Raw genomic sequence first — 144,179 nt, 5'->3', positions numbered from 1 at the left:
TTTTAGATGACAATTTTAATCCAAAAGTTTCATATTTTGGTCTAGCAAAATTATATCCAGTGGATAACAGTATTATTTTTCTCACAGCAGCACGTGGTACATTTGGATATATGGCTCCTGAATTATTTTATAAAAGTATTGGAGGTATCTCGTATAAAGCTGATGTTTATAGTTTTGGAATGATGCTAATGGAAATTGTGGGAAAGAGAAAAAATTTAAACGCTTCTGCCGAGCATTCAAGTCAAGTTTATTTTCCTACATGGATTTATGATAGACTTCAACTAGGGGAGAACATAGAGCTTGAAGATATGACAGAAAGTGAAAACAGCATCATGAGAAAAATGATAATGGTTGCTTTTTGGTGCATACAAACGAAGCCTATACATCGTCCTTCAATGACCAAAGTATTGAAGATGCTTGAAAGTGAAGACGAGCTCCTTGAGATACCTCCGAAGTCTTTGATATTTTCTGTGGACATGTCATGTAATAATAGTGAATAAGAATTAAACAGACACAAGACTGTGCGTAATGCAAGTTGTGTAATATTTCAAAGGATAATTTGCTTTCGTTTGCTGCCCTGGAATGGCTATGAAGATAAATAGACAAGAATCTCCTAAAATTAATATGTGAGATGTAGACCAATATTTATTTATGTGTAAACGTCTGCTATTTTATACATTAGTAGGAATTCTTCTTCAATCTCATCTAAACTCAAAATTTTATTTATAAAATAATTACATAGATAAAATATTTATTGTAGTGGCCCATTTTTGCCCGGGCCCAGGCAAACAGAAACAAGCCCAAACCTAACCCTAAAAATCCTAGCCCAACAAGCCCAACAAAATCAGAAAAAGTTTCAGCAAGAAACCCTAGGGCGCCGCATGCTGCTGCCCCAGCCGCAGCACCGCACGTGGTCTCCTCGCGTGCCCTTCGCGCCGCCGCACGCCACTATCACGCCTCTGACACTGCCGTCGCTGCTCGCCTATCGTTGGCCCTCCACGCGCGTCAGACCTTCTGCAAGAAAAGACAACAAGAGAAAAACAAAAGAAAGCAGCAAACAGAAAAGAAAAAAAACAGAAAGAAAAAGACAAAAGAAATCACAGCGATTATTAGCTTTTAGTTCGGCTATAAAAGCCTAGACTCAATCTCTGTAATGTTCTTCTGGGCATTTTTTTGTACGAATTTCAGAAATAGAAACAAAGGTTGTTGTCTTCTCCGATTCTTTTTTCGAATTATTTACTTATTTTATTTATCAAATTTCTTTTTAAAAAATCTGATTTTAAAACTAGTAATAAAAGAAACGATAAGAAAGGAAAAGAGAAACGTACCCGATTCGCCCCGTGGCTCCGTCGACGGAAGTCCCTTCGCCGTCGTCGGAATCGGGCTTAAAAGGGGAAGGGTTTTTTTTTTTATTTTTCTTTGCTTTTTTGGATTTTTCATCTCAAGAAACGGACTAAGGGAGGAGAAATGGCCAAAATGGCCTTTCTCCGATGGAATCCGGCAACCTCATTCGGCGGTCAACGGCGCCGGCGCTCGGTGGCTGCGGTGGAGCCATGGTGGCGCCCTCTGACCGGATGGGGGGAAGCATTTGAGAGAGTTCTCTCTGTTTTTTGAAGGAAAGGGCTTGAAAATGAGATTTAAAAAAAAAAAATTGGTATGTAAAGAAGCGGACAACGGCGCCGTTTTGCAACCGGAGGTCAGGTGCCAAAACGACGTCGTTTTGGCCCTGACCCTCGCATGCGACCCGACCCAGTAGCAGACCCACTTTTTTTTCTTGGAGGGGCTAATTTCATGTTCAGCCCCTCAAATTTTGCACCTTAATGCAGTCTGGTCCCTACTGTTTATTTTTATTTTGGCCCCAGAAATTTTACATTTGTTTCATTTTGGCCCGCGTTGAAAAGCTGCACTGCGGGGCCGGGAAAATTTCTCATTTAGTCTCTCATGCCTTAAGCGCGTCTTATTTCAGTCCCCTTTCGACCTGTTTATGATTTTGCAATTAAAGCCTCGAATTTTAATTCCATTTCAACCTCATCCTCGGTTTATTTAATTTATTTATTTATAGAAAATGTTCTTTTATCATTACTTATTTTAAGTTTTTATATTTATTATTTATTTGAAATTGTTTTACATTAAAATTATTTTTATTTTTAGTTTTTATATATTATTTCTTATAAACTTATGTATGAATATCTTTCAATTTTTTTATGTACGTATATATATATTTTCAAAACTGTTTTATATGTTCTTTTTAAATATATTATTTATTTTTTTAATTGTTTTCATTGTTATTTATTTTTAGTTTAATTTTTATATATATTCCATTTATTTGAATCGTTATTATTTATTTTGAAATGCTTTCACAAATCATTCATTTTGAGTTATTATTTTCTTTAAATTGACCTATATATTTTGTTCGTTTTATTTGCTTTGATTATTAGTTTTTGTATTTGATGTGTTGTGTAATTATTGCCAGTATGCGTATTATTTCGTTTACTTGTATTTCCATGCTATGATAATTCATTCGTATATCATGTTGTTTGAAAATTATTTCACCATATTATAAATTGTCACCCCATCAACGCAACCCTTTTGTTCACACATTATTTCAAACATTACATTTTTTTTTATCTAAACATGCAAAAAATGAAAATTTCAAATAAGGCAATATTTTGTGTATTGGCGATTCGAGAAAATTGTATCTTAATTTACTGAGTTTCGATTTCTCGTTTAACCTAAATGGCAAAATATCCTTTTAAATTATGACTTTTGAATAAGCAAAATTTCGTGTTTAGATTTGAGAAGGTCGTACCCTAACTTACGGGGTTTCAATATTCGCAATAAATCTAACTACACGAATCTTTTTAAACATAAGTTTTTAAAACGATCTCGTGAATTAATAAAAGATCGTGTTCTAACTTACGGAATATAGTCTTTTCTAAAATCGAGAGAATCGAATGTCTTTCAAATAAATAAATTTTTTGGCATGTATTCTTGTATCAGGAATTCGATACGTTGTGTCCTAATGCATTGGATGTTACATGTTATTTTCTCGATATGAGGATTTTTTTTAAAAAAATAATAAAGGCAATATTTTGCATTTGAAAATTCAAGAAAGCGTACCCTAACGTGCTGGGTTTCGATCTCTCATTTGACCAAATAGCCAAATATCCTATTAAAACTTCAAAGTATGTTTTTTTTTGAAACCACAAGGTGATCTTGGCTTCGATGGTTTAAAGTATTGTGTCTTAACGTGCTGGATGTGATATTCCTTCGAAACAAGAGAATCTTAAATTTCAATCCATGTGCTTCGAGTTTTTTTAAGGATCGTATTTTTTAAAACTCTTCAAAGTTTTCAATCTTCGACACTAAGACACTAATTAATCAACTGGGTACCAATTTTTGGGCGTTACGAGGGTGCTAATCCTTCTTCGTACGTAACCGACTCCCGAACTTATCTTTCTGAATTTCGCAGACCAAAAGCGTTGTTTTAATAAATCTAGATTGTTTATTAAAAACAACGGTTTTTCGAGGTGACCAGATCACACATCATCAAAAAAGATTGGTGGCGACTCTCATTTTCGTTTTATTTTCAAAATTCAAGTCGACCCCATTTTATCAAAAAAAATGGTGTCAACATTATTTTTTGTTTAATTTAATCTTTGTTGTTAAATTTCTTGCATGGTTGTTTGACAGTTATTACAGTGGCAAATTGTTCACGCCCACTGTATCATCAGTTAGCATATTGATCTCAGTTCTGTTGTCACATTCGGTAGCTACTTTCTAGAAAACCTTCTCCCAAGCAATGGACAGCACCTCAACTACTGTCCATAGTACTGTGTTTATTTTGATTTAATGAAATATGTTTTGTAATTAAAAGGAGACAAAATTTAGCATAAAATTCAAATAATATTATCAAGAAAAAGAAACTAAAATAAAATTACAATTATGTCCATAAGGGAGGGCTTAGGTTAGGTGTAAATCAACATCAACCAAGTCAACATTCTAATAACAATAATTTCGGTGTTAGAAAAAAAACAATAATAGCATATAGTCAAAGTCAAACTCTTGAATTCGACCAAAAAAACAAACAGCAGCAATCTTTTGGTTTTAGTCGTGGGTGGTGTGCCGTTGACTTTTATAGTAGAAGCCACCCCCTATCCGCTCAGTCAAATGAACCCAATTGTAAAATAAAATTCATTCTATTAATTAATTAATTATTGGGTTTTTGGTGATAAAGTCATATTTAATCTTTGTTGTTTATTAAATCTCCATCTCTCAAATTGAACTGAAACTAGTTAAGCTATATTAGGGATGCTAAGACAAAAACTTGCATCATTTTTCCTCCTACTCCTTGCTTTGTTAACTCACTTTGGCCTTCATGTTGCCACCGGTAGAGGCATAGGAGACAAGCATTGTGGTTCTACTTTCTGTGGAAACCTTAACATCAGTTTCCCTTTTGGATTAAGAACCCAAGCCCATAGCTGTGGTCCTAATTTTAATGGGGTAGAGCTAGTGTGTGAGAATAACCGCACCATTTTCCCTATGAAAAAAGGGAATTTCCTTGTTAAACACATCTCTTATGTCAACCAAACTATTCTTCTCGTGGATGCGAGTCTAGGGGATGATAACTGCTCCGTTCCTCATAGTTCCTCCCCCTGGCTGAACCCATCTTTAGGGGTACTAGGCCTAAATAGAGCTGATATGAATGATCGTGGAGAGATTTATGTGGTAAATTGCAAGACCAAGATGATAAACTCTTCGGCTAATTACATCGATGCTTCTCGTTGCTCTACTTCTCCTTCAGATGCAGCTAATGGTTACTTTTATTTTTTGCGTACTGTAGCTGCGCCCTCTGATTTCCATCCTTCATGCACATTTGAAGCATTGGTTCCAATTACGCCTTCCGATATCACTGGCGTCTCTACTTTTGATATTTACCAAAGGTTGTTGAAGGGCACCCAATTCAAATGGTACTTTCCTAATGATGCTAAGGTTGGTGATGATGGTTGGCAGCAATGGAACTCAGTTTCTCACGTGTGAGCACTTTTCTTATTTTTTTTTCAATATGGAACTTAGTATTGTTTATATTTATTCGTAATTTTAGTGTTTATTTTTTGTTTGCATAATCCAGAGTGGGATCGTTGTTCTTGGGGTTGATGTATGGGATTAGCTTATATATACGAAGCAACACGGCCTTAATTCTCCGTGGCACTTCTATAGAGGGTTACTTCGTTGATGCGCCTAGTAGAGGTATGTTTTCCAGATTTCTTTAATATTTATATGTGAGTTTTTTTTTCCCACTTTTTCGCTTAATTAGCTCTCAGATATAAATGTTATAATATGATTATTAGTATTATTGATTTGAAACGATTGCTCACTCATTATGGATTGAGCATGTGGCACATTAATTCATAAATTTAATAGTCAATATGATTCTTGAATTATAATTAAATATTAATTTAAATATCTTTTAAAATATATTAAATTAATTGTGCAAAATCAAAATTCAACCAGTCAAGCAGTCTTATTAATTATTACTTAGATTTGTATAAGTATATAAATGCTAGGAAAATTATTTGTTTAATCTGCATTCAAGTAACAATTACTTTTTAATCTTTCTTTTAACAGGAGTACAGATTTTGTGTGTTACAATAACAGGTATGTATAAATCGGTACATTTATGATACTATGGTCAAAATAAAAATTATGTTTCGGAGTTTGTACTTGAAAAAATAGAGCATTTGCACATTGCTTAAATTAGGTTCCATCTACTGTTTCTTATTTCAATAGAAAATGAAAAGTTTAAAAGTAAAAAATAAATTAAAGATTCAACAAATAGCAAACAATACAAAAAAATAAAATAAGCATTAATCAAACCAAGTTTTAATAACTAATATATACATATCGGTGTGGATTGATTCTTTTACTTACTTTTTCTTGGAAAATAGGGATTATATTAGCTCGAACACTTTTGGGGATATCTTGTTTGGCTGTTCTTATTATACGGAAATTAAGAAGAAGACATCTGTCGGTAGATGATTTGATTGAGAACTTTCTTCAAAGTCAAACCAATTTTATGCCTATAAGATATTCATATGCTGAATTAAAGAGAATAACAGGAGGTTTCAAGGATAAATTAGGTCAGGGAGGTTATGGTACTGTGTTTAAAGGTAAACTTCGAAGTGGTAATCTCGTTGCAATAAAATTGCTAAAGGAATCGAAAGGTAATGGCCAAGATTTTATCAATGAAGTTGCAACTATTGGAAGGATTCATCATGTGAACGTGGTGCAACTTATTGGATTTTGCGTGGAGGGAAAAAAACAAGCTCTTGTTTATGATTTCATGACAAATGGGTCGTTAGACAAATTTATATTTTCAACAGGAAATAGCAGCTTGAGTTGGCAAAAGATGTTTGAGATAGTAGTTGGGGTGGGTCGGGGCATTGAATATTTACATAATGGTTGTGCCATGAAGATTTTGCATTTTGATATCAAGCCACATAACATTCTTTTAGATGACAATTTTAATCCAAAAGTTTCAGATTTTGGTCTCGCAAAATTATATCCAGTGGATGATAGTATTATTTCTCTCACAGCAGCACGTGGTACATTTGGATATATGGCTCCTGAATTGTTTTATAAAAATATTGGAAATATCTCGTATAAAGCTGATATTTATAGTTTTGGAATGATGCTAATGGAAATTGTAGGAAGGAGAAAAAATTTGAAAGATTCTGTTGACCATTCAAGTCAAAATTATTTCCCTACATGGATTTATGATCAATTTGAATTAGGGGAGAACATGAAGCTTGAAGACTTGAGTGAAAATGAAACCAAAATTGTGAGGAAAATGATAATTGTAGCCTTTTGGTGCATACAGACGAAGCCCATATATCGTCCTTCAATGACCAAAGTTTTGAATATGCTTGAAAGTGAAGATGAACTCCTTGAAATACCTCCAAAGTCTTTAGTATTTTCTATAGATCTGTCAAGTAGTAATTAGTAATTAAGAATTCAATAGATATGGGAATATAATTTATTGCAAGTTATGCAATGTTTCAATGGTCTTATTTAATTTTTTGATTTAATTTTTATTTTTATTTTTGAACAATCTCATTATATATTTTGACCATATCTGTTCTTTTTGACACAAGATTTAGAACTACCAATAGTCCCTTCTCAACCCATAAATAAGAGGATAATGTACTTCAGCGCACTCGAACCCACATCTTCCTGCATTGACAATAATACTCATACCAATCGAGTTAAAGACTCAATCGACATTTAATCTTTATTTTTAAACTTTTGTTTTTTATACATAACTATTAAGAAAACAATTTATATATGTGCAAGAAATTAATATAAAATCTTTAGAAATTTTTGTTTACACCCAATAGTTTAGATCATTTTCTTTGTATTCTATTTAATGGTTAAATCTGCATTCTTAATATAAGAAAGAATCTCTAGGAAGGAAAGAGAAGTCCATTATTTAATTAAATTATTTGACATTACAATTTGGGCTCAATGGCTCAACAAAGGTTAAGTTAGAAATTTTTTTAGGATCGAAATTAAATTGTAATTTTTATAATAGTTAAAATGTAATTTTATCATTTTAATAGTCTATATTTTTATAATTTTAAAAAAAATTAAATTAATTTTTTATCATTTTTAAGAAGGGTTAAAATAAAATTTTACTTTTACTAATTTAAAGTTTTAAAAATTTTGAAAAATCTAAATAAAAAACTTTTTCCGAGCCGGGCTCCCTGCGAACCCCTGGACTCAACATTAAAGTTTATGTCCTAATTCTATACCCCTAGGTTTGTGTACTAATTATATAAAAACAGTAAGAACTCCATTCCTAACAGTAATCGGAATCGGAATTCGATTCACAATCACAAATCTGAAACTAAAGTATATATATTATACACCCTATGTGCCAAGGCATTAGGGTGTAAAAGAAAGAGAAATAAGGTGTAGAAGAGGGGTCCCTCTTAGTGTAGCTTACCCTCCCAATTAATCCTCCATTAACAAAGCATTAAAGATGGATACCAGAGTGTGGAGAGGCCGAAAGCAGAGACACCCATTGACGAGGAGGAGATTGGGATCAGCAATCAAGGCAGTATGCGCAATTATATCAGTTACGCCTTGACTTTGCTTCAGGAAAACGGCTCCAATCAAATAGTGTTTAAGGCAATGGGAAAAGCCATTAACAGGCTGTAACTATTGTAGAGTTAATTAAGAAAAGAATTGTGGGTCTTCATCAGATTACATCAATTGGATCCACGAATATAACTGGTATGGGGGAGCCTTTGGAAGAAAGACTTGTTCCATTGGAGACCACTAGGCATGTGTCCATCATTACTATAACCCTTTCAAAAATAGAATTGGATATGTCATCTATCGGGAATCAACCTCCATTACCAGTTAATCAGGTGAAGGTAGGATCACATAATGGTCGAGATGGTAGAAGAAGGCCAATGAGTAGAGGGAATGTTGAGTATGAGGATGGAGGCGGGAATCACAATCGTGGCTATGGTCGAGGCAGAGGGCGAGGTTCCCGTGGCCGTGGACGTGGTGGATACAATGGACAACTGGCTGATAGGATGGAAGATGGAGGCTACAATTATGAAGTCCCTCCCCAAGGTGGCCGTGGCAAGGAATTAGAAATAAAAATGAAAAAGCTTTGTGACTTATCCTCCCTCTCACAAGCATATGTATTTTACAAATTATCACAAACCCAAGTTATTAGTTTTTATAATTCAAACCTATCCTTCAATATCATGGAACATCTCTTTTTCTTAAAAATGAATAAAAGATTATTTTGAAGAACATGGAGTATCTCATTCCAGATTAAGACATCATTATAGGTTAAGACAAAAAATCGTTTGGCATCTTGGAATAAATGAATGGAAAAACTAGTTAAGGAGTCATTATCAATACAATTTAGTTCAGAATAGATGGCTAAAATTAGTACCAAGACAATGACTCTCAACACTATTTGGCTCAAAATAAAGATTTAACAAAATAGGATTCAGATGAAAAAGAAAGATTAATTCATTACAAAAAAAAATTCAAGTGAACTCATTACTGACTCAAGAATATAAATTGAATCAAGAACAAAAATATAAAAAATTTAATTTTAAAAAACACTATGGATATGATTTTTTATCATATAAATATATTAATTATCAAGATAAGAGGGACCCGTATGCTTATGATCACCATTCCAAGTAAATAAGAGGGAAGAGAGTTCTTATCATTACAACATGGATAAACAAAATTTTTTTGATACACTGAGGGATATCCCTATCCATAATTATCTAGGAGAAGGCGATATCCTAGATGCTATGGGGAATTTTTCGCACAAAAAGTTTTTTAATTGAAGAATTCTTCATTTTTGTCTTAGAAATAAGGTCGATATTGAGTCCTGGGTCGATACCAGTACCAAGAGTAACAAAAATATTAAGACTGTGGTTAAGAATTATCAAATAATTGATAAAATGGACCTTTTTTTATTTCACAACTTATCAAGATTAAGAAAGCAACCCACCCAATAAAGAATGAAGCCATTTTGATTGGATGGGACTAAATTAAGAAATACTAAGTCATCCTATACCGAATCTAGAACTTTGGTTCTTCCCAGCATTTGTGTTGCTATATAATGCATATAAGGTTAAACCATGGATCATACCAATAAAATAACTTCTTTTCAATTTTAATGGAAATAGGAACATTAATAAAAATATTACTGAAAATAAAAAAAGGGACTCCCTTATAGCACCAAACGAAAAATAAATTATTGGATTAGAGAATCGAAATCAAGAAGAAAAAGAACCCATAGGTGAAGGGGGTCTTGTATCAGATGCATAAAAACAGGGAAATTTTAAATCCGTTCTCTCAAACCAAGAAAAAGATGTTAAAGAAGATTATGATAAATCAGACAAAAAAAAAAACATAAAAAAAAAAAAGCAATACAAGAGCAACACGGAAGCAGAGCTTGATTTCTTCCTAAAAAGGTATTTGTGTTTTCAATTGAGATGAATGATTCTTTAAATCAAAGAATAATCAATAATATTAAAGTATATTGCCTCCTGCTTAGACTGAAATATCCAAACGAATTTGTTATATCCTCTATTCAACGGGGAGAAATGAATCTGAATATTTTAATGATTGAGAAGGATTTAACTCTTAAAGAATTAATAAAAAAAGGAATACTGTTTGTCTGTGGGTAACTATAAGTATTTTGTTGGGAATATGGTGGAAGGGGCCGTGGGTTTACATCAAATAGGCAAATTCAGGCAGCGGCATGACGCGGTAGCAAAACGTAATCGAAACAGTATTGGTCCTGTTGGATGCAACTCTTGTTACGTCTTTAATTCTTTCTTCATTGTTTATATAGATTCTAATTATTCCCTTTATTGTTGAATTTACAGTACTATTAGTTGATCTGATGTTATCTATTAATTTTGTTTGAATATATTCACGTTTTATTTGATTTAATTATTGTTGAATTTTTAGTTCATCGATTTTGATTGCAATTTTCATAATTATTAAAAACAATAGACATAATTTGCAAATAAAGTATTAGAACAGAACCTGTCTATTTAAAATATTAGAAACTAAAACATATTTTTATATTAAAAAAAGGTGAAAATATCTCATAAACTAACAAGAATTAAAAAAAGTTGTGCTCAAGGCATATACCTTTCAAAATTAGAACACATGAATATAGAATTTGTAAAAATAGAAATAGGAAATGGATGAAGGGATGAATGAGGTATAGCTTCATTTACGTAACTCCTATAGCCAAAGGAACTTTCACATTTAATAGTGCAATCCTGCAAAAACCCCATTACCTACTTCTAAACCTATTTAATTCGATTTGAATTTAGGTATGATTTTTTATTTAAATTTAGTAAGTTTTAAATATTTTTAGACACATTTGAGATGATTCAAGGCATTTTAGCATTTAAAAAAAAGTATAAAAATAGTTTTTAAATAAATGAATGTTGTAATAATTGGATATTCATTGAAGATTTAAAAAGATTAAATTATTTTTATTTTATTTTTGTGATTTTAATTTGATTTTTTAATAATTTTACTCTTCCAATTGATGTTACACTAATATAGCCAACAAGAGAGAAATATAATGAACATTGTTCATACAAATTTTGTTTTCTCTCAATTCTTATTATTCCAAAAGAGGATACAAATGGTAAAATTGTTAGGGAGATGTTAATTGTTTAGGTTATTAGTACAAATTACAATTATAAATTATATTATCAAAATAATTATAATTAAAATTAACTATAAAGTACAAATAAATTAATATAAAGCTTTAATCCAAAAGTTTCATATTTTGGGTTTATAAATTGTACTAAGTGGATGACAACATTATTTCTTTCACAGCAACACGAGGTACATTTGGATATATAACTCCTTAATTGTTTTATAAAAACATTGGAAATATCATATAAAGTTGATGTTTATAGTTTTAGAATGATACTAATGGAAATTGTTTGAAAGAAGACAAATTTAAACATTTGTTGATCATTCAAGTCGAATTTATTTTCCTACACGGATTTATGATCGACTTGAACTAGAGAAGAGCATATAACTTGAAAACATGACACAAAGTGAAAACAGTCTCGTGAGGAAAATGATAATTGTTGCCATTTTGTTATGTTTATTAGATTGTTGTTGCTGGCTATTTAAGTGTTGTAGCTTATGTTAAGCTCCCAATTGTTCAGATTTGATTGGATGAACTACAAAGAATTCTTTACCTCTAATTGTGAAGTCAAACATGGATTTTCTTCTTTAATTCCTGTTTGGTTGGTATGTGTAGAAATATATGAAGAAAAATATCCAAAGGGTACTTTGACTTTTTTTGGTTATGAAATGACACTACAATTGGCTTTATTAGTGGACTGACTTTTCAGCACAGATTGATTGGCACCAGAAAGATATACATAACTTTCATTGGCACAAGGGTGAAAGAACAAGGGTGGGGGATGAATCATAATAACTGTTAGATGAAGAAATAGAATGCTTCACTTGGTTAGCCTCAGCCTTAATTAATTAATCTCCTTTCTCTGCCACTGAAACGTTAGGATAGCAAGACCAAAACTTCAATTATTTTTTCTCCTCCTGCACCTGCTGCCCCTTTCTCTTTCTTCCCTCGGGCTTCCACCGCTAGAAGCCTAGGCAAGGACTGTGGCCTTACTTTGTGTGGAAACCTTAACATCGGTTTCCCTTTTCGATTACAGTTGTCCTGCATTTGCTGCCTAATTAAAATATTAATTAAAATACAAAAATCATATACAAAAAATTTTCAATTAATCAAATAATGTTTGAACATGGATTTTCATCTTTAATGTTTGATTGGCCCTACTCGTAGAAATATATGAATAAAAACATTCAATGACTTAAAATCTTTTCGGACATAAGTTTGATAAGGCTCATATAGCTTGTTGATATGGCACTTCTACCGACATTTTTGAGATGACATATAATAAGCAGCTGCACAATAGAGATAAACAAAGTTAGCTGTCTGCTTCTTCTTAGTAACGTGCCTGAATTGAAGTAAGCTTAGATTTAGGGTCGATATGCTTGGACCAAAACTCCCACTATTTGGCCCTTGTTTTGTTTTGTTTTGTTTTTTTTCACTAGTCTCATGTTTGCGTCACCTAAGCCAAGCACCTGGCTCAACTTCACCCTTTTTTTATCAAAAACTCAGCCTCCCTAATTTGTTTTTTTTTAAAATCAGATAGTTGTATATATTTAGGTGAATACCTATTATTTTAATATGTACTACTAAACAAGGATTAACTTTTCATCGACTAATAGTTATTTTGTTCTAAAGTAAAATGATCCATGTTGAGTTTAAATCAATAACTAAAGATCAAAAACAAAAATTTGTGTTTGAAAGATGAAAAACAGAAGCAAAATCCGAATGTTGGATGATGAAGAAAAGATCAACTTCATTACTTGAATAAGCAAAAATGTCATATACATAAGTAGTTCAATTACATTGGTAAAAACCAAAACTTGCTTGTGCAAGTATCCAAGCTGTTAAATTAGCTTAAAGACAACCTAAATGACTACTAAATCAGCTAAGTACATGATTAATCCTTAGCTGAATAAACAAAAAAGGATTACAACCAAACTAGCAAAAGTCAACTATTACAAAAGCTCTACAACCGAATTACACCATGGACATTTGCATGCTGTTGTTGTGTTGCTTGGTCACTTGCATGCTGCTGGTGTGTTGCCACCTTTCAACACTCTTCCTTGGCTACAAAGCAGCAGACTCCAATTTCCTTATTCAAATACTCGAATCTTGTAGCAGCTAGTAGTTTGGTCAGAATGTCTGCAAGTTGAACCTCCGAGCAGCAATGAATTAAGTTGACTTCTTTTGACAATTCTGTTTTCCTTACAAAATGATACTTAATCTTGAAATGCTTGTCTTGCCATGAAAAATAGGATTCTTGGCAATAGCAACAGCTGATTGATTATCCACTTTGATCTCTGTTGCTTCCTCTTGATCAACATTCAAGTCACACAAAAGCTTCCTAAGCCAAATGGCTTGATTAATAGTAGTAGCAGCTGCAATATACTCTACCTCTGCAGTGGACTGAGCAACCGTCTGTTGTTTCTTAAAGCTTCAACAAAAAACTCCTGAACGAAGAAGTAGCGCGATTTGCTCTTCATATCATCAGCTGAGCCAGCCTAGTCACTGTCTGAATAGCCAACCAACTTCAACTCCTTAGCTCTCTCAAACTTCACTCCATAGTTTAAGGTCCCTTTGACATAACTCAAGACTCTTTTAGCAGCTTTAAAATGAGCTATATTGCAACAATGCATGAACCTCGATAGAAGGCTAATTGCATACATGATGTCTAGCCTTGTTGTTGTCAGGTAAAGTAGGCAACCAACCAAACTTCTGTAGCTTTTCTCATCCACACGATCATGATCCTAGTGCCATAGGAGTCCTAGCAGGCTTGCAATTTGTCATGCAGAATTTGCTTAGAACTTTCATTGCAAAAGCTTGTTGGCTTATAAAAATACCATGCTCACTCTGATTCATTTCCATACCAAAGAAGTAGGTTATCAAGCCTAAATCAGTCATTTCAAAAACATCTTGCATCCACTTCTTGAATTCTTTAATAAACTTACCCTTACAACCAGTAACTAGTAAATCATCTTCATACAAAGACACAATCAATAATGTTTCTTTCTCAGCCTTCTTCACATAGAGTGTAGGCTCATTGAAGCTCTTATCAAACCCCAGCCTTGACAAGTAGGCATCAATTCTGTCATACCAGGCTCTTGGAGCTTGTTTTAGACCATACAAGGCCTTCTTGAGCTTGTAGACCTTGTGTTCTTCACCAAAAACCTTGAATCCATCAGGTTGCTTAACAAAGATCTCTTCATTGAGAAATCCATTTAGAAAAGCTTATTTAACGTCTAGTTGGTGCACTTCTTACTGCTTCTGAGCAGCTAAGGCAAACAACAGCCTTATGGTATCTAACCTTGCAATTGGTGTAAAGATTTCAGAGTAATCGATGCCATGCTGCTGACTGTATCCCTTTACAACCAGCCTAGTTTTGTGCTTATTCAGTGACCCATCTGCATTGTTCTTGGTCTTGAACACCCATTTTACACCAATAACTTTCCCATACCTATCAACCAGCTCTCAAGTGTCATTTTTATGGATCATCTTCATTTCAGTTTCCATTGCTTCTTTCCAGCAGCCCTCCTTTGTAGCATCATCAAAGTAGGAAGGCTCGATAATGGTCATACCACATCTTTCATAGATGTTTATTAAGGTTCTAGTGCATCTAACAGGTGCATCATCATAATCATCCTCAGCATCAACTTCAATCTCAGCATGCTACAAGTTAAGATCATGCTGGTCTTGCTCACACAAGCTTGCATCTGTTCTATCCTATTTCCAACAGCTTTCTTCATTGAATTTCACATTTCTGCTCACAACGATCCTCTTAGTGGATGGATCAAAGACCCTATACCCTTTCTTCACACTACTATAGCCAACAAAGACTCTAGGCATGGACTTCTTCCCTAGCTTAGTTCTTTTCTCAGTTGGCACCAGTGTATAGCATATGCAGCCAAACACTTTTAAGTGTGAGACAGTTGGCTTGTGTCTAAACCAAAATTCAAATGGTGTTTTGCCTGTGGTTATATTAGTTGGTAGCCTATTTAGCAAATACACAGAGGTATTTACTTCCTTAACCCAAAAAATGTTAGGCATTTTGCCTTCAAACAACAGGCACCTGGCCATATCAAGAACATGCTTGTTCTTTCTTTCACAAACACCATTCTGCTATGGTGTATAGATGGTGGTTAATTGGTGTTGAATTCCAACTTCATCACAAATCTTCTAGAACTTTTGAGACATACTTAGTCCCATTATCTGACCTCAAAATCTTCAACTTGCAACTGACTTGATTTTTAGCTAATGCCTTGAACTTGTAGAAGAAGTCAGCCATATCTAACTTTTGTTTCAAAAAGCTCACCCAACAAAATCTGGTGTGATCATTAATGAACAATGCAAAATAACTATTTTCGTTCAAGGAGGAAGTCTTCATGGGTCTACAAATGTCAGTATGAACCAGTTGGAGTCTCTCTTGAGCTCTTCAAGCTTTATTAACAGTAAGAGGCAGTCTGGTCTACTTGCCAAGTTGACAGACTTCACAAACATCATTTCTAGGCTCGATCTTGGACATGTCTTCAACTAGACTCATATTGTACAGTAAGCCAATTGACTTATAGTTCACATGCCCTAGCCTCTTGTGCCACAAACATGATTCATTAGCTAGAGTTGTGTATGCCTTTGCTTCTAACTAATTCACATCCAAAATAAAGGATCTATCATGTACAGCTACTGTCACCAACACTTGATCAAAAAAATTTTGATCACACAAGTCTTTCCTTTAAAAATAAAGGAGTAACCCTTTTTCAACAACTGACCAACACTAAGTAAATTTTGATCAATATCAAGTACAAAAAGAACTTTTGAGATGGTTTTGTTACCTGACTGAGTACAAATCACAGCCTTGCATTTGCCTTTGGCCTCGATGAACTCACCATTCCCAATTCTAACTTTGGACACAAAGTTGGTGTCTAGCACCTTAAACATGCCTTCATCTGAAGCCATGTAATGAGTGCAACCACTGTCAATCAGCTAATTTTTCCTGACTTTGCTCGAACTTGCATAGTAAGAGGCAGTAAAGGCATGCTCCTCCTAATATTGCACATCCTCAGCAGCTTGAGCTTGATTCTACAGCTATGGTTGTGTTTTTGCCTTGTTCTTGCAAACCTTTTCAATGTGGGCTAGTTGCTTGCAACTTCTACACTGAATGTCAGGCCTGTATCAGTAATATTTTTCTAAGTGAGTGGTCTTTTTGCAATGAGTGCATGGTGGAAACTTCTTTTTAGCAGCATCCTACTTTTCTTTTTCTTTCTTTTCTGTCTAAGGCTTCTTGCCTTTGTAGCTTGAGCTCAAGCTTGAGCTTTCTCTGCTCCTGGCTTGAAAAGCTCCTTCAGAATGCTTCTCCATTTTGTTTGCTCTTCTCTGCTCTTATGTATAGAGAGCCTTTATCAGCTTTATCAAGGGTATAGCTGATAGGTCCCCCGAGTCTTCCAAAAAAGAGATTTTTGACTCATACTTCTCTGGTAGAGTACTAATGACATTTTCAATCTGAAACTTCATTTTGAAGGCATGACATAGCGTTATACTTTTTGGCATAGTCCTCATTGTGCTACTTGATTTGAGCTATAGTTGGATTAGATCTCAGAGGTGGTGGCTCTGTGTAAGTTAGAAAAACACTTTACAAATCATGAGCCTGTAGATATGCCTTCATTTTCACAGCCCAAATGTTGTAGTTTTCATCAACAAAGACAGGTGGTGGTGGTGGTGGGGAAAAACCCATCCTTTTGCAACAACTAAACAAGCCAACAAAGATAGCTTCTGTTTCTTTTCTTTTAAGCATGAATCATTCAAAGAATCAACACAAACCAACACATAGCAAAAGCCCTCAAAGATGACAGGCTTTTGATACCATTTGTTGAGTTTAAATCAATAACTAAATAAAAAAAACAAAAATTTTTGTTTGAAAGATGAAAAACAGAAGCAAAATTCAAATGTCAGATGATGAAGAAAAGATCAACTTCATTACTTGAATACGTAAAATGCCATATACATAAGCAGTTCAATTACATTGGTAAAAAAAAACTTATTTGTACAAGTATCCAAGCTGTTAAATCAGCTTAAAGACAACCTAAATAACTACTAAATCAGCTAAGTACATGATTAATCCTTAGTTGAACAAACAAAAAAAAGGAATATAACCAAACTAGCAAAAATTAACTATTACAACAACTAAATTTCACCATAGACATTTGCATGCTGCTACTGTGTTGCTTGGTCACTTGCATGCTTGTAATAGCCCGATTTTAGGCCTAGTCAGAACAGTGGTTTCGGGACCACAAATCTGACGAGAAAAAAAATGTAATGGCCTGAATTTTCAGAGGTGTCGGAACGGTGATTCGAGATCACTAAATTCGACAAATGGGTAGAAAATATTATTAATTCAGTAAGTATAAGTTAAATGTGAAGTTAGGAAAATTTTTGAAATAGTGAATAGTGCACTAGAAATAAATATTAAAATAATTAGAATCGAAATGAGGTATCAAGACCTCGGGGATTTTAAACTGAGCCATAAATATTTTTATAAATATTTATGGATATTTATGGAGTATTAAAAAGTTAGTATTAAAGTTTCGCTAAGAAATTTTAAAGTTCCGATAATTAATTGAACAAAAAGGACTAAATTGTAACAAATGCAAAATTTTGGGAAATGATTAAATAGCTTAAATGATAAAAGGAAGAGGGATTAAAAGGCAAATAGACCCAAGGTCTATTTGGGCTGGACGGCAGGGGCATGAAATCAGCAAGAAAGTAAGGAGAATTAAGGGCAGAATTGGAAAATTGCAAAATTTGCTTAATAAAGTTAGGACCCAAGTGGAATTATCTAGATTTCTCTTCATTTTTCTGAATTATCATCAGCAAAAACACCATGGAAGGGCTTCTTCAAGCTGGTTCTTCATATTTTTACTACAAGTAAGTTCAATTCTTGACTATTTATTGAAATTTTGTATTTTTATGACTTTTACAACTAGGCCCACTTGTTAAATTCATTAGTTTTTGATTTTATGAAAGAAGTTGAAAGTTGATATGAATATGTGCTGGAATTATATGATGATTTATCATGAAATTAGATCTTTAAATTGTTCATATGTTGATTTTATTGAAAGAATTGAATAGAAAGTGAATGTTTGGGACCTAATAGTAAAAGAGTTTGAAGATAGAGTTACATGTGGAAATTCTGGATTTCAATAGTTGAGTAACAACTTATAATGTCTAGGTAAAGTATTAATTGAGAAAATTAGATTAATTGAGGGGTTAATTGAGAAAGGACCGAATTGTATAAACTGTGAAATTTGGGGCAAAATGGAAATCAACATTTTGCACTAAAGCAGTTTTGGACAGCAGCAGTAGTATAACTTTGAAAAATCACCAAAAATTGTAGAGATTGAATTAGAGGATGAATAAAATATGAAACTAAAGCTTATTGAGTCTAGTTTCTTATAAAAGAAATGGTGTGAGCAATGGAATTGTAAATCATGAGATATAATAGATTTTGTGAGACAAGGTCAGAATGAATTCGTGTTCCCCTGTTCTGACTTTGGAAAATCATTAAAAATCGTAAAAAAATTATTATAAGTTATAATTTATATGGTTAGAATCCTTAATGAGTCTATTTTTATAAGAAACAAACGAAAACATCATCCAAATTCTTTACAATGAGATAATTAATTTTTAGTGAAGAGTGGTCGGAACTGTCAGACAGCGAAACAGGGGAAACTTTAAAGAATAAAATGTACTATTTGGCTGAACCAAAAATTCTGAAAATTTTATGATATGAAGATATGTGAGTCTAGTTTCAGGAAAAATTAACGGATCTTAATTTGGAGCTCTGTATCTCCGGATAAAAATAATTTAGTGACTCTGACTCGGATAAACAGTTTTGAATATACATGTTAGTGAATATTGAAATTATGGTTAATGCTGTTTAAGTGTGTTATACACATTAAGGTTGTGGAATGGAGAGGAGGAGGAGGAAAATTGAGAAATATATGAATGATTCGTGTATAAATGGTCATATGTTTGATTATAACTGATAAACGATGAAATATGAATGATGCTTATATTTGTGCATTATTGGTCATGGTTTAAGCTCATGTGTGAAAATAAGGTTTCATAGTATGTGTGTATGGTATATTCAATATATGATTTGGCATGAAATAATATCATGAATGGTTTATGAATTAACACATGTTGGTAAGCCTGATATATGAATAAATGATCAAATTGAGCGGAACGCCGGATTTGAGTACTTCTGATCAAGTGACAAAGTGATAAGTGGTAGCTTTAGCTACACTTATCTGATCAAGTGACAAGTGGAAACTGATAAGTAATAGCTTCGGCTATACTTATCTGATCAAGTGACAAAGTGATAAGTGATAGCTTCGGCTATACTTATCTGATCAAGTGACAAAGTGATAAGCGATAGCTTCAGCTACACTTATCTGATCAAGTGACAAAATGGAAAGTGATAAGTGATAGCTTCGGTTACACTTATCTGATCAAGTGACAAGTGAAAAGTGATAAGTGATAGCTTCGGCTATACTTATCTGATCAAGAGACAAAGTGATAAGTGATAGCTTTAGCTACACTTATCTGATCAAGAGACAAAGTGATAAATGGCTACACTTATCTGATCAAGAAACAAAGTGATAAGTGGCTACACTTATCTGATCAAGAGACAAAGTGATAAGTGGCTACACTTATCTGATCAAGAAACAAAGTGATAAGTGGCTACACTTATCTGATCAGGGACAAGTGATAAGTGATCATACGTAAGACCATAGTTATACTATGGCAAAGTGAAAGTGAAGTACTCAATTTTCCGTAACCGTTCCCTAATTTGATTAAGGATGGTAAGTGACAAATGGGCCCAAAAGAATTAAAGCAATTGGATAAGTTGTAGTGTATTTATACCAGGATGATGTTGTTATTTAAGCTAAAGTGATATCTTCATTGCAAAATTGAGAATTTCATAAATGTGTTAGTGAATGGTATAATCGATAAACGTTGAGTTAAATGGTAAATACGTATTAGTGTTAAACTTAGTGACATTGAATTGTACGTGAATTAAATGGAAATTGCTAGTGATATGATCTAAATTGTGAGCATGAGAAATTGCGAATTGAATGAAATGGAAATGAAGCATTGAATTGCATGAGTATGTGACGGGTCTCGTAGGCCCTAATTATTATGATTATAATATTTCGAGGATATATTGTGAAAAGTTATAGAAGCATGTTAATTATTTTGAAATTTTTTATTTAGATGAAATTTTATAACTCGGTTAAATACGCTTACAAGTGTATGTGTTTTGGTGATACCTCGTACCCTATTCCGGTGTTGGATACGGGTAAGGGGTGTTACAATGCTGCTGCTATGTTGCCACCTTTCAACAATCCAATATGTATAATTATTATAATAGGATTCACATATTTAACCATTTTACTTATTAGGCTGTAGACTCTAGTTGATTGAATTTTCAAAGCAAGATGTTCTTTTTATTTTTTATGGTAAAGAAGATTCACATATAGATTACTTATATAACAAGTATTTTCTGTGTCAGTTTCACCATCAATTTTTTGATTGCTCAATGACTGTTCAGTGTTGAAGTATTTTAATGGTTTAGTTTTAATTAGTTGACTCTTTCTTTTTGTACTTTTATAGTCAGGAGGTATTAATGCAGAAATTATAAGATGAAGAGAATAGAGTTAATCTTCTTAGTAATGCATCGCCTGAATTAAATGAAACAAACGTCCTTAGTTATACAAATCTCCTTTCTCTGCCACTCACACTTGAGGTTCACGATAGCAACACCAAAGCTTGAATTATTTTGGCTCCTCCTACAATTCCTGTGTGATAGCCACCTTTGACTCGCTCTTCAGCTTCGAATATGAGACATCACATTACGTTGTCCAAACGGTTCATGAAGGCAACACCAAAACTTGCATTATTTTGGCTCCTCCTACAGCTCCTGTATGACAGCTACCTTCAACCTAATTGTCAGATCTGAATGCAGGACATCACGTTACATTGCTAAAGCAACTACAATTGTGGCTATCACTTAACAAAAATCATCCAAGGAAATTTAGGTTTGAAAATGTACTGAATGCAAACTTAGGGATACTTGACTCATGCCTCCTAGTGGAGTCCACATTTCAGCGAGCTACATATCACAACAAACCATAGATAGCTGATAAGCCACCTAGTATACCTCATTTGGCTTACGAGTCTTTGGTAAGTCAACTAGCAAACCACTAGTTGATTTGTAAACCTCAAATCAGCGAACCTAAGCACCACACATTGGTGACTGATCTTTATTGCTGCAACTTCAATTGGGAAATGTCGCGACATTGGACTTGTTAACCCAACACAACATCCTAAATAATTATCTTACATAAACATACTCATGCGAACTTCCCTAATTATCTGATAACCAATGAAAAAAAGTCAACTTTATAAGCCATACAGACTAAGTTACTAAACATGTCAAAATGCAAGTTCAACACCAAGTAACAAATTCTCTATGTACATGCCATAAAACCCAATTTCAAAAATGCATACAAAAGAGGAAACAAGTTGAATCTTGAGTTGAGTTGTTTAGTTAGATGCTTGACCTAAGAATCTAGGTCTATACAACTTCGAGACCTGCGCACAGAGACAAACATAACCGGCATTGAGTATTGAATATTCAATAGTGTTAATATAATTCATATACAACATATTAAGATTAGACTAAAGCAATTATATAGGAACAACAACAAATTCATTCACTTATACTAGAGATTGAACTTGGAATTGGTCGAGGAATTGAGTATTTACATAATAGATGTACGATGCATGTTTTACATTTTGATATTAAGCCACGTAACATTTTTTAGACAATAATTTTACCTCAAAAGTTTTAGATTTTGGTCTCACAAAAGTTACATTCAGTGGATGACATCATCGTTTCTCTCACAATAGCACGAGAAGCAATAGGATATATGGATCCTAAGTTATTTTATAAGAATATTGGTGGTATCTATTAGTACAAAACTCTGGTAAGGAAAATCTCGAACACACGATCGAAACTCGAACAAAAAAAGAAGAAATAGCACAGGCTCTAAGGCGTGTATCAAGACACTATCTATAAGGTTATAGTAGCCCCCACCTACCTTCAGTGTGCAAATGAGTTCTAAGGAAATTAACCTCGAGGATACAATGAAGCCAATGACTATTTGTGTTTTGCACTAACGAGAATAGTCCACTATGTACTGAGCAATGTTAACAAAAAAACTCAATTTCTACAAAAGATTTCTGCAGTAATACTTTATAGAATAATATTAGAAAATGAAGGAAGGAAAGAAAGAATATTAGAATTTGTTGATATATTTCCAAATGAAATTTCATTCCTATTTATAGGAATTTTCATGTCTCTTCATAGAGACATCTTTCAATAGGTGTCTTTATGAATAATTATTCATTTAATTTTGTAACTATTCAAATAATATTTTTTGAATAGTTATAATTCTTTTTTTTTAAATCAAATGATATAACTTTTGACCAATGACCAAAAGATTTATCTTTTGATTAAATTACACCCATTCATTTATAGTTATTGGGATACTATAAATATTTGAAAATGTTAAAACAATCTCCCCCCATATTCAAAATATTTAGATTTTGATATTCTTGGAAATCAATTTGAATAAATAAAGGTGTCTTACGATTGAACCTTCACTTAGTGAAAACATGTTAAAGATAATCGAAATTGCATGGTAGACTAAGCTTTGAACCAACTATTTCAACATCGGCCAATGCATAGTATCTAGGGACACTATTATGGCCATGTGTCTATGTCCTCTTTTTATGAGTGCTGTCAAAGCCAAGCCCTTAAGCTCCTAGAAGCGGCCACACTTCCTCTCACATATGTAGATCCCATCAAAAGTGTTCCCATAATTATAACACTCTAACATATTTATGTTATGGGTCCATTAAGAGTACATTACTCATCCTTCCCTTATCATTACGGGTACCTAGCACTTTAATCTTAGGATGGATTTATTTATAATGCTAACAATCACATACTAATGATGTACTTTGTCTCATTGAACTTAAGACTTGACGTTATACCAAGTGTTGAGTCGAGTTTCCATCATAGGTGACTCTAATTAATAGGCTTGAGTCCCATCCATTTTGAGGTCCTTTTTACTACATCTCTAGCAAGACTTTTTGTCAAAGGATCTGCCAAATTTTCACTTGACCTCACATAATTAATAGTGATCACTCCATCAGAGATTAATTGTCGGACATAACTATGTCTTAATCCAATGTGTCTAGACTTTCCATTATATACTTGGCTATATGCCTTAGCTAGAGTAGCCTCACTATCACAACGGATAGAAATAGGTGAAATTGGCTTAGGCCATAAATGTACATCATAAAGTAAATTTCTTAACCATTCTGCTTCTTTAGATGCAGCGGCTAATGCAATAAATTCTGCTGCCATGGTGGAATCAATAATACATGTTTGTTTCTTGGAACCCCAAGAAATGACTCATCCACCAAGAATGAAGATCCATCCACTAGTAGATGCATGATCTTCCAAACTTGTAATCCAACTAGCATCCGAATACCCTTCTAAAACTGAAGGATATCCATTATAACACAATCCATAGTTAATAGTTTTCTTTAAGTACCTAAGTACTCTATTCAAAGCTTGCCAATGCAAACTAATTGGATTACTTGTGTACCTACTCAATTTTCCAATAGCATATGCAATATCTGGTCTTGTACAAGTCATTATATACATAAGACAACCAATTAGACTTGCATATTTCAATTGATCAATTTTCCTACCAGCATTAGATACTAATTTTAATTGACGATCCATGGGTGTAGATGCTAGTATACTGTTGAAAAGATCAAACTTTTTAAGCACATTTTCAATGTAATATGATTGTGATAAAGCTATAGTGCTTTCATCTCGGGTTATTTTAATCCCAAGAATAACATCTGCTACACCCATATCCTTCATAGCAAAGTTGATTGACAATAATTTCTTTGTGTTTTCTATTTGTTCCAAATCCATGCCAAAAATGAGCATGTCATCTACATATAAGCAAATTATGACACCTTTTCTATTTTCAAATTTACTATATATGTGATTAAATGCTAAAGTTACATATTTTATTTAATTAAATTGGTTAATTTATGAGAGTGCACCATTAATTTTCCCATGTTTATATTGAATTTTGTGTAGGGATATAAATTGGGGCTAAATAGAAGAAAAAGGAAACAATTGGGCTAGATTGAAGAAAAAAGCAAAGAAGGAGGGCCAAAGCAGAATTTTTTCAATATTAATTAGCTGAAATTTTTATTGACTTAGTGGGAGATTATTTTGGGATTTTTTTTATATCATGGAATATTTTTCCTTGATTTTCTATACTAGTTGGCTCTTAATTTAGCAATGCCACTAGTATAAATAGATGCTACATTGTTCATTTTAATCATCAAGGAATATATCGAGCTTTCATCTTTCAATACATTCTCTCCTTTCTTCTCACGAATTTACTTGTTGCCTTTAGTTTTTTTCCCTTCAATTTATTAATTCCTAGTAGCCTCCAACTTAAGCCTATTGCAATCTCTTTTTCAAATTCCCTTTTCATTTTCAGTAGCCAACCACCCGTTTTATCTTATTTAATTTATCCAATAACCAACATGCCCCAAACCTTAGTTAACTAAACCTATTTTCAGCTTTAGGTCAGAATTAGCCTCGTCAAAACCCGTGAGTTACGAACCCGAGCAATTTAACTCCTAGATTCCAGTACTTATTATTTCTCCGGATTAAGAGTATGATTTTGTCAACTCACAAAGTCAGATCAACATTAAGTCAAAAAAAGACGTCGTTTGATTTAGTGTGATTAGACGTACAGTTGGAATTCCGAAAAGATCAATTGTCTAATCGATTTTCTGTAAACACATTGGCATGCCAAGTAGAGATTGTTGTTTGGTTTCGTCAAGGGAAGTAGTAACCGGATTTAAATGTCCCACGCGGTTGAGGGCATTGGTTCGAGCTAGGATCTTCTGGAACGCAAAGCTGCCGGAGTTCTAAATCACGAACGTTTCGTGGTTGTTCATTGGTAAGGGTTAGTTATAGGACGTTCCATAACTAATTTACACAAGGAAGAGTTGGTGTCTGAGGCGTCCTTGGTAGCTATAACTAGCTTATTAGAAAAGATGAGTTCATCTAATTTTGAGGATCGGTTCAAAGACGAGGAGAAACCTGTGCCTAAAGCTGAGCTTATTTTAATTAATTTTTCTTTAGATTTATTTAAATGCTTTTTATTATTTATTTTCAGCTTTTACTTTTTACGTATTTTATTTATTTATTTCATGTTTCAGGTTTTCGATTTTATCCTCCCCAAATTTTTTGGGCACGACAACTGCCCTGACATAAATCTGGTCAAGAGAGCAACAATTTGCAGTAAACCCAGTCTCTGAGGGATCGACCCTACTCCCTATACTGCTTAAATTTGCAAAATTAGGTGTAGGTTTATATTGGTGGGTTCGACACCCATCAATATGCGCTTATCAGATTCATTTATTTTATAGCCATTAGCTAAAACAACATTGTCCAACTTTTGGTGCCATTTTTTTGTGTTTGTTTAAGATTATATAAAGATTTAACAAGCTTACATACCTTATGCTCTTGTATTGGAACAACAAATCCTTCCGGTTGCTCCATGTACACTTTCTTTTCCAATTCACCATTTAAAAATGCAGTTTTAACATCCATTTGGTGAACAACCAAATTATATATAGAGGTAAGTGATATTAAGAGTCTAATTGTAGCAATTCTTGCTACTGGAGCATAGGTATCAAAGTAATCAATACCTTGTCTTTGTGTAAAACCTTTTGTTGCCAACCTTGCTTTAAATTTATCAACGGTTCCATCAACCTTCATTTTCTTTTTGAAGATCCATTTACAACCTATATATTGGTTTGGAACCTGGTGGAAGATCAACTAAGATCCAAGTTTGATTTCCCATTATTGAATCCATCTCATCATTTATTGCTTCTTTCCAAAAAGTAGAGTCTTGAGATTTCACTGCCTCTTAAAAGGTAATAGGATCAAATTCAGTATTATAACAATAAGGTATCTTATTGCATATACTTTCGCCTTTTCCTTCTACAAGAAACATAATGAAATCTGGTCTAAAATCATTGACCTTTTTAATCCTCTTATTTCTTCTTAATTCTTGACAAGATTCATCATTATTATCAATTTGTTTCAATGGAATCTCATTCTCGTTTGAAGAATAAATCAACTGTTGTGGTTGTAATTGTCTTGATATAGAATTAATTCTATTTTCATCAAAAATAGCATCTCTTGATTCAATAACAGTATTAATTGAAATTGAATCATTTGGTTCAATTACCATGAACCTACATGCCTTGCTATTATGTGCATAACATATAAATATGCATTTAATTCTTCTTTCACCTAACTTTTTACGTTTAGATGTTGGAACTTTTACAATAGCTCTACAACCCCAAACATTCAAATAATTAAGGTTTGGTTTCTTTTTCTTCCATTGTTCATAGGGGGTTATTTTAGTTTCTTTATTAGGAACTCTATTCAATATATGACAAGCTATTAGAACAGCTTCTCCCTAAAAACCTTGTCCAAGACCTGAATATGATAACATTGAATTTACCATTTCAGTCAAGACTCTATTTTTTCTTTCAGCTACACCATTTTGTTGTAGTGTGTAAAGGGCTGAAACTTGATGGGCAATTCCAGTGAGTTCAAAATAACTTGGATTATAGTATTCTCCACCTCTATCCGATCTTAAGCACTTGATAAATGATTCACACTGAAGTTCAACTTCAGATTTATAGACTTTAAATTTATCAAGCGCTTCATCTTTTGAATGCAATAAATATACATAACAATATCTAGAACAATCATCAATAAAAGTAACACAATATTTCTTTCCACCTAATGTAGGAGTATTATGCATGTCACATAAATCACTATGTATCAAATCAAGCAATTTTGTTTTCTTTTTAACCGTAGAGAAAGGGTTTCTTGTAATTTTAGTCAACATACATGTATTGTATTTTTTAATATCATCATTAAAAATAGGAATTAAATCTAATTTATAGATGTCATTCAATTTTCTATAATTCAAATGACCTAATATATAATGCCACAAACAAAAAAGATTCAACCATATAAGCAGAAATAGTATTTTTATTCTTATTAATAATATTAAGTTTGAACATGCTATCATACATATACCCTTTCCCCACAAAAATTCCTCTCTTAGACAAAATAAACTTATCTACCTCAAAAACAAGTTTGAAACCAAACTTATTCAATAGACTTCCAGACACTAAATTCTTTCTAACTTTTGGTACATAATATACATCATTTAAGGTTAAATCCTTTCCAGAAGTAAATTGTAGTTCAACAGACCCTTTTCCTTTGATTGCTGGGGTGGAAGAATTTCCCATGTACAAGACATTGTCATTTTCACATTGTGTGAACTTTGTGAACATGCTTTTGTCTTTGCACACATGTTTGGTCACTCCGGTATCAATCCACCATGTATTATCATCTTGTGCCATATTAATTTCAGATATCATTGCAACGAACTTTTCGTTATTATCAGCCTTAGAAGATGATTTCTTCTTTAAAAATCGACATTCATTCTTGAAATGTCCCAGCTTTCCACAATGATAGCATAAGCCCTTTTGTTTCTTTTTGAACTTAGGTGCTCTATCAGTCTGTTTGAACTTTCTCTTGAATGGTTTGGTAGTCTGTACTTCCTTCGTAACATGTACTTTGGCATTTTCAGAATTTAGGTTCTAATCTTATTTTCGATACGCTTCTTCAATACGAAGATGATTTGCCAACCTCAAGAGATATTTCCTCTTTCTTGTATTGTAGACTTCTTTTAAAATCTTTCCAAGATAGAGGAAGTTTGTCTATTATGGAGGATACCACAATCATTTCATCCATTTTCATATCATATTGCTTAAATTGATTCAGCATATTTTCAATATCACGAAATTGTTCCATAACAGAACGATCATCAACCATTTGATAATTATTGAAACGACTGACAAGAAATTTCTTACTTGTAACATCTTCGGTCATGTATCTTGCCTCCAATTTGTCCCATAATTCTTTAACGGTGACCTCATTTTGGTAGGTGTCAAACAAACCCTCAGATAAACTATTCAATATATGGCCTATGCACATGTAGTCAGCATTGTCCCATTTTTTTCTTTCTCGGGTTGCAGCAACAGATTCGTTTTCATTCTCTTCAGGTCTTAGAGTATCCAAAACATAAGCAATCTTCAAAGTTGATAATAAGAAGTGCATGTTTTTCTGCCATCATCGAAAATTGCCACCATCAAACCGATCAAGTTTAACAACGTTGGAAGCCAACTCCCTTAGTGTTCCACTTTCATGTGTTGTGGTAGTCATCATGAATTATAACCTTAAAATTGTTAGTACAAAACTCCGGTAAGGAAAATCTCGAACACACGATCGAAACTCGAACAGAAAAAGAAGAAATAGGACAGGCTCCAAGGTGTGTATCAAGCCACTATCTTTAAGGTTATATTCGCCCCCACCTACCTTCGGTGTGCAAATGAGTTCCAAGCAAATTAACCTCAAGGATACAATGAAGCCAATGACTATTTGCATTTTGCACTAACGAGAATAGTCCACTATGCACTGAGCAATGTATAACAAAAAACTCAATTTCTACAAAAGATTTCTGCAGTTATAAAGACTTTATAGAATAATCTAATAATATTAGAAAATGAAGGGAGGAAAGAAAGAATATTAGAATTTGTTGATATATTTCCAAATGAAATCTCATTCCTATTTATAGGAATTTTCATGTCTCTTCATAGAGACATCTTTCAATAGGTGTCTTTATGAATAATTATTCATTTAATTTTGTAACTATTCAAATAATATTTTGTGAATAGTTATAATTCTTTTTTTTTAATCAAATGATATAACTTTTGACCAATGACCAAAAGATTTATCTTTTGATTAATTACACCCATTCATTTATAGTTATAGGGATACTATAAATATTTGAAAATATTCCAATAGTATCTCGAAGAAAGCCAATGTTTATAGCTTTGGAATGATGTTAATGGAGATTGCGGGAAGGAGGAAAATTTTGAATGCTTTCACTGACCGTTCAATTCAAACTTATTTTCCATCATGGATTTATGATCGATTTGAAGAAGAGGAGAACGTAGAGTTTGGAGACATGACAAAAAATGAAACCAAAATTGTGAGGGAAATGATAATCGTTGCCTTTTGATGCATACAAACGAAGCCCATATATCATTCGTCAATGACCAAAGTACTGAAGATGCTTGAAAGTGAAGTTTAGCTCCTTAAAATACCTCCCTAAGTCTTTAGTATTTCCTATGGACATGTCTAGTAATGATAGTAAATAAGAATTCAATAGACATGGGAGTACATGTAATGAAAGTTATATAATGTTTCAAAGGAGGATTAGCTTTCATTTGCAGGCTCAAAATAATTATTACCCATACTATATATGTCTTGTTTAACGTTCTCTTGTTGCAATTGCTGCCACTTCCCTTACCTCTTGCAATTCGATGAAGATCCCACTTGTGTCATTCATTCTTTGGATAATGGTACTAACCATAGGCTGATTTCCCTGAAATCACTCGTTTAAGGATTGTCGGGTCAATTTGTGTAAGTAGAAATTTTAAATCATGAATTCAGTTTTGTAGTTTATGCTAACATCCCAATTGTTCGGACTGACTTCTCACCCACGGAATGAGTGGTTACAGAACAATCAAGATAAACCAAAAATTCCATTGTTTTCCCAACTTGTAATAATTCTTGTACCCGTAAAAAAAGTTGATAAAATTAATTGTATCAAAATGGTAAAAATATCATGGAGGCTTGTGTACTATTAGGATTCAGATTGCATTTTGTACTTTCTACTAAAACATGAATAAATTAGTCTTATATGTTAGATTAAAGAAAAAAAATTGTCATTTCTGTTAAAAATTTCATCCATTTGTACGGTTAAAGCATGGTGTGATTGACATAATAACCAAACAGTGATACAGGAGAGCCATATGTACCACATGATAATGTACAACGAATATTTTTTACCAATAGAAATGGATGAAAATTTTAACAGAATGACTAATCTGCTCTTTAATTTAACGTATATAAACTAATTTACTTATTTTTTTAATAAAAAGAACCTTATACAATTTGACTCTTAATACAATGGTGTCTAATGCAACTTTTACTGATTAAAATTTATTCTCGTACGGTTTCCGTGTGATGCTGTGACTCCAGTTGATTGAAATTTCAAAGTTCTTTCTTTTCCTCTCCCGATATTAAGGAAAATATCAAGTGGTGAATTATAAAGATGTCTTTTTCTCTTATCATTTTCGCCGTCGATTCTTGGGTCCCGCTTTTCTTTTCCTTACCAAAATTGATGGTGTGGAAAAATTATGATTGGCTTTCGTATTGTTGTATGGTTTGCAATTAGTTATCTACTCCTTTTTTTTCTTTAAATTTGAGAAAGAAAGACATGGTTTTGGAGAGTGAAAAATTGCAGAAACAGTTAAGAGACTGGTTAGCCTGTATTAAATTAAACTAAAATCTCCTCTCTCTTCCCCTGAAACTTTTAGGATGGTAAGACCAAAACTTGCATTAATTTGCCTTTTGGCACTAGCTTTATATCTCTTTCCTCATGCTTCCACCGCTCGAAGCATAAATAAGCATTGTGGAGTTACTTCGTGTGGAAACCTTAGCGTCAGTTACCCTTTTCGATTAAAATCCCAGCCTCAAGGCTGTGGTTTTATGTGGTTTGAGCTGGTTTGCAACAACAACCGCACCATCTTCCCTACGGAAGATGGGGATTTCTATGTCCAAAACATCTCTTATGTTAACAAAACTATTCATCTGCTAGATGTGAATGTGGCCAACCATAACTGCTCTATTCCTCTCAGTTCCCTTCCTTTATCTCCCATTGATAACTCCACTTTCCAAAATGATTTTGCTGTTTATGTATACAGCTATAGCGAGTATAGCAAGATATATGTGGTGAATTGCAGTATGAAGATGAACAAGTCTTGGCATGGTGTTAATTACATCAATGCTTCTCGTTGTTCTTCCTCTCCACAAACTAATAATAATTTCTATTATTTTGTGGATGGAGGAACTCCACCGTCTGATTTCAATCCTTCATGCACTGTTGAAGCCAGGGTTCCGATCAGTCTTCATAATATCAGTGGACTTTCCACTGTTGATATTTACAAAAAGCTGATGATGGGCACCCGAATTAAATGGGACCTTCGGCTTCTCAATATTGTCATACTTGATTGGAGCTCCGTTGTTAACATGTGAGGGTTTCCATACTTTATTTTTATGGTTTTAATTTTTAAGGACTGATTAACCATTTCTTTAATTATGTGTTACGTTCCATATTCCAGACTGCTATCGTTCTTACGGGTGTTGGCGTTGGTGGCGCTATATATACTAAGCAACGCGTACCGTATTCTCTTAGGCAAACCCATAATTGGTATGTATTATTGCTTTAAGGTTTCGCTAAATTCAGTGAGAATTCGTTATAATAACTTCTTATAGAATTGAATTTTTTTTTTAACATTTTAATATCCCGTTCCAGAATAAAAACCTTAGATTAAATTAGGCTATATAATTCAAAACCAAAATTAAAATAATAATAATAAGACAAAATTTAATACTTTGTACACATAAGGACAGCCAATTAAACAGCAAAGAAGATCCTCAGAAATTTGTTTAAATTTTTTGGTCTTCCTGTACATTCCTATTTCTAGTTGTATGTACACTTATCATGCATCGGGTCATCTGATCCATCCTGAAAATTCGTCTAAAAGGTGAGAGAATTCGAACAAAAATATAAGCTTAAAAAATGGACATAAATAAAAAAAATAAGATACATTTTCTAAACGGGTCATATTTTGGGTAAATTTTTTTGGCTCAACCCAAATTTGCGAAAGATAAATTGTTGCTGTTCCTAAATTTGCAAAAGAAAAAATGCTGCTGCTTTTGCTGTTTTATCTCTATTTTACTGTCATTTCACTCATGGGTGAAGCCAGAACAAATTTTTAAGGAGATCGAATGAAATTTTAATTTTTTGTAGTCTATATTTTTATAATTTTTAAAGGGTTAAATCAAACTTTTATAATTTTAGGGGGTAAAGTGTAATTTTACATTTACTATTTTAAAATTTTTGGGCCTAAATAGCAATTTTACATTTTAGGGGGGTCAGGCCCCTGCCAACCCCCTAAATTCGTGTAACACATATTCCTTGTATGTCTTTTAACAGTCTTCCAAATTCCTTTCCTTGCAATAACAGGAACGCAGATCTGTACTTCTATGATACTAATGAATTTGCTTAGTTAGTCTCCATCACGTTTATCATTTGTCTCACTTTTATATAAAGAAAAAGTTTAAAAGTAAAAATAGATATAAAATGAAACAAATTGAAAAGCACAAAACCTTTATGATATGAACAGTAAAAACTACGTATAGAATTATGGTGTTGCTTGATTTTTTTTTCTTGAAAAACAGGGATGTTACTGATGAGGACATTTTTGGGGATATGTTGCTTGATTGCTCTTGTTATATACAAATTAAGAAGAAGACATTTGTCAGTAGATGATGCGATTGAAAACTTTCTTCAAAGTCAAATAAATTTTATGCCTATAAGATATTCATATGCTGAATTAAAGAAAATAACAGGAGATTTCAAGGATAAATTAGGTGACGGAGGTTATGGCACCGTGTTTAAAGGCAAACTTTGAAGTGGTAAATTTGTTGCAGTAAAATTGTTAAAGGAATCGAAAGGTAATGGCCAAGATTTTATCAATGAAGTTGCAACTACCGGAAGAATTCATCATGTGAATGTGGTGGAACTTGTTGGATTTTGTGTGGAGTGGAAAAAACAAGCTCTTGTCTATGATTTCATGAAAAATGGGTCTTTAGACAAATTTATATTTTCAACAAATAGCAGCTTGAGTTGGCAGAAGATGTTTGAGATAGCAGTTGGAGTTGGTCGAGGTATTCAATATTTACATAATGGTTGTGCTATGAAGATTTTACATTTTGACATCAAGCCACATAACATTCTATTAGATGAAAAATTTAATCCTAAACTCTCAGATTTTGGCCTTGCAAAGTTGCATTCAGTGGATGATAGCATTATTTCTCTCACAGCAGCACGAGGTACACTAGGATATATGGCTCCTGAATTGTTTTATAAAAATCTTGGAGGTATCTCGTATAAAGCTGATGTTTATAGCTTTGGAATGATGTTAATGGAAATTGTGGGAAGGAGGAAAAATCTGAATGCTTTTGTTGACAATTCAAGTAAAATTTATTTCCCGTCATGGATTTATCATCAATTTGAATTAGGAGAGAACATAGAGCTTGAAAACATGACAGAAAATGTAAATAAAATTGTGAGGAAAATGATAATCGTTGCATTTTGGTGCATTCAGACGAAGCCCGTACATCGTCCTACAATGACCAAAGTTTTGAAGATGCTTGAAAGTGAAGAAGAGCTCCTTGAAATACCTCCCAAGTCTTTTCTGTTTTCTGTGGACGTGTCTAGTAATGATAATGATTATTGAATTAATATTATGTAATGCAAGATATGCAATGTTTAGAAGGAGAATTTGCTTTCATTTGCAACCTTAAAATAACTTTAAGAGCACTAAAAATAAATATATAATATTTATATTAATATTTAAAATGAGTGTTTTTTTAATTTATATTAATATTTTTAGTGTCATTTTTTTACAAGGTTATTAAGGGGTTGTTTTTTAAAACTTCAATATGTTATAACAACGAATTTTAAAAAAATTACGACGGTAATAATTAGATTAAAATTTTTAAATTTAAAATATAAATGAATTAATTCATAAAAATAAAACTGCAGCAAGAATTAACTTTTAAATTTTACCTTAACCCAAACAAATAATTAATCCAATATATAATTGGAAACTATACTAGTACCTTGCAATAAAAAGAATCCCCACAAGTGGGTAGATAAGGTTTCTTTTTTTTTTCCCTTTGTTTTAAATTTTATAGTATTTAAATATATTTTTAAAATTCATATATAATATGTAAATTTGTAATATATAAAAGATAAATAAATAATTATCATTACTTTAATTTTTGTTTTATTTTGTAAAATTTAATTTAAAATTATTTATTACTAATTACTTAAAATATTAAAAAATAAACACCCTTGGGAGAGGTTAATTCTAGTTTGATTAATAAAAGTAGAGTCGAATACAGAGTAGCAACAGGCCACAATGCAGAACATTACAACATAATAATCCAAAAGAAAGACCAACGTATGACAAAATCGAACCAAACACACGACAAGAATCAATGAATGACCGTGAAATCACCACGAAGCAGCAAAGGAAATTGTTCTTTTGAAGCCCACATCACCCATTGCTAAAGTCAACTGATGAATTAAGCTCCATAATCCATGTAATTTCCATGGTCCCTTCCATAACAACCCAAGTATTCTAACTTGGTTGAAGAGAGTTTTTGACTCTTAGCTTACGTAACCAAGGATTATTCTAGTAACCCTAATGCAATTGAATGTTTATGATAAATGTTTATATTTGCGTAGATTGAATCATATACAGTGGAATGACAAAGGACTTGTATCAAGTATGTTAATTGATATTTGATAAAAAGGTTATAGATTAAGGGAAAGGAAACTTACTCCCAGAAAGTAAAAAGAAAATCACAAAAAAACCAGATCTGATGCTACCACCATGCTGGAAATAATTCAGATCTGTCTGTTCCTGCTGTAACCATAGCATCTACCATTCCTTGTGGTTCCCTGTGAACTTCAGTAAAGCTGACATTTACAACCCCAGTACCAATCCCCCACAAATCATTCATAAAGTCCATTGTCGCATGTCACAATTAACAATCCAATTAATGGCATTCCAATCAGCTTTAGCAAAAATATCAAGAGCAATTGCGACAGCAAGAAACTCTGCTAAATTAGGATTCGTGATATGAAGAGGACCTGAAAAGTATAGAAACTAAAAACAACTAAATTAGAATACAAAAGTTGAAACAAGTAACGTATGCATAATTTAGAGATTAACGACAAATTTTGATTAAAAAATGTATCGAAAACGTCTCACACGGCTTCTTTCGAAACTAAAGGGGGCCTGTTAAGAAATGGCTTAAAATTGGTAGTGGATTGTTGTTGTTGGTAGTGGGTTGTTGGTGGTAGTGGATTAGTGGATGGTTGTTGGTGTCCATTTTCAACCACAAATCTTTGCCAAAGTTTTGGACAATTATGTCCTTGAACTCTCTTATAAATAGAGAGGTTCATTAGCCATATTAATCATCCCAAACCAAGAGAGAGCAAAGCTTGTTCTTTGAAAGCTAGGATTTTAGCTTTCGGGTTTTCTATAGGGGTTGAGAGTTGTGAGGTTCTCGGGTTGTGTCTTGAGTGTAAAACACTTGTAATCTTCATCTTGTTATAGTGAAATTTCTTTTCGCCTCTGCCCGTGGACGTAGGCATTAAAGCCGAACCACGTAAATCCTTGTGTTCACTTTATTTTTCGTTCCGGTCAATTTACTTGTAGTCATATCGGAGTTCTCGAAACGATCCTTTCCGCAACAAATTGGTACCAGAGCGTAGTTGAAGGAGTGATAATATTTTCTGAATTGCCCTGTGACTGCAGCTTTGTCTGATCTTTCACATCAGGAAGAAAATATTATCATTCATTCAAAGGTTCCAAATTATGGCTACAAGTGTTTCATCGACTAAGTATGATGTCGAGAAATTTACCGGGAAAAATAGTTTCAGTTTATGGCGCATCAAGATGCGGGCAGTGCTGGTTCAACAAGGATTGCTAAAAGCATTGTCTGGTAAAGATAAATTACCAAGCACGCTTTCGGAAGAGCAAAAGGATGACATGCTAGAAAGAGCACATAGTGCTATTCTGCTATGTCTAGGAGATGAAGTGCTACGAGAAGTAGCGGATGAGAAAACCGCGTCCGGTTTGTGGCTCCGGTTAGAGAGCAAGTACATGACGAAGTCATTGACGAACCGGCTCTACCTCAAGCAAAGACTCTATGCCCTGAAGATGGAGGAAGGTACACCTGTTTCCCAGCACCTGGATAAATTCAATTCCATTATCATGGATTTGAATAATATCGATAACAAAATCGATGATGAGGACCAAGCAATAATTGTTTTGTGTTCTTTGCCTCCCTCGTATGAGAATTTTGTTGATACAATGATGTACGGTCGTGATGACCTGACTCTAGAGGAGGTGAAAAATGCCTTAAGTTCCAGTGAGTTGAGGAAGAAAATCACTGGTAAGGTGGTCGAAAACAATGAAGGCGAAGGCTTGGTTGCTCGAGGAAGATCCAAGGCAAAGGGTGGAAGTTCAAGTAAAAGCCATCCTAGATCGCAGTCCAAGAAGAGAATACAGTGCTACTACTGTAAGAAGTACGGGCACATGAAGGTAGATTGTCCGAAAAGGAAGGAGAAATCAGAATCACAGGAGCAACAAAATGATCGTGCGAATGTAGCTGATGCAGATTCTTCAAGTGATGCCGAGATCGTTCTTGCAGTATCCGACTCTTACGCTGGTGGGAGATGGATTCTTGATACGGGAGCTACATTTCATATAAGTACTTCGAAAGATGCATTCTCAACATACGAGAAGCATTCTGGTTCAGTACTAATGGGAAATGACCACGCATGTCAAGTCATGGGGATTGGCACAGTTCGTATAAAGATGTTTGACGGTATTGTTAGAACTCTAACTGATGTTCGGCACATTCCAGAAATGAAGAAAAATTTGATCTCTTTGAGTACGTTGGACAAGAAAGGCTTTCGGTACTCTGCTGAAGGTGGAGTTCTCAAGGTATTCTCGGGTGCTTTGACTATGATACGTGGTAATTTGGAGCGGGGCCTTTACTTCCTCGATGGTTCCTCGGTTACAGGTGTTGCGGGAGTGTCATCATCAGATGATCTAGATTCTGACACCACGAAGTTATGGCATATGCGGCTCGGGCATATGAGCGAGAGAGGCTTATCGGTGCTAAGCAAACGAGGATTATTGTCTGGGCAGTGTACAGGAAAGTTGAATTTCTGTGAGCACTGCGTCTTCGGTAAGCAGACTCGGGTAAAGTTCAGCACTGGGATTCACAAGACAAAAGGCACAGTGGATTACTTCCATTCTGACCTTTGGGGGCCTTCTCCGACAATTTCTAAAGGTGGTTACAGATATCTGCTTACCTTTATCGATGATTACTCGAGAAAGGTTTGGGTGTATTTTCTGAAGAGCAAGTATGAGGTTCTCATCAACTTCAAGCAATTTAAAGCTTTGATCGAAAATCAAACAGGAAAGAAGATCAAGCGATTCCGGACGGATAATGGCTTGGAGTTTTGCTCAGGTGAATTCAATGAGTTCTGCAAAAATGAAGGAATAGTGAGACACCGCACTGTTCGTCGAACACCACAACAAAATGGAGTTGCAGAACGCATGAATAGAACTCTCTTGGAGCGAGCTCGTTGCATGCGATCAAATGCTGGGCTCGGTGAAGAATTTTGGGCTGAAGCTGTTAATACTGCTTGTTATTTGGTTAACAGATCTCCGTCAACAGCTATTGAGCTGAAGACTCCTGAGGAAGTATGGTCTGGTTCTCCTGCTGATTACTCTGGTTTAAGAGTGTTTGGCTGCCCTGCGTATGCTCATGTAAATGAGGGAAAACTCAAACCGAGGGTGAAGAAATGCATATTTCTTGGATACGGCCAAGGGGTGAAAGGATACAGGTTGTGGTGTCCTGATCCGGTTTCGTCCAAGTTCATCATCAGCAGAGATGTGACTTTTGATGAGTCATCCATGCTTCGATCCACCACAAATTCCCGGGAAAAGGAGGAGTCAGATAGAATGGGAGATCACGGTGTTGAGAAGCAGGTGGAGTGTCAGGTGGACGCTCCAATTCCTACGGAAGGTACTTCAGTCCAGGATGATCAAGTTGAGGTGCAAGATTCCGATGAAGATGAGTCACCTCAAGAAAAACCATATAGCATTGCCACTGGAAGAACGAAGAGACAAATCAAACCAAATCCGCGTTACGCTAATCTGGTGTCTTTCGCGCTCAGTGTGGCGGAGTCCATTGGTATAGAACCTTCCAGTTATAATGAGGCTGTCACGTGTGATGAGTCGGCACAGTGGGCAATTGCTATGAGTGAGGAGATAGAATCTCTTCACAAGAACCATACTTGGGAGTTGGTTAAGCCGCCAAGTAACCAGAAGATAGTTGGTTGCAAATGGGTCTTCAAGAAAAAGGAAGGCATCCTAGGGGTTGAAGCAACTAGATTCAAGGCACGATTGGTTGCTAAAGGCTTCACTCAGAAAGAGGGGATTGACTACAATGAAGTTTTCTCCCCAGTCGTAAAGCATTCTTCCATTCGTGTATTACTTGCCATGGTGGCCAAGTCTGATCTAGAACTTGAGCAGCTTGACGTAAAAACGGCGTTCTTGCATGGTGAGCTCGAGGAAACAATCTACATGCGTCAACCAGAGGGTTTTACAGTTCCTGGTAAAGAAGACCATGTCTGTCTATTAAAGAAGTCTTTATATGGATTGAAACAATCCCCAAGGCAGTGGTACAAGCGGTTTGATAGCTTCATGATTCAGCATGGTTACACAAGATGTGACTATGATGCTTGTGTCTATCATCGGAAGCTCTCAGATGGTTCGCACATTTATTTGTTGTTGTATGTTGATGACATGTTAATTGCTTCCAAAAACATGTCGGAATTCAACAAGTTAAAGTCGCAGTTGAGTGGTGAGTTCGAGATGAAGGATCTGGGTGCTGCCAAGAAAATTTTGGGCATGGATATTCACAGAGATCGCAAGGCGGGCAAGCTTCGTGTGTCGCAGAAGAACTACATTGAAAAGGTTCTTCAACGCTTCGGCATGGATAAAGCGAAAACTGTGAGTACTCCGTTGGCACCACATTTCAAACTCTCTGCAGAGTTGTCACCACAATCTGATGAAGAAAAGCAGCAAATGTCTCACATTCCATACTCGAGTGCAGTTGGAAGCGTGATGTATGCAATGGTTTGCACTCGTCCAGACATTTCACATGCAGTTAGTGTGGTCAGCAGATACATGAGTTGTCCTGGCAAGGAACACTGGCAGGCCGTGAAATGGATTCTCAGGTACTTGAGAGGTTCTGCAGATTTATGCTTGGTATATGATCAGAGTGACTGCACTAGCAGTGTCACGGGCTATGTGGACTCTGATTATGCTGGAGATCTGGACAAAAGAAGATCTCTGACGGGTTATGTTTTCACTTATTCTGGAGGAGCCATTAGTTGGAAAGCTGTGTTACAGTCTACCGTAGCCTTATCTACGACTGAGGCGGAATATATGGCGTTAGCAGAAGCAGTGAAAGAAGCATTGTGGATGAAAGGTCTAGTAAGCAGTTTGGGTTTACAACAGGATTTCACTGTTGTATTTTGCGATAGCCAGAGTGCCATACATCTGACTAAAAATCAGATGTTTCATGAACGGACCAAACACATTGATGTCAGATATCATTTTGTTCGGGAACATGTTACGCAAGGTGACATTGTTATCAGCAAGGTTGCTACCGAGAAGAATCCTGCAGATATGTTAACTAAGGTGATCCCTGCATATAAGTTCAAGCATTGCTTGGACTTGATAGGTATTCGGGATTGATTAGCGCCAGAGAGGCGTTTGGAAGAGGTGATCCAGTTCGAGGAATTCACTATGATGTTCAGCTTGGTAAATTTCAAGCCAAGGTGGAGATTTGTTAAGAAATGGCTTAAAATTGGTAGTGGATTGTTGTTGTTGGTAGTGGGTTGTTGGTGGTAGTGGATTAGTGGATGGTTGTTGGTGTCCATTTTCAACCACAAATCTTTGCCAAAGTTTTGGACAATTATGTCCTTGAACTCTCTTATAAATAGAGAGGTTCATTAGCCATATTAATCATCCCAAACCAAGAGAGAGCAAAGCTTGTTCTTTGAAAGCTAGGATTTTAGCTTTCGGGTTTTCTATAGGGGTTGAGAGTTGTGAGGTTCTCGGGTTGTGTCTTGAGTGTAAAACACTTGTAATCTTCATCTTGTTATAGTGAAATTTCTTTTCGCCTCTGCCCGTGGACGTAGGCATTAAAGCCGAACCACGTAAATCCTTGTGTTCACTTTATTTTTCGTTCCGGTCAATTTACTTGTAGTCATATCGGAGTTCTCGAAACGATCCTTTCCGCAACAGGGCCTTTAAACTGTTTTTGGTGATACAGCGTAGCTTTAGTTGATTGATTCAGCCAGGTAATGACAATAGGTAGGCAACAGCACAATAAAATAAAGATAAACAAAGCTAGCTGCCTGCTGCTTACTGAATTGAATTAAGCTATCAATTGTTTATCTTATGGTCGGCCAGTGACTGGCTTTGTGCTCAATAGTTTGGTTTTAATTAATTGACAGTCACTTTTTTGTTTTTGATGAGAAAGAAATACTTGGTTTCACTTATTTTTCAATCTTTATAAAAGAATTTTTTTTATGTATCTCAAAATATTTTTATATTTAAAACTATAGATTTTATCAAACTCACTTCATTCATGAGTGAACGAAAAATATTTTATATTAGAAATATATATTTATAAAAATATATTAACAAACGATTATATATTTATAAACACGCCTTGTGGATTTACTTTGTGTGGAAACCTTAACATCAGTTGCCCTTTTCGATTAAAAACCCAGCCTCGTAGCTGTGGTCATAAGTGGTTTGAGCTGGTGTGCGACAATAACCGCGCCATTTTCCCTATGGAACGCGGGAGTTTCTATGTCCAACACATCTCTTATGATAACCAAACTATTCATCTTGTAGATGTGAATCTGGACATAGATAGGTGCTCTCTTCCTTTCGGTTTTCCTATGCGTAGAAAATTCCATCGAATAGGAATAACAACTTATACATATCTTCATACCGAGTTTTATTTCGATAGATCTACATATGAAGAGATGTTTGTCATGAATTGCAGTATGAAGATAAACAAGTCTTGGTGTGGGGCTAATTACATAAATGCTTCTCCTTGCTCTTCCTTTCCACCAACTAATAATAATTACTTCTATTTTTTGGATGGAGGAACTCCACCCTCTGCTTTTCATCCCTCTTGCACAGTTGAGGCCCTGGTTCCGATCGGTCTTCATAACATCAGTAACCTCTCTACTTTTGATATTTACCAAAAGCTGATGATGGGTGCCCCAGTTTTCTGGAATTTTGAAGATGGCCTGCTGGATTGGAGCTCAGTTGTTAACGTGTCAGGCATTTTTTAGAAATATTTTCTTAGTAATGAAAAATCCGAACAATTGGACATGCTTAGTTCTGAAATATATTATTCTCTACTGTTGTTTTTATTTATTATTTTTATATAAACTGGTTTTTTTTAATTATTTGATAAACTCATCAAATTTCTCTCAACTCAAAAACTAGTCTTTTCACACTAAATTTTTTTTATAAATATACTGGTAGGTTATTTCAGAAAAAAAAAAGTATTATGTTTTTTTTTATAGTTTAGGTTGGGCTTTCGTGACTATCATTTTTTACAATATTTATCTTTAGGATTTGATCTTATATTATTTTTACTTATTAATAATTAAAGATAGAAATGAAGTTGCTTAGGATTAAACCGAAATTCTTATGCTTACAAGATAATATAATTCTCGCTAAATCAAAAAATTATTATCATCTTGCAAATTTTTTATTTAAAAGTAATTTCTTTATTACCGTACATAACATTTATTAATATTTTGGATAAAATTACTTTATTACAAAATCACAATCAGTGTTGAAAATGTAATTTATTCCAAATTAGTCTTCTATTACCGCTATTATGTCCTATTAACTATTTCATGGTCTTATCAAGAAATCAATGATTTCTTTAATGTGCTTTGTTGAAAATTTCAGAGTGAAACCATTGTTGTATGGTTTGCAATTAGTTATCTACTCCCTTTTTTTTCTTTAAATTTGAGAAAGAAAGACATGGTTTTGGAGAGTGAAAAATTGCAGAAACAGTTAAGAGACTGGTTAGCCTGTATTAAATTAAACTAAAATCTCCTCTCTCTCCCCCTGAAACTTTTAGGATGGTAAGACCAAAACTTGCATTAATTTTCCTGTTGGCACTAGCTTTATCTCTCTTTCCTCATGCTTCCACCGCTCGAAGCATAGGCAAGCATTGTGGAGTTACTTCGTGTGGAAACCTTAGCGTTAGTTACCCTTTTCGATTAAAATCCCAGCCTCAAGGCTGCGGTTTGAGCTGGTTTGAGCTGGTTTGCAACAACAACCGCACCATCTTCCCTACGGAAGATGGGGATTTCTATGTCCAAAACATCTCTTATTTTAACAAAACTATTCATCTGCAAGATGTGGATGTGGCCAACCATAACTGCTCTATTCCTCTCAGTTCCCTTCCTTTACCTCCCATTGATAACATCACTTTCCAAAATGATTTTTCTCTTTATGAATATAGCTATAGCGAGTATAGCAATATATATGTGGTGAATTGCAGTATGAAGATGAACAAGTCTTGGCATGGTGTTAATTACATCAATGCTTCTCGTTGTTCTTCCTCTACACAAACTAATAGTAATTTCTATTATTTTGTGGATGGAGGAACTCCACCGTCTGATTTCAATCCTTCATGCACTGTTGAAGCCAGGGTTCCGATCAGTCTTCATAATATCAGTGGACTTTCCACTTTTGATATTTACAAAAAGCTGATGATGGGCACCCGAATTAAATGGGACCTTCGGCTTCCCAATAATGTCATACGTGATTGGAGCTCCGTTGTTAACTTGTGAGGATTTCTATACTTTATTTTTATGGTTTTAATTTTTAAGGACTGATTAACCATTTCTTTAATTATGTGTTACGTTGCATATTCCAGACTGCTATCGTTCTTACGGGTGTTGGCGTTGGTGGCGCTATATATACTAAGCAACCCGTACCGGATTCTAGACAAACCCATAATTGGTATGTATTATTGCTTTAAGATTTCGCTAAATTCAGTGAGAATTCGTGTTAAGAAATGGCTTAAAATTGGTAGTGGATTGTTGTTGTTGGTAGTGGGTTGTTGGTGGTAGTGGATTAGTGGATGGTTGTTGGTGTCCATTTTCAACCACAAATCTTTGCCAAAGTTTTGGACAATTATGTCCTTGAACTCTCTTATAAATAGAGAGGTTCATTAGCCATATTCATCATCCCAAACCAAGAGAGAGCAAAGCTTGTTCTTTGAAAGCTAGGATTTTAGCTTTCGGGTTTTCTATAGGGGTTGAGAGTTGTGAGGTTCTCGGGTTGTGTCTTGAGTGTAAAACACTTGTAATCTTCATCTTGTTATAGTGAAATTTCTTTTCGCCTCTGCCCGTGGACGTAGGCATTAAAGCCGAACCACGTAAATCCTTGTGTTCACTTTATTTTTCGTTCCGGTCAATTTACTTGTAGTCATATCGGAGTTCTCGAAACGATCCTTTCCGCAACAAATTGGTACCAGAGCGTAGTTGAAGGAGTGATAATATTTTCTGAATTGCCCTGTGACTGCAGCTTTGTCTGATCTTTCACATCAGGAAGAAAATATTATCATTCATTCAAAGGTTCCAAATTATGGCTACAAGTGTTTCATCGACTAAGTATGATGTCGAGAAATTTACCGGGAAAAATAGTTTCAGTTTATGGCGCATCAAGATGCGGGCAGTGCTGGTTCAACAAGGATTGCTAAAAGCATTGTCTGGTAAAGATAAATTACCAAGCACGCTTTCGGAAGAGCAAAAGGATGACATGCTAGAAAGAGCACATAGTGCTATTCTGCTATGTCTAGGAGATGAAGTGCTACGAGAAGTAGCGGATGAGAAAACCGCGTCCGGTTTGTGGCTCCGGTTAGAGAGCAAGTACATGACGAAGTCATTGACGAACCGGCTCTACCTCAAGCAAAGACTCTATGCCCTGAAGATGGAGGAAGGTACACCTGTTTCCCAGCACCTGGATAAATTCAATTCCATTATCATGGATTTGAATAATATCGATAACAAAATCGATGATGAGGACCAAGCAATAATTGTTTTGTGTTCTTTGCCTCCCTCGTATGAGAATTTTGTTGATACAATGATGTACGGTCGTGATGACCTGACTCTAGAGGAGGTGAAAAATGCCTTAAGTTCCAGTGAGTTGAGGAAGAAAATCACTGGTAAGGTGGTCGAAAACAATGAAGGCGAAGGCTTGGTTGCTCGAGGAAGATCCAAGGCAAAGGGTGGAAGTTCAAGTAAAAGCCATCCTAGATCGCAGTCCAAGAAGAGAATACAGTGCTACTACTGTAAGAAGTACGGGCACATGAAGGTAGATTGTCCGAAAAGGAAGGAGAAATCAGAATCACAGGAGCAACAAAATGATCGTGCGAATGTAGCTGATGCAGATTCTTCAAGTGATGCCGAGATCGTTCTTGCAGTATCCGACTCTTACGCTGGTGGGAGATGGATTCTTGATACGGGAGCTACATTTCATATAAGTACTTCGAAAGATGCATTCTCAACATACGAGAAGCATTCTGGTTCAGTACTAATGGGAAATGACCACGCATGTCAAGTCATGGGGATTGGCACAGTTCGTATAAAGATGTTTGACGGTATTGTTAGAACTCTAACTGATGTTCGGCACATTCCAGAAATGAAGAAAAATTTGATCTCTTTGAGTACGTTGGACAAGAAAGGCTTTCGGTACTCTGCTGAAGGTGGAGTTCTCAAGGTATTCTCGGGTGCTTTGACTGTGATACGTGGTAATTTGGAGCGGGGCCTTTACTTCCTCGATGGTTCCTCGGTTACAGGTGTTGCGGGAGTGTCATCATCAGATGATCTAGATTCTGACACCACGAAGTTATGGCATATGCGGCTCGGGCATATGAGCGAGAGAGGCTTATCGGTGCTAAGCAAACGAGGATTATTGTCTGGGCAGTGTACAGGAAAGTTGAATTTCTGTGAGCACTGCGTCTTCGGTAAGCAGACTCGGGTAAAGTTCAGCACTGGGATTCACAAGACAAAAGGCACAGTGGATTACTTCCATTCTGACCTTTGGGGCCTTCTCCGACAATTTCTAAAGGTGGTTACAGATATCTGCTTACCTTTATCGATGATTACTCGAGAAAGGTTTGGGTGTATTTTCTGAAGAGCAAGTATGAGGTTCTCATCAACTTCAAGCAATTTAAAGCTTTGATCGAAAATCAAACAGGAAAGAAGATCAAGCGATTCCGGACGGATAATGGCTTGGAGTTTTGCTCAGGTGAATTCAATGAGTTCTGCAAAAATGAAGGAATAGTGAGACACCGCACTGTTCGTCGAACACCACAACAAAATGGAGTTGCAGAACGCATGAATAGAACTCTCTTGGAGCGAGCTCGTTGCATGCGATCAAATGCTGGGCTCGGTGAAGAATTTTGGGCTGAAGCTGTTAATACTGCTTGTTATTTGGTTAACAGATCTCCGTCAACAGCTATTGAGCTGAAGACTCCTGAGGAAGTATGGTCTGGTTCTCCTGCTGATTACTCTGGTTTAAGAGTGTTTGGCTGCCCTGCGTATGCTCATGTAAATGAGGGAAAACTCAAACCGAGGGCGAAGAAATGCATATTTCTTGGATACGGCCAAGGGGTGAAAGGATACAGGTTGTGGTGTCCTGATCCGGTTTCGTCCAAGTTCATCATCAGCAGAGATGTGACTTTTGATGAGTCATCCATGCTTCGATCCACCACAAATTCCCGGGAAAAGGAGGAGTCAGATAGAATGGGAGATCACGGTGTTGAGAAGCAGGTGGAGTGTCAGGTGGACGCTCCAATTCCTACGGAAGGTACTTCAGTCCAGGATGATCAAGTTGAGGTGCAAGATTCCGATGAAGATGAGTCACCTCAAGAAAAACCATATAGCATTGCCACTGGAAGAACGAAGAGACAAATCAAACCAAATCCGCGTTACGCTAATCTGGTGTCTTTCGCGCTCAGTGTGGCGGAGTCCATTGGTATAGAACCTTCCAGTTATAATGAGGCTGTCACGTGTGATGAGTCGGCACAGTGGGCAATTGCTATGAGTGAGGAGATAGAATCTCTTCACAAGAACCATACTTGGGAGTTGGTTAAGCCGCCAAGTAACCAGAAGATAGTTGGTTGCAAATGGGTCTTCAAGAAAAAGGAAGGCATCCTAGGGGTTGAAGCAACTAGATTCAAGGCACGATTGGTTGCTAAAGGCTTCACTCAGAAAGAGGGGATTGACTACAATGAAGTTTTCTCCCCAGTCGTAAAGCATTCTTCCATTCGTGTATTACTTGCCATGGTGGCCAAGTCTGATCTAGAACTTGAGCAGCTTGACGTAAAAACGGCGTTCTTGCATGGTGAGCTCGAGGAAACAATCTACATGCGTCAACCAGAGGGTTTTACAGTTCCTGGTAAAGAAGACCATGTCTGTCTATTAAAGAAGTCTTTATATGGATTGAAACAATCCCCAAGGCAGTGGTACAAGCGGTTTGATAGCTTCATGATTCAGCATGGTTACACAAGATGTGACTATGATGCTTGTGTCTATCATCGGAAGCTCTCAGATGGTTCGCACATTTATTTGTTGCTGTATGTTGATGACATGTTAATTGCTTCCAAAAACATGTCGGAAATCAACAAGTTAAAGTCGCAGTTGAGTGGTGAGTTCGAGATAAAGGATCTGGGTGCTGCCAAGAAAATTTTGGGCATGGATATTCACAGAGATCGCAAGGCGGGCAAGCTTCGTGTGTCGCAGAAGAACTACATTGAAAAGGTTCTTCAACGCTTCGGCATGGATAAAGCGAAAACTGTGAGTACTCCGTTGGCACCACATTTCAAACTCTCTGCAGAGTTGTCACCACAATCTGATGAAGAAAAGCAGCAAATGTCTCACATTCCATACTCGAGTGCAGTTGGAAGCGTGATGTATGCAATGGTTTGCACTCGTCCAGACATTTCACATGCAGTTAGTGTGGTCAGCAGATACATGAGTTGTCCTGGCAAGGAACACTGGCAGGCCGTGAAATGGATTCTCAGGTACTTGAGAGGTTCTGCAGATTTATGCTTGGTATATGATCAGAGTGACTGCACTAGCAGTGTCACGGGCTATGTGGACTCTGATTATGCTGGAGATCTGGACAAAAGAAGATCTCTGACGGGTTATGTTTTCACTTATTCTGGAGGAGCCATTAGTTGGAAAGCTGTGTTACAGTCTACCGTAGCCTTATCTACGACTGAGGCGGAATATATGGCGTTAGCAGAAGCAGTGAAAGAAGCATTGTGGATGAAAGGTCTAGTAAGCAGTTTGGGTTTACAACAGGATTTCACTGTTGTATTTTGCGATAGCCAGAGTGCCATACATCTGACTAAAAATCAGATGTTTCATGAACGGACCAAACACATTGATGTCAGATATCATTTTGTTCGGGAACATGTTACGCAAGGTGACATTGTTATCAGCAAGGTTGCTACCGAGAAGAATCCTGCAGATATGTTAACTAAGGTGATCCCTGCATATAAGTTCAAGCATTGCTTGGACTTGATAGGTATTCGGGATTGATTAGCGCCAGAGAGGCGTTTGGAAGAGGTGATCCAGTTCGAGGAATTCACTATGATGTTCAGCTTGGTAAATTTCAAGCCAAGGTGGAGATTTGTTAAGAAATGGCTTAAAATTGGTAGTGGATTGTTGTTGTTGGTAGTGGGTTGTTGGTGGTAGTGGATTAGTGGATGGTTGTTGGTGTCCATTTTCAACCACAAATCTTTGCCAAAGTTTTGGACAATTATGTCCTTGAACTCTCTTATAAATAGAGAGGTTCATTAGCCATATTAATCATCCCAAACCAAGAGAGAGCAAAGCTTGTTCTTTGAAAGCTAGGATTTTAGCTTTCGGGTTTTCTATAGGGGTTGAGAGTTGTGAGGTTCTCGGGTTGTGTCTTGAGTGTAAAACACTTGTAATCTTCATCTTGTTATAGTGAAATTTCTTTTCGCCTCTGCCCGTGGACGTAGGCATTAAAGCCGAACCACGTAAATCCTTGTGTTCACTTTATTTTTCGTTCCGGTCAATTTACTTGTAGTCATATCGGAGTTCTCGAATCGATCCTTTCCGCAACAATTCGTTATAATAACTTCTTATAGAATTGAATTTTTTTTTAAACATTTTAATATCCCGTTCCAGAATAAAAACCTTAGATTAAATTAGGCTATAAAATTCAAAACCACACTTAAAATAATAATAATAAGACAAAATTTAATACTTTGTACACATAAGGACAGCCAGTTAAACAGCAAAAAGAGATCCTCAGAAATTTGTTTAAATTTTTTGGTCTTCCTGTACATTCCTATTTCTAGTTGTATGTACACTTACCATGCATCGGGTCAGCTGACCCATCCTGAAAATTCGTCCAAAAAGTAAGAGAATTTGTACAAAAATATAAGCTTAAAAAAATAGGTATGAATAAAAAAAAATAAGATACATTTTCTAAACGGGTCATACTTTGGGTAAATTTTTTTGGCTCAACCCAAATTTGCGAAAGATAAATTGCTGCTGTTCCTAAATTTGCAGAAGAAAAAATGCTGCTGTTTTTGCTGTTTTGTCTCTATTTTACTGTCATTTCACTCAGGGGTGAAGCTAGAACAAATTAAGGAGGTCGAATGAAATTTTAATTTTTTGTAGTCTATATCTTTACAATTTTTAAAGGGTTAAATCGAACTTTTATAAGTTTAGGGGGCAAAGTGTAATTTTACATTTACTATTTTAAAACTTTTGGGCCTAAATAGCAATTTTACATTTTAGGGGGGTTGGGCCCTTGCGAACCCCCCTAAATTCGTCTCTAATTTCACTATTATATTGCTACTATGTTATTATTATTATTATTATTATTATTTAGATATTGTATAACTTTTATTTTATTGTTAATTTTTTCAATTTGTTGGGAAATATTTATTTTAATGTTTTTAGTGTATTTATTTTATTATATTTTTAAATTTATTTTTATATAAAAATAATATTAAAATTTTTAATACAGGTCAGGATTAGGTTTTAGCATTCTTATCTAGACTAGGCATGAGCAAAATTTTAGGCCTATTTTTTAAGTCGGTCCAGACTTAGAATTATTGTAAAAATTAGTGTAAGTACATTTTTATAGCAATTATAAGATTAATAATCATTTCAATTAAAAATAAATAGATGTATATTTTAAAAAATATTATAAGTAATTTTTTATACTAATAATTATAATCTTTGTAATGAGTTCAAATTGGAATAATAATTCCTTATAAAAACAAATTAAGCCTGAAAAAAGTTGAGGGGCCTATTCTGCAAATTAAAAAGACAAACGTTCCCCTAAATTAAAAAAATTAAAATAAGATGGGGTTAAATTAAAAATCTGATAAAATTTGAGAGACCAATTTTGAAAATATCTCAAAAAACTAAAACAAAGAAAAAAAAAATCAAATCTCATTCCATATGAATGGTTAAGTTGGGAAACAGTTTTGAAACCAAATTAGGAAAAGCTATGGAGGTCTAAAACTAATGTAGACAAAACTGCCTTATCCTCATCCTTATTGGCACCTTTTGTAACATGCTGAATATTAGTTCAAATAACCAAGGTTAATCTTTCATAATTAAGATTAAGAGTTTAACACCATACAAACAGATCACATTATGGTTATTGACATATATTTTTTTATTAAAGGATTTGCCTTTACTTTCCTACCAGACATTCATGTAACACATATTTCTTGTATGTCTTTTAACAGTCTTCCAAATTCCTTTCCTTGCAATAACAGGTACGCAGATCTGTACTTCTATGATACTAATGAATTTGCTTAATTAGTCTCCATCACGTGTATCTTTTGTCTCACTTTTATATAAAGAAAAAGTTTAAAAGTAAAAATAGATATAAAATGAAACAAATTGAAAAGCACAAAACCTTTATGATATGAACAGTAAAAACTACGTATAGAATTATGGTGTTGCTTGATTTTTTTTTTCTTGAAAAACAGGGATGTTACTGATGAGGACATTTTTGGGGATATGTTGCTTGATTACTCTTATTATATACAAATTAAGAAGAAGACATTTGTCAGTAGATGATGCGATTGAGAACTTTCTTCAAAGTCAAATAAATTTTATGCCTATAAGATATTCATATGCTGAATTAAAGAAAATAACAGGAGATTTCAAGGATAAATTAGGTGACAGAGGTTATGGCACCGTGTTTAAAGGCAAACTTTGAAGTGGTAAATTTGTTGCAGTAAAATTGTTAAAGGAATCGAAAGGTAATGGCCAAGATTTTATCAATGAAGTTGCAACTATCGGAAGAATTCATCATGTGAATGTGGTGGAACTTGTTGGATTTTGTGTGGAGGGGAAAAAACAAGCTCTTGTCTATGATTTCATGACAAATGGCTCTTTAGACAAATTTATATTTTCAACAAATAGCAGCTTGAGTTGGCAAAAGATGTTTGAGATAGTAGTTGGAGTTGGTCGAGGTATTGAATATTTACATAACGGTTGTGCTATGAAGATTTTACATTTTGACATCAAGCCACATAACATTCTATTAGATGGAAACTTTAATCCTAAACTTTCAGATTTTGGCCTTGCAAAGTTGCATTCAGTGGATGATAGCATTATTTCTCTCACAGCAGCACGAGGTACACTAGGATATATGGCTCCTGAATTGTTTTATAAAAATCTTGGAGGTATCTCGTATAAAGCTGATGTTTATAGCTTTGGAATGATGTTAATGGAAATTGTGGGAAGGAGGAAAAATCTGAATGCTTTTGCTGACAATTCAAGTCAAATTTATTTTCCTTCATGGATTTATCATCAATTTGAATTAGGAGAGAATATAGAGCTTGAAAGCATGACAGAAAATGTAAATAAAATTGTGAGGAAAATGATAATCGTTGCATTTTGGTGCATACAGACGAAGCCCATACATCGTCCTACAATGACCAAAGTTTTGAAGATGCTTGAAAGTGAAGAAGAGCTCTTTGAAATACCTCCCAAGTCTTTTCTATTTTCTGTGGACATGTCTAGTAATGATAATGATTATTGAATTAATATTATGTAATGCAAGTTATGCAATGTTTAGAAGGAGAATTTGCTTTCATTTGCAACCTTAAAATAACTTTAAGAGCACTAAAAATAAATATATAATATTTATATTAATATTTAAAATGAGTTTTTTTTATTTATATTAATATTTTCAATGTCATTTTTTTACAAGGTTATTAAGGGATTTTTTTTTAAAAAAATTCAAAATGTTATAACAATTAATTTTAAAAAAATTTACGACGGTAATAATTAGATTAAAATTTTTAAATTTGAAATATAAATGAATTAAATTATTAAAAATAAAACTACAGCAGGAATTAACTTTTAAATTTTACTTTAACCCAAACAAATAATTAATCCAATATATGAATTGGAAACTATACACCTTGCAATAAAAAGAATCCCCACAAGTGGGTAGATAAGGTCTCTTTTTTTCCTTTGTTTTAAATTTTATAGTATTTAAATATATTTTTAAAATTCATATATAATATGTAAATTTGTAATATATAAAAGATAAATAAATAATTATCATTATTTTTATTTTTATTTTATTTTGTAAAATTTAATTTAAAATTATTTATTATTAATTACTTAAAATATTAAAAAAACTAAACACTCTTGGGAGAGGTTAATTCTAGTTTGATTAATAAAAGTAGAGTCGAATACAGAGTAGCAGCAGGCCACAATACAGAACATTACAACATAATAATCCAAAGAAACACCAACGTATGACAAAATCGAACCAAACACACGACAAGAATCAATGAATGACCATGAAATCACCACGAAGCAGCAAAGGAAATTGTTCTTTTGAAGCCCACATCACCCATTGCTAAAGTCAACTGATGAATTAAGCTCCATAATCCATGTAATTTCCATGGTCCCTTCCATAACAACCCAAGTATTCTAACTTGGTTGACGAGAGTTTTTGACTCTTAGCTTACGTAACCAAGGATTATTCTAGTAACCCTAATGCAATTGAATGTTTATGATAAATGTTTATATTTGCGTAGATTGAATCATATACAGTGGAATGACAAAGGACTTGTATCAAGTATATTAATTGATATTTAATAAAAAGGTTATAGATTAAGGGAATGGAAACTTATTCCCAGAAAGTAAAAACAAAATCACAAAAAACCAGAACTGATGCTACCACCATGCTGGAAATAATTCAGATCTGTCGGTTCCTGCTGTAACCATAGCATCTACCATTCCTTGTGGTTCCCTGTAAACTTCAGCAAAGCTGACATTTACAACCCCAGTAATCTTAGCTACCAATCCCCCACAAATCATTCATAAAGTCCATTGTCGCATGTCACAATTAACAATCCAATTAATGGCATTCCAATCAGTTTTAGCAAAAATATCAAGAGCAGTTGCGACAGCAAGAAACTCTGCTAAATTAGGATTCGTGATCTGAAGAGGACCTGAAAAGTATAGAAACTAAAAACAACTAAATTAGAATACAAAAGTTGAAGCAAGTAACGTATGCATAATTTAGAGATTAACGACAAATTTTGATTAAAAAAATGTATCGAAAACGTCTCACACGGCTTTTTCGAAACTAAAGCGGGCCTTTAAACTGTTTTTGGTGATACAGCGTAGCTTTAGTTGATTGATTCAGCCAGGTAATGACAATAGGTAGGCAACAGCACAATAAAATAAAGATAAACAAAGCTAGCTGCCTGCTGCTTACTGAATTGAATTAAGCTATCAATTGTTTATCTTATGGTCGGCCAGTGACTGGCTTTGTGCTCAATGGTTTGGTTTTAATTAATTGACTGTCACTTTTTTTGTTTTTGATGAGAAAGAAAGACTTGGTTTCACTTATTTTTCAATCTTTATAAAAGAATTTTTTTTATGTATCCCAAAATATTTTTATATTTAAAACTAGATTTTATCAGACTCACTTCATTCATGAGTGAACGAAAATATTTTATATTAAAAATATATATTTATAAAAATATAATAACAAACGATTATTTATGGAATGGTAATGATAATTTTATATGAATTTGTTGGTATTGTATTCAATTCCCAAATAATGTTATGTAGTTATTTTATTTGAAGTATACATAAAAGTATGAATAGATAAAAATATAATCATTATAATATTAATAACTTTTAAAATAATAATATTTTAATAATTTCACAGTTAAATGAGTGTCAAGTTGAGTCGTAATACCTATTCAATCAGTCATTTTATTTATAGTATAGATAATAATACACATACTCTACTAAATAGATAAATATGCTATATATAATAAAATAATTTAAAAAAATTTTAAGGTGTCAATATTTTAAGAAAGAGAGATGAGGCACATTTTAGGCATGGAAATTTTATTTATGAAGATACTAGTGTCATGAGTTGCACAAGAGAACCCTCAACCATGACAGTGACACTAGAGTTTGCACGAGAGTACATTGATAATGTTCATTGGGTGTACTAAAAGCTATCAAAGATTTAGATTCTTTTGTTAGCATTATTTGTCAAAATCCCGGTTTACAGTCAAATCTATTATGTGAATGTAGTGGAACTTTTTGGATTTTGAGTGGAGGGAAGAAAACAAGCTTTTGTCTATGATTTCATGACAAATGGCTCTTTAGACAAAACAAGCTTGAGTTGGCAAAAGATGTTTGAGATAGCAATTGGAGTGGCTTGAAGTATTGAATATTTACATAATGGTGCTATGAAGATTTTATATTTTGACATCAAGCCACATAACATTCTATTAGATGGAAACTTTAATCCAAAACTTTCAGATTTTGGCCTTGCAAAGTTGTATTCAGTGGATGATAGCATTATTTCTCTCACAGCAGCATGAGGTACACTAGGATATATGGCTCCTGAATTGTTTTATAAAAATCTTGGTGGTATCACGTATAAAACTGATGTTTATAGCTTTGGAATGATGTTAATGGAAATTGTGGGAAGGAGGAAAAATCTGAATGCTTTTGCAAACAATTCAAGTCAAATTTATTTTCTTTCATGGATTTATCATCAATTTGAATTAGGAAAGAACATAGAGCTTTAAAACATGACAGAAAATGTAAATAAAATTGTGAGAAAAATGATAATCGTTTACAAAATTGTGAGGAAAATGATAATCGTTGCATTTTGGTGCATACAGACGAAGCCCATACATCGTCCTACAATGACCAAAGTTTTGAAGATGCTTGAAAGTGAAGAAGAGCTGCTTCAAATACCTCCCAAGTCTTTTCTATTTTCTTTGGACATGTCCAGAAATGATGAATGATTATTGAATTAATATTATGTATTGCAAGTTATACAATGTTTAGAAGGAGAATTTGCTTTTATTTGCAGCCTTAAAATGACTTGAAGAGTACTGAAAATAAATATATAATATGTCTTATTTAAGTGCTCATCAAATTCATTTTTTTGTTCTTAAACCCGTTATTGTTATTTTATACATTTTTCTTTAGTATCTTTCAAGTCGATTGAGATTCAAATTCTCATTTATAAAGCAATTTCAGAGACAATCATATTTAGTTTTATTTAATCTTTGTTCTTAAAATTCTTTTATACATAATTCTTAAGAAAAAAAAATTTTATATGTGCAAGAGATTAACATGAATCTTATATATCCACAATAAAATTATGGAAGCTAATAGGTTGAAATCATTTTCTTTGTGTTCTATTTAAAGGGTTGTTATCGAGTTATTTGAAGGAAGTGGATTTGAAGGTTCAATAAGTACTAAATTTTAATAATTTGATCATGTAATATGGACTATTATCTCTTCAAGAATTCGATTGAGTGTTAATGCAAAAAATTTCTTTCACACAGTAAATGGGGCTTGTACATATGCACTCAGCTTGTTTGTTTCGACTCTCCTTTAGCGGCTAGTTCAGCTAATTATGAGAGGTACGGATGCCTATTTAGGGTTGAGAATGATTCAATTTATGTGTATTCGAGGTCATTGGGTGCTATAGGGCGTGTGGAACAAGATACTTGAGGTGCCAAATGTGTGATATGACATAGCAAATGAGGGTTTTTTTATTAAGGATTTCGCTGATATTTAATATTATTATTTGCTATGTCCATATTACATAAGGCTAAAATAAGTGAAAGTGCAACAAAATCTCTAATACGAATGATATTTTAGTTGTTTTATTGAAAAATAAGTAAATTAGTTTCTATAAGTTAGATGAATGAGCAAAACAACACTTCCTTTAAAATTGTACTGTTAAATGTTTGTTTTGGTGTTTATATATAAGGTATGATAAAAAAATCAGCCATTAACATTTATACATATATTCAATTTGATCCTACTCTTTTATTAGATGTAAATTAGAAATTTTTGAAACTAACAAGGCTAAAGGGTCAAAAAGACCTTAATAACAATTTTAAAAAAAATCAATTAAGCCTGTAATGACCCGAAAGACAATGATGTCGAAAATTACGGTTTCGATATCTTGTTTCCATAAATTGAAAATGTAAATATTTTTATTAAATATTTAGGAAATTATATTATAGAGGAATTGAATTTTGGATAAATAATTTTATCGAAATAGTGATTAATTAAGATACAAATACTAAATTGTTGAAATGCTAAAAATCTAATTGTTATAGATTTTTAATTAGAAACGTGGACCAAAGATTAAAATGGCAATTATACCATCTTAATATATATAGTGGCCGGTAGGATGATTAAATGAAAAATTTAAAAGGAAAGGAAATAATAAATTGTAAAATAAAAGCTTAACTTGGTGGAAGGAAAGAGAACATTGTTTCTCCATCCCTAACACCGAAATTCACAAGAGAAGAAGAGAGAAGAGAGAACGGCCTCAAGGGTTTTGGAATTTTGGCAACAAATTACTAACTTTGGCCCGTATTTCTCGAGAGGGAAAATAAAAGTTAAAAAGCGTTGATGAATAATTCGAAGTTTCCGATTTGTATTTTTATAATTCAAATCAATTTAATTAATATACATTTTTATTATTCACATGGTAATAAAGAGGTAAGTGAGATTTGTTAGTTGAAATTGAATTGGTACGAATATATTTGATTATTAAGATACAAGATTAAATTAAATAGAAATGAAAATTGTGTAATTCAATGAAAGTATAAAATTGAGTTGAGATTTGTTATATATAATATTGAAATAGTAAATTGATGATGAAATTGAGATTGATAGAATGTGGAATGAACTTATAATGGAATTGTAGATCGGTTACTTATTAAATGTATAGGTTATCTCTTTGGTATATCCGATAATGCACTGTATGTGCCAGTAAATCGCTTCGATTTATCCAATGATGCACTACACGTGCTAGTACATTTTCTTCAATTTATTCGATGATGCACTAAGTTGCCAGATTGGAATACAAATCAGTTAAAAGCATGCAAATTAGTCAAATGGTAATTGAAGGGAAAAATGAAACACGAACATATACGAAATAAGTTGAAAATGAACACTTAGGGTCAATCTAATAATTAAGCTAATAAACTCGAAAAGTACTAAAGTAAATGGAGTGGATTTGGATGTTTATATTTATAATTTTTGTATGTAAGTGATCAAGCATATGTTACAATGATGTTAGGAATTAAAATAAATATGTGTATAGATGTGGAATACGATGTGAAATGGTATGACAAATATAAGAAATGAGACAAAGGAAGAATTTGGTATAAAATTGTATGTGAACTAAATTTGAATTAGGTGTATGCATTTATATAAGCTTATTATTATCTTGAATTATAGAAATACTACTGAGTTTATCACTCAGTGTTGGTTTTTTTTTTTGTGTAGGTTAGGTTTTGTTTGTAATCTTAAATATTGGCTCAGCATCCAATCATCAATCCTGGACTCAATAAAATTTGTTTTAGTCTTATTTTGTGTTAAGGAATGCATGTACCTAGGTTGAGTCATTTTGATATTGAATATGTTTATATGCTTGTATATAGATATGAAGTTGATAGTTGAAATTTGGTTTAGATTGAATTTATATGTGTGAAAGTATATAATGATGTGTGAATGCAAAATAGATATAAAAATGTGGTATGACATGTTGCTTAGTTAAAAGATTATAATGTTTAATTTTGATTAGAATGTATATGAGGCATATGAATTAGTATAGAACGATCTAGACTTAAATAAGGTTTAATATGCATTTTGATAAAGAATATTTTGGTTAAACGAATGGTTGTATAGAAAATTGTAGTTTTAAATGTGATATGAAATAAGAGAAAACATGAAGCCCGAGGACATGAGAGAAAATGAAAATAAAATTGTGAGGAAAATGATAATTGTTGCCTTCTTGTGCATATAGACAAAGTTCATGTATCATCAAAGTAAAATCTTAATTTAAGTAATTTATAATTTATAAAATTTTAAATTAGTAATGGTAAAATTATACTTTAACCTTCTAGAAATAATAAAAATTTAATTTAATCTTTTAAAAATTATAAAAATATAAACTATTAAAATAATAAAATTACATTTTTACTAAATAAAAATATACAATTAATTCCAACCCAGAAAAAATTTTAATTCCACAAAAAATCTCTAGGAAGCAAAGAGAAGTCCATTATTTAATGAAATTGTTCCACATTACCATTTGAGTTAAATGGCTAAAAGTGTGTCCTAATTATATAAAAACACTAAGAACTCCATTCCTAACAGGAATCGGAATTCCATTCACAATCACAAATCTAAAACTAAAGCCTTAACTTCTGTATATATATTATACACCCAACGTGCCAAAGGCTTTAGGGCGTAAAAGAAAGAGAAATAAGGTGTAGAAGAGGGCTCCGTCTTGGTGTAGCTTACCCTCCCAATTAATCCTCCATTAACAAAGCATTAAAAATGGATCGTTACCAGAGAGTGGAGAAGCCGAAAGCAGAGACACCCATTGACGAGAAGGAGATTCGGATCAGCAGTCAAGGCAGTATGCGCAATTATATCAGTCATGCTTTGACTTTGCTTCAGGAAAAGGGCTCTAATCAAATAGTGTTTAAGGCAATGGGAAAAGCCATTAACAAGGCTGTAGCTATTGTAGAGTTAATTAAGAAAAGAATTGTGGGTCTTCATCAGATTACATCAATTGGATCCACGGATATAACTGATATGTGGGAGCCTTTGGAAGAAGGACTTGTTCCATTGGAGACCACTAGGCATGTGTCCATCATTATCATAACCCTTTCAAAAATAGAACTGAATATGTCATCTGCCGGGTATCAACCTCCATTACCAGCTAATCAGGTGAAAGCGGGATCTCATAATGACCGAGATGGTAGAAGAATGCCAAGGAGTAGAGGGAATGCTGAGTATGAGGATGGAGGCAGGAATCACAATCGTGGCTACGATCGAGGAAGAGGACGAGGTTCCCGTGGCCGTGGCCGTGGACGTGGTGGATACAATGGACAACAGGCTGATAGGATGGAAGATGGAGGCTACAATTATGAAGCCCCTCCCCAAGGTGGTCGTGGCAAGGGATATCGTGGAAGGGGGCGTGGGTTTACATCTAATAGGCCAATTCAGGCAGCCGCGTAAGGCGGTGGCAGTCTTCGAACGTAATCGAAACATTAGATGCAACTCTTGTTACGTGTTGAATTTTTTCTTCATTGTTCATATAGATTCTAATTATTCCCTTTATTGTTGAATTTTACATTGATTTAATTATTATTGAATTTTTAGTGGATCGATTTTGATTGCAATTTTCACAATTATTAAAAACAATAGACACAATTTGCAAATAAAGTCTCGATCTTCCTTATAATATCCATTAGGGTAAAGCTTTATCGACAGTAATTTTCTTATTTCTTAAATTACAGAGAAAAAAAAGTCACTAAACTAACTTTTCTATATCACTGTTGTTCTTTTTTATATAAAAAAATGTGAAAATATCTCATACACTAACAAGAATTTAAACTAAATAAATAAAAAGGCATATACCTATCACATGAATATAGAATTTGTAAAAAGTGGAAGGAATAGGATAAAGGGATCAAAGAGGTAGCTTCATTTACGTAACTTATTTCTAAGCCTATTCAATTCGAATTGAATTTAGGTATGATTTTTTTATTTAAATTTAATAAGTTTTAAATATTTTTAGACACTAAAAAACAGATCAATTTGAGATGATTCAAGGCATTTTAGCATTTTAAAAAAAAAGTACAAAAATAATTTTTAAATAAATGATTATGTTGTAATAATTGGGTATTCATCGAATATTTAAAAAGCTTGAATTATTTTTTATTTTATTTTTGTGATTTTAATTTAATTTTTTAATAATTTTACTCTTCCAGTTGATATTACACTAATTTAGCCAACAAGGTCATAATAATGAACATTGCTCATACAAATTTTGTTTTCTCTCAATTCTTATTATTCCAAAAGAGGATACAAATGGTAAAATTGTTGGGGAGATGTTAATTGTTTAGGTTATTAGTACAAATTACAATTATAAATTATATTATCAAAATAATTATACAGAATTCATATATAATTTATACAGAATTTGTTGTAATATCAAAGCCTATCAATTGTAAAATTTTTAGTTTCAACAATTAAAGTATTAAACTCTAATAATATCCAACTATCAAATCCGCAGATATTTTTAGGTTAGACTAATATATCATTTGATACTTGAGTTTGAGTTTAATATTTAATTTAGCACATGAACTATTTTTTACCAATTTAATACTTAAACTTGACTTTAATATTGAGTTTCTTTTTTTTTTCAATTTGATAATTGAGCTTTATTTTTTGTTGTCTCAATTAAGCACTTGAATTGGTAAGTAAATTACTTTTTTAGGTCGATTAAGTACCTATGTTAATTTTACTAGAACACATCTGTCAAACATTCATTATATCAAATGATGTCATTTGATTAGGTATCAAATTAAATATTAAAAGCAAACTTAAAACTTAAATTGAAACAAAAATTTAAATATCGAAATATATGATTATTAATTTTTTTAAATTTAAAACAACTTTACCATTTAGGAGTCTTTTAGTACTTAAATTCCTTTTTTTTAAACCAATATTTATTTCATAAAAAGTAAAATGGAGAATACATTTATTCCCTCGGCCCATAATTCCTTTCGTGCGTGCCGTTTGTCTTCATCCTCTTCTTCAGTCATCATTCTTTTTTTTCTTTTCAATTTTACACTTTCCCCCGACCCGCCGCACCCGGTTAGTAATATCACAGCCAATAACATATTGCCACGTCGGTCTTTCTAATTTCGTCATTATAAAAAGCGCGGGGATAAGGGATTGGGTGTGAGTGAAGCAGTTAAATTGTGTCACCCGCTGGTCCCTTAATTGCCCTTTTTATGAGTTTTTTATTCAATGGGATGGTGGACCAAAACAATTTCTACAATTTTTTTTTTATTTTGATAAACCAATCATTAGTTAAATAAAAAAAAAGAAAAGGTAAACTAGATTGTAAGTTACTTGGATATGCTTTAACTTTTCTTTTTATCACCCAAATTTTAAATCTTTCAATTTAACCATAATTTTATATAAAAGTTGAGAACTAAATAATCAATTTTAACAAAAGAAATTTGACATGATTAATAATTAACCTATAGCATATATTATTCAATCTATTTAATGAATGTATTTTCACCAAAAGTAGGAAATAAGAATACAATATGCTTTAATTTGTTTTTCTTCTTTTCTAAGCCAAAATAATGAATACTTGTCCATGATGTAAAACTTTTAAATCTTGGTTGTTTTTCATAATTATAAGTTTTAAAATAATTTTTTTCTCGCATGATTATTGTATTTTTTGACATATATAAACACAAAGAAAATATTATGAATAAATGACAAAAAGTTGTTTGTGTGTGAATTATATTTTCTTTTGATTCATGTGAAGAAATCAATGAATCCATGGGCAGTACGGTATTGGGCTTTTCTATTAAAATATGATGAAATTATTAATTACAAAATTAATATGATTCTAGATTATTTACCAAACCATCTACGACTGTAACTAAATGGTTTGGTAAATTTATTTACTAAATTGTATCGATTTTTCGGTCAAATTATCACATGAAATAACGAGATCTGAGATGATAAAGATTTTCTATTCTATCGTATTGATCTCTGACATCTTTAATCACCATTTCATGTGGCAATTTGGTGGGGAAAAACAAATCAAATATTCCTTTCAAACGATAATTTGATGTTACAAAATTGATCGCATTAACAAAATAATTTTATAGACTTTTTTACTACATCATCCATGATTATTTTTTAATTATTTAATAATATTGTAGTAATTTTTTTATGTCATTTACACATAAATTTGATAATTTTTTATTCTAAATCCCGAATCCCAAACCTTGAACTTTAAATTCAAGTTGTTCAGGGTTCAAGGTTTAGAGTTTGAGTTTGAGGTTTAAAGTTCAACGTACAGGATAAAAGAAAATCAAAATTATTTGTTAATGACATGAAAAAGTTTTTAAAATATCATTAAATACTTAAAAAGAGACCATAGATAATATGGTAGAAAGGGTCTATAAAATATCATTAAATAATTTAAAACACATATTATTGGAATAAATAAGTTTTATTTTTATATTATTAAAAAAAACCACGCTATTGTTACATTCAATAATTCTTAATTTGTCAAATATATAAAGAAAAAAATTCATGCTTAAATCCTAAGTACGACATTATTAAAAGAGTAATTATAAAGAATCATAAAAAGGTAAAGATATTTAAATTATTAAAAACTATAACAAGTACATTAAATTTGTTTAACCAAAAGTGGTGGATGAAAAAAAAAGCAACTCCTAAAAAAAATCCATAATTCCCAAAAAAAAGGAAAAAAGAGTTAAGAATCATGCAGTCCTACAATCTAGTATCCACTAACTTTAGAAAGTTCTACCTTATACTTTTTTTAACTTTTTTTTTGGGATTGATTTTAAATAATAATCATTAAAAAATCAATGTCAATAGTGTAATATAGGGGAAATATTAAGGTCAAATGAGATCTATAGTTTAGAAGTAAGAAAGTAGACCATGCAACACTAAAAACCGTTGTTTTAATATTCTCTTTGCCACTTGTTCTCTTACTTCTTCTTCTTCCAATTAACTCTCTTTCTTCCTTTTTCTCTCTGATCAAAGATCCAATTCAATCAATTATCTTTTCCGCTCTTTCACGCGTCAGGAGAGGAAAAAGAGGAAAAAAAAGTTTGATTTTCTTTCATTTTCCGAGGAACCAAACTCCACATTCTCCTCGTCTTTGCACCACCTGAAGGAAAAAGTTTGCGTTTTTTCTTTAGTTCAGACTATTTCATTGTTCTTATACTTTTAAAACCAGTTTTCTTTTTTTTCTTTCTTAAATGATTCTGTTTCTGGCTATATTGGATTAAGATTAGGAAGGTAAAACGGCCATGACCGTTGAAACGGCTGACCGGAAAGAAACCATCGTGAAGGTTGATGATGGAAGCAACAAAGGCAGTATTGCTGCTGCTTCGGATATCGTCAGTGGTGGTGGAGGTAAGTTTTGGAGAGAATCAAGCTATGATTTTTTGCAAGACAGTGGGAAAATCAGCAGCGACTGGAAGAAAGAGATTGTTGACATGAACAGCAGTAGCAGTGGTAGTAGTAGTAATAGAAGTGAAGGTTTTGATTTCATGCAAAGCAAACAAGGTGCCATGGAAGATCCACCATCGAAGTTGATTGGTCAGTTCTTGCATAAGCAAAAAGCTTCAGGTGAGATTTCCTTGGATATGGATTTGGAAATGGATGAACTTCAACAACAACCACCCGATCACGGCGGTTCATTGCCTACAGTTGCTGAATCACCTTCCCCTTCAGCAACTACCTTTCCAAGAGTGTCCTTTGAAAACAACCCTTTAAGAAGAAGACAAAGTAAAGGGTCACAATTGAAAGAAGAGAGTGATGGGGTTGTAAAGTGCAGTTCAAATTCATCATTTACAAGAAGTGAAGGTGGTTCTTTTAAGAGAAAGTCAAACTTGTTAGTCACCAAGACAAAGTCCAGGTTGATAGACCCTCCTACACCTGAAAAAGGTGAGCCAAGGTCAGCTAGAGCTGGCACTGGGAAGTCAGGAAGGAGATCTGGGTTTCTAGGGAAAACCATGGAAGAAGAAGAGGATGATCCATGGCTTGAAGAGGATTTGCCTGATGAGTATAAGAAAGATAAGTTAAGTATTTGGGTTTTGCTTGAATGGTTAAGTTTGATTGTGATTATTGCTTGTTTAATTTGTAGTCTTACAATTCATTATTTAAGAGAGAAACGTTTATGGGATCTTATGTTATGGAAATGGGAAGTTTTGGTTTTAGTTTTAATATGTGGTAGATTAGTTTCAGGGTGGATTATAAGGATAGTTGTGTTTTTCATTGAGAGGAATTTTCTTTTGAGAAAAAGAGTATTGTATTTTGTATATGGAGTGAGGAAAGCTGTTCAGAATTGTTTATGGCTGGGACTGGTTTTGATTGCTTGGCATTACTTGCTTGATAAGAAAGTTCAGAGGGAAACTAAGAGTAAATTTCTTAAATATGTGACTAGAGTTTTGGTTTGTCTTGTGGTTGGCGTAATGTTGTGGTTAGTGAAGACCCTTTTGGTGAAGGTTTTGGCATCTTCTTTTCATGTTAGTACTTATTTTGATAGAATCCAGGAGTCATTGTTCAATCAATATGTAATCGAGTCTCTTTCTGGTCCGCCGTTTATCGAAATTCAAAGAGCAGAGGAGGAGGAGGAGAGGCTTGCGAAGGAAGTTATGAACCTACAAAATGCTGGTGCTAAGGTTCCTCCAGGGCTCAAGCCGTCCACCACTTCGTCACCCCTTTCTGCGAGAACGATAGGGAGTGGACGGATCCTTAAAAGTCCTCGAGGAAAAAGTCCAAGGCTTTCGCGTGTGCTTTCTTCCGAGAAGGGAGAGAAGGATGATATGGGGATAACAATTGACCGTTTGCACAAATTGAATCATAAAAATGTCTCTGCTTGGAACATGAAAAGGTTGATGAATATAGTCCGCCATGGAGCTCTTTCCACTTTAGATGAGCAAATACAAGATTCGACTCATGACGATGAAGCTGGAACAAACATTAGTAATGAACGTGAGGCGAAAGTTGCAGCAAGAAAAATCTTCCAGAATGTTGCTAAGCCGGGATCCAAGTAGGTCTATCATTCCTAAGAGGTTTTTTTATCCTTATCTTGTTGCTAATAATCGTCTTCTCAGGTTTATCTACTTGGAGGACATCGGACGTTTTCTTCAAGAAGATGAGGCTTTGAAGACTATGAGTCTCTTTGAAGATGCACTTGAAAGCAGGAGAATTAGCAAGAAATCCCTCAAGAATTGGGTGGTAAGAATACATGCAACATGCTTTGGCATATAATTTACTTCTAACATTTCTCTTCTGCATAAATATTATCCGTCGTTTGCATGTGCACATTGTTAGTATATGCTTTTACCGTCTAAAACAAGGCCTTGTTCCCCCTTTTCCTTCCATCGAACAGAATCACTAAAATAGAAGTTGCATTCATAAATTTAAGATTTACCGTTTGTATGTATGCAATGGTGTGATGATGCTTCAATCTCTTAGGTCAATGCTTTTAGAGAACGAAGGGCACTTGCCTTCACGTTGAATGATACTAAAACGGCAGTCAACAGACTTCATCATATTGTGGATATCATAGTTGGCATCATCATTGTGGTTATTTGGCTCCTCATACTCGAAATTGCCACCAGCAAAGTTCTTGTTTTCATTAGCTCTCAACTGCTTGTTGTTGCATTCGTATTCGGAAACACCTGCAAGACGGTATTCGAAGCCATTATATTCTTGTTCGTTATGCACCCATTTGATGTAGGGGACAGGTGTGAAATTGATGGAATTCAGGTACGTAAATAGGCGTATGAACTTCTTTTTCCTCTTTTTATCTTAGTGATCACATGAATTTTGTTTATTGAATCATTCTTTTAAATTCTTGGGGCTCTCAGATGGTTGTGGAGGAAATGAACATCTTAACTACGATTTTCCTAAGATATGACAACCAGAAGATCATGATCCCGAACAGTGTCCTGGCTACGAAGGCAATACATAACTATTACCGTAGCCCGGATATGGGTGATGCAGTTGAATTCTGTATCCACGTAAAAACTCCTGCAGATAAGATTGGTCTGATGAAGCAGAGGATATTGAGGTGAGTAAAAAAAGATGCAATCGTTTACCTCACTTCTCCTTTGTTTACGAGTCTTTATTGTTTATGTGTGGCACTTTATAGTGTATTATTAATGAAATATTTGTCAAACATGTCTGATTAAATGGATCATTTTCTTGGTGCAGTTACATCGAGCACAAGAGCGACCACTGGTGTCCAACTCCAATGGTAATATTCAAGGAACTCGAAGAGTTGAATAGAGTAAGGATAGCAATATGGCTCCAACATAAAATGAACCACCAAGACATGGGAGAGAGGTGGGCAAGAAGAGCTCTCTTGGTCGAAGAGATGGTTAAGATTTTCAACGACTTAGATATTAAATATCGCTTATATCCCATCGACATCAACGTCTGTAGCATGCCTACCGTGACATCCGACCACCTTCCTCCTAACTGGACAGTACCTAACAGCTAAACAAGGTAACAAGCAAAAATTACAGAACCCCATCATATCCAGTACAGTTTCGAAGTTACGAGTAGATTTTCCAGCCCTGTAAAGGTTTTTTCGTGGATGGTTTCAACCTAGAGAGAGATAAATATTTTTCAACTATTTTGGTAGATTGAACCAAATCTGCTTTGCTTGATGATTGTATAGTTTAAGAATCAATAATTTCATGTTTTTTGTTATCATGCTGCATTACAATTATAATCAATTACAAGAGGGTTCCTGTAATTAAGAGTATCAAATTTTTATTCTATTGCCAGCTAAAGTAGTCTCAATCAATTTCTCAATCATTACATTCTCCGTCACAAATCACAATCACAACAATCCTTGGTTTCTTGTATACTACAAAATACAAGGGACCATTTCCCCCCACCTGTTGCCAGCTGCAACTAATATTTTGAGTAAAATCTTATGCTATAAATTTTAAGTGGCATCCATAAAATCTGAAATTGAATCTTAAACATCTACAATCCCTTATCTTGTGCATGAAGTGGCTTCGGATCATTAATTTTGAATAGATATTTCCAGTAGAGTTTTAAAGGGTTGAAATGAAAGCAAGAGAGTTCACATGCAACCTGAGCTGAAGCAGTTCTTGTCTTTAAAAAAAAAACACACTTTCTAAGAAACCAAGTTTCAAGCCTCGTGACTCTTCTGACGTCTGACTCTGCTTTGGTCCGATCGGCTGCCAAGATACTACTTGTCCTCTAATCCTGTTGTAACTAAATTGGCTTCATCTTTCAAATCCACATCATACAGATCTTTGCATAAGGTTTGCAGAAATGGAAGCTTCTTCAATAGCATACATTTTTCCCTTGAAAACATCACATTGATACAAATATGAACTGATTGTGGCCAAGATCACAGAAAATAATGGAAAATCAAACCACTAGCTGTTTCGAAGTCTAGAAGACAGATAAGAAATATGTTGATCAGGGTACACTGTGAATCATGAAGAAATACAAGCTGTTAATAGAAACGACACTAACTCCTTCCATAAACAAGCTTTTTTCATCTGGTGACCTTTTTATTCTGGTTTTTACGTTATCAACCAAAATATTAACTGCAGAATGAAAATGATTCTACATAAGAGGAAAAGTGGCTTAGCCTAAACTGGAAGCAAGTAGCTCAAGCCAGTACTTGGAAAGATGGTGACCTACTTAATATAATAGGCTAAAAGCACTCCTGAGAAGGTGGATCCGAAAAACTTGTGCATTTTAAACTTCAGCGGATGATTCTAAATGTGTCGCCGGCGTTTTCGGTTGGAGCCACTACGCCATGAATTGAAGGGGTTTTTCATAACTGAGCAGCATATGTCAGGAACAAAAACCACACTATCACATTGATCGCGAGAATCGTTTGGCCAATACAGCCCTGAGGCTGTTGGAGGTGAAGGCAGTTGTGGTACAGCCCATGAGGAGTCTGGCACCTGACCCAAGCGCTCATCATCATCTACCTCGTCATCAGCAGATCTCAAGATTGATGAGCTGTCAGAATCTCCACGCTTGCCACTATCAGCCTGGAAGAATCCAACAAAAATAATCCAGACAGAACTATTAGTTGCATTAACCAGACCTTTCAAAGATCTATAGAACTAATGGAGCAATAGAAGACACAAGACCACACTGTCTAGTTTAATTTACTAGCTGAGCTACAAAATAGTATAATATGACCTAATAAAGAACTAAGACCCAGTAACCGCACATGACAAACTAACAGGTCAACTTGAAATAGTTGACTTCAAAATTAAAACACAGAGTGGAATAGAATAGTTGACTGCATGACCAATATATTAAAGCTTAGCTATTAATCTGTGTCGGGTTCCAACTGATTTTTTGAAGGACCACGGTAGCTGAACTAAATAATCCAACCTATAATTCTATTCAATACAGCAGCAACCAACATCTAGCTCTCCCAAAAATGGTTACGATAAAGTCATACCGCAAAGTGGAATTCTTGGGCAGTCAACATGAGCTTGAGATCCTCCTCGTGGTTTATATGCCTTTGGAAGGACTGAAGCCTCTTTGTACTTTTTTTTTTTTTTTTTACTTCAAGACATGACAATCACTGCAAAAGCTGCATCTATACATGCACACACATAAACAGAGGCAACAGGTGTGCGCATGCAGGTATAATTCACTCGCTCATTTAGCATGTGTCTTCGAGAAAGATAGCACCTTACTAAAAGGACCTTAGTACACTTTCAGGAAAGGCACGCACGCAAATATTACTAGAAACAAGGTGGGTAGCCTCCACTCTACATGAGACCAATATTAAACTTAGTATAAAATCTACAACTATAAGCGTACCTTAGATGACCCATCATCCATGTAACCATAGCTTTGATTAAAGTCAGTTAACCCAAATATATCATCCATTTGCCATGACTGAATGCTTCCAGCTGTAGAACCTCCAGCGTATGTTACTTTCGTCAGCTCATTGTTCACATCTCCAAGATTTGATGGTAGAACCTCATTATATCCACCAGTGAATGCCATAGGAGCCGCCCTTCTAGATGTAGAATTAGTTTTAGTTTCTGAAGTCTTTTCACTAGAAGGAGATTTGACATCGGAAGAAGATGCACCAGGGTCAGTTGTTTCAAGACCAACTTTTACTCCAGTAAGAAGAAATCTCTGATGACTAGACACGTAAGGATTTGCTGTATGTATAGCAACATCGCACTTTCGACAGAGTAAAGCTCGATCTTGCAAACAAAAGAAAAACCCAGATGCTTCCTATCAAGAAAGGTTGATATGTCAGAACTGGTTGATTGTCATAAGGAACGCTTATTCAAAAAAAAAAAATTTACTACAATATGACAACTAAGCCACAAATTCAGGCAGTTCGAAACTCCAGCCTCCACAGGACTCTAGATATGATCAAAAGCACAAGCAAAATGCTAGAGATAGCTTCTAGACGTCTGACATGGGATAATTTAGAAAAGCTTTCTTGTGAAAGACGTTTTAGCAATGAACTGCCGCTGTACCAACATATTGACATATTGCACATGCTTAGAAAGCTTGAAAAAATGAGTTAACTTCAGCCATTATTTCTCTGCCAACCATCTAACTGAATTAATGATATGCTTGAAGCAATTCACTGAGTCAGATATGGTTAAAACAATATTTCAATTTCATAAATCACATACTACATCAGTTTCCATAAAAGAAGCAACAATTCTAACAACATCATCCCTATCCCCACCCTCCTACATCTTGGTTACGGAGACAATAACTTTAAATAAACTACATTGGTAATTAAGTTGCGTTAAAAGGCTCCAAGTTTTGCGTAAGTCATCATCTCATACTCTTTCCTACAACAAAATTAAAGGCTGGTTCTTATGAACCAATAGTAACACCGGAAACTTTAGTAAAAAAAATTAAATAAATTATTTTACTTTTACACACACAAAAACATTACATTTAATCATTCACTCATTTTTTATTCAACAAAAATAGAAAATAAAATGAAAAAATACAGCAAACGAAATAGAACCCCATTCCTTAGTAAAAAAAACAAAACAAAAACAAAATTTTGGAAAAAAACAGATCAAAGTTAAGATCCTAAAATATAAACTACAAAAGGTTCCCCAAAATTTAAAATATCATGTCTCTCACAGAAACTATTAAAGCAACTCCAACCGAAATTTCAAATTAAACCCAAATTCCACCTTACCTTAAACTTACAAGTTCTAACTTCTAAAACAAACATAACCAGTGAACCCAGAAAAAAGTTTCAAACTTTTTTTGGGGGAATACCTGACAAATGTCACATTTAGGCATCTGTGAAGAAGACGAAGATAGCGGGACACGCTGGTGCTTGCTAGCCAACTTATTGGCAGCATGGATTTTCTCGTCGCACGCCCAACACAGCGCCGCCTCATCCGCGCAGCACAGCACCTTGGCCTCCGCCGCCTCGCATACGTTGCACTGAATCCTCATCTCTCTGTTCTCTACCTCTAAAAGAAAAAGAAAATTCAAAATTTCTCTTTGAAGAAATAGAAAGGGGTTTATGTATGGTTTAAGGCAGGAGGGGTAAAAGCAGGCGAAGCCAAACGAACTGATTCCCTTTTTTACTTTACGACTATTATTTATATTATTGAAAATAAAAAATAAATTTTGGGGGCATTGGAAATGGTAGGATTTTATAAGGGGAGCGGAATGGGTGAGGAGGATATTTTTTGAGGCTGTGATTTGAGAAAGTAGACGTGGCCATATTTGGGTGTGTCTTTGACTGGAGAGACCAAGCCGCCTTTCTGCCTCTGTCGGATCCCGACCGGTAATCCAAATTTAAGTCTTGCCAACTATTTTTGTTACTCTTTTCTCCAAATTGATGCTTCGTAAAACACAATTACATATATCTCCCATATATCATAATTCGTTAATTTATATTACATTTTTGAATAATAATTTTTTTTTAAAAATTTAATAGTTTAATGAGAATTTTTAAAAATTTTAATAAATGTAATTATTATAAAATATGTTTTTTCAACGATTATTTATTTTTTCTTTTTTTCACTTTTTTTTCTTTATATCAGTTACAAAATTAAAAGTTGACAGGGTATTAATTTCTTAGAATGAGAAATTTTTTATTTAAACCTCTTAATAATTTATAAAATTTTAAATTAGTAATGAAAATTTTATATTTTAAACTCTCAAAAATAATAAAAATTTATTTTATTTTAAAAATATTATAAAAAATAAACTATTAAAATAGTAAAATTATATTTTTACTATCACTGCTTTATAAATAAAGGATCCTTAATTACCCTAAAAAAATAAAGGACCCTTAATTAATACGGTAACACTTTAATTTTTTTTAAAAATATATATATATTTGTTTAATTTTATTTTCAGAAAATTGAATGACGAATTTAGTTAACATAAAGGCTGACATTTAATTTGATTTGATTGCTCAACAATCCTAATCATGTCTCTAATTTCTAAGATTTGGACAGAGAAATTAATTGATTATGGTATATAAATTTTGCAAATTATTCTTGCAATTTAAATAGATAAAGTTTTCTTTTTGTTACAAATTGTGGATAAGATTAATTAAGGTAAGATGATTGCATTTAGGATCATGATTTGTGAATCTAAATATTTGGTTAATATATGAAAAAAGAAACAATATATATTTGTATGAAATATTAAAGATTGAAATGTGAATATGACTTTGTAGAAATAATTTTATGAATTCTCACAATGAATAAACTTTATATAAATAAAATTCAATAGTTGATATTATTCCCAATACGTCAATGGGAATATATTCTTAAAATGATAGATATGAATAAACTTTGAAGATATACCTTTCAATATTTATCAAATATATTCAAAAAAGAAAAACATGCTTACGTATATATTATTCATAGGAATTTAATTAAAATCCATCACTAAAACTTGAATACAATTACAATATATATATATATGGGAAATTCCACAAATTGTTGTGGTGGGAAATTAAACGATTGTGTTCATCTGTTTGGATTAATTTGATTTGATGTGATTTGAATTAGATTTAGATAAAGACTTTATATAATTGGGTTAGTTAGGATTAATTTGAATTTGGATTAAATAATTTTAAAATATTTTATTTAAATTTAAATTATAAAATTTATTATTTTATTATTTTTACCAAAAAATTATTATTTCTTAAAATAATAAAATAAAATTTTTGAGTAAGTAAAATGAAGTTGAACGGTGTCTATGTTTAATTTTATTTTAAAAAACATTCTAACCTCAACCCAATTCAATTCAATACATCTATACTTTTATTTAAAAATATAAATAATTAGTCGATTGAATTTTAATGCAAAAGGTCGTGAGTTCGAGTGTGTTAAAATATACTATCTTTTTATTTAATGGTTGGGGAAACTATAAATAGCTATAGGCATTCTATAGGAAAAAAAAAACCCAGATATGATAAGAATTAAAATTAATGTTAAAAAAATATATAAATAACTAAAAACAGACCTAACCATATGCCCATGTAATTTTAAGTCTGACCTTCATTTACAAACTCACTAACTCAGGTCTCAGAAATAAAGCCATTACATCTCTTTCACGAACAAGCATTAACTTCTTTTAATAGCAAAATAAAAATCTCACTTTTAGTGAATAAGTGACTAAAGATGATGGAAATGAACTCTCTAGTAATATTGAAATTCGAGAAGAAAAAGAGAGATAGCTTAGAGAGAGAGGGAGTGTCTCTTGTCATTATCGAGATGCCATATGTAATTTTTGTATTGGTTTTGTGTTTTTTAAAGTCTAATTAACATATTGATCTTCTGTCTAAGTCTAAGTAGGTATGAGTTATCATGTCAGGACAATAAATAAATGTGATCTATCATGTCAAGACAACATATAAATTTAATGTACGAGTGGCAAGTACTTTGTTGGGATAATATATATGGAGGTACTTAAACTTGACAACTTATAACTACTTGGTACCTAATATTTTTTTGGACCTAATTGGTACCTACACATGAAAATTAGAATTCAACTTTGTACTTTTTTTAGATACTTGACTAACATGACCATTAAAATACGTTGATGCGACACTAACGATCAATAACATGGTGACATATGACAGCCTCATATTTTAATACGTGACAAAAAAAATTAAAAGATAAAAAATATTTAAATTTTTTTATTTTATTTTTTGCCACGTATTAAAATGTGAGGCACATGTCACAATGCTATTGATTCTTATTGTCACATTAGCATATTTTAATAGTGTTAGTAAGGTATCTTAAAAAAGTACCAAGTTGCCTTTTGATTTCCAAGTTTAGGGATCAGTTAAGTAAAAAAAAGGTTTAGATATATCAAATATGTATAGATTACCAAGTTCAAGTATCTCTCTATATATTAACCCTATTTTGTTTGTGTTAAGGGTTTGGTTTAATCCACAACGTTTGTTAGCAAAACCTTGGGTTCCCAGGATTGTTGGCTCGCAACATCTTAAGCTCATGGTTATATAATCTATAAAAAAAGTACAATTTCATGCCACTTTGTCACTTTTTATAAATTCTCTTTTTTGAAACATTCATATATTTAGTTGGAAAAATAGCTTTTAATCTTTTTATTCTTAAACACTTGTAGGATATATATAAAGGATGTGATAGTGAAATAATAAGATAAATATAACATATAAATATGTAAACTATTTGAACTAACTAATATCATTGTAAAAGTAAATGACAAAATTATGTTAAATTATAATATAAAGACCAAATATCAAATGTGAGGATAGTAGAGAAATCGAAGCTACAACTTTATTATTATCTTATAATAATTAAAAAAAGGTACATGACATTAGTTAATCCAAATAATTAGCACATTTAATATAGTTGATCTAGATTTTTCGAAATAACATATTTCATAATCCCAAAACAAAAAAAAAATTTGTTAGAATAATATTTTTTTTAAATCAAGGTAAAAATCTTAATTAGATAAAAAAAAACCTAGCTTATCAATATTAACCATTTTCTAAAGATTCAATTATTGAAAACGGTGATGGACAAACAAAGTTTCGAAATTGTGACGTAGTCTTTAATTGTTAATTAGATGCACAAAAAGCAAAGGCTTGCGGCCAAATGTTAGCAGACATTAATTGCAACATTTAATTTACAATTTGAATGCATGGATCTGCGTTCACAATTAACAGCTAGTTTTGCTCAATTATTATCCATCTCATCATCATATAAATATCAGTGAATAAATTGTTTTATTACTCAAATATCTATAACGAGTATCTAAAACACCTCCCTACACTGCCACGTTTCTCAGCTATCCTTCTCCTGTTTTAAAAAATGGTCAAATGCGATTTTTGGTCCCTCTACCATGATTAAAATTATAATTTAATTTTTATACTTGAATTTCTACAACAATTTGATCCCTAAATGGGTACTTGACACTTATAAATGTCGACTTTAACAATGTATATTACATTGTTATACTTTTTGAACTCCAGTAAAATCAAAATAAATTATTGTAGTATGATTGCTAGAACATCAAAATTAACGGGTTTCGAGTTCTTTGTAAAATATTTCAGAATGTAAATCGTACTCTATAGTTAAACGAAACCCTAACCACAACGTATCACTTGTTTATTTTTCACAAAACACTTAAAACATTCATCCTCTACATTCTACATTATCCTACGTACGCAAGATTTTCTAAACCCAAATTTTGAAGCATAACATAATGGTTGTCATTCATTAAGATTGAAAGAAAGACATGGTGCTTAGATGCAACTACAATGGAGTATTCCCTAGTGGTTAGGTGTTGCAGTATTATGAAGATGGATGTACTTGTTGATAGAATCATTCATTACTTAAGAGATTTTGGTTTCTATCACGTTAGCTAAATTAAGAATTTTACTTTCGTTCTGACACTCATTTTCACTAATTTGATTGTACAATGGAGATTCGAGACCTATACGTTTCATCTTGCATGTGGCAAAACTACAATAATATTAGACAATGTAGCGTTATTGATGGGCCTTCTAATGGACAAGCTTTTGGTAATTTGAATTTTTTTAATTCAATCTAGAGAGGTCTTTGTTCTAGCAACTAGAATAGCTCCTAACAATAAGTCTAATGTTGATGGGCTTCGGATTAAGTTAACATGATTGAAGATCACCTTCTAGCATCTCCTAGAGAATCCAACTCTCAAAAATATTGAACGTCATGCTACAGCTTACATTCTTTGTTTGATTAGAGGCCTGTTGATGGCAAAAAAGTATGGCAACGAAGTTCTTTTCATGTATCTCTAATTGTTATCTAATTTTGAAATGACTAGAACATATGGTTGGGAGTTTGCGATTATAACATCCCTATACAAGGCATTATGTAAGGTGCGCTGAGTGAAAAAAGATTAATATATGCAGAAGTACCTAAACTTGGCAACTTATACCTACTTAGTATCAAAATGTTGTTTTTGGACCTAATTGATACCAAAACTTAGAAACCGTAAGCCAATTTGATACTTTTTTTAGGTGCTTAACTAACATTGTTAAAATTTGTTGACATGATGTTGACGTGATACTAATGACCTATAGCATGATGACGCATTACAGCCTCACCTTTTGAAATGTAGCAAAATATTTTATTTTGCATATGTATCCACACCCAAGTTTGCAAAAGCAAACATCTAATGTTTATTTCTTCAATTTGAAGTTGAGCTGCCCTACAAAGCACCCTATACAAATATGCCAAAATCGCTAATCTTCGGCTTAATATATCTACGTATCAAAAGATTTGAGTAGAGGTACATGGTATGGACCTTCTTGCTAAACTTATGTAGAAGTAGTATACCTCTTTCCATCCAAAGCATCCAAGCTCTGACATATTATTGGTCCATCTCCTTAGTAGTTGCATGTAGCAAAGGGGTTGAATTGACAAGTCTCATCAACCATGTGCATTTCAATCGATACCCATCCAATTTTTCTCCTTCTTAGACGGTACAACATCCAACAATAGATAACTCTCTAACTCCGCATCAAAGTTACTATCTTCAATTACCACCTACTCGTTGATTGGCAAGTTAGTTATTAAAATAATATCTTTTGGCATTATAGTTGCTTCTCTTCATGGAAAATGAAATATATGGATTTTCGGGATCTCCATTTTTTTAATAAGGTAACAAGCAACTTTGGTACCATTGCAAACTTTATTGTAGTAGACACCACAAATAAGCCAACACTCTCATAGTTGTCCATTTAGCTCCAAAAAAGTTTAAAGTTTTTCAAGTACAAACAATTCAATCTCTTCGTTGCTCAAAATATCACAAAGATTTAATATTTAATTTCATAAAATCTTTACAAAAAGTTTTATAACAATAAAATTTAAGAGTCAAATAAGTAATTTTACCATAATGATGTTATGATAAACTGTGTTCATGTTCAAACGTTAAAGCAGCCAGGGAAAATTAGCAAGCTTTGAGCCTTTTACTTTCTAGGAGGAAGAGATTGAGAAATTTATATGGGGAGGATTTTTGGTAAAAACTAAAGAAGATGGGTGGGGTATTTATAGGGGACCTTTATACTCATTTGTTGAGTTTAAGAGTATTAAATATGTTGGTTGAGTCTAAGCGCAATAAATAACTAGTCAACGTTAATTGACCTGAACTCGATATCAATAGATGTTGCGGTTTCTGCACTAGATAATACTTTCTTCCTGATAGTTAGTGTATATATTCTGTGAGAATTTAACAATATATTGTTCTCGACATTCCTGGATGTTGAAATACCTTTAAAAACATATTCTAAGAAATAACTTTTGATAATACCAATTATGATACTTAATAAATAATTTTACTATATTCAAATACAAAAATTAATAAACTCTTAGTAGAAATTTTTAAATTTAAAAGTAGAATACATTTGCTTTTTTTTTAATACTTAATTTTTTTTACTACACCTCCACCATCCTTTGAACTTTTGTGCAACATATATATTTTTTGTAAACATACTTGGTAGGTCCTTCTATTATAAGGACGGGATCTAATTAGTCTTTTTACTATTAAATGAATCAGTTTAATCACTATACTATTATAAAGAATAAATAAGATCAAATTTCAATAGACTTAACATTTACTATTTTAAAAATATTATTTATTATTTAACATAGTTATGTTTTTAAAGCTTTTTATGATTTTACAAATGAAATATTTTGTTTGAAGTTGGAATGGAATTGAAAAAATAATAATTTTTATGTCATTTCTTAAACCGTAAATGTTAATTTTATTCAAATTTGACCTTATTTGATTCTTTTAATAATATAAAGATTAAATTGATCTATTTAATTGAAGGACTAATTTGATCAAGGACCTCAAATTGCATGATTGCATTTTCCAGTTTTTGGAACCTTATGAACCTAAATCGTCTTCTGATTTGGTTGAACATCGCAGTATCCGAATGGGATTAAAGTATCATTTTTGCTGATAAATTGAAATTCCAAGAAACTTTAGGGCTTTAAATTTTCCTTAAAATTTGACGGTTGATTATGGAAAGCTGATTATGAATTAGTTCTGAATTACATTTTCCTTCAAATTTCTTGTTATGCAAATATAAATTTCAAATTACTAGTTTTTCCTTTTGGCCAGATTTCAATTTACTAATTTAGTTACTATTTGATTATCACTTTGTTAAGTCTTTAAATCGATTCTGCTATATTTATTCGCCCATTTTATTATTTTTAATACGATTTCTAAAGAAGCAAATATGACAATCAAACATAGCATTAAATTCTATAGGATATTGATTAACTCCAACAAGTCGTTCTTGTTGGGGTTAAAGCTGTAGTAATCATGACTTGAAACTTGATAAAGGAGGGGTATATAGTAAAGAACCTCGTCCTGATGATTGCTTGTGACGTGCAAGTACAGTTTATAATTCGAGGACGAATACAATCAATTGAAATGAGATGCAGTGCTTGCCGGCGTGAATTAGAAGGACCAGCCATTTCCACTCACCTCTTGTGTATCCTAATGTGTTTCATCAATTTGCTGTTGCAATTGTAGACATTTTATCCTTTATTTATGATCAAGAAACAGTTAATGCATTGCAAAGATTCCTTGACTTTGTAAATAGGCAAGGATGATGAAAGCAAGATCCATGGCAATGATGCAGTATGCCCCGTTTGTGATCAAGTTCTTTCTAAGAGGTAAGGATTTTATCTAGCGGAAGTTGGTCATTGTAATGCTTTCCAGAATTTTGGTTTTCTAATCCAAGGAAATAGAATTGGTTGCTTATCTGGAAATAGAGGTCTGTCAAAAGAATTTTCTTTCCTGTTTTCAGTAGTTTGTTGTTATATCTTATTAATTTCAATTCTACTTGCCTAATCTGGGAATTTTGATTCTCAGTCTTATGAAACCTGTGGATATCAATCCAAATGATGAATGGATAAAGGTAAGCAAATGATTCACTTGGATTATTGTACACAGCTTGTTGTACTGATTAAAATATTTCTCCAGTAAAATCTGCACAATGCTCTAGTTTTCCATTGCCTTCTATCGTGCTGCCGCTTTATTATTTGTCTACTTGTTATTTTTATTGCTAACACGATGTGTTTATTGCAGAAGGCAATGGCTGGTGTGCCTCCACCGATATGTATCCTTTATAGTAAGGACCATGCGATTTCCCAATCTTGTGCTATTTTTATTTTGAAATCTCGTTGTATCAGACAGTAGAAACTTGGAGCTACCAAAACAAAATGAGAAGAGGATTTCATTAGTTTTTGTAATATTTTGTTTCATCTGAAAGATTTTACAACCAAGAGAGAGAGAGAATGGAGTCTGATCAACGAGAAAAAAACCTTTTAGACATGCATTTCCTTAATGAATTTATTGCTGAAGGGTGCATACAGACGTGTGATGTTTTACATTAGGCAAAAGGAAATAGAAATTCAGTACAAGATGAAGAGAATAGCTCTGTGCTGGCAAAAATGCGAGGCAATGCAAGAAAAGTTCTCAGAGAAACTGGAGCAGGTGCATACTGCTTATCAAAATTTGGGCAAGAGGTGTCAGATGGTAGAACAAGAAATTAAGAGTCTGTCAAAGGAGAAACAAGAGCTCCAAGAAAAGTTCTCTGAGAATTCAAGGCCAGTCTATATTTTTTTCTTCTACCATGTTAGTTCTTTTGGCCAAAGCTTAGTTTATGCTTCTTGCACCCTGCTAACAGCAAATATCCTAATTTCAGATAGAAGAGAAAGGTTGATGAAATGTATGATCAATTGAGGAGCAAGTACCAATCACTGAAACGGTCGACCATCCAACATGCAAACAATTTCCATGCCAGAAATGAGCCTGATTTATTCACAAATCCAGCTACTAACATGATGGATAGCAGAGGTCCTATTCGAAAGGGTAATCACATTCTTTTGTTAACTTCTAGTAATAATAAAACTGCCTACCTTGTGTCAAGTGCTAAAGTAGAACATTGAACAAGCTGACAAACCCATCAATTGAGGAGCAAGTACCAATCACTGAAACGGTCAACCATCCAACATGCAAACAATTTCCATGCCAGAAATGAGCCTAATTTATTCACAAATCCAGCTACTAACATGATGGATAGCAGAGGTCCTATTCGAAAGGGTAATCACATTCTTTTGTTAATTTCTAGTAATAATAAAACTGCCTACCTTGTGTCAAGTGCTAAAGTAGAACATTGAACAAGCTGAAAAACCCTTGACTAAAAGCCTTTAAATAGTAAATATATTTTCTTGGTTCTGGCTATCATGATTTCATTTGTACGTCATTTTTGCTTAATTATCCCCCTATCCAGTTAACTTATATGTTGCAGATTGATCTATTTTTTCTCCTGGAACTCCAGGGCCTCGAGAGGATGTATGGCCAGCGAGACAAGCCTCTAGTCCTTTTTGACATATCAAGTGGCTCACCAGCAATGCAAACTGATATTCCGGTTGTTATGTCAGTATCACAAATTGAACGAAGCACATTGGTTTTTTTTTTTCTTTGCCTACTTGCAGAGTAACTGTACGAATGAAGTTGCTGCCGACATGAACATAGAAGTAGAATTTGCTGGAAATGTAGTGGTTAATGTAAACTTCACCTTCTAAAATTTACTTTTTTGTTTGCCACAAAGAGGGCAATTAAACCATGCTCTAAACCCTAGCGAATTAATGTATCTATAAATATTGGGTGGGGAGCAAGGACATGAAAAAGGAAAAAGACCATTAGTACCCCCATTGTCATTGCCAAATAATCTTTTCAGAATTGCCGGTTTCAGTCTTTGATGGAGCTTGTAAGATAGAGGACATCATTGCAGCACTTATTTGAGGTCAATTTGAAGAAATTTGTAGTGTTTTGATGAGTGCTAAGATCTTTTTGTTTGATGAATTATGTGGCTAAGCTTTACAGACTGTTTTTCTTATACCATGATGAAAAGAAAATATCCAACATTTGGACATTCTATAAAAACCTGTAATGAGAGTTTTGTTCTTCCTTATATCAAGAATATAGCTGGAAACTACTGGCAGATTAAGACGCCATTGATATTATTGAGAAGAAAAGAACTTAATCTAATTATAACATCGTAGGTGTAGTCTAAAAATGAATTTTTAGATAAGGAAATTAATGATAAATTATTATCCATATGCAAAATATCTAGAAGGAGCCCCTTTTGCATGAAAAACTCCCCAAGTCTTTTTGCATGGAATTTTCTGAGGGCCCTCGGTTTAGGAAGTGTTTTGGGGAGTGACAATGTCACATAATGTGTTTTCTTAATTAACATTTGTTTTTGTGGCTAGTGTTTACTCTGACTGATTGAGAAATGTTTGTGTGAGGGTCATAGATTTGTCGCCTTTCTAGGAGTCTGGTCTCCGACATGAGAAACCTCTGCTTGTGGCAAAGATTGTTTTCTGTTTCGGTTGATGACAAGAAGTTGGATTTTGTGCTTTGATTAGTAACCACAAGATTGAGACAAAGACAGTCTAAAATATCATAAGTTGGAGCCACCTAATTGCCAAAAAAGCAAAAAGGGTTGTTGCCCTTAAAATATCTCGTAACATGTTAGGATTGCTAAATATATATCAGCCTTGAGTTTTTATTTCTATTTAAACTATTTTATGATACTTTAGGATCAAGACAAAAAGATCTATTAAAACAATTTATATAGTGAATTTCATGATGACCCATTACTAAAAATGAAGTGGGTTGAATTGTAAAAGAAGATGTTATACCTTAGGATAAACCTAAATAAAACCATTAATCCCTCAACTCATTTATTTTAGACTTGTTTCTGTTCATACATTCATCTTCAAACAGTAAACTTCGACCTCCATTGTACCAAGAAAAAAATGTCAGGAAATTGTAAATATACTACCAACATTTTTAGATTACAGATTGAGTTCTTGCTAAAATCTCCTACATAAAACGTAAAGACTGATTCAACAATAAACTTGCTCTATGCTACTTCCTCCTGGAGATCAGTGTCTGATACAATAGAAAACAAAGACCAAATAATTTTGCATTTGAAAGGAGAATCATACAACTGGAACAAAATCGACCAGTAAACGTTGAGGAAAAAAAAAAAAGTTTTCAAGTTGTGGCAAGGTGTGTTACTCACGTGAAGAGGCTATTAAGTTGGGGTACATAATGGAAACATAACCCGTTTTGCAGGGTGATGTATACTTCTTCTGTTCTATTCCCTCTAAAGCTAGACTTATATATTCACCAATGTTTAATATCAACAAGGCAGAGAGGGGAAGAATGAATGTAAAAAAGTACTCAAAGTTTATCTTTATTTTTGCATAATATGGACTCCACAGATGTTACAGCTACAAAGATTCAAAATCAAACTACCACCAAAATGTCTGACAGTTCAGCCAATTAACATTCACATTTATCTATTATTACTCAAAGACAAGACTGAATATGATATCAACGTCAGGTCATTAGCTTGGCTCCACATGCTAACATACAGTTTTCATTTAAAGCGATAGCCGTAGAGTATTACCCTACAATACTCGAACTCGGTGGACATTTGTAGCTTTCAAAGAAAAAAATATTTGAATTTTCTATGTGGAAAATGAAAGATTGGTTCTCTACGTGTCTCTTTCGTATTTACAAGAGCTATGAACTAGTCATGGCTCAAAAATGTTTATTTTTTTCGGATGAACATTTGCCAGCTCTTTACAAGAGTTCTATGTTGATAAATGAGGCAAGACAACTTGCAAAACTGGGGCCTTGGAAGATATTTCTATGGTGTCCCCATTTTGGATAGTGTGGAAAACATGAGAGCCATCAAAATATACGAAACCCTCTTTAGAAAACCATGAAGCATCCATTGACTGATCTGACTTGATTAAACCATGCATTAAGCGAGAAATGGCTGGTCCCTGTGAAATAGGCTCTCTTACCATATATTGAAGATCCCTAGATAAAATAGGCATTGGAAATCCTCCCGCTGAGTGCATGGCAGCTGTTGATCCTGCCGCAGTTGAGATTCTGAGACCACTTGATCGACAATTCACTAATGGTGAACATGTTTTGTCATCCCCTCTAATTCTGCCAATACATAAAAGGAAGATTTTAAGGCATTTAGCATTATGTTTAAATGCATATTGACTTATGCGTAAAAATTCCTTACTTGAATGAGAACCGGGAAACGGTTGCAGGACAAGGGTGAGCAATCAAGATATCATTAAGAGCACATGTAGGCAGAACTTTTGAGTTTACAGATACTGATATCCTTGACAACTTCGAAGGAACTATCTGATCCTCTAGAAAGCCATCTAGCACCTGAAATAAATGTTAAATATCTATAATTACCTTAACAAGCTTCATTGTAACAGCATGCCTTATCCCATATATAATTCGTGAAAGAACCAAGCTGTTGAATTCCAGAAAAACCTAATCATGCTAAAAACACAAGGGAATTCCAGAAGACATGCTTTGCATAGCAAAATGGTAAAGCTTAAATTAGCATGTTAAAAATTGGACTGGTAATCGAACTAGTCAAACCACTAGTTCCCGGTTTAATCGGTCTAACCGCTGGTCTAACAATAACTAACAAACAATTGAAAAATTCATAAATATTAAAAATTATAAACCGGTTCAACAGTCAACCACCGGTTTTTTGTCCTAGTTTCTGGTTTTTTACTGGTTTTGAACAGTTCACTCAAAGTCCGGTTCAATCCCTTTGTCTGGACCGGTATACCAGCCGGTTCCTGATACAACTGGTCTGACCGGCTGGTTTGGTTCCAACTACACTGATATAAGTTCAGAACTTGGTCCCATTTAACTTCTTAAACTGTGAAGTTTTAAGCAAGAAGCTTATTCTCTAAATTAAACATAAAATTTACTCCTTTTCAAACGTCAACAACTGATGTGATATCCCTCCAAATATGTTAATTTCCTTTTTTACACTGTATATATATACATCCTTACTTGCTCAAAGTTTTTTACTGTTGCTGCACATAAATAGCCAGTGCTTCTAGTAGCATCAAACTCATTGCTGAATTTTTCAACCTAAAAAAAAAAAAAAGAAACAAAAGAATAAATGGCATCTCCAACTAAGATGTATTCAATATAAAAAAAAATTGTTAGCATCATCAAGAGAATTTTAAAATTGGTCTAAAGGAGCAAATTGAATGCTTGGCCAGAGAAATGAACTAACCTCTTCAGCTTGTGTAGGATCAGAATTAAGTCCTAGAACTGGAATAGAGTCATCCAAGAAATGGCTGGCCTGCAAAAGTGTACCGTCACCACCAACTGTAACAACCAAATCCACATTATGAATTGGTTGTGATAAATTGTTACGAAATATGGGTTTCCAGTCAATTGGCTTCTGCTGTAAAATTTTCTGACAAACTTTTATGGCCTCTTTGTGCACCTTACACCTATTATCAATATAATGGAAAATCTGTGACAATACAAAGAGAAAAATTGAGTGTAAATAAGAATAAATTAATTCTAGTGGGAGGATAGAGAGAAGAAGTAAATAGAACAATGATTATAACTCATGTCCTAAAGCTTTCTTTTTTGCTAGTGCTTGTTCATACTTCTGGATGAATACCACAAGTACTGAATATGCGTACAAGTCCTTTATTTTATTTTTTGTTTTGAGGTGGGGGAATGGAGCACCAAGGAAACACTAATCTTGAAGGTCACTTTTGTCAGCCATGAGCATAGGATCTAAAAGAAACAACATGATACAGGGCGTGTATGTGCCACAATAATGTCAAGGTACACACAGGACATGTATGATAATTATGGATGAAACAGAAATGTGTTAAACAGGAAGTAAATTAATTTAATTTACATTACATTCTAATGCAAAGCAAAGTTTCAAAGGCTTCATGAGATCATAAGCCTATTCTACCATAGGGAAGTAGTCCTGGAAAGAGTTAGTAATTACAGACATTAGTAGAAATTAGTTGAAACCAAGAGAATCTAAAAGAGAGAATGTTTCCACAAACATGTTGGAGGTCCATTGGTTTGGCAGGGTAGGTAGGCAAAAAGGATAAGCATGTTCTATGTGTGAGGCCTGCAGTTTCACTCTTCAAAACGAGTAACCATAATTACTTTTGGACCTGTATTTTCTATATTTTGTATTATCAGATTCAAATCCAGACAAAGCTACAGATTCGCATGAGTATTGATTCACTTATCTGAAAAGTGAAAGCACATTTGTCTTCTCATGGAAACCAGAATGGGTCAACTTGGTGGAACCAGTAAAGATTATGGGGATCAACAAAAAATCAGACAAAATTCAACATGCTCAAGGGTTAATGCGTAGACAAGAATCAAGGTTAATGAAATTTCAAAAACCTCGTGGTATGGTTTCATGATTGTTAAAATCTAAGCGCAAAGGTGTCACGTCAAATGTCTCATTTCTGCTGAAAACCTATCCAACAATTAAGCCACTAAAATCTAGGTACCATGAAAGAACTGACAGGGGCTGCACCATTAAAATAAGCTTACAATGTCACTCGTTCATCATGACACAAGGGTAATGGTAACCATACATCAAAATATACGTTGAGAGAATAATGGAAATGATGTAGAAGATTTGAAACCTGTAATTAAGCAGGTAAAATATAAGATTGGCCCTAATCACAATCATCTTAGAGGCAGAGAACAAGCTACTGATATTCTTATCAATGGTAAATGTAACTCACTTAGCTGTTAAAAAAATCACTTATAACCCCTCCCACCCATTTTTATATGGAAAGATAATTAATAACACTAAGAAAAGAGAATGGATAGCTGACCAATGAGAAAAAAAGCAGAGTAAGAGTAAACTTTGAAGACAATTTCAAGCTCACAGAGCTTTAAAACTTTAGAGTGCATATCCTGTATTCCTGGTCATCAATGAAAACCCAAGGAAAGAAGCCTAGTTCAAGTGAAAGAAAGCCTTCTAATCATGTTTACAGCACTAATTTTAACATAAAATCTATGTGTTGTGTTAAAAATGCTAGATAGGCAAGCAAAATTACCATGAAAAAAAAAACTTGATAATAACTAGCCAATAATAAACAGCACGAGGCAGAACAGTCCACGTTTTATTCCTTGAAATCCAATCTAAAAATCTTTTTCGAATTGAAACAAACAATAAACATATGATCCTAATTCCTTGTCATAAGCATCGTAGTAGCATCTAAAGCATTGAAAAAAAAAAAAGAGCTCAAGTTTAGCCAACAGGGGAACTACAATGAATGCAACCGAAACATAAGGCAAACCCAACAGGGGAAACATCTGCAATATTAAATATAAAAAAGGTAAAATAAATATAATGTGTTATTTGACATTTCATCAAACACCATGAATGCTAATGTAAAAAGAAAAAAGAAGCATATATACTGAAGAAGTGAAAATAATGTTGGGTTTTTCATTTATAAAATTACCCGAGGATTGGTGAAGCGAGAAACCGCGTTTGATTGAGTAACTTGGTAGACATCAAATGGTTTCAAGAGCAATAGAAGTTTTCTTCTTGCCATGTTTTTTCTGTGTCAAAGAAGAAAGCTTTGTTGGCTGTTCGGAAATGTGGAGAGAGCAAGCAGGGAAGGGATCAATGGCTAGGCAGTTAGCCCAATCCTGGAAAGCCCGACCCAATATTTTGGCAGGCTTAAGAGCGGGATTTGGGCACCAGTTTTTTCTGTACTAGACGAGTTTCGAAATAAGGGAAAATAATAGAGGTGTTCGTTGTTGACTAAGTTGTATTAATTAAAATTTTGTTCAAATTCATTCATATTAATTTTAAAAAAGGATTGATAACTTAAGCTCATTTTAAATCCGTTCATATTATTTTAATTTAATATTTAGAATTATTTTTATTCATTAGAATTATAGATAACCTACACCATTAGTCATTAAACTAGGTTAAATTTTTGTTTTGACCATTTAACTAAAAAGAGTTATAATTTGGTCATTAGGCTTTTCCAAATTATTTTTTGTCATTAAGTGACACTTTTTTTAGTTGGTATAATAACAATTTTAGTCCTTAATTTTTATATTTTTGTCTATTTGACCATTTTTCTATATAAAAATTATAAAAAATAAAATTATATTTTAAAAAAATTCTATATAAAAATTATAAAAAGTAAAATCTCGAAAATGTTATTGTTGAAGAACTAATATATATGAGAAATAAAGAAAATTTTTAGAATCTAATAAAAAACTAAAATTAAAACAAAAAAAAAAGATCATTACATGTTTTCTCAACGTTTCTCGAAATTAAATTAGTAATATTTTCAAGTCTAGTTCTATGCTCCTAAAAAAAATCCAAAACTGATAATACAGAGGCTTGAGAAATCGACTTTTATGCCATTTTTAGCAAAAATATATATATATACCACAAAATTTTATTTTCAAGTTCAAGTCAAATTTTTAATTAATTTGAATTATTTTTCAAAAATTAAATTGTACAAACAAATTATATTTTAAATTTTTTCTTTCCTTATAACGAAAAAGTTATGTCAAGAAACAAAATAGGTAAAAAAACAAAAAAAACCAATCATTTTTTCTATTTTTTTAAAGAATGGGTATTAAATATTTCTAAATAGATAATATAGAGAGGAAATTTGGAGGGTTTAAAAATAATTTCCTCTCATTTTCCCTCACTTTATAGATTTTTTTTTACAATTTTTATCTACTATTATTTTGATTTTAATTTTTAGAATTTTCTAAACTTTTAAGAAGAATATTTCAAATTTTATCATTTTATATATAATCAAGATCAAATTGGCTGAAAGTATAAATTTTGAGTACTAAAATTGTTTTCATATCAACTAAAAAAATGTCACTTAACAGTAAGTGACAAAAAATTAATTTTGAAAAATTTATTTAACATTTTTTAGTTAAGTGATCAAAACAAAAATTTACCCATAGTTTAATGACTAATGATGTAGTTTACCCAAATTTTATATGTAGTCATCTTAAAATTTTTTAATGTTTACATTATAGTAGTATTATAGATTTAATTTTTAAATATTTATATTCAGTGGACTTGCTTATTGGCAAGAACTTATTGAATCCATCGTTTGAGCTCATAATAAATTAAAAGTTGCTCCTGCTACTCAGCTTAGAGCCTTGAGCATTGTATAAGGATGTGTTGTAGGGGTAACCCATTACCTTCTCGGTGAAATTGTCATAACATGAGCATTTTCTTAGCAAGAATTATTGCAGTAAGATAATGGCTAGGACGATTTGAAAAAATTATGGCATTAAGATTTACAAAGTTTAGCCAAAGATTAGCTCAATACCCCACTACTTGTTGTATTTGGTTTGGTATTACTACTGCGCATGACTTCGAGAGTCATGATGATCATATTATAAATTATATAATATATAAAAACAACAAAATATAAAACATTAAAAAATTTAAAAAATTGGGTCAAGCAGGGCTAAGCTCGAGCTTGAACATTTAAGGTCCGAGCTTCAAGCCTGAGCTCGACCCATATTTTAAACAGACTTAATTTTTTTTGTCTAAGCCCATTTTTTAGGCCTAATATTTTTGCCCAAACCCTCTTAAATTTTAGGCGGCCTTTCAAGGTTGGATGAGTAACTCAGCTCATAAATAGGTCTAGTAAATAGTCTTCTAAAATATTCATTAATATTTTTACCTGCTATAATTTTTCTTAATATTTTTTTGATTCCATCCTTTTTTCTAAAGTGACATAGCATGTCAAAATCTCTCATTGTTACTTTTTTTTAGATACCTAAACCTTTGAAGTTGTCTTATAATTGTTTCTATATTTAAGTACTTGAACCTATTCTGGAGTTTTCTAATCAATTAAATGCTTGACCTCTTTTTAAGTGCTTCCCCCTACAATACAATACGATTATTTTGAATGTTTGCTCTTCTCTTTTTATGATTATTTTTATATTTGAAATTGATTAGTCTTCCGTGTTTTAGTTGTGGATTAGATTACTTTTTTTTTTTTGCAATAATAGGTTGTCCTACTAGGATATCAATTAGTACTAGAGCATTTTCAACCACGGTAGTCAGCATTGTATCGATACCAGCAGTTACATACCGTCCTGATCCTAAAAATGGTACCATGTAGTCTATTTTCCATACCACTCAAATTTTGACGTGTTTTGAGTATTTTGTTCGTTTTGGTCAATATCGGTATGTCTTGGCTTGTGCTAGTTTATATAAATTTTTAACATTTTAAACCATTTTTTATTTTTTTATTTTAACCATTTTAATTTTTCTATAATTACATTTAAAAATTAGATTGCAAATATATATACATATAGAAAATATTTGGAAACATCGATAAAAAAAAACGATGCATCAAAATATACCAGTACCAAGAAAAAATGATATTTGACAAAAACGATATCTGGCAATTGATTGATAATGTTTTGTAAATGTATTATCCTTTGAACTTTTTTTTTGTATTATCCTTTAATCTTTTTGTACAAAGATTCATACGAAGATCTAATTGAGATATGATAACTTATTTCATTTAATTTATTCTAAAGTAGACTGGACAAATAATCACCCAACTATCAAAACTTTTCATTTTTGTGGTTGTAAGCTTTTAACCTATAAATAGATTAGAAGAATCGGAGAATTTAAGAATCTACGTAGATGTTTTATTTTTTTCAAAAATTCCTTCCAATTAGATTCAAATATTAGACCAACTAGAGGAGCTATACCTATTTATGCTATGTTTTTCTCCTTCTAAGACAAGTATTGATTCTAAATTCTTTGATAAGATCGAATGTACTTTCAAGGGAGGAAACCTCTCTGGATTTTCTTAAAAACTTTGTATTTCCAAGATTACATAGAGCCGTAAACACAATGCTTGCCTAATATATCAAAACAAGACAATTAAGCTAAGGTTTACTTTAGGTTTCTTAAATGTAATCTGGAGTTATTTTGAAATTTTGAGATTTTTTTAAATGAGGTAATTTAAAATGGTAGGAATTTGAAAATGATATTTTAGATGAAAAATAGAGAAAATCATGCATATCTTAAAAACGCCTACCCAACTTCCTTTAACTAGGAAAGATTGCATAATTCTTAGAACAAGTTATGATAACATGAAGAGCAAAACAAGAAGGGAGGTTATTAGAAATGAAGAAAGGTTGCCACTAGAGTTAAAATTATGCCCTTTTTCTAGAAGATCATGAACAAAAGTTTTTATTAAAAGATGATAAATGGTACCTCCCATATATTATATTAGTTAATTTTCTCATCGTTAAGATATATCTTAACTTTTTTCGATTTTTTTAAACTTTGTTGATACAAGATTTGAATTTAGAGATTAAAAATGATTCACCCAAAAAGTTGTATGTGGTTGAGTAAAAGGGAAGAGATACTATTTGGAACTCTCGTCAAGCTTAACCAAGAGAGGAGGTTGAAGAAGAAGAGAGAATCCCCCTCATCTTTATCCTTCCAAGGTATATAAAGGGAGCCCTTGTGAGGCTTATGTAGTGATGGCTTTCCAAGTGTAGGGTGGTTCTAGAGGTATGAAGGGTATAATGTGATAGATAGATGGCACTTGGTGATATTTGTGTATAACAAACTTCAAGCATCTTTTTGTACTTTAGGTATTAGTTGGCATTAACTCATGTTTGGTTTTCAAATGGTATTCAATAAATTTTAAAATCGAAATGATTTTTATTAAATAAAAATAAAATTTCAAATGATTTTTTTTTCTATTTCTTAGACTTGAAGACCAAATGTGAATATTTAAACATCCGCCTCACATAGCTATTTTTTTTTTAAATGACATGAATATTAATTAAAACTAATTCAAACCTAAACCTAATCAAATAAGATATTGGTAGAAACAATGAAACAAAAACAACAATTAGAAAAGTGAAACTAGAGTTTGGTATTATATTGTTAAAACTTTTAACTGGTTAAAGTTTACTATAAGTCCTTGTATCATATCATAAAATTCATTCTAGTCCTTCTAATATTACAATGAACATTTTAATCTTTGTATGTTTGAAAAGTTGACCCTTTTAGTCCTTACATTACTTAATAGTAGTTGACGTGACATTAAATCAAATATTTATTTACATTAAATTAAAAAGCTAAATAATAGTTTTGTAAAATGAGTAGTGTTAAGAAACTAATTTTGCTTTTACTCCCTAACTATTTTTTGTTTTAAATTTTTGTACATATTTTTTGTGTTTAAATTGTTTGTAGTTTAGTCCACGCCAGTTACCATTAAGTCGTATCATCCCATTTAATTTCAAGATTGAAAAAATAATTAGTTTGCCAATATGATAAATCAACTTTGCTTAATGCTCATTGTAGTGAAAGTTAGAACGAAAATGGGCAACGAAAAAAATAAGAGTAGAAAAGAATTGACACAACCGGTCTTTGTTAACGTAGTTCAGACACAATAATCCTACATCTGTGCAGCCTCGCCTAGTGAATGATTTTATTCAACAATCATCTGGATCATCTATTAGTTTAAGCTGAATATACCCTTACACAAAGATGTAATTGCATGATAAATAATTAGTTTACTGACATGATAAATCAACTTTGCTAATGCTCGTTGTAGTGAAAGTTAGAACGAAAATGGGCAACGAAAAAAATATGAGTAGAAAAGAATTAACACAACCGATCTTTGATAACGTAGTTTAGACACAATGATCCTACATTTGCGGAGCCTCCCCAAGTGAATGATTTTATTCAACAATCGTCCGGATAACCTATTAGTTTAGGCCCAATCTACTCTTACATAAAGAAGTAATTGCAACCCCAATATCGACTCCAATTGTCACAATCACTCACTCAAATACCTCACAATACAATCAATAAACTTTTCAAAGAATACCTAAAAGAGTGTCATAAAATAACCATAAGAAAACTATCGCCAAAGATAATCCAAAAACTACTCTTGATGTGCGGCACGAAACAACCTTTTATAGATCCCTTCAAGTGGTCAATCAATGGTGTTTTGATAGGCTTTAAACTTCTATTTAAAAACTGAAATTATCCCATTAAAGATCTTGAGTATTTATCACATAAAAGTCTTCATAAATCAATTTTTCAACTGCTCCAAAACTCTCTTAAATAAATTCAATATTTATCTCTAAAAAACAACACACAATCATCATTGATTCTTTATATTTCAAGGACTTAATTCGTTAACCAAAATCTAATTGACTTTCTTCTTCTAGTCTTCGACACTGACCATTAGATCGATTTAGATCTAAGGTATGTTCTGCTACTTATCAATGTGTATATTCCATCATACTGATCGTCACTTGGAGCTCACCAATTGGACTTAAAAAAAAAAACCCTTAACAACCTAGTGATTTAAAAGAAAAATTTCGAATAAATCAATGATTATTTATATCTTTTTGAAGTTTAATGACAAAAGTGTAAACCTACTTGAGAGAAATTTCAGTTTAAAAACCTCAAATTTAAATCAAACCAGCAGGAGTTTAATCGTAGAACTTGAGAGAAATTTGGTGTAATATCTAAGAGACTAAAATTATAATTAGGTTTTTGAGATCGAACTTCGTCACCCTTGTCCCATCTCAATTTTGTATAAAAATATTGTAATTAGCTTAATAACTACAAACATTAAGAACATCTCAACTTAATTATTAGAAATAATTTTAAACTAATAAGCAATAGTACAACATACACAGGTCCACTTTTCATTTTCAAGAATAAATAAGATGGGTCCTAATGAAAACATTTCCATTCACTAGCTTTTCTTGACTTTATGCTGATTTCTTAATCTCTTGGCTCAAAATTGGCCGATCATCTCTCCAACAATACGCTTCTCCTTCTTGTCCATTTATTGGATGTGGGTGCAGCTTGACTTTGTTACATTCTTACTACTTAAATTTAATTTCAATATTGTTTAATTTAATATCTAAACTAAACAACTTAATAATTGTGTAATACGTATTATTCTAATAAAAAAATATAAATATTTCATTACGATAGAAATATTAAAGTCAAACTCGAGTATTAAAGTGTGCATTTCTGTGGTTGACAATAAGTGCGGCGAATCCTGGCATTTGAGTGTCCTCTCTGTGTATTCATTCTTTCTTTGCTGTGCATCTCTGTTTACACTACAGTTCCCACTGCAACAACCATTTTCAACATTTTCCTTTTCTCTTCTCGAGAAATTAACACCTGCTCTTTCCTATGTTTTTCCCCTTCCATTTCCTGCTTAATTTCTCCCTTTTTCTTTTAATTTATTTTCCACTCTCCTTTTAACTGAAGCAAAAGAGAAGAAGCTACTTATAGTTAAAAAACCAAGAAGCTGCACCTTTATTTTACTTTTTCTAGAATCCCATTCTCTTTTGTTTCCTTTTATTTACAAAAACAAAAAAACCTCTTGTTAATTTATTCGTCTACGTTCCTGTTTCTTTTTTGGCTTCAGTTCAAATTCCATTTGCTTTAAAGGGAAAAGAAGAAGAAGAAGAAGAAGGAGCAGCTTGTAATTAAACTTGTGGTTTAATTATACTTGAGGTAAGTTTCAATACACGAATACTAAAAATTGATTTTTCTCCATAATGTTTTTAGATGCTAATATGCATAAATTTTAGATGTTAATTCATCTATTTATAGTATTAAATCATAGTTTTAATTGTTACATAACTATAAAATTAATAATTAATTTAAAAGAATAAGTGTAATTGGATAAATTCATTTAACTAAACCTTTTTAGGATTTAACTAAATCTTTAAATAAAATTAAAATTATTATCTATAAATGTGATAAATCTTATAAAGAATAAAAAAATAGTTAAAATAAAAATATTAGTAATGTAATGAATAAATGAGGATATTTTCATCACTTCATAAATTTGTTTAAATTCATACTTTTATAAAATTTATAGATTACATTATTTTTAATTGATCTATTTATATTTAATGAAATAATAGTTAATTAGTATCACTTTTTATTATCATACAATAATAAATTATTATTCCGATATTAATTTAATAATATAATCAACAATAAGAATATTAATAATTTTATAAATATTATGAATTATTAAAAAAAAGTTTGAAGCTACCAAATCCACAAATAAACACACATATATATATATGTATGTATTATCATTATTGGTTTCATTCTATTTATACTTTTTGGTTCACAGCAGTTTCGTTTTAATATATATTTATCTTAATTTGAAGTGGTAAGTTCAATTTTTCCATCTTTCTTTGGTTGTCTACCATTTTGCCTGGGCTTAGCAGAATTGTTTTGTGATCTCAGATCAACGACAATGGCTGGAGAATTCTGTCTGGCTGCTGCTTCTAATGCCGCGGGAACAATGATGGTAAACTATCTGGTGGATCCAATAAAACAGAGTATTCGTTACTCATTTCGTTTCCATAAGGTTGTTCAAGAGCTCCACGAATAACAGAAGAATTTAAAAAGAGAACAAACTCGAGTTAAGGAAGACGTTAAGGAGGCTGAATTGCAGATTCAAACCCAAGTAATTGAGGACTATGTGTTGGAACAATGGCAGCAGCAACAAAGCAAATTTGCAAAGCAGATGCAAGAAGAATCGAAGCATAGAAGAAACAAAGCAAAAGCAGTGCACTAAGTTTGAATACTCAGCAAATTGTAACTGAACATTACCAATTTTCATTCAAAATTTGAAATAAAAAGAGTTAAAATTTTTTTCATTTGACAGTTACCTACTAATCTAACTGCCTCCACTAATTTTCAACTAAAGTAAGCTTAAGTCAAATACAAAATGAGCTGACATATCATCTTTTACATCAGCTATCTAATCACTAACTTAATCTTACTAACTATTAAAGCTAGTTACAATTAAACTGAACTAAATTACATCAAAATAAAAACAGCAATGTCAGTTGCTTCATTTGGTCCGAAAACCATTCGTGCGCACCAAGCAAAATGAGCTGAGCTCGATAGCTGCTGGTCTTGACAGTAGCATGCTTCTGGCTCCATGTTGCATTGCAGTCCAGCTTTCAACACTCCTCCTTGGACTGTATGCAACACATTCCAATTGCACTTCTCAAAGATTCAAATCGAGCAGCCCCTAAGGGCTTGGTCATTATGTCAGCCAATTGTGCCCTTGAGCTGCAATGCACAAGGCTGACTTCCTTTGTTTGTTCAGCCTCTCTAACAAAATGCAGTTTGATTTTAAAATGCTTAGTCTTACCATGGAACACAGGGTTCTTGGCTATTGCAACTGCAGACTGATTGTCCACCCAAATTTCAGTTGCTTCATCTTGAATTTCATTAAGGTCATGAAGCAGTTTCCTTAGCCAAATGGCCTGATTAACTACTCCTGCTGCAGCAATGTACTCTGCTTCAGCTGTAGACTGAGCAACAGTTTGCTGCTTTTTTGAACTCCAGCAAAACATCCCCGATCCAAGTGTGAAAAAGTATCCTGAGGTACTCTTCATGTCATCGAGGGATCCTGCCCAGTCACTGTCAGAGTAGCCTTCTAGTTTCAGTTGTTTCCCACTTTCAAACATAACACCAAAGCTAGCAGTGCCCTTGATGTATCTAAGGACCCTCTTTGCTGCCTTTAAATGTGCCTCATTGCAACAATGCATGAATCTTGATAGCAGGCTGACACCAAACATGATGTCTGGCCTGGTTGCTGTTAGATACAACAGACAACCAACTAGACTTCGATAGTGCCTCTCATCAACCCTCTGCTGATCACCACTGCTAGTCAGCTTTTCTCCTTGAGCCACAGGTGTGCTGACTGCTTTACAATTACGCATGCAAAACTTGTCTAGGATCTTCAAAGCAAATGAATGTTGGCTGATGAAGATACCTCGATCAGACTGGTGAATTTCCATGCCAAGGAAGTAAGTCATGATCCCCAAATCTGTCATCTCAAACACTTGCTGCATTTGAATCTTGAACTCATCAATGAGCTCAACTTTGCTTCCTGTCACAAGTAAATCATCCACATACAAGGAGACAATCAGCAAGGTTTCATGTTCTGACCTTTTAACATACAGAGTAGGCTCACTAAGGCTCTTCACAAATTCAAGTTTGGTCAGGTAAGCATCAACTCTGTCATACCATGCCCTTGGTGCCTGTTTCAGGCCATAGAAGGCCTTTCTCAACTTGTAAACTTTGTCTTCATGCCCAACAACTTCAAAACCTTCAGGTTGCTTGATGAAGATCTCCTCCTTGAGAAAACCATTCAGGAATGCTGATTTGACATCCAGTTGGTGAACTCTCCACTGCTTCTGTGCTGCTAAAGCAAACAGCAGCTTAATTGTATCCATTCTTGCCACTGGAGCAAAAGTCTCCGAGTAGTCCACACCATACTGCTGACTGTAACCCTTCACCACAAGCCTGGCCTTGTGCTTGTTCAGTGAGCCATCAGCATTGTACTTGGCCCTGTACACCCATTTAACTCCTATAACATTCTTGTGTTCTGGTCTGCTCACCAATTCCCAAGTCTAATTTTTGTTGATCATTTCCAACTCAGCTTCCATAGCTTTCATCCAGCTTCTATCTTTGGCAGCCTCTTCAAAGTCTGAGGGCTCAATCACAGCAACATTGCACCTCTGATAAACATCAGCCAAAGTCCTGGTACCCCTCACTGGTGTATCATCAACAGCATCATTACTTGGTCCTTCTTCTACAAGTTCAGCAACCAAGTCTAACTGGTCCAATTCAGACAAGTCAGCCTCAACACCATTCCAATTCCACACCTTTTCCTCATCAAATTTTACATCCCTGCTGACTAAAACCTTCTTTGCTGTAGGACCATACACTCTATAACCCTTCTTGTTACTGCTGTAGCCAATAAAGATTCCTGGAGTAGCCCTGCTCTCAAGCTTGGTCCTCTTTTCAACTGGAATAAGAGCATAACACACACAGCCAAACACTTTCAAGTGTGTTACCACAGGTTTGACTCTATGCCAAGCCTCAAAAAGAGTCTTATCCTTGACTGCTCTAGTTGGCAGTCTGTTGAGCAGATACACTGAGGTGTTGACTGCCTCAGCCCAAAACTGACTTGGAAGCTTGCCTTAAAACAAGAGGCACCTGGCCATGTTCAGAACAGTCCTATTCTTTCTCTCACAGACTCCATTCTGTTGAGGAGTATAGACTGTTGTGAGCTGATGGTGAATTCCAGCACTGTCACAAAGCTTCTGAAATCTCTCAGACACATATTCAGAGCCATTATCAGTCCTCAAGGCTCTAATTTTACAGCCAGACTGATTTTCAGCATAAGCCTTGAATTTGCAGAAGGCTTCAAACACTTTTGACTTTTGCTTTAAGAAGTAGACCCAGCACAACCTTGTTAAATCATCTATAAACAGGGCAAAGTACCTATTCTCACTGATTGAAGGTGTTCTCATAGGGCCACAAACATCAGAGTGCACCAATTCGAGCTTGTTTTGAGCTCTCCAAGCACTGTCAGCAGGAAAAGGCAGTCTAGCCTGCTTACCAAGCTGACAAACATCACAACATTCCCACTAACTTTAATTTTTGAAATGTCATCAACCAAATTCAGCCTATGTAACAGATCGATGGATCTGAAATTTGCATGGCCTAGTCTCCTATGCCACAAGTTAGTGCTTTCAACAAGGCTGGTGTATGCCTTTCTTTCTATTTGGCTAACATCCAGCATGAAGCACCTATCAGTCATAGAGACTGTGACTAACTCCAGACCATTCATGTCTTGAACAATACAGCAACCATCCTTAAAAACCAATGTATAGCCCTTTTCAACTAATTGGCCTACACTAAGCAAATTCTGGTCTAAGTCAGGTACAAAAAACACATCTGAGATCAGCTTGTTACCTGAACCAGTGCTAATCAACACACTGCCCTTGCCTTTAGCCTCAATCAGCTTGCCATCTCCAATTCTGATCCTCGAGTGGAAGCTTCTGTCTAGGCCCTTGAACAGCTTCTCATCTGCTACCATATGGTGTGAGCAGCCACTGTCTAGTAGCCAATCATTGCTGGCCTTGGTTGTGCCAACAAAACAAGTTGCTGTGAATACATGCTCCTCCTGAGCTTGCATGTCCTCAGCAGGTCTAGCTTGTTGTAGAGCAGCCTCCCTTGGTTTGCCCTTGCACACCTTCTCCACATGGCCAAACTGCTTGCACTTTTTACACTGAATATCTGGCCTAAACCAGTAATACCTTTCTGAATGTGTTGTCTTCTTGCAATGAACACATGGTGGGAACACCCTTTTTGCTTCATCTTTTCCTGACTTGACCCTTCTATTATGCCAAGGCTTCTTGCCTTTTGCACTCACACTCGAGCCTTCATTGGCTTTAGCTTGGAAAGCAGCTTCAGGATTCTCCTCCTGCCTATTTGCCCTCATTTGCTCAAGTGCATACAGGGAGTTTACTAGCTCAGACAACGAAATGGCTGATAAGTCCCTAGAGTCCTCAAGTGAAGAGATTTTGACTCGAATTTCTCAGGGAGAGTTGTAATGACCTTTTCAACAACTCTACTCTCTGTGAAGTCCACTCCCAGGAGCCTAATGCTGTTGACAATGGCCATTATCCTGTCTGAGTACTGCTTGATGGTCTTAGACTCCCTCATCCTCAAATTTTCAAAGTCTCTTCTGAGGTTGATCACCTGTTGTTGCCTTGTCTTATCAGTCCCCATGAACTCCTCCTTCAGCTTGTCCCAAGCCTGCTTTGGTGTGTCACATGCCATGATGCGAGTGAATATCACATCAGACACTCCATTCTGTAGACAGGCCATAGCCTTGTGTTTCTTGGCTCGTTCCTCAGCATGTTGCCTCATCTGTGCAATAGTGGGATTGGCTCTCAATGGAGGTGGTTCAGCATCATTCTCGATCACACTCTAGAGATCATGTGCCTGGAGGTAAGTCTTCATTTTGACTATCCAAATGTGATAGTTTTCTCCAGTGAACACAGATGGAGGTGGTAGAGTGAAACTCATCCTGCTAGACTGAATCCAAATGCTTCAATCTCACCAAATTTTGAACTTGCTGTTGGTTTTGATTCGAACACAACAGATTGCATACAAAGGCCCCTCAAAGACTCGGGCTCATGATACCATTTGTTGGAACAATAGCAGCAGCAACAAAACAAATTTGCAAAGCAGATGCAAGAAGAATCGAAGCATAGAAGAAACAAAGCAAAAGCAGTGCACTAAGTTTGAATACTCAGCAAATTGTAACTGAACATTACCAATTTTCATTCAAAATTTGAAATAAAAAGAGTTACAATTTTTTTCATTTGACAGTTACCTACTAATCTAACTGCCTCCACTAATTTTCAACTAAAGTAAGCTTAAGTCAAATACAAAATGAGCTGACATATCATCTTTTACATCAGCTATCTAATCACTAACTTAATCTTACTAACTATTAAAGCTAGTTACAATTAAACTGAACTAAATTACATCAAAATAAAAACAGCAATGTCAGTTGCTTCATTTGGTCCGAAAACCATTCGTGCGCACCAAGCAAAATGAGCTGAGCTCGATAGCTGCTGGTCTTGACAGTAGCATGCTTCTGGCTCCATGTTGCATTGCAGTCCAGCTTTCAACACTATGTAGATGAATGGTTGACAAATGCAGAAAATGCCTTGAACGATGTACAAAGTTTGGTCCATAGAGTTGAAGAAAATAAAAGATGCTTTGGTTTGTGTTCTACTTGGTGTTGGCGATATCGATTAAGCAAGGAGATTGAGAAGAAGATTGTGTATATCAGTAAACTTGTAGAAGACTCCCATTTTAAACAAATCGGCCATCGTGCGGAGCTTCCTGGCTTAGAATTCTTCACATCTGAACATATTTTTGCTTCCAAATCTTCAACTGCTGCATTCAACAAGATCATGGAAGCATTGAAGGATGATAAAGTCAACATGATTGGAGTATGGGGGATGGGAGGGGTGGGAAAAACCACCTTAGTCAAAGAAGTTGGCAAAAAAACCAAAGAATTACGATGTTTCCATAAAGTTATTGAAGTTGTTGTCTCCCAAACTTCAATCATTGAAAATATTCAGTATAAAATAACAGACTTCTTGGACTTAAAGTTTGAGAAGACAACTAAAGAAGGAAAAGCAGAGGAATTATGGCTTCGATTGAAAAAAGAAGAAAAGGTCCTCATTATCCTTGATGATATGTGGAATGAGGTTCAGTTGAATGAGATAGGCCTTCCACTAAATGAAAATGGGAATGGATGTAAAATCATTTTGACAACACGTCGCATGACGGTATGCGAATCTATGGAGTGTCAAGTAATTGTTCCAATTGATGTTTTGGATAATGATGAAGCATGGACACTATTCAGAATGAAAGCTTACCTTGATGAAAGAGTTTCAAGGGATATTATTGAGACAGCTAAGGAAGTTGCAAAAGAATGCAAGGGTTTACCTGTAGCGATTGTAACGCTAGCAAAGGCTTTAAAAGGTACCAAGACTGTTAAAGGATGGGAAGTAGCTCGCAAAAAGCTTGAAAGAAGTAGATTAATGGAAGTCGGTAACATTGAAGAAGAAGAAGAAAAAAATGCCTACTTGTGTGTCAAGATGAGTTACGAATACTTGAAGAAGGAGACGGCCAAGAGATGCTTCTTATTGTGTGCTTTATATCCAGAGGATCACTCAATTGACGTGAAACATTTAGTGAGATATGCTTGGGGTTTGGAGTTATTTGGCAAGGCTGACTCAATTGAAGAGGTGAGGATTCAAGTTTTGGAAGCCATTGATTACCTCAAAGATTCTTGCTTGCTGTTAAAAGATGAAGATGTTGAAAGGTATGATCCTTAAACTCTACGGCAAAGCTAACCATGCATGTGGTCTGGGATGATGTTTTTCGTATTTTAAGAAGTAGAATTGTACAGGTATCTAGCCGAGTCCATAAGCTTAGCGAAATATATATAATTTTCAGACTCTCCATTAGTATTTAAAATTTGAGTTTAAATTGTTGATTGAGTTTTTGCTTGGTTGGCATTGATATTGATGTTAATATAGGAAAACATGAGTTAAAACGTATTAAAATGTGTTTATTTTCCTATTCAATGGTTGAAAAATTATTTTAAGACCTATTAGTAGTTCTAGGCTTTAGACAAAAAAAAATTAAATAATTTATTAGGCACTTAATAATAACATTACATATCATATTTTATTTAGAAGGTGAATAATATAATACATCAAAAAAATATTAAAATAACTCTTATTATTCTATTTTAGCTCTAAAATTAATAAAATTAAATTTTTTTATATGACATTTTAAATCCCTAACTTTTAAATATCTTTAAACCTTAAATCATAATTTAACTATTTCCCCTAAATTCATATATAAATATTAAAATTCTAAAATCTAACCCACCATTCCGTAAATTATAAATGTAGTTGTTGTGTTACTATTATTATCTGTTAATTTATTTAATTTTTAATGTTAATTTTATTTAATTAATCAAATTAGGGTTAAAATATTATTAAAGATATATGATATTAATTAGAATTAAAAAAAATTGATACATTTTATTGGATACTTAAAAAGTGTCCTTTTAATATCATCGTAATAAATTTAAACTTTTGAGATTTTAATTTTAAAATATTTTCAAAATTTTTGAAATAATAAAATATTTTAACATTTTAATAAATCAAACATAAACCCTGGTCTAATTAAGTTTAGACTTAGTTCAATAATCTTATTCATAGACATTTATTCTAGAAAGTGGCCTCTGTACCATATATGTATACATGGACACCTACATACAGAAATAGAGAGAGAGTTAAGAAATCAACATTTATAAACGAAACACTAGTTCTTCTTGTTAGGCACTAGCCCCCTACAATCCATTGTTAAGAGAAAATTTTGTGCATCCTTTCAATAAATTATATATAATGTAAAATATATTTAAGATATGTACTTGTCGGGTCTCGAAATAATGTGTGTTAGATGTCGCATATTTATGAGATAATGTCTCACGAATATGCAAGGCTATCACTAATTAAGTAAAATTTAAATAAATCAAAACATTTAATATAAAAATGATAAAGCCATAACCTTATTAAATTTTAATGGCATAAATTTTAAGTAAATCCCTATGATAAAAATTACATTTAATTCCAATGGCAGCGGATCATAACAAATATAATAATTTGCACCAATGGTAATGTGTCAAAAATCACTCTTCTAAATCATTGACACAATTGAAACTGATTTCTAAGTATAAAATACATTTTGGCATGACCAATATTTAACCCATTAGTAAGGTCAAAGCATAGCATATCAAGGATAAATTCAAAATTATAAAAATTTGACTACCTAAAACATCGTGACTATGTACAAAACATATTCCTAATTCAAAAACATAAATCGATGGCACACTTTTTAAAATACATTATAATAGTATAATTGAATAGAATAACATATTTCTCAAAAATAATCACATAATCCAATTTAAGTATAGAAAAATATAACACTTAAATAATTTAAAATTATACATTGTAAATTTAAAATCATACTAGCATACTTAACTCAATTTTCACAAAACAAGATTGCATAAATAACATATAACATTTGAAATTTATTTCAAGAGTTAAACACCAAAAGAATGCCAAGGCACTTATCTGGTCTACTGAATCGATACTTGCGTAACGATTTTCACAAATTTCCTAATAGCGAAAATTTAATAATAAAATTTAAAAATCAAAATTAATTAGAAACTTGCAAAGGTATGTATTGTAATCATAAGACATCTTTGTTGTGCCGTTATCCCCTAATAAACTAATACAAAGTTGTACAATTTAATAAAATGATATAAAAGCAAGTAAATCAAATTTAATAAAAACACATACATATTATAATAAAATTAAACAAATTAGTAAAAATCAGTTTTGTATGGTTTCTAGCCAAATAATATGTATTTTAAAAAAAAATTAAAATTCTGAAATTCTAAAATTTATGATCATTTTGCTTACTTGAAGTCATTCAAACTCAAAATTTACAAAATTTACTTGGTAATTTGGTAATGTAAAAAAATGAATTTAAAGAATAAATATATAATACTAAAACTTAGAAACTTGATTCATCAAGATCAGTTACTAAAAACTTTAGCTTCAAAAAACAAATGTAAGAAATCATCACAATCTATCCAGATTTTTAGATTAACAGTTTCGATTAACTTACTTTGGGGTCTCATATCTATTAACACGATACTCATATGACTAATATAGCAATATCAAAAGAAAGTAAAAACTTCATACTATGAAAAACACCTAAATTTTGAAATAAATGAACACCTAAATATGGATTTCTAGTGTGTCAAAATCAGCCACTCGAAACTATTACAACCATGGTAGTCGCCACTGTACCGGTACTAGTTGTACCGGCCGGTACGTACTGTTCGGTCCTAAACCATACCAAATAGTCTATGTCTCGTTCCGGTCAAAATTTTGATGTGTTTCAACCATTTCTGTATGTTTCGTCCCATTTTGATCAATATCGGTGCGTCCCAGTCCATGCCTTGTTGGTACAAAATTTTGATATTTTAAACTAATTTTTTAATTTTTTTTATCTTAACCATTTTAATTTTTCTATAATTATATTTAAAATAAAAGCTATTAAATCAAATTATTGAACCTAATTAATAATTTTAAAACTTATATTTACATAGAAATATATTTATATGATGTAATTAAGATATATTTGCAACTATATATAATATATAAAATTTATTTTTATCAAAATAATATGTAATTTATTAAGAAACAAAAAAAAGTAGATTATAAATATATATGAAAAATATTTAAATGTATATGTAATTTATCAAGAAACTAAAATGAGACTATGTATGTGTATGAAAATATTTAAAAACATCGATGAACCTGAAACGGTACTTTAAAACATGTTGATATCAGTACATATCATTACAAAGACAAAAATGATAAGTCCACCAATATAATAATGACTACATTGATTAAAACCCATATATAAGAAAGTTCAAAAATTATTTTTTCCTAAATTACTCTATTGAAATAGATGCCATACATTCCATTTAAAAGATCTTGAAGAGAACTTTTATTTGGTACTAACAATGTCACCAAAATTTCGAAATTTCACTAGAAATTCATGGAAATTTTGATACTATTAAACTAACCTAAATAAATATACAAGTTCTATAAGAAAAAGTTTAAAACACAAATATATCAAGAAATCTAAACCAAAAGTCACCTTAATCACTAAAATTTAACATTGATTTGCACTTCCTTTACCTCGGGTTAGCTTTTCCCAAATTATCAAAATTACCGTCCAAAAGAAAATGTCGTAAGTGATTCTTTGTTTTTTTTATGAAATTATAACTATTTTTTTAAGTGAAATGATTTGGCATAATCAAGTTTTGTTACTTAGTGTTACATTGCATATTTGTGAGATTTCTCACAGATGTGTGGTGTAGTGATGCCTTGGTACGGGCATGACAATTGTTAGTGATCGTCCTGTTAAACAACAAGTAACAAAAATAGCGGAATAAATTGAGAAATTGAACACACAAATTTAACGTGAAAAAACTCCTCCAAAGAGGATAAAAAACCACGGGCAAAGATAATTTTATTATAATGGCAAAAGAATGAAGAGTACAAAAGATGGAGATAAAGACTAAACCCTGAAAACCCGAAAAATAAAGAACCCTCAAAACGTAAACACAAAATTCTCTGAATGTGTTATGAGTTCTAATCTAATGGGTGTTTTTTCTAAGGTTGTAAAAGAGCCTATTTATAGGCTAAATTCATATGTCAAATAATAATAAAATAATCTAAACTAATCAGTGTTTGACTGAAATAAATAAACAGAGTTTAACTAAAAGATTATTTTTCAAATTTGACTACCAATAGGAGTCGTACTTAACAAATCTCCACCTTGACTCATATTTCTACAACGCCATCTTTGCCAAAGCCCGCCACGAGCCTATCTTAAACTATGCAGGGAATTAACTGAGTCGAATCTATACTTAGAAGCTAGAAGACTTCTAGCCTTCGACTTGTGCACTGCCAAATCAAAACTAACCCGGGTATGATTTTCGCGAACACAGTGCCCTAACTTTTCAAAACCTACATCCAAAAGAGAATCTCTCTTCAACGAAACGGTCATACATTTTTCCCTCCTATGACCAAGTTGCCTCTGCTCCAAACGAGTTGACTTCAACTCTGTAACGGACGAGGGACGTCCGATTTCACCAGTCACTGTAGAACCTTCCAGAATATAAAGGCTGCCAGTTCTTTTACCTTTGAACAAAACGAGAGCTCCACGAGATACTTTAATGCTGCTCGACTCGATGTTGATTCTGCATCTTTTCAAGTCTAAAATACTCAAGGAGATGAGATTCTTTCGTAAATCAGGTACATACCTGACATTTGAGAGTGTCCTAATAGTCCCATCGTGTGTCCTAATTTTAACAGTACTAACACCAATTACCTTACTACATGAATCGTTTCCCATGCGCACAACTGCACCTTCAACCGAACTGTATGTGGAGAACCATTCTCTATTGGGACACATGTGGAAAGAACATCCCGAATCTAGGATCCACTCTGACGTGAGCTTGGAGTTATCACTCGTTGACACTAACAAGAAATCTTTCATCGATCAAATTAGCACCAGCTACATCTTCCTCGTTACTCTCAGCAGCTCTTTTGTTTCGTAGTTTATAACAATCTACTTTGACGTGACCTAACTTTTTACAATAGCGACACCTTTTGTCTCGTTTCTTTGATGCTATCAAAACGGAAGCTTGCCTATCTGCCTTGCTATCCAAATGAAGCTCATTGTCGAGTTTGTCTCTACTCAACAAATGACCCTTCACATCTTCGAACAAGATTTTGTCTCTGCCATAAATCAAGGTCTCTCTGAAAGACTTGTATGAAGGGGGTAAAGAGCACAATAATAGCATAGCTTGATCTTCATCATCAATATGAACCTCAACGTTCTTTAAATCATTTAAAAGAGTAATGAATTGACTGATGTGATCTCTAAGAAGCTCACCTTTGTTCATACGAAACGTAAATAGACGTTGTTTCAACACTGAACGATTAGCCAGAGACTTAGTCGCATAAAGAGTTTCTAACCTTTTCCATAAGGCGGATGAGGTCTTCTCCATCAATACCTCCTGCAATACCGTATTCGCGAGGCACAATTGGATTGCAGACAATGCCTTTTCATCAAGCTCTTCTCATTCTGTTTTATTTAGATTCTCAGGCTTTTTCCCGGTAACAACCTTTTTCAAACCGGATTGAACTAGAATTGGCATCATCCGAACTTGCCACAGATTGAAATTTGTCTCACCATCGAACTTCTCAATTTCAAACCTTGTTGTTGCCATATCTGAATGGGCTGATCTTTGAACTAGCTCTTGATACCACTTGTTAGGATCGTCCCGATTAAACAACAAGTAACAAAAATAGCGGAATAAATTGAGAAATTGAACACACAAATTTAACATGGAAAAACTCCTCCAAAGAGGATAAAAAACCACGGGCAAAGATAATTTTATTATAATGGCAAAAGAATGAAGAGTACAAAAGATGGAGATAAAGACTAAACCCCGAAAACTCGAAAAATAAAGAACCCTCAAAACGTAAACACAAAATTCTCTGAATGTGTTATGAGTTCTAATCTAATGGGTGTTTTTTCTAAGGTTGTAAAAGAGCCTATTTATAGGCTAAATTCATATGTCAAATAATAATAAAATAATCTAAACTAATCAGTGTTTGACTGAAATAAATAAACAGAGTTTAACTAAAAAATTATTTTTCAAATTTGACTACAAATAGGAGTCATACTTAACAACAATACTATAAGTAAATTTGATATTTTTCTTATTTTTTCTTCTTGTTTTATTAATTCCTTTTTCTTTATATTGCTTTTTTTATAATTTCTTTATCATTTAATCTTTTAAAAATTACATAATATCAAAATATTGTTCGACGTATATATTCACTTTTGTTTTGGCATGATCAGATATGTTAAGTTACATGACATAGTTCGTGATGTTGCTCTGTGGATTGCATCCAAAGAAGAAAGTGACTTTTTAATAAAATCTAGATTAGAATTACTAAATGAAAGCTTTGAACCCTGTAAGGCAATCTCATTGTTGAATAGGGAACATAAAGTATTTCCTGAGAAATGGTGCATCCAAATGTTGAGATCCTGTTGCTTAATGACTGTGATATACAAGGTACATGTTTTCAAGGGATGAAAGAATTGAAAGTTTTAAGTCTTACGTCCTTTTCTTCGTGTGTTATTTCTTTGTATGCTCTTATGTCCCTACGAAAACTTCGTGTTCTACATTTGGCCTTTTTTGAGGACTTATCATTCCTTGGAAAGCTAACGACACTTGAGTGTCTTAGTTTGCGTGGTACAGAATTTGAAGGTTTGGCAGATGAATTAGTGAGGTTGGTAAATCTAAAGATATTGGATCTAACCGGATGTAGATTTTCCTCAAGATTTCCCCCTAATGTCATTCGAAGGTTATATAAACTAGAGGAGTTGTACTTAAAAGGTTCAAGCATCGGAGAGGAAAGTGACGATATCCTTCTAGAGATAAAATTCCTGACTAGATTGACAGCATTATCGTTGTCGATATCTTCTTCCCATTTTATAGAAGATTTCGAGTTTCCAAGATTAGAAGAATATAATATATTCTTACGTGGTACACAGGATAAACTTGGGTGTCCACATCCAGAACAGTGGGGAAAATTCCTCATAGGAGAAGCACGAAAAATCAGTTATGAGATTCAAGGTCTAGATTCCGTTGTTAATCTCACAAAAAGATCCTTGAAAATTGAGGGAGTTTTTCCTTACAATGTGGTTTCCCAATTACTTGGGAATTTAGAGTCTTTTCAAGTGTTTGATATCAAGGATGAGTATATAGAAGGCTTGACTGATCAAACACAACAGAATGTGTCGGTTTCAGTGATCTTACAAAACCTAAAACAAGTGAGAATTGAAAATTGCATGAATTTGGAAGTGGTATTTCAAACGGAGAAGGTAGAAGGAAATGAAGCACCACCACTGCTCTCAAATTTAAAGTCTTTACGTCTTAAAAGGTTGATTGATTTGAGCTGTATTTGGGAATTGCCAACCCAACATGTAAGACTTGAAAGTTTAGTTGATTTGAGGATAGAAGATTGCCCAAGTCTAAAATCACTCTTCTCAGTTTCTCTTGCTCAAGGTCTGGTACTCTTGGAAAAACTTAAGATAATCGGTTGTGGCGAACTGAAGCAGATAGTCACAGAATTGGAAGGTGATGAGGAAGAAATATCCCGGAGTATTGATTCTCATAATTCTTTGTGCTTCCCAAAGTTAAGAGAAGTCCACATAGAAAATTGTGATGGTTTGGAGTATATTTTTCCAACGAAGATGGCTGCACAAGGGCCTCGGGTGTTGACTCTTTCCATAAAGAATTGCTGTCGATTAAAACAAGTGATCAGAGTTGCCAAAGACATGGTGGAAAATGACATTGTGTTCCAACAACTACAGTTTTTGAGATATTTATCGTCCTTTTCAGTGTCAGGTTGCCCTCAATTAACTGATTCGGGTGCTCATTTAGATGCTGAGGAGGCTTATCTAGAGGTACTTTCTTTTTATCCCTTTTTAGTATTCCAGTGTTTGCTAGCAGATGCATCAACATTACACTTGAGTCAACCAGCCCTCGACTTTCCCATTTCGAAACAACAAACATCATGAGAATTGGAGTGATGTTGCACCCGTTGGAACACTGCCTTCGATTCTCTCCAATCCATTAATAATTTATCAGCAAAATCAACAATATGTGATGAAGGAACATCTTGTTTCTTCCATACAAAAAGGTTCCGATAGAACCATAAGACCACCAATATACAATCCTGTAGCATGAGCTCTAAAATTTTAACAATTTTTCGATCAACTGTTTCATGAAAAAGTATAATTAGTTATTCCAAATATCCAACAGTTTTAACTATTCCTATTAAAATAATGGCATGTATATTTTCTCAAATCCCCCTTCTAATTACATCATAAATTAATTACCTTCAAATTAATCATACTAATATTTTTTTTTTGCTGGAATGAGCACTTTTAAGGAAAAATCCACTTCAACATTTAACTAAAATTATTGACCCTATTAACTATTTAGACTAATTAATTATATTATAAATGTAGATAAACAAATTAGGTCACATTAAATTATAGGAATACATCTCAAATCTAGTATAATAAAAAATCAAAACCACAATTTTTCATTACGTCTTTCTTTCTTTCTCTTCCCTTTTTTTTTCTCATTCTCTCTCCCAATGACCCCACCCCCAACTAAATAAATAAATAAAAGGTAAACTACCTACTTGGTTACCGAACTTTTAAGGTACTTTCATTTTAGCTACCTAAAATGAAATGCTTGCAATAAAATGAAATGCTTGCAATTTGGTCATCCAACTATTAAGCGCTTTTATTTTAGTCACCTAAGCATTAAATCTGTAACGGTGGTTAACTGTACACTCAACATCATATTTACACTTTTATTTTAGTCATCCAATTTTTAGGTCACTTTCATTTTGGTTACCGTTTTTTTTAGTATTGATTGGGGTAAAAACAATCAAATATTAAAGTGTAAAAGTGATAGAAACTAAAATAATATTCAAAAATTGTTAAATTGTCACTACACCAGAACAGACTTTTAGCGGCGCTTTTAGCGGCGATTGGACAACAAACGCCGCTAAAAATTAAGCATTAGCGGCGATTTAAAAAAACGCCGCTAAATATCAGTATTACCGGCGCTTTTACAAAAAGCCGCTAATAATGAGCATTAGCGGCGTTTCTTAAAAAGCGCCGCTAAAAACCTAAACCAAACGACGTCGTTTTTCTTAGTTTTCGAGGCTTTGGTGGCGTTTTTGGAGAAGCGCAAGTAATTCTCAGGGCTTTAGCAGCGTTTCTTAAAAAGCGCCGCAAAAGACCTAAGCCCAACGACATCATTTTCTTAGTTTTCGAGGCTTTGGTGGCGTTTTCGGGAAAGCGCCGCTAATGCTCAATGTTTTAGCGGCGTTTTTTAAAAATCGCCACAAAAAACCGAAGCCCAACGACATCGTTTTTCTTAGTTTGGGAGGCTTTAGTGGCGTTTTTGTAAAAGCGCCGCAAAAAGCCTAAGCCCAATGACATCGTTTTCTTAGTTTTCGAGTCTTTGGTTGGGGATTTTGCGGCGTTTTTTAAGAAGCGCCGCTAATGCTCTAGTTTTTAAGAAAATATTAATTAAAATATTTTAAATTATTTAGTAAAAAATAATGACACGTACAAGAAATTTTGAAAGTAAAAATAAATAAAAATATTTATTAAAAACGGGAAAAATGAAGAGACTGTTGTTTAAAATAATTTTAAATTAAGTTTATTGGGTACAGGAATGGTTATTTTTAATTTATATATTAAATAGTTTCTTATATAATCGTAAAAGAGATAGTATTATTTTTAAAATATTGAATTAATTATCATTATAGTTTAGGGTTTATGGTTTAAGGTATAAGATTTAGGGGTTAGGGATTATGTAGGTTTTATGGTTTAAGTGTTTAGGGTCGGAGTTTAGGGTTTAATTAAGGTTTATGCAAATTATGGGTTTAGTGATTATGGTTTACAGTTTAAGGTTTACGAGTTGGGGTTTAAGGTTTACGGGTTGGGGTTGGGGTTTAAGGTTTACGGGTTGGGGTTCAGGGTCTAGGCTAGGTTTAGGGATTATGATTTGGGTTTAGGGTTTAAGGGATTTAAAGGTTATGTGTTTAGGGTTTAGATTGATTAGTGTTATCTAATCAAGCTTTTTTGACCCTTACTTGTAGGGTTCTTAGAATGTCATATGTTCGTGGACGTGTTTGAAACAAGTTTTAGACACGAGTACTTGAAGTAATTAAAATTAAGAGTCAAATGAATAGAATTATATTAAATTAATTTCTATTAACCAATCATGAACTTTTTTCGGATTGTTTTGATCCTTCTAATTTGTTCGATTCTATCGTAACATTATCAGGTCTGTCTTCTTTAATACAAAAAACTACGTATTCTTCATCAAGGGAAACATATATATCCAGCTCCAGTTTTCATATTATTAAAAATTATTTTCATACACAATTATAAAATTTTACAAATTAAATATATAGCGTTGACCAGAATAAATTTAATTGAAAGGAATTTACGAAATAATTAAAACTTTGAAATATAGAAACAAATTTAATTTAAAGGAATTTTGTTTCAATAAAAACGGCAGTGTTCTATAGGATATATTAGTGGCGTTTTGGGTAAAACACCGCAAAATGTGATTTTGTTTCAATAAAAACGTTGCCGTTCTGTAAGATTTCTTACTGGCGTTTTTGGTAAAACGCCGGAAAAGATCATCCTTTAGCGGCGCTATGTCAAAAACGCCGCAAAATGTGATTCTGTTTTAATAAAACGCTGCCGTGGTGTAGGATTTATTAGTGGCGTTTTTTGTAAAACGCCGAAAACGTCAGCCTTTAGCGGCGCTGCGTTGGAAACGCCACAAAATTTCAATGGGTTATAATAAAAACGTTGTCGTTTTGTTGGATTTTGTGTTGACCGAAACGAAATCGTTTTTATGTTTTTAGTGGCGTTTTTGTTAAAACGCCGGAAAAGATCTTGCTTTAGCGGCGCTTATCTTAAAACGCCGCAAGAATGTTATTTTGTGTTTACCAAAACGTGACCGTTTTTTATGTATTTAGTGGCGTTTTTATTAAAACGCCGCAAAAATGTTATTTTGTGTTTACCAAAATGTGACCGTTTTTTTATGTATTTAGTGGCGTTTTTGTTAAAACGCCGCAAAAGATGTTACTTTAGCGGCGCTTCTTTTAAAATGCCACAAAAATGTTATTATGTGTTTACCAAAACGTGACCGTTTTTTTATGTATTTAGTGGCGTTTTTGTTAAAATGCCGCAAAATATGTTACTTTAGCGGCGCTTATCTTAAAACGCCGCAAAAAATGTTATTTTGTGTTTACCAAAACGTGACCGTTTTTTATGTATTTAGTGGCGTTTTTGTTAAAACGCCGCAGGTGTTTATTTCTTGTAGCCGAAACGTCGTCGTTCCCTCAAAGGTTTGTTTATTTTACCGAAAACTTCGTCGTTTCTCCGTTTTCCCCCTTATTCTGATTTTCATTTCCCCCTTTCTCCCCAGCAGAGGGTCGATCGATCGTCATTCATTCCCCAGCAGCAAAAACATCCCCCAACGTTTTAGAGTTTGAGAAAATTCCTCCCGAAATCCCGAATTTCATCCCGAAATCAATAGAAATCAGTAGCCCCACTACTTTCCCGAAATCAACAGCCTTGGAATCGCCATTTTTGAGGTTTGTTCTCTTGCCCACCCGACTTCTAGGGTTTCCATGAATTAAAAATTTGTTTTTTTCATTGAGTTTGATTCGGGGTTTGCAGTGTTTTAAATTGTTATGTATAGTATGAAGTTAGGGGAAAGTTGAGGATCCAGCATTGATTGGTACTGAATCCGGTGGATTCTTTTTTAGAAATCGCTTGTAATCGCACTGTCCTTTCTTGCTTCCTTGCTTTACTGCCTTTTACGAGCATACTAGGAGTCAAACGATTAACTATTTACTGAGCTATTGCATAAGAGAGAGCAGATTGTTCTCTATAGTTCTCTATAGTGCTTCATTACAGACCCAAAACAAAGCATATTGTTCTAGTGCGCAGCATATAAAATTCACTGTAATCGTTAAATATGTTCCTAATTTGGTCGAAATTTTTTGTACATGATTTTGTAGTTTTGGTTCTTCTTTCTTGTTTCTAGGTTTCATTACAATTTGGTAGGCAGACAGGTGATCTAATGCATTTCAATGACCTTTTAATTATGTTTAATATTATTGTGATAATGTATTTTCAATGCTTGTTTTGGTATGCTTTCTATTTAGTTTAATCATTAAGTATATTAGAAATTGGATGTGCACCATTAAGCTTTCAATTTGCCTGCTGTCAAATGTTTGGTTGCTACTGTCAAATGTATTCTTATTTTCAGAGTCTGGTTTGTTCATTTGTGGGGATTGCAGTTGTTTTATGTTCAACTGTGCTAAGGCATTCGAAAGTTAAAATAAATCAAATTTAATATTCTGATTTGAATCTTGATTTAGTTGAAATATACTCTGTTTACAAAACGAGAAGGAAAAAATAAGCTTTGCCATTAGACTGGGAAATCCCTTCTAATGTAATTCTTAAATAATGTAATAAGCTGATAAATAATGTTTAAAAGAGACAATGTATATGATATGGCCTTAAATCATTTATGCATTTAGGTTTTTTTAGTTTTTTTAGTTTAGTTAACTTCGTGAAAATAAACTTTAGTTTTTTAAAGTTTTTTAGTTTCTTACTTCTGTTTTTTCGGTACTAATGTATTTCTGTCTTGGTTTTCCAGTATTTGCTTCGAAATTGAGGAAATTTAAGGTATTTATTCCTATGTTTCTCTAATTAGTTTTCTTAAAAAAAAGTCAAATTGTTTAATTTCTTTTTATGGTTATATTTTAGCTGTATAGTTTAATTATTATTTTTCATTTTTAGAAAGAAGTTTTAATTACCATTTAAGCTAAATTTGCACTTGACTTTGCAGCTTATTACATTATTTGATGTTTAAATTTAAGAATTGCTTTTCGCGAAACACAATTGTTTTAAACTATTAAAATTTGGAATATAATTCTTAAATAACTTTATATATGTGAGTAATTGAATAAATTATGGGCGAATCGTTTAATCGGTTTAGCGTTTACAATTCATCGATTTTCGCTATTATGTCAATAAATTAACAATTTTACTTCAAATTTATAAAATTATCGATCTTATATTTGCAACTGGTTTTATGTTAATGATTAATAATCTTTTACATACAAATAAATCAGCGATTTATCGTATATATGCTATTAAAGTATTATTTATCGTATAACAAAAGTTGTTTTGATAAATATAAACAAATTAGTTATATATGTATTGGTGCGAAGTCAATTTTTTTTAAACTTATTTTGATCTTTGAATTGATAAAAGCTACAAAATATATATCATATCGTAACGATCTTTGAATTATTCGGAAATTAAAGGTACGATATGATCTTTTAATTATTCGTAAATTTAAACTTATATTTTAAATTAATATATAATTTGCATTAGTCACATAACTTATATAACTTAATATATCATACCATATAACTTATATAAGACAACTTACATAATTTACTTAATACATATACATGTTTAACATAATACATAACTTACATAACTTACATAAATTAAATAATTTACATAACTTAAATAACTTACATAACTTACATAAATTAAATAACTTACATAACTTACATAAATTAAATAACTTACATAACTTACATAAATTAAATAACATACATAACTTACATAACTTAAATAACTTACATAACTTACATAACTTAAATAACTTACATAACTTACATAAATTAAATAACTTACATAACTTAAATAAATTAAATAACTTACATAACTTACATAACTTACATAAATTAAATAACTTACATAACTTACATAAATTAAATAACTTACATAACTTACATAAATTAAATAACTTACATAACTTAAATAACTTAAATAACTTACATAACTTACATAAATTAAATAACTTACATAACTTAAATAAATTAAATAACTTACATAAATTAATATACATAAAGTACATAACTTACATTAATATTATACATAAATTACATAACTTACTTAATTTATATACATAAAGTACATAACTTACATTAATATTATACATAAATTACATAACTTAATTAAATAATATACATAAAGTACATTAATATTATACATAAATTACATAACTTAATTAAATAATATACATAAAGTACATTAATATTATACATAAATTACATAACTTACTTAATTTATATACATAAAGTACATAACTTACATTAATATTATACATAAATTACATAACTTAATTAATTTATATTATACATAACTTACATTAATATTATACATAAATTACATAACTTAATTAAATAATATACGTAAAGTACATTAATTTTATACATAAATTACATAACTTACTTAATTTATATACATAAAGTACATAACTTACATTAATATTATACATAAATTACATAACTTAATTAATTTATATTATACATAACTTACATTAATATTATATATAAATTACATAACTTAATTAAATAATATACATAAAGTACATTAATATTATACATAAATTACATAACTTACATTAATATTATACATAAATTACATAACTTAATTAATATACATAAATTACATAACTTACTTTAATGTTATACATAAATTACATAACTTAGTTAATTAATATTATACATAACTTACATAACTTACAACTTACATAACTTACATTTTTTTAATTATTCGTAAATTACATAACCTACTTAATTTTCATAATAAATAACTTACATAACTTACATAATACATAACTTATATGACTTACATAACTTACATAGCATAATTTTCATGGTACACAACTTACATAATTTTCATAATAAATAACTTACATAATACATAATTTACATAGCTTAATTATACTTATTCCTAAATCCTAAACCCGTGCAATTTATTTCGAAGATTAGGCTTCAAGAAATAAGAAATGGACCGGTCTTGGATGAATTTGTCAAAGGTAAGCGACGGTTACCGAAATGGAGTACAAACTTTTCTAAATTTTGCATTTCAATATGCAAGCCAAGAGAACATGATTCTTTGCCCGTGTAAGAAGTGTGTCAACATAAACTGGCATTATCATGAAGTTGTATATGAGCATCTAATTGTTGATGGGTTTGTTCGTGGTTATAAACAATGGTTTTTTCATGGAGAATGCCCGCCTAGTAGTTCCTCTTCAAGGATGGATGTATCTTATGATAGTACTGCCTACCATCAGTCTGTTAGAGGGGATGACATGGAAGGGATGTTGCGGGAAGCATTTAATATTCACAGTCATGGTTTAGGGTCGTTCCCACCCGACTTTGTGCCATCTGATGATTGTAATCGGGGTGAAAATGCTTTTACCGAACCCGGAAGAAACCAACATCATGAAGAGCCGAATGGAGAAGCGGCAAAGTTCTACGCGCTACTTAATGAGATGAACGAAGAACTATATGAGGGATCGAAATTTTCAAAAATGTCGTTCTGCATTCATCTTTTCCAGTTAAAATGTTTAGGAGGGTGGACTGGGAACTCATTGACAATGCTGTTAGAGTTTTTGAGAGAAATGTTTCCGTTTGCAAAAATCCCTCAGTCATGCAAAGATATGAAGGAAATGATAAAAGACTTAGGTCTTGGGTTCAACAAAATCCATAGTTGCCCAAATTATTGCATGTTGTACTGGGGCGATCGGAGAAACCAACAGTGCTGTCATGTATGTGGCGAATCCCGTTGGATGAATAGAAACACAGAAGATGGGAACGACGATGAAAATGATGCACAACCAAGAAAGAAGCCGGTCAAGATTTTGCGGTATTTTCCGCTGATACCAAGGCTTCAAAGGCTTTTCATGTCGTCGAAGACAGCGGAGTCAATGACGTGGCACCATGAAGGACGAACCGATGATGGACTATTAAGGCATCCGGCAGATTCTTTAGCTTGGAAATCGTTTGAAATTAAATTTCCAAGCTTTGCAAGCGATCCGAGGACTGTCAGGCTTGGCCTAGCATCTGATGGATTTAATCCTTACAAGATCATGAGTACTGCATACAGTACATGGCCAGTGGTGCTTGTTCCTTACAATCTGCCTCCGTGGATTTGCATGAAGCAATCTTCCCTTATCTTATCTATGATTATCCCTGGAGAGAAAGGGCCCGAGAATGATATCGACATTTATTTATAGCCCCTTATTGAAGATTTAAAACAATTATGGGCTGGTGTCGAGACATACGATGTGCTGAGAAAGGAGAACTTTAATTTACGTGCAGCTTTGATGTGGACCATTAATGACTTCCCCGCTTATGCCAATTTATCCGGTTGGAGTACCAAGGGTCGTTATGCGTGCCCCTGTTGTGCTGCACAAACATGTTTGCAATGGTTATACAATGGGAAGAAGTTCTCTTACATGGGGCATCGTCTGTGGTTACCGAAAAATCATAGATTTAGATTTCAGAGTTCGACATTTGACGGTACTGAAGAGTTCAGAGAAGCTCCTTCGCAGACAAGTGGATCTGAAATCTTGTTAATGTTGGAAGATATGAATTTCAATTATGGGAAGATGAATCAACCGGCAAACACGCAAAGAAATAGAAGATCAAATGATGAAGCTGATGATAACTCCGATGAAGAGGATGATCCTAATGAGGCGGACTTGTGGAAAAAAAGAAGTATTTTTTTTGAGTTACCTTATTGGGAGCACCACCTTTTACGACACAATCTTGATGTTATGCATATTGAGAAAAATGTCTGCGAGAACATTGTCTGTACAATTTTGAATGTAGACGGAAAATCAAAAGACAATCTTCAGAGTCGACTTGATTTAGTTCAGATGGGAATTCGACCTGATCTTCATCCGAATCCACTTCCGAATGGTAAATATCGGTTGCCGCCTTCTATTTTCTCAATGTCGAAGACAGATAAAGAAGTGTTCTGCATGGTGTTGAAGGATATAAAGGTTCCAGATGCGTATGCATCAAATATATCTCGATGTGTTAGTGTTAAAGATCGAAGACTATATTCGCTAAAGTCACATGACTATCACATCTTGATGCAAGATTTACTGCCAGTTGCTCTACGATGTTGTATTTCGAAGAAGGTGACGTATTGTATAATTGAACTATCCAATATAATGAAAGCCATTTGTGGCAAAGTTTTGGATGTTCAAGAACTTCAGAAGGTACAGGATCGAGCCGCTTTAACTCTATGCAACATGGAGAAAATCTTCCCACCTTCCTTCTTCACTATTATGGTTCACTTGATAATACATCTCCCGCATGAAGCAATTCTTGGAGGACCCGTTTTCTATCGATGGATGTATCCCATAGAAAGGTGTTAATTACAATTTTTTAAAATTTTCCTTCGATCACCTATATGCCTTTAGTTACAACTTCTGATAATGTTGTATATCGTGTTTAGGTTCCTTTCCAAATTAAAGTCTTACTGCCGCAACAAGCGTTATCTAGAAGGATCGATTGCTGAAGGCTACTTGGCAGAGGAATGTATGACCTTTTGTTCAAGATATTTGGAAGATGTTGAAACAAGGTTGAACAGACCAAATAGAAATGCTGGACTCACGGATCGTAACTTTGCCGACAGTTATTTGTTCCAAAGTTTTGGAGAACCAATCGATAAAGTTGAAATTGCAGAATTAGATGATTTATCGTGGGTACAAGCACATCGATATGTTCTGTTTCACCACGAATCAATGGAACCTTTACGCAAGTAAGTTCTAGAAATTTGATAAATATTTATCATTTCAAAATTGTTTATAGTCTAACAAACTTAACATATTTGTAACATAGTGAGTACAAACAAATATTGAGATCTCGTTCGCGCTCCCGAAGAGCACAACATCGAGATATCAATAAGTTGTTTACAGAATCTTTTCATGAATGGTTAAGCCAAACGGTATGTAATTGGAGCTTTCACCGACAAATAATAATATTTGTTCAAAACATTTTTAATTACTCAGTTTACTTTCCATTCAATAGGTTTGGAGTGGGAAGAGCGTCACCGACGAAGTTAAATGGCTTTCCCAAGGTCCAAATCGGGTGGTTAAAAGATATAGTGCATTCCTCATAAACGGATTCAGATTTCATACAAAATATCGCGAGAGATTGAGGAGAACGCAAAATTGTGGAATAGTTGTTAATTCCTCAATTACAAGTTATGCTAGTGCTAGGGACAATAATCCTGTGGAGGGAAATGTGGAATATTTTGGACTTCTTACTGACATAATTGAGTTGGATTACTACGTCAAATGGAAAGTTGTCTTATTTCGAGGTGATTGGGCCGATGTTAATACTGCACGTGGAATCAAGCAAGATCAATTTGGTTTCACAATGGTAAACTTCGCTAGATTGATTCACACAGGACAACAATTGATTGATGAGCCGTATGTATTTACTTCTCAAGTCAAACAAGTTTTTTACTCAAAAGATCCAACTGATGAGGGTTGGTACGTTGTACTCCGTAACATCCCTAGAGACTTGTTTGACATGGGCAGTGGAAGTAAAGATGACATTGACGACAGAACACAAACTTTACCATTTCCAGAACAGAACTTAAACGAAAACATCCCTAGTACTAGTACACAATTTCAATGGGTCCGTCAGGATACGGATGAAGATATTTACGATTTATAATGTAGTTAACTTTTACGATTATCTAATTATATTTACGAATGATGTTATTGTTGTAATTGTATACTAAGTTTTCAACTAATTTATTTGTATTGCAGATAAAATGCCTAGAAGAAAAGTGCGCTCGCACCGTATTGTTCAAGGTACTCCAAACTCGGCGAAAACAAACAGCACTGAACAACAGACTGCAATTTGATCTTCGAATGTTCCGGTTACACCTGAGGAACATATAGAAGTTCAAAGTAATTTTCATGTGTGCTGACTTCTTGTTTATTTTTTTTAAATTTCGTAAATTACAATACTTTTATTTTTCAGAAGAAACTGGTGGGACGCGGAGAGTTCGGGGACGTACGGTACTAAGTGATTTATACGACCTAGATCCAGTCGAGCGTGTCCAAGTATCCAGTAATAGCTTTGGTCAGCTTGTTGGATCAGAAGCCTGCCTTTTAGCAGGATACATGGGCATTCTAGCACGGAATGCAAATATGTTGCCAATTAACTTCGAGTCATGGCATAAAGTGCCCGAGAGTAACAAGAACCAAGCTCTCGATAACATTAAGGTAACAAAACGTGTATGTCATTTATAATACTTGGGTTTAAGTTTCGTTTACATTTACTTTCTTAAGTTGTGTTTTTTGTATGCGAGATTTGCTCTAGAGGTCTCCGATGCTTATGTGAAGAAGGCATTGGGAAAAAGATGGAGAGACCATAAGAGCACTTTAAAGAAAGAATATTTTAAAACAAAAACAACACTCGACGAGAGATTAAAAAATGTCCCGCCGGGAATGCTGAGGTACCAGTGGGAAGAGGTCGTTAGATTTTAGACTTCGAAGAAAGGAGAGGTATGTGTAACTTATAAAATTTTGTAATTATTTTGGTGTATAGTATTTCCTAATTAACGTACTAATAATTTCATAATGTAGGATCGTGAACAAGTTGGAAAACAAAGTAGGCAGCAACAAAAATTCACTCACACAGCTGGGTCGAAAAGTTTTGCGTGTGTAGCTCATGTAGAGGTATTTTGAAATGCTTTTAATATTGGCAGATATTTATTACTTTCTATCAATTAATATTTTTACTATTGTATTGTAGGAATTGTCGTCCGGTCAAAAAGTTGGACGACTTTAACTTTTTGACATTACACATAGGAAGAAAGATGGAAACCCTATGACTCCTGAAGCTGCAGAAATTATGGTACGTTTGCTTAATACAATTTCACTTGTTTTAATTATTTATATAGTGTTTACTTTCTAATGATTTATTTCATTTATTATAATGCAAATATTGTTAAGTTATGTTGCATTCTTGTTTTTAATATATATTGCGTTCCTATCTATGTGTGATTTATTTTTTAGGAAAAATTAAAGGATAAAAAGGCGGAGTACGAAGCGATTGCTTCTAGTGATAGTTCTGTTCATATTGACGATATAGATAACCGGATTATAACTGAAGTTTTGGGTCCTGAAAGGTATGGTCGGGTTCGATTCCAAGGATCTTTTGTTAACCCGTCCCAATATTTTGGATCTAGCTCGCAACAATATATGCCTTCGGGGAGTCGAGCTGAAGTTCTGAGGTTAAGAGACCAGATGGCTCAGATGCAAGCGACAACAATTGAGCAAATTACACAACTAAAAGCAGATGCAGCAGCGAGAGAAGCTGAGGTTCAACGAAAGTATGAAGAACTCCAGCAACAACTTAAAGCAGATGCGGCAGCAAGAGAAGCAGAGGCGGCAGTGAGGGAAGCACAGGCTACAGCGAGGGAAGCAGAGGCTGCAGCGAGGGAAGCAGAGCAGCGTCAAAAGTTTGATGAACTCCAGCAGCAGCTTCAGAGTATGATGAAGATGTTTCAGCAGTCGCAACAGCCGCCGTCTTAGACTATCGTGTAAAATATACTTCGATTTTGACTTTTAATTATCATTTTAACTTTTAACATTTTTGTAAGAATAATACGAATTTTATTTTATTTATTGATATTTATTATATTATTTGTTTAATATATAGATTTATTATTTTTGGCTGGTTTAGATTTGATTTTTTCTGATTTGTTTTTACAGGAAGGCTGAAAATATAAAAAATTTTATTTTACAAATCTGCCAAATTTAGTAGCGTTTTTAAAAAAAACGCCACTAAAGGTGTTGCCCCTTTAGTGGCGTTTTTAAAAAAAACGCCACTAAAGGTGTTGCCCCTTTAGTGGCGTTTTTGGTCGACGCGCCGCTACAGATAGGGGTCTTTAGCGGCGTTTGTGGGGAAAGCGCCGCTAAAGATTAGGTTCTTTAGTGGCGTTTTTGGTCGAAGCGTCGTTATAGATCAGGGTCTATTGCGGCGTTTTAGGGGAAAGCGCCGCTATAGACCAGGTTCTATTGCGGCGTTTGAGAAAAAAACCCCGCTAAAGACCCTGATCTTTAGCGGCGCTTCTCCTAAAAATGCCGCTAAAGATCGAGGTCTTTCGCGGCGCTTCTTTTAAAAACACCGCTAAAGATCAGGGTCTTTAGCGGCGCTTGTCCTAAAGCGCCGCTAAAGGTCTCAGTCTTCAGCGGCGTTTGTGGGAGAAGCGCCGCTAAAGATCAGGGTCTTTAGCGGCGTTTTTTTTCAAAACGCCGCTAAAGTTAGCGGCGCATTCATTACCGGCGTCTGTTGTGGCGCTTTTCAAAGTGCCGCTAAAAGTATCTGCGGCGCTAAAAAGCGCCGCTAAAGGCCTAAAAAAGCGCCGCTAAAAGCCTGTTTTGCTGTAGTGTGTACTTATTTATCCATTGTTGAAAAATTTAAAAATTTTTTAATATTGAAACTTTAAATTTTAAAATATCAAAGTAAATTGAATAAATTGTTGAAATTTTTTTATCCATCAATAATGTTCATATGTTGTATGCATTTTCTTTTTCTTTTTGTTCTTTTGCAATAATCCACTATAAATCAAATTCAGGAGGTTCGATTATCAGCTTTCAAGGAATCGTTTAGCAGTTCAAAGCATCTTCAACTAAGTGAAATTTAGGATCAAAATCTAGTTCCAGAAGCAAACAGAGAGGGACTAAATGGATTAACTTCACTTGAACTTAGACAATGCAAGGATCTTGATTGCTTGGTTGATACCACAACAATGAATGAGCTAACTTTTGCATTCACTCATTTGGAGAGATTAAGTATAAATTATATGGATGGTTTGGAAAGGTTATGCAAGGGTCACCCTCCACAAGGTTTCCTCAAAAACTTGAAAGAATTGCTTATTAGAGACTGTAATAAGTTGCAAGTGGTGTTGTCAATGGATGAACTCCTTTATAACGGGGAACCACTTTCAAAGTTACAATCCTTGGAGCTTGAAAATTTAGCAGAATTGAGATGGTTATTCAAAGGCTTTCCTCATTCTTTCATCTTCCAAAGTCTTAAGGTAGTAAACATAGGTGGATGCGGGGTATTGAAATCCCTCTTTTCACCTTCCCTTATTCAAAGCCTAGTGCTTTTAGAAAAACTCCAGATAAGAAGCTGCCACGAATTGAAAACTCTTTTGGCAGAGCCGGAAAGTGATGATGAAATGGAATCAAAGAGTTCTTCCCTTCCTCTGTTTTTTTCGAAACTGAAAACTCTTGACATCCATCATTGTTCAAAACTCGAATATGTTGTGCCAATCACTTTGGCTCAAGGTCTTCCTTCTCTTGAATCGGTTTCAATTTCTCGATGTTATGAATTAAAGCAAGTATTCAGCATGGCGAAAGAACAGGATGGAGTTCAACACGATGGTCTCCTGCTCCTTGCTAGTCTACAACATCTAAATCTTGAGTGGTTACTAAAGTTGACTAGCTTTGTCCCGCAAAACTATATTGTCTAAGCGCCAGCTTTGAAAAGATTTTATGTTTATGATTGTCCTCAATTGACGAACTCTCCCATTCAACATGTCCACAAGAAGCTCGAGTTGAGGTTAGAGGTAGGCTTCGTTTACTCTTTATTCGATTCCCATTCCGTTGATTACATATCTCTTAACTCATGATTAATAAAAAAATTCTTCTAGGAAATGGTATATTGGTATTGTTTAGTTGAATAGATGACTCAATTGTTATGCTGAATTGTTATCTAATTCAAAATCTAATTGGTTCTTTCATTATTTTCGCCCTATACTAATTAATGATTTGTTTTCACTTCAGAGTGTTGGATTATCTGCATTCAAGGAATTGTTTGGTAATACGAAAAATCTTCTTGTCCATAGAATTTGGGATGACAAAATTCTCATTCCAGATCTTGTAAATTTAGAGCATCATTCACAAGCAATGATGGGTTTTAAATACAACGGTGAACCTTCCGAAGGTTGCTTTCCAAATCTAAAAAGTTTGAGGGTCAAAAATTGTGTAAACTTGTTGAAAGTATTTGAAATCGCTGAGGGCCTTTATAACCAAGAAGAAAATCAGGCACCACAGATCCTCTCAAAATTGGAGTATTTGGAGCTATCTTATTTACTAGACTTAAGACAGATAGTAAAAGGTCCCACCCGTTATGTCAACCTCCAAAGTCTAAAGGTTTTAGACATAATAAGGTGCAGCGAACTGAAATCTCTCTTCCCACTCTCAGTCACTCAAACCCTAAGGTCGTTGGAAGAACTCAATATACATGAATGTGGTGAACTAGTACATGTTTTCATGGAGTTGGAAGAAGAAGAAGAAGAAGATGATGATGATGATGATGATGATGATGATGATGATGATGACGACGACGACGACGATGATGGAGGAATAGAATCGGACGCACTTTGCTTGCCAAACTTGAAAACTGTGGAGATAACACAATGCCCACGTCTAAAATATGTCTTCCCACTTGCTTTGGCTCGAGGTTTCCCTCGTCTACAAAAGCTACAACTTGTTGGTTTAAGAAGCTTGAGGGCTTTTGTTGCAAGAAACAATTTTTTGGAAGCACCAGCTTTGGAAAATTTATGTATCCATGGCAGTTCAGCATTATCGAATTTCACCTTTCAAAAAGAAGCAAACAACTGTTTTCCATCAAAGGTACTTTTTCTTTTTACCCTTTTTCTTAATTCATTTTACTCATATGTAAGATAGTAGTTTGCTTAACCAAATGATAATTCCACTGCAATTTCAATTCCATTTCTATTAGTTATGTCTAATGGAAAGGATAATGTAACACCCCTTACCCGTATCCAACACCGGAATAGGGTACGAGGTATCACCAAAACACATACACTTGTAAGCGTATTTAACCGAGTTATAAAATTTCATCTAAATTAAAACTTTCAAAATAATTAACATGCTTCTATAACTTTTCACAATATATCCTCGAAATATTATAATCATAATAATTAGGGCCTATGAGACCCGATACATACTCATGCAATTCAATGATTCATTTCCATTTCATTCAATCCGCAATTTCTCATGCTCACAATTTAAATCATATCACTAACAATTTCCATTTAATTCACGTACAATTCAATGACATTAAGTTCAACACTAATACGTATTTACCATTTAGCTCAACATTTATCGATTATACCATTCATTAACACATTTATGAAATTCTCAATTTTGCAATGAAGATATCACTTTAGCTTAAATAACTACATCATCCTGGTATAAATACACAATCACTTATCCATTTGCTTTAATTCTTTTGGGCCCATTTGTCACTTACCATCCTTAATCAAATTAGGGAACGGTTACGAAAAATTGAGTAATTCACTTCCATTTTGCCATAGTATAACTATGGCCTTACTTATGATCACTTATCAATTGTCCCTGATCAGATAAGTGTAGCTAGGCTACCACTTATCACTTTGTCACTTGATCAGATAAGTGTAGCTAAAACTACCACTTATCACTTTGTCACTTGATCAGATAAGTGTAGCTAATGCTACCACTTATCACTTTGTCACTTGATCAGATAAGTGTAGCTAATGCTACCACTTATCACTTTATCTCTTGATCAGATAAGTGTAGCTAAGGCTACCACTTATCACTTTATCTCTTGATCAGATAAGTGTAGCTAATGCTACCACTTATCACTTTATCACTTTATCAGATAAGTGTAGCTAAGGCTACCACTTATCACTTTATCTCTTGATCAGATAAGTGTAGCTAATGCTACCACTTATCACTTTGTCACTTGATCAGATAAGTGTAGCTAATGCTACCACTTATCACTTTGTCACTTGATCAGATAAGTGTAGCTAATGCTACCACTTATCACTTTATCACTTGATCAGATAAGTGTAGCTAATGCTACCACTTATCACTTTATCACTTGATCAGATAAGTGTAGCTAAGGCTACCACTTATCACTTTCTCACTTGATTAGATAAGTGTAGCTAATGCTACCACTTATCACTTTATCACTTGATCAGATAAGTGTAGCTAAGGCAACCACTTATCACTTTCTCACTTGATCAGATAAGTGTAGCTAATGCTACCACTTATCACTTTGTCACTTGATCAGATAAGTGTAGCTAAGGCTACCACTTATCACTTTGTCACCACTTATCACTTGTTCTTGATCAGATAAGTGTAGCTAAAGCTACCACTTATCACTTTATCACTGATCAGAAGAACTCAAATCCAGCGTTCCGCTCAATTTGATCATTTATTCATATATCAGGCTTACCAACATGTGTTAATTCATAAACCATTCATGACATTATTTCATGCCAAATCATATACTGAATATACCATACACACATACTATGAAACTTTATTTTCACACATGAGCTTGAACCATGACCAATAATACACAAATATAAGCATCATTCATATTTGTCGTTTATCAGTTATAATCAAACACATGACCATTTATACACGAATCATTCATATATTTCCCAATTTTCCTCCACCTCCTCTCCATTCCTCATCCTTAATGTGTATAACACATTTAAACAACATTATTCATACTTTCACTATTTTCTTGTATGTAAAATTCAAGCTGTCCGTCTGAGTCTGAGTCACTAAATTATTTTTATCCGGAGTTACAGAGCTCCAAATTAAGATCCGTAAATTTTCCCTGAAACTAGACTCACATATCTTCTTACCATAAAATTTTCAGAATTTTTGGTTTAGCCAAATAGTACAGTTTATTCTTTAAAGTTTCCCCTGTTTCGCTGTCTGACAGTTCCGACCACTCTTCACTAAAAATTAATTATCTCATTGTACAGAATTCGGATGATGTTTTCGTTTGTTTTTTCTAAAAATAGACTCATTAAGGATTATAACCATATAAATTATAACTCATAATCATTTTTTTAAAATTTTTAATGATTTTCCAAAGTCAGAACAAGGGAACCCGAGTTCATTCTGACCTTGTCTCACAAAATCTATTATATCTCATGATTTACAATTCCATTGCTCACACCATTTCTTTTATAAGAAACTAGACTCAATAAGCTTTAATTTCATATTTTATTCATCCTCTAATTCAATCTCTACAATTTTTTTGTGATTTTTCAAAGTTACACTACTACTGCTGTCCAAAACTGCTTTAGTGCAAAATGTTGATTTCCATTTTGCCCCAAATTTCACAGTTTATACAATTCGGTCCTTTCTCAATTAACCCCTCAATTAATCTAATTTTCTCAATTAATACTTTACCTAGACATTATAAGTTGTATCACAACTATTGAAATTCAGAATTTCTACATATAACTCTATCTTCAAACTCTTTTACTATTAGGTCCCAAACATTCACTTTCTATTCAATTCTTTCAATAAAATCAACATATGAACAATTTAAAGCTCTAATTCCATGATAAATCATCATATACTTCCAGCATGTATTCATAGCAACTTTCAACTTCTTTCATAGAATCAAAAACTAATGAATTCAACAAGTGGGTCTAGTTGTAAAAGTAACAAAAACACAAAAATTTCAAGAAATAGTCAAGAATTGAACTTACTTGTAGTAAAAATATGAAGAACCAGCTTGAAGAGGCCCTTCCATGGTGTTTTTGCTGATGAGAATGCAGAAAAATGAAGAGAAATCTAGATAATTCCACTTGGGTCCTAACTTTATTAAGCAAATTTTGCAATATTTCAATTTTGCCCTTAATTTTCCTTACTTTCTTGCTGATTTCCTGCCTTTGCCGTCCAGCCCAAATAGACCTTGGGTCTATTTTCCTTTTAAGCCCTCTTCCTTTTATCATTTAAGCTATTTAATCATTTCCCAAAATTTTGCATTTGTTACAATTTAGTCTTTTTTGTTCAATTAATTATCGGAACTTTAAAATTTCTTAGCGAAACTTTAATACTAACTTTTTAACACTCCATAAATATTTATAAAAATATTTCTGGCTCGGTTTAAAATCCCCGAGGTCTTGATACCTCATTTCGATTCTAATTATTTTAATATTTATTTCTAGTGCACTATTCAGTATTTCAAAAATTTTCCTAACTTCACATTTAACTTATACTCACTAAATTAATAATATTTTCTACCCATTCGTCGAATTTAGTGATCTCAAAACCACTGTTCTGACTAAACCCAAAATCGGGCTATTACAGATAAATCATATAGTATTAAATTTTTTTTTTGAAGTTTTGGCAATATAATTAGTAGTAAAAATTTTAGGAAATATAGTTAATTGATGGACACAAATTCACAATATGGATATTTTTTTCTCTGTAATCATGCTTATATTATGCTTTTTAATTTGGACAAATGTTTCAGCTTCAAGGGGGAGATTTCATGCCAAATCCAAAGAAAATGGAGCTTTTTAATTTGATTTGGCTGCGAGATAATCTTAGAGAACTAATAGTTCACTACAACAATAATTTGACATACATCTTTCCAGTGATGCTCATTCAACATTTATCACAATTAAGCATTCTAGAGATAAAGTCATGTGAGAAATTGAAGGGAATAATTGGCAATGATGACATTTTGGCATCATCATCACAAGGTACTCGATTGGAGATGAAAATGGTATTTCCTCAGTTAAAGCAAATAGTACTTGAAGATTTGCCAAAGCTTGAGAGCTTCAGCCCTGTGGGTTATCAGCTGGAATTCCCATGTTTGGATTTGCTTAACATTAAGCAATGTTCCAAGATTATCACAAGTTTCACTGCAGATTATTTAACATTAACTGTGCATGCTAAAACTAATCAGGTATCTATCCTCCCAACACTCTTTTACTATTGTTTCTAATATATATGAAATTGAGTTACTTTTCTTCTCTTTTTATATTATTCTCAACAAAGTTTAATTGTTATGAAATGAAGGCATCCCAACTAGATGATGCTAGTCCTTCACAAGAAGTTATTTTTTGGAAAAGGCGTAGACCTACTTTACTACCTCAGTATATAGAAGAAACTGGAGAAATTTCACCATTAAAGTGAAAAATGTTGCAGAAAGCATACTTGAACTTAAATATCACATCTATAGCATGTGTGACCAAGCTACACTAGTTACTTAACCAGGTAAATATGTCATGATCATCTACTTTTCTTCTCACATTTGTTTTTTGTTTTTGTCTTTTTAGTTCTAATTATGACTTATTTATTAACGAAGATTAGAATGAATGATGGTGAGAATTCGGTTTCAATAGAGTTGCAGGAATCCGCTGAACCAATTCCACAGTGTAAGGTACTATGTAAAATGTGTATGAACAGAAAGATAAACTGTAGTGTAATTCTTTAATCAATATTTCCTTATCCTTGAATGAACATATTGATGAAGCTTATATACTCATATGAGAATAACTGCTCCTAACCAACTATTTAATAGATTTGATAACAGACTAACAACCTTAACAATCTTTATACTATTGTTTAACACACAACTCCTCAAACTTATATCATCCAACAAAGTGGCTGGCTTTGATTGCATCATAGTGAGTTACCTCTTTTGGTATATGGAATCTCTGTGCCTAGGATGATCTATGTTGGAACTTAGAAAACAGAATAGGAAATTTCAACTGAAACTTAAGCTTTAAGCTTTGATGTCTTGCTAAACAAACAAAGGAAATAGGCTTAAGTTATAAGAACAGAATGCTTTGAATAAAACCAAAACAAAAACAAGAATTTACTGAAAGATTCATCCATCAATTTGAAACAAAAAAAAATACATATATCAAGCAATCAGCTTGTCAAAAAAGATAAAAATGTCACCTAAACATACTTAACTCCACTAACAAATTCTTGAAACTTAAAAACCTTTTCTTGGACACTTGGTTAAGCTGATTTATCAAATCTATTAGCACCAAATTACATCAAGTATGTAACAGCCCGATTTTGGGCCTAGTCGGAATAGTGGTTTCGGGACCACAAATCCGACGAGGGAAAATATGGTTATTATTATATTTTTATGGTCTACAATTTCACGGAAAATTTTCGTAAAAATTTCGTTCGAAAATTTCGACGTTTGGGCACTCAATTTAGTCAAAAGGACTAAATTGTAAATAGTGCAAAAGTTGAGTTCTATATGTAGAAGTATCTAATTGATATGAAATTTTAAATTGGAGGTCTTTATGTGGTAATTAGACCATTAGTTAGTTGATGGACAAAAATAGACATAAGAAATGAGAGAAATAGATTTTTTTTAAGTGGGGGCATATTAGTCATTTGGTAATAAAAAAATAAAATGGGAAAAAGATGACAAAAATCATCATCTTCCTCATTAGTTGCTGCCGAAATTTGAAGGAAGCCATAGCTAAGGTTTCTTTGCTTTCTCAAGCTCATAGTAAGTGCATCCTAGCCCCGTTTTTAATGTTCTTCGCATTTTTGGAATCCTCGTAACTCGGTTTAGCTTATTCTAGCAATAATTCGTGTTAGGGCTCATATTTGGAAAAATACCCATAGGTGAAATGTGTTTATTTTGCTGTTTTATGGTGGAATATGAAGCTATAAATTATGTTAAACAACTTTTGCTAAGCGATTTTAAGCGAAAACGGGTAAATAGGCATAATCGGTAAAAATAATTATTGTTCATAAGTGTATGTTAGAGTGAGAATTTGATGTTGCCATAGAAGGGAAAAATGTTCAGCATGTCATAAAACCTAAGAATAAGTGATGAAGTTTAATTTCCGAGCTTGGGGACAAAAGTGTAATTATGCAAAAGTTTGGGGGCAAAATTGTAATTTTTCAAAAAGTTGGGTGGTGGATTATTTTAATGAATGTGAACATTAAATGAGTTAAATTTGCTATTATAGATCAAGAAAGACGTGAAGATTATCTCAAACGAGGAAAAGAAAAGATAGTGGAGTGAAGTGCAAAATTACGATATTTTGCACCGAGGTAAGTAAACACGTGACTTGATGTATTATTTTGACATTAATTGATATATGTTGAGATTTATTTGGAATTAAAATAAATGTTTGGCCATATCCTAAAAATGTTGTTAAATCGGGAAAGGTGGTAAAGGGTTGCAATATATGATTTATGGGTTGAACACTCGGAATAAGCCGAAGTATGTTGTACATAAAGGGGTTGCTGTGTGCTGATTCCCCGATTCATTGGTGGTGCTATGTGCGATATCCACCGTATCTTTGAAATGTGAAAGGGGGTTGCTATGTGCTGATTCCCCCGAGGGGTTGCTAAGTGCTGATTCCCCAGTTCATTGGTGGTGCTAAGTGCGATATCCACCGTATCTCTGAAATAAAAAGGGGGTTGCTATGTGCTGATTCCCCCAAGGGGTTGCTAAGTGCTGATTCCCCGATTAAGTGGTGGTGCTAAGTGCGAGATCCACCAATAACGGTTAACATTCCGAGTGCTCAACGAAAAAGTGTGGAAGGTGAATATTGCCATATGGTGGAAATTTTTATGGGGCAAATATTGAGTTGGATACTAAATCGATCCATGTATGAGATGGGAGAAAATATCAAAAACGAAAAAAGGAACGATTTAGTTATAAACTGTGTTGAACAACAGCAGATGGGTAACTTTGAAAAATCACCATAAATGGTGGAAAATGAATGGGAAGCTGAATAATATATGAAATTGAAGCTGAATGTGTCTATTTTCATATGAAATAAATAGAATAAGCAAAAGAGTTGTATTTTTGGAGATATCTGAATTTTATTGAAACAGGGCTGGATTGATTTCGGGATCCCCTGTTCTAACTTTGGAAAATCACCAAAAATTGTACAAAAATAATTATGGTGTGAAATTTATATTCCTGGATTCCTTATTGACTCTATTTTTAATAGAAACAAGCGAAACCATTTTTAAAATTTTGTACAGAGAGTTAAGTGAATTTTTTTGAGGAAGGGTCAGAACCGTTGGGCAGTGAAACAGGGGAAGTTTTAATGAATAAACTGTACTAATTGGCTGGGTAAAAAATTCTGAAATTTTTATGGTGAAATGGTATATGAGTCTAGTTTCAGGAAAAATTTACGAAACTCAATTTGGAGCCCTGTAGCTCCGGATAAAAATAAATTAGCGACTATGACGCAGAAAAACAGTTTGCTGGAAATTGCCTAAACAATGAAGTTATTCATGAATAAGTTTATATTTTGGTGTAGTTATGTGAGTAATTACTTATTTATCATGTGTTTACTTACTAAGCTATATGCTTACTCGATTTTATTTTTCCCTTGATTATAGTGACTTCCGACAACTCGGAAATTTGGAACGAAGTCAGACAATCATCCACACTATCCTTCACACTTGGGGTATTTTGCTACTATTGTTCCGGAAAATTATGGCATGTATAGACGACCTATGAAATATGGAATCATCATGTAAATATATGTTATGGTTTGATTTAAAATGTGGTGTTCATTAATAGTTAAATTGTGAGTATTATTATAAATGAGTTTGGTTGATATATATATTGGATTGTGATTTAAATTTGCAGGAGGTTTAAGCAAAATTAAGCAGAAATGCTGTCGAAATTTTTTTTAAAAAACTTAGTAATACCTCATACTTTGTTCCGAGCCGGAATACGAGTAAGGGGTGTTACAAATTATGTCACTAACTTAGTTCTAATATAACTAAGCAACAAAAAATCAACTAAAAAGTAACAAAATAGCAACATATGCTTCAGCTGTAACTTGCATGGCTCTAACTGCTTTGGTCTACATGTAAGTCATCTTCTAACACTCCTCCTTGGCTTACATGCTGCAAACTCCTAATTTGGCTCTCAAATTCTTGAACCTTGATACACAGAAAGGCTTTGTCAAGATATCAGCTAACTGATCTTTAGAACTGCAATGAACCAGTCTAATTTGTTGAGATTGTTCCATTTTCCTAACAAAATAAAACGTGATCTTAAAATACTTTGTTTTCCCATGAAACACTGGATTCTTTGCAATTGCAACAGCAGACTGGTTATCACATCTGATCTCTGTTGCTTCTCTTTGGTGTAAATTGATATCTGCCATGATTTTTCTTAACCAAATTGCTTGGTTAACAGCTCCTACAATTGCTACATATTCAGCCTCAGCTGTTGATTGAGCAACAATAGTTTGCTTCTTTGAACTCCAGCAAAAAAATAGCTGAACCAAGGGTAAACAGATATCCTGAGGTGCTTTTCATGTCATCTATTGATCTTGCCCAGTCACTGTCAGTAAAACCAAGGAGCTTCATGTTGTCAACCTTGGTAAACATCATCTCAAAGCTCAAATTCCCTTTAATATACCTAAGGACTCTCTTTACAGCTTGAAAATAGTTCACATTACAGCAATGCATGAACCTTGATAGGAGACTGACTGCAAACATTATATCCAATTTTGTGGCTGTTAAGTAGAGCAAACATCCAACGAGGCTCTTGTAGGTTGATTCACTCACTTTCTCGAAATCACCCTGACTTGTCTGCTTTTCTCCAATAGCAACATGAGTGCTAGTTGCTTTACAATTCTCTATTGAGAATCTGTTTAGAATTTTCAAGGCAAATGCTTTTTGGCTTAAGAAAATTCATTGCTGAGTCTGAAATACTTCCATGCCAAGGAAATATGACATTTCACCCAAATCTGACATTTTACACATGCTCTTCATTTTGCCTTTGAAATTTGTTAGCACAACATTATTTTCACCTGTCACCAACAAGTCATCCACATACAGGGAGACTATGAGTAAAGTTTCATCATTTTTCTTCTTCACATACACTGTTGGCTCACTGATACTTCTCTTGAACCCCAAGCTTGCTAAGTAAGAGTCGATTCTGTCATACCAGGCCCTTGGTGCCTATCTTAAGCCATACAAGGCTTTTCTTAACTTCTACACTTTGTCTTCTTCACTAGTAACTTTAAAACCTTAAGGCTGTTCAACAAATATCTCCTCATCAAGAAAGCCATTGAGGAAAGTAAATTTACATCAAATTGATGTATTTTTCACTGCTTTTGAGTAGTCAATGCAACCAATAGTCTGATTGTATCAAGCCTAGCCACTGGTGCAAATGTCTCAAAGTAGTCAACCCCATACTTCTGACTGAATCCTTTTACTACCAATCTTGCCTTTAGCTTGTTCAAAGTCCCATCAGCATTCTATTTAGCTCGAAATACCCATATTACCCTATGACTTTTTTATGGATTGGTCTTGCAACTAGATCCCAAGTCTGGTTTTTGTGTATCATGCTCATTTCATCAAGCATGGCTTGTTTCCAGCCTTCTTGTGCTTGAGCCTTTTCAAAACTGGTAGGTTCAACAATTGCTATATCAGCCCTCTCATACACTTTATTAAGTGGTCTAGTTACCTTTATTGGCTCATGATCAATTTCTATCTTAGCATCATTTTGATCAACATCAATTTGCAATGTCACTAGGTCTTTAGCAATACATTCTAGTTCAGTCTTATCCCAATTCCAGGTTGACCTCTTATCAAATACAACATCTTTGTTCACAGAGACTTTGAGAGTAGTAGGATCCAGAATTCTATAGCATTTTTTGACACTGTTGTAGCCCATTAAAATGACATGCTGAGCTTTCTTTGCCAATTTGTCCCTCTTGACAGCAGGTATGTGTGCATAACATATGCATCCAAAGGCCTTTAGGTGAGAAACTAATGGCTTGAACCCAAACCAGGCCTCAAATGGTGTTTTTCCAAGCAGTGCTTTAGTTGGCAGCCTGTTTTGAAGATAGACTATATTGTTTACTACCTCAGCCTAAAAACGCCTAGGCAAATTCCTCTCAAACATCAAACATCTGGCCATATCCATCAAGGTACGATTCTTCCTCTCACTAACACCTGAGGTGTGTAGGTGCTTGTGAGCTGGTGTTGGATCCCTGATTCTTCACAAAAGCTTTAAAACATTGCTGAAGTGTACTTTGTGCCATTATTTGACCTTAATGTCTTGAGCTTGCAACTAGATTGAGTTTTTGCTGCAGCTTTGAACTTCCAAAACACTGAGGCTACCTCTGACTTGTGCTTTAGGAAGAAAACCCAGCAAAATCTTGAATAGTCATCAATGAAAATAATAAAATACCTACTACCATTCAAGGATTTTATCTTCATAGGGCCACATACATCAGTATGGACTAACTGCAACTTTTCAGAGGCTCTCTAGGCCTTGTTTACTAGAAATGGTAGCCTAGCTTGTTTTCCTAACTGACACACTTCACAAACATCTTGTTTTTTTTAACTATTTTTGTAAAATTTTCAACTAAGTCTTCTTTTGACAATTAAAGTAGAGACCTATAGTTGACATGGCCTAATCTTTTATGCCACAGTTTGGACTCATCCAAGGCAATTGTGTAGGCACTAGCTAAAGTTTTGTTCTAATCCACAATGAAGCTTCTGTCAGTCATGGTTACTAGCATGAGTTTGGATCCACTTGGATCATTAATCAGGCATTCTTTACCTTTGAATACCACAAAGTATCATTTTTCAACTAGTTGAGCAATACTTAGCAGATTTCTGTCTATTTCTGGTACTAACAAAACATTGGAAATGAGTTTGGTACCTGAATAGGTGTCAATCAGCACATCTCCCTTGCCTTCTGCTTTAATGTATTGTCCATTGCCCACTTCACTTTTGTGTTAAAACTTCTGTTAATGCTTTCAAAAATAGTAGCATCAGGTGTCATGGGGTTGGTGCAACCACTGTCAATCAGCTACCCTTTTGTGGTTTTTTTTGGCAGTTGAGCAGGAGATAACAAATACTTGTTCTTCCTGATCACAACTTTCTTCTACCACTTAAGCTTCTGTTCTAGGCTGTTGAGGCTGGTTTTACTTCTACTAGTCTTTGTTTCTATAAACCTTCTCAACATGGCCTATATGTTTACAAACCTTGCACTGCACATCAGGTCTGTACCAGCAGTTTGCTTCAAGATAGCTAACTCTTTTGCAATGTGAGCAAGGTCGATACCTTCCTCTTGCTCCATCTCTCTTTGATTTATTTGACCAAGCTTTCTTTCCTTTGTAGCTAGAAGAGCTCGAGGTTGGTCTGCTCTTGGCTTGAAAGGCACCTTCTTGATTCTCCTTCTATCTGCTAGCTCTTCTTTGTTCCTGAGCATAGAGAGCATTGATCAGCTTAATCAAAGAGATGCTTGACAGATCTCTTGAATCTTCTAAGGAAAAGATTTTGACTTCATATATCTCAAGTAAGGTTGAAATAATCTTCTCTACTATTCTGCCTTCACTGAATTGGTCTCCAAGCAATCTAATGCTATTCACAACAGCTATAATCCTGTCTAAATATTAATTAACTATTTTTGATTCCTTCATCTTCAAGTTTTCAAAGTCTCTTCTCAAATTCAAGAGTTGTTCTTGTCTTTTTTTCAGTTCCCTGAAACTTCTCTTTTTTTGAGCCTGTCCAAGCATATTTTGGAGTCTCACAGGCCACAATCCTTGTGAAAATCAAGTCTGACACATTGTTTTGAATGCAAGACATTGCCTTATATCTCTTGGCTCTGTCATCAGAGTACTGTCTGATCTGAGCTACCGTAGGGTTAGCTATCAAAGGTTATGGTTCAACATCAGCATTGACAACCTCTCACAAGTCAAATGCTTGCAGGTAGGTCTTCATTTTCACTACCCAAATATGGTAGTCTTCACCATTGAATACTAGTGGTGGTGTTTGAGAGAAACCTGATAAATACATTATTTTTTAGATTGAAAAAGAGAAAGGTCCTCTAAGAAATTAGCTCTAAATACCAATTGTTGGAACTTAGAAAACAAAATAGGAAATTTTAGTTGAAACTTAAGCTTTAAGCTTTGATGTCTTGCTAAACAAACAAAAGAAATAGGCTTAAGTTATAAGAATAGAATGCTTTAAATAAAAACCAAAACAAGAAGAAGAATTTACTAAAAGATTCATCCATTTATTTGAAACAAAAAAAAATACATATATCAAGCAATCAGCTTGTCAAAAAAGATAAAAATGTCACCTAAATATACCTAACTCTACTAACAAATTCTTGAAACTTAAAAAACTTTTCTTGCACACTAGGTTAAGCTGATTTATCAAATCTATCAGCACCAATTTACATCTAGTATGTCATTAACTTAGTTCTAATATAACTAAGCAATAAAACATCAACTAAAATGTAACAAAACAGCAGCATATACTTCAGCTACAACTTGCATGGCACGAACTACTTTAGTCTGCATGTAAGCCATCTTCTAACAATCTATCTAACTTGATGTACTGCAAAGGTTTGATTTATGTAACGCCCCAAAACTCTTATTTCTGTTATAGTGAAAATGCGACACAATTGTGTATCGGCATTTGTGGTTAAGTGCTCTGGATGAGTCTGGGAGGTTTTGAGTTCAAGTCCTGACTTTGGCAAATTCTAGTTATTTTCTAACTTAACCCCTATTTTTGGCTAGTAGGTTTTTAATTAAAAGTTTGTAAGTACTTACCAGAATGGGCTTGCTGGTCTGATGGTTAAGGGGATTGTTGGTTAGCAGAGGGTCAAGAGTTCAAATCCCTGCGTGAGTGTAAGGACAAATATTTTTTTTATTTGCTCATCAGTTGGAGAGTTTGAGATGTATTGAAAATTTGAATAGTGGGAGTTTGGTAGAGAGAATTTAGGGGAGTGGATTTTGGGGTTATCATATTTTCTGACCATTATCGTTTCCTTTTTGTAAAATTTTAATTTTCCCAAAACTCTCCACCTTTCTGACGCCATCTCTTCTCCCTTTCTTCTTCACCTTTTGTTTTTCTGTAGTCAAACCCAAAATTTTTTTCTTTCCATTATTCTTTCTGTTTCCGTCTCTTTTGTTGGCTACCACACCTTCGTTCCGTTGGGTCAATTTTTGTCGCACGTTCTGGTAAGTAGAGTTTTTACTCTCTTTAACTTATGATTTTTTTCCAACTTTGATTCGGGGGTTTGTGACGTTTGGCAGCAGTATCTCGCGTAGATTAAGGGTCTCATCATGCTATTGCGTAACCAACTATTTCGAGGTGTTGGGGTAAGCTTTTCATCGCTTAAGGGATGCGTTTCTCATTTCGAATTTAGTTTTAGTTCAATTGATTAAGTGATTAATTGAGTGGAATTGGTCAATTAATAGGTTCTGGAGTGCTTGAAGATCGTTGTAGCATCAATCGACACCAGGTGTGCACTCGAAACACAAGAATAAGGGATTCGGTGAAAAGCTGATATTACTTGCTGTTTGGATAGTAGTAGTAGGCTAATTTTTTAAAAAAATCACCATAAATTGTGAGAATCAAGTTGGAGGGTGAAAAAAAATATGGGATTAAAGACATTTGAGTCTAGTTTCTCATAGAAGAAACGAAGTAAGCAAAAGAATTTCATATTATGAGATAATGGAATTTTAGTGAGACAGGGTCAGAATGATTTCGGAATCCCTTGTCCTGACTTCCGAAAATTATTAAAAATTGTATAAAAATAATTACGGGTTATATTTTATATGTTTAAAATCTTGAATTAGTCTATTTTCAAGATATACAAACAAGAATATCGTGCAAATTTTTTACAAGAAGATAATTAACTTTTAATGTAGAAAGGTCGAAACTTCCAGACAGTAGTGTGGGAGAAACTTTAAAGAATAAATTGTACTTACTGGCTAAACCAAAAATGCTAAAAATTTTGTGTAAGAATATATGTGAGTCTAGTTTCAGGGAAAATTTGCGGACCTTAATTCAGAATTCTGTAGCTTAAGATAAAAATAATTTAGTAACAGTGACTCAAGTAGACAGCTTAATGGATTATAAGTAAATAAGTGGAAACACATATGATTAATTATCTAGCATGTGTTACACTAAAATGGATCACGAGGCTAAGGCCAATTTGGGCCATGTGGGCCGACACAGGCAAAATTTTTGGGCTTGTAGGCCCATTTTCACTGTTTGACTGATAAGGTTGCATGGGTCGCCCAAGTCGACTATGAACCTACTCTAGGGACAGTAAGTTTACCTAGACCCCTAATTGACTGAAATAGCTGTATGACTGATATGATTAAGCCTAATGATGTCCCAATGATTTGATACTGTATGCTCTGTTTACATGCATGATATTATGTTACAACATGTCATATTTGTATATTGCATTATATTGGATTGGGGAATTATAATGTTCGGAGAAAGTGTATTGAAAGGCCTCGAGCCTAAGTTACTGGTAGCTCTACTGCGAACTACTGTTTAGTGTCGCATTCGGTACTAATGCCCTATTAGGGATGAGTGGGTTGATTATATCCCCACATGGAGTGTAGGGTTGGACGGAGTTGGAGTGTAGAGGCTGACTGGGTAGGATTTGAAACTGTATATCTGTTACTACACTGAATATTGATACTGTAATGGGCCAAGGCCCAAATTCATGACTACTTCTGTATTGTAATGGACTAATGCCCTATTTGAAACTGAAACTATACTGAAATGGGCTTAGGCCCAAAGTGCGATTGCCTTCTGACTGTTTGCTTTATATGGGATTACACACTAAGTTTTCGTAAACTCACCCTTTTGATTTGACTGCACAGGTAATCCCCAGACATAGGCAGATCGGTGTGACGGAGGACTCAGCGGTGGCCACACGACCTATTTAGTTTGACTTAGTAATTAATTATAATTTTGATTTTATTTTGGGGTATTTTACTGTAATAATGATCTCTTTGGGTTTTTTATTTTTAATTTGGGGTTTTTATTATTTTGATTTACAACTGCTAGTAGTAGGGATAATCGAGTTTTCAAAACGAATCAAACATTTTAACAAAATTTGCACAAACATGCAAATTGTTTTGAAAAGCTTCCGCAATAAGTGACGTTTTGAAAATTAATAACGTTTTGAAAGAGAATAACTTTTGAATATGAATTACGTTAAAATTGATCGACATGTCTTGGAATTAAGCATAAGAGAGTGTAAAGACGTGGTAAATATAAGAGGTTTTCGATGACAACTCATTTTTCGAAAAACACTACCATATGACACCGCCAGATTCGGCCATAACATCTAGGCCAGGTTGGGGGTGTTACAATTTGTCTTTTTTTTATGCTTTCTTTTTGGGTCACTTTTTATTTTTATTTGTTAAGCTAGAATACTATATTATAAAATAAATCGATTACAAAATTAGGGGAAATAAATCCCCAACCACTCTATTCCATGATTCAGAGGGAATGTAAAAACACATCTCATCACAAATATCCTTTTTACATGTCCCGTGATGATGGCCTGATACTGCTCTCCCTCCGTTGACTCTAGGGACACTTGAAAAAAAGGAAAGGACAAGAACAGAAGCCACAACACGCAAGAAACAGTAAAAATAAAAAATGTATAATAAACAATACAAAATGGCTATAAAAGCTAGAGAATAGTTTGTATTCGGGGGACTTTTTTTTAGGAAAAAAGAAAAAGAAATCAGATTCAAACAAAAAAATAAAATGTGACTTACTTTGTTCATTTTTTGATTCGTAAAGTAAAAAACAATAATAAAAATAAATATCATTACCTGCTCATTCGTGGTTCACCACCGTCAGAGGTCTCCTCCAATAACGAAAGTCGTCGATCCCATCAGGGTATCGTTCGGGCTTCGTTAAAAATACGATACGAGAGGTTGAATAGGCAGAAAAAGGCAAAGGCCGAATCTTTTCCGTTCTTTTTTATTTTTTTAGGCGTTTGCTTGTAAATATAAAACCTAGGTTTAAAAAAGGGCCATTTTTTATTTCGCCGGCCACCGTGGAAATAATTATAATTAATTATAATATGATTATTGCTGTTGTTTATTTGGTGCTTTATTATTATAGATATATCATCATTCATTAGTATGACATTTTTGTTTTTTTCGTATATCATCATTTCGTTTATACGTGCTATCTTTTTATTATCGCTACAATCATGTCACGAGTCGTGTTTAAATATATTTACTCTTTTTTATACAATACTCAAATAAAAAATATGTTATTTTAAATGTTATGTTCGTTTTGGCACAATGTATAAAAAGAAATTTTTTTAAACCGAGGCAAATGTTCATTAATTTGAATTTAGAAAAGTCGTGTTCTTAACTTACGGAATATGAATTCTTTCTAATACCGAGATAGTCGAATATTTGCTTTAGAATAAATAAAAACAAGATTTAAGTAACGATCAATTGGTGTTTATTCTCGTTTTCAAGGATTTAAGGTATTGTATCCTAACTTACGGGACGTGACCCTTCTTCTCGATTAACTTGAAATAAACTCCTTTTCGTGAAAATAAATTTAATTAAGTAATATTTTAACAAAGAATCGTATTTTAAAATCTCCTCAAGTTTTCAATTCTCGACACTAAGACATCAAGCAATCAACTAGGTACCAATTTTAGGCGTCACGAGGGTGCGAATCCTTCCTCGTGCGTAACCATCTCCCGAACCCATTTCCTGGATTTTGTAGACCAAAAATTATTGTTTTAGTAAATTAAACCTTTTACTAAAACGATCAAATTACAAGGTAATCTGATCACACCTCATAAAAAGGATTGGTGGTGACTCTCATTTTCGTTTTCAAAGTAAAAGTTTATTTCAAAAAGGTTTTGACACTATGCATTGAGTCTGTCCATTTATGATATTTAGAATTTGAGTAATTGGATTTAAACTTATGGCATATTTTAACCATCAAATTCGTATAAAATAAATTTAATCTACCTAATGTAGCAAGGTGGCAACCAAGTATATTTTAAAGATCAAATCTAACAATCAGTGATTATACTATTTGTAAGTTGTAGATTCAATTTGCACTCTAATTTGATCAAGTATATTTCAAAGATTGTCTTCAACTTTAGTCTATTTGCAATCTTTGTACTTCCTTTAGACTCTTAGTAGCACTAGAAAAGTAATTCATACTCTTATTAGGTACTAGCAATTTGGGGTAGACATAGCGGAGCACTAGTTATCATTTTGCTTCATTTATCATTATCAACCTTCTATTTTCTTTCTTTCCTTTTCAGGTTGAAATGATTGAATTTCCTATCCAAATAATGATGATTTTTCCCTTTCATCGTCTCTAAATCAAGTTATTGCCCATCAGCTCTTTTTTAGGGATACTAGGGTACTGGGGGGTGTATGCCTATTCTTTCCTAGGGTTAGGTACCTTAAGTTGTTAAATTTAGCTCTTAATTTTTTTTATTAATTTTACTTTAATTTTTTGAAACATTTTGATTCCCAATCATTAACTTTTAGTTAAATTATTTTCTATGAAAATGTTGGCTATACCATTAAAAATTTAACAAAACTAATGTGATAACCTATATAATAATACACAAGTACTTCATAAAAACTAAAAAATACATAAATTATTATAAATTATTTTTTAAATCCGCATAAATGATAAAATACAAGTGAATTACCAAGCAAGTTACAATATCAGTATTGTTAAAACTTTAACGATGTAGATAATTTTTTGTCCAAAAACAACAACAATTTGATTACATTTTAAAGATTAAAAATAAGAACAAATTATGATAAAAGTGATAAAAAGAATAAACATTAGGGTCATTATATCTACATTTTATTCGCTTCATATATTTTCGCAAACTAGTTATAATTTTCGAAACAAATTCTTGAAATTTGGGGAATTGTCTACCATTTCACCACTTAGGCATCTTGAAAGTGAATCATATTCCATGAATATATATGTGTAACGCCCCAAAACCCGGCCTAGAAGCTTAGGCCGAATCCCGGAGATTACATTGATCACCGAAGTGAACGTAGAAGAATTTTACAAAACATATTATCTAAAATTCTAGTTACAAACACCCTTTTCCAAAATCAAATAAAACATTTAAACTTTTAACATTTCAATAGAATAATCTAGGTAATGTTTAAAATATTCAAAAACACAAATTCACAGTTTCTGAATTTCAGACCAAAATAAAATTTACGAAAACCCAAAACAAGACCAATACCACAGTTATTATAACTGTTTACATTTCAAAACTGTTTACCAAAATAGCAATCGAAAAGAAAACTTATTAGCTTGCTTTTAAACGCAATTGTCTGAGACCTCCGGGGTGCCGAGTCCAGTTACAGAAGACGAAAATACCTGAAAAGGGAAAAAATTAAGGGGGTGAGCTACACGAGCTCCATATGAGTTCGAAATGATAGAAAATGAAAAACCAAGTGCCATAAACAAAAATAATTCAACGATAATTTGATATACGAATAGTCACCACAACTAATCAAATGCATCAGCACAGAAACATATTGATCTAAATACAGTTAGTCTCATAAGCAGACAGAATGCGAGATGAATACATCAAAATGAAACCCACCCATCCAGCCAAACACCTCTCCGACCCCCAATCACACCACATATGAGCTAATCAAGCTCAACCAACCATGCACACTACATAAGACCTCGAAAGGCCCGTCCAACCCTACACACCACATATGTGGACTGAGCCACTCAAATGATAATTTGCAGTTGAGCTAGCATATGTACAGTACATTGCGGTAAACCACTGTACAAATATGTCGCAGTTAAAACTGCCAAACTAGATCAAATTAGACTTTCTTCACTTCGCAACCAAACCTAAATATTTTATGAAAATACGTGTATGCAAACTGATTATAGAATCGATGTACACAATTACAGACAATCACGCATCAGTCAAACAGAATCAAAAGTATACATATCCAACCGACCAGATTCAGAATCAAATTATGTTTGTAGCTATTTACTAAAATCTTCACGTAACATCGACAAGAGCACAAAACACACGAAAAATGCCTTTAAGAGCACAAATCCACATAATCCAAACCATACACACACAAACTACACATATACCTAAGTCTAAGCGAAAAGTAGAGTCCCTACACAATTACAGAGGCCTTAAAGACTGTTAGACTACATAGGAGTTGCGTCGGGTCAAAACGTAACACCGAACTAAAAATTATGAAACAGGGCCACACGGTTGTGTGTCCCGACTGTGTAGAATTGCCTAGGTCGTGTGAGGCTCAACACACCCATGTGAAGGAGGCCCACGCCAGTGTGAAAGAAGGTAGACGACCGTGTGACTATGACACACGCTCGTGTGACCCAGGAACATGGTTGTTTAGATAGCCCGTGTAACTCTCTGTCTATTTGTACTAAGATATGGTGCAGGGAAAACACGGCCATGTGAAAGTTTCACACCTCCGTGTGTCTACTAGACACGACCATGTGTCCAGAACACACGCCCATGTAAAAGTCGACTAAGTCCCTAAATCCCCAAAATTAGCCACATGGCCATGTGCACCAAATCACCTAAAACCCTAATTTCCAAATACACACACCCTTGTGCCCGCGGGACATGGTTGTTTGGAAATCGACTAAAATCGCCAAATAAGCCACACGACCGTGTCGCACCAAAATTTATTTGAAAACCCTAATTCCACACAGTCGTGTGAACTGGCACACGCCTGTGTGGCCATCATTGTGGTCACAAAACTATCCATAAACATCTTTAAAATCGAGTTTTCGATCACTAAATCAACCCTTAATCGATGGAATTCAGAAACACACCAACATATATAGATTTCCATGCCATTCAACAATATTACCGAACATCGACAACCAATTTCTGAAAGGCACATAGATTGTCGTATTCCACCAAAATCAAACTTATAATTCACAAATAAAATTGACAAGTTCCGAACACACACAAAATTATTGACCTCTACAGCAATTTGATTAACAATTCGCTAATGAAATTGAAAAGTTTAAAAAACCCACACCTGATTCGCAATCAAAGCGCCTAGAACTCAATCAACACACATCGACGACCTCAATATGAACCCGAAGCTTTTGTCAACGAAAAATGTAAACGAACCAACACAGCAAGAAAATCCAAGAAGAAAATGAAGAAAATTGATCGTGCGAAAAAGGATTGAGAGAGAATAAGAAGAAAAGAAAACGTGTGACAGAGGACAAAGAGAACATGAAAAAAAACTTTGACTTCATTTCAAAACAAATAAATAAATATTTTTAACTTAAAACAAATTGAAGTTGCAAAAACATAATTCTTCAAAACACGCATGAGGACTCAAACCCAAAACCCCGAGGTAAACTAACACACAACCAACCACCAGACCAGCAGGCCTATTCTTACCTTAAAACATGAAAACATGCACAATTGCTCAACCTACGCACTGACCCTTAAACATATACCCCCAAACTTCTAACCCTGAATTCTGAGGTGTCACAATATGATATCTATCTAGTGTGATGTATGGAATATATGACAAAGGTGGAGTGTTGGAGTATTTCTATTGACTGGTCATGTTATATAGGCCCGAGTTAAACATCCTTGCTTCGTTTCGAAGTATCTAGAGGATGTCTATATTAAGATTATATTAAACATAAATAGATTATATTAAAAAGATGGACAATCAAACCTATTTATTTCTCGATTCAATAGAAGAAGAAAAGAAAAGAGGTGAATAGGATCCCAAACAACAAAAGATATGTAAAAAGAAGGCTCAATTACACCCATTCCTAATCCTAAATGGAACGTAACGATGTAGGGATCCATATATAAACATAATTTCTATTTAGATACACTCAAATGAAGTATGAATATCATTGTCCTTTAAGTATAGGTCTTATAAATTAAGAATGTCAGACTCTCAAAAATTCAGTAAAAAATCATTTCAAAAACAA

The 144,179-nt window shown here is 33.5% G+C and overlaps 10 protein-coding genes, 2 long non-coding RNA genes and 3 pseudogenes across 17 annotated transcripts in view; 12 read left to right on the top strand and 3 right to left on the bottom strand.

The window, feature by feature from the left end:
- LOC107928030 (LEAF RUST 10 DISEASE-RESISTANCE LOCUS RECEPTOR-LIKE PROTEIN KINASE-like 2.2) overlaps window positions 1-1,481 on the top strand; it is a 4,058-nt gene extending 2,577 nt beyond the window's left edge. For 2 of the 5 annotated variants that reach the window (XM_041086837.1, XM_041086836.1), the window contains one exon: window positions 88-1,481. In XM_041086837.1, coding sequence (XP_040942771.1) covers window positions 88-500 — 413 coding nt within the window. In that variant the 3' untranslated portion in view covers window positions 501-1,481. The remainder of the gene's footprint in view (window positions 1-87) is intronic. The other 3 variants (XM_016859183.2, XM_016859186.2, XM_016859185.2) reach the window with 3 other exon arrangements.
- LOC107928031 (uncharacterized) lies at window positions 702-1,725 on the bottom strand. Its single transcript, XR_001692543.2, has 2 exons — window positions 1,329-1,725; window positions 702-1,014 (listed from the first exon to the last, which is right to left on the bottom strand). It is a non-coding gene; the product is annotated as an uncharacterized lncRNA (long non-coding RNA).
- A 2,555-nt stretch (window positions 1,726-4,280) lies between these two features.
- Window positions 4,281-7,075, top strand: LOC107928048 (rust resistance kinase Lr10). The gene is made up of 4 exons (XM_016859203.2): window positions 4,281-5,036; window positions 5,132-5,250; window positions 5,629-5,658; window positions 5,949-7,075. Exons 1-4 carry the CDS (start codon window positions 4,312-4,314, stop codon window positions 7,001-7,003), a joined length of 1,929 nt encoding a protein of 642 aa, XP_016714692.1. The 5' UTR covers window positions 4,281-4,311; the 3' UTR covers window positions 7,004-7,075.
- Window positions 7,076-7,524: 449 nt separating this feature from the next.
- On the top strand, window positions 7,525-8,825 carry LOC107928063 (uncharacterized; annotated as a pseudogene).
- A 22,101-nt stretch (window positions 8,826-30,926) lies between these two features.
- LOC107928064 (rust resistance kinase Lr10-like) lies at window positions 30,927-33,973 on the top strand (annotated as a pseudogene).
- Window positions 33,974-42,192: 8,219 nt separating this feature from the next.
- LOC121214097 (uncharacterized) lies at window positions 42,193-50,481 on the top strand. Its single transcript, XM_041087852.1, has 4 exons — window positions 42,193-43,178; window positions 43,269-43,354; window positions 50,081-50,174; window positions 50,391-50,481. Exons 1-4 carry the CDS (start codon window positions 42,466-42,468, stop codon window positions 50,479-50,481), a joined length of 984 nt encoding a protein of 327 aa, XP_040943786.1. The 5' UTR covers window positions 42,193-42,465.
- Window positions 50,102-51,505, top strand: LOC107928066 (rust resistance kinase Lr10-like). Its single transcript, XM_041086835.1, has one exon. It carries the CDS (start codon window positions 50,786-50,788, stop codon window positions 51,449-51,451), a length of 666 nt encoding a protein of 221 aa, XP_040942769.1. The 5' UTR covers window positions 50,102-50,785; the 3' UTR covers window positions 51,452-51,505.
- A 6,623-nt stretch (window positions 51,506-58,128) lies between these two features.
- Window positions 58,129-59,118, top strand: LOC107928088 (ribonuclease P protein subunit p25-like protein). Its single transcript, XM_016859238.2, has one exon. The coding sequence runs from the start codon at window positions 58,282-58,284 to the stop codon at window positions 58,966-58,968; it is 687 nt and encodes a 228-aa protein (XP_016714727.1). The 5' UTR covers window positions 58,129-58,281; the 3' UTR covers window positions 58,969-59,118.
- A 3,375-nt stretch (window positions 59,119-62,493) lies between these two features.
- LOC107928117 (mechanosensitive ion channel protein 6) lies at window positions 62,494-66,340 on the top strand. The gene is made up of 5 exons (XM_016859293.2): window positions 62,494-64,573; window positions 64,638-64,761; window positions 65,002-65,295; window positions 65,397-65,599; window positions 65,743-66,340. Exons 1-5 carry the CDS (start codon window positions 62,826-62,828, stop codon window positions 66,029-66,031), a joined length of 2,658 nt encoding a protein of 885 aa, XP_016714782.2. The 5' UTR covers window positions 62,494-62,825; the 3' UTR covers window positions 66,032-66,340.
- Window positions 66,341-66,856: 516 nt separating this feature from the next.
- LOC107928118 (B-box zinc finger protein 22) lies at window positions 66,857-70,354 on the bottom strand. Its single transcript, XM_016859294.2, has 3 exons — window positions 69,817-70,354; window positions 68,368-68,793; window positions 66,857-67,577 (listed from the first exon to the last, which is right to left on the bottom strand). The coding sequence occupies exons 1-3, from the start codon at window positions 69,997-69,999 to the stop codon at window positions 67,296-67,298; spliced, it is 891 nt and encodes a 296-aa protein (XP_016714783.2). The 5' UTR covers window positions 70,000-70,354; the 3' UTR covers window positions 66,857-67,295.
- A 7,127-nt stretch (window positions 70,355-77,481) lies between these two features.
- Window positions 77,482-79,643, top strand: LOC107928084 (E3 ubiquitin-protein ligase CCNB1IP1 homolog; annotated as a pseudogene).
- Window positions 79,644-81,405: 1,762 nt separating this feature from the next.
- On the bottom strand, window positions 81,406-85,630 carry LOC107928043 (NADH kinase). Of its 2 annotated transcripts, none has more exons than XM_016859196.2 (5): window positions 85,434-85,630; window positions 83,204-83,449; window positions 82,975-83,055; window positions 82,175-82,326; window positions 81,406-82,092 (listed from the first exon to the last, which is right to left on the bottom strand). In XM_016859196.2, exons 1-5 carry the CDS (start codon window positions 85,524-85,526, stop codon window positions 81,729-81,731), a joined length of 936 nt encoding a protein of 311 aa, XP_016714685.1. In that variant the 5' UTR covers window positions 85,527-85,630; the 3' UTR covers window positions 81,406-81,728. The 2 variants fall into 2 exon arrangements, with proteins under 2 accessions (XP_016714685.1, XP_016714686.1); XM_016859197.2 differs by having other exon boundaries at window positions 83,204-83,426; window positions 85,434-85,623.
- A 6,356-nt stretch (window positions 85,631-91,986) lies between these two features.
- On the top strand, window positions 91,987-93,663 carry LOC107928044 (uncharacterized). The gene is made up of 2 exons (XR_001692551.2): window positions 91,987-92,497; window positions 93,248-93,663. It is a non-coding gene; the product is annotated as an uncharacterized lncRNA (long non-coding RNA).
- Window positions 93,664-97,813: 4,150 nt separating this feature from the next.
- On the top strand, window positions 97,814-122,080 carry LOC107928068 (disease resistance protein At4g27190). Its single transcript, XM_041087850.1, has 6 exons — window positions 97,814-97,825; window positions 98,503-99,722; window positions 105,932-106,148; window positions 106,298-107,545; window positions 119,949-120,061; window positions 121,426-122,080. The coding sequence occupies exons 1-6, from the start codon at window positions 97,814-97,816 to the stop codon at window positions 122,078-122,080; spliced, it is 3,465 nt and encodes a 1,154-aa protein (XP_040943784.1).
- A 7-nt stretch (window positions 122,081-122,087) lies between these two features.
- On the top strand, window positions 122,088-127,467 carry LOC121213775 (uncharacterized). Its single transcript, XM_041086834.1, has 3 exons — window positions 122,088-122,176; window positions 122,394-123,245; window positions 126,907-127,467. The coding sequence occupies exons 2-3, from the start codon at window positions 122,517-122,519 to the stop codon at window positions 127,381-127,383; spliced, it is 1,206 nt and encodes a 401-aa protein (XP_040942768.1). The 5' UTR covers window positions 122,088-122,176; window positions 122,394-122,516; the 3' UTR covers window positions 127,384-127,467.
- Window positions 127,468-144,179: the final 16,712 nt, after the last annotated feature.

This window comes from Gossypium hirsutum, chromosome D01 (assembly GCF_007990345.1).
Source record: "Gossypium hirsutum isolate 1008001.06 chromosome D01, Gossypium_hirsutum_v2.1, whole genome shotgun sequence".
Classification (NCBI taxonomy): domain Eukaryota; kingdom Viridiplantae; phylum Streptophyta; class Magnoliopsida; order Malvales; family Malvaceae; genus Gossypium; species Gossypium hirsutum.
The sequence above is the reverse complement of the archived record's forward strand: the minus strand, read 5'-3'. Positions and strand labels throughout refer to the sequence as shown.

What these genes read in the sequence shown, in the direction of transcription:
- LOC107928048 (XM_016859203.2), top strand. Translation starts at nt 4,312, where the DNA reads ATGCTAAGACAAAAACTTGCATCATTTTTCCTCCTACTCCTTGCTTTG. An exon ending in TGGAACTCAGTTTCTCACGT is followed by an intron (nt 5,037 to 5,131) that starts GTGAGCACTTTT and finishes TGCATAATCCAG; the next exon opens with AGTGGGATCGTTGTTCTTGG. An exon ending in TTTGTGTGTTACAATAACAG is followed by an intron (nt 5,659 to 5,948) that starts GTATGTATAAAT and finishes CTTGGAAAATAG; the next exon opens with GGATTATATTAGCTCGAACA.
- LOC107928066 (XM_041086835.1), top strand. Translation starts at nt 50,786, where the DNA reads ATGACAAATGGCTCTTTAGACAAATTTATATTTTCAACAAATAGCAGC.
- LOC107928088 (XM_016859238.2), top strand. Translation starts at nt 58,282, where the DNA reads ATGGATCGTTACCAGAGAGTGGAGAAGCCGAAAGCAGAGACACCCATT.
- LOC107928118 (XM_016859294.2), bottom strand. Translation starts at nt 69,999, where the DNA reads ATGAGGATTCAGTGCAACGTATGCGAGGCGGCGGAGGCCAAGGTGCTG. An exon ending in CTAAATGTGACATTTGTCAG is followed by an intron (nt 68,794 to 69,816) that starts GTATTCCCCCAA and finishes CTTTCTTGATAG; the next exon opens with GAAGCATCTGGGTTTTTCTT. An exon ending in TGGATGATGGGTCATCTAAG is followed by an intron (nt 67,578 to 68,367) that starts GTACGCTTATAG and finishes GGATTCTTCCAG; the next exon opens with GCTGATAGTGGCAAGCGTGG.
- LOC121213775 (XM_041086834.1), top strand. Translation starts at nt 122,517, where the DNA reads ATGATGGGTTTTAAATACAACGGTGAACCTTCCGAAGGTTGCTTTCCA. An exon ending in ACAACTGTTTTCCATCAAAG is followed by an intron (nt 123,246 to 126,906) that starts GTACTTTTTCTT and finishes CAAATGTTTCAG; the next exon opens with CTTCAAGGGGGAGATTTCAT.
- LOC107928068 (XM_041087850.1), top strand. An exon ending in AAAGATGAAGATGTTGAAAG is followed by an intron (nt 99,723 to 105,931) that starts GTATGATCCTTA and finishes TGGCATGATCAG; the next exon opens with ATATGTTAAGTTACATGACA. An exon ending in TAATGACTGTGATATACAAG is followed by an intron (nt 106,149 to 106,297) that starts GTACATGTTTTC and finishes TTCCTTGGAAAG; the next exon opens with CTAACGACACTTGAGTGTCT.
- LOC121214097 (XM_041087852.1), top strand. Translation starts at nt 42,466, where the DNA reads ATGGTAAGACCAAAACTTGCATTAATTTTCCTGTTGGCACTAGCTTTA. An exon ending in TGGAGCTCCGTTGTTAACTT is followed by an intron (nt 43,179 to 43,268) that starts GTGAGGATTTCT and finishes TGCATATTCCAG; the next exon opens with ACTGCTATCGTTCTTACGGG. An exon ending in TCTAGACAAACCCATAATTG is followed by an intron (nt 43,355 to 50,080) that starts GTATGTATTATT and finishes TTTTTATTAAAG; the next exon opens with GATTTGCCTTTACTTTCCTA.
- LOC107928043 (XM_016859196.2), bottom strand. Translation starts at nt 85,526, where the DNA reads ATGGCAAGAAGAAAACTTCTATTGCTCTTGAAACCATTTGATGTCTAC. An exon ending in CAGTAAAAAACTTTGAGCAA is followed by an intron (nt 82,327 to 82,974) that starts GTAAGGATGTAT and finishes CATTTATTTCAG; the next exon opens with GTGCTAGATGGCTTTCTAGA. An exon ending in GTTTCCCGGTTCTCATTCAA is followed by an intron (nt 82,093 to 82,174) that starts GTAAGGAATTTT and finishes ATGTATTGGCAG; the next exon opens with AATTAGAGGGGATGACAAAA.
- LOC107928117 (XM_016859293.2), top strand. Translation starts at nt 62,826, where the DNA reads ATGACCGTTGAAACGGCTGACCGGAAAGAAACCATCGTGAAGGTTGAT. An exon ending in GTTGCTAAGCCGGGATCCAA is followed by an intron (nt 64,574 to 64,637) that starts GTAGGTCTATCA and finishes TCGTCTTCTCAG; the next exon opens with GTTTATCTACTTGGAGGACA. An exon ending in GTGAAATTGATGGAATTCAG is followed by an intron (nt 65,296 to 65,396) that starts GTACGTAAATAG and finishes TGGGGCTCTCAG; the next exon opens with ATGGTTGTGGAGGAAATGAA.